General features: G+C 49.0%; 1 protein-coding gene across 1 annotated transcript; it reads left to right on the top strand.

Moving 5' to 3' along the window:
• The first annotated feature begins 52,339 nt into the window (after nucleotides 1–52,339).
• Nucleotides 52,340–92,846, top strand: KCNK5 (potassium two pore domain channel subfamily K member 5). The gene is made up of 5 exons (XM_027524636.1): nucleotides 52,340–52,874; nucleotides 85,933–86,044; nucleotides 87,248–87,414; nucleotides 87,750–87,918; nucleotides 90,300–92,846. Exons 1-5 carry the CDS (start codon nucleotides 52,689–52,691, stop codon nucleotides 91,157–91,159), a joined length of 1,494 nt encoding a protein of 497 aa, XP_027380437.1. The 5' UTR covers nucleotides 52,340–52,688; the 3' UTR covers nucleotides 91,160–92,846.
• The last annotated feature ends 50,291 nt before the right edge of the window (nucleotides 92,847–143,137 follow it).

Below are 143,137 nucleotides of genomic sequence, written 5' to 3'. Positions count from 1 at the left end.
AAGCCAACTTTTCACTCTCCTCTTTCACTTTCATCACGAGGCTCTTTAGCTCTTCTTCGCTTTCTGCCCTAAGGGTGCTGTCATCTGCATATCTGAGGTTATTGATATTTCTCCTGGCAATCTTGATTCCAGCTTGTGTTTCTTCCAGCCCAGCATTTCTCATGATGTACTCTGCATATAAGTTAAATAAGCAGGGTGACAATATACAGCCTTGATGTGCTCCTTTCCCTATTTGGAACCAGTCTGTTGTTCCATGTCCAATTCTAACTGTTGCTTCCTGTCCTGTATACAGGTTTCTCAAGAGGCAGGTCAGGTGGTCTGGTATTCCCATCTCCTTCAGAATTTTCCACCAACTAAGGCTCAAAAGTGCTTATGAGTTGACTTGTTCTCTCTCTGTCTCTCTTCCTCATGTTTTCCATGAGAACATTTCTGTACTAACCTGCTGGAGGAAGAAGAGACATACACAGAGACAGGCATTTCATTTCAGAAACAATAACCAAGCTCAGAGACCGTGAACTGCCCGTGGGCACTCTTAGCAGAAAATGAGGAGGGGCTTTCCTGGTGGTCCAGTGGTTAAGACTCTGCCTTGCAATGCAGGGGACACAGGTTCAACCCCTGACCAAAGAACTAAGATCCCATATGCTGCAGGGCAACTAAGGCCATGGCTGCAGCTAGAGAGCCCACACAAGGAAGAGAAAGATCCCACATGATGCAATGAAGCTCTTGTGTGCCACAACTAAGGCCTGACTCAGCCTAAATAAATATTTTTAGAAAAGAAAATGGGGAAAGAAATGAAACTACAGCTTCCTCGCCGCTTACTATGTGTTGATGTATTCATTCATTCTGTGAGGTGGTACTGCTGGGGCTAGGGTTCAAACCAGCCTTCAGCCTGACTTCAAGACCCTGGTGTTCACACCACCCCACACTACCTCCAAAGACACACCCTGACTGAGCTTCCTCACTTGGCCGCATCCTTCCCCCAACTCCAGTGAAGAATCAGACCCCAGAGTGTCTCTCTGTGAGGATAGATGTCCATGTTATTGAGTCCAGGTGTCTCTGGCAGCTATATATATTTTTAAAAAATATGCCATGGACTGGTGACTTATAAATGACAGAAATTAATTTCTCACAATTCTGAAGGCTAGAAAGTCTGAGATGAGCTTTTAGTGTCTGGTGGGTGCCCACTTCCTGGTTCCTATCTAGCCACCTTCTGTGTCCTCATAGGGTGGAAGGGGAGAGGGAGCGTTCTCCCTGATAAGGGCACTAATCCCATTCAGATGGGCTCTACCCTCATAACTATGCACCTCCCAAAACCCTCACCACCTAAGCCCATCACTTTGGGGATTAAGATTTCAACCCCCCTTCAATATAAATTTTGAAGGGACCCAGACTTTTTCCACGGCACCAGCTACATTGTCCAGTCTTATCTGACTTGCCCATCTCAGAGACTCGGCATTTGTGTCCCTGCACTTTCTCCTGGATGCCCACCTGGCTGCATCTTTCAGATGTAGCAGGATGGTCTGTCTGTCTGTATTTTTTTCCTTCTTTTATTCTTTCCTTCCTTCTTTCTTTTCTGAAATGGAGGACAACTGACCTTCTCTGTGAGACAAAGGGTCAGTCCTGGAGAACACTTAGTTACTCAAAAGTAGAACAGTTGGGCATCCATTGTTCTGGGTTTAAGGGAGCAGGTGGATCAATTTGTGTAAGTTCTTAGATATTTTCAGGAAGAGGAATGTGTTGCACCAGTTCACAGCAGTGGCCTGTGGCCATGAGATTTATGGGCAGATCAGACTAAAAGGCTACAGTTCTCTCCCAGGCAATGCTTTAGCCTCAGGACTTAGCCTACTGGGACCTCGAGAGTCTGGTTAATATGGGCATTCCAGAGGGAGACAATGGAGTTGCAATAGCAGAGCTGGTGGAGACTGAAGCCTTTAACCAGAGTCAGGTCTGCCACTCCATGACCATCTGTAAACCTGAAACTGTGTACCCATGAAACAAGGACTCTCTACCCTCTCCTCCCCCGTAGCCCCTGGCAACCACCCTCCTACTTTCTATCTCCATGATTGGACTACTCTAGTGAAATTAGACTTTTTACTTTCATGCATTGGAGAAGGAAATGGCAAGCCACTCCAGTATTCTTGCCTGGAGAATCCCAGGGACGGGGAAGCCTGGTGGGCTGCCGTCTATGCGGTCGCACAGAGTCAGACACGATTGAAGTGACTTAGCAGCAGCAGTGAAATTATACAGTATTTGTCTTTTTGTGACTGGCTTATTTCAGTTAGCATAATGTCCTCAAGTTTATCCATATAGTAGCAATATTGCAGAGTTTCCTTCCTTCTGAAAGCTGAAAGATATTCCATGGTATGTATTTACTACATGTTGCTTATCCAGTCATCCTTCAATGGACACTTGGGTCACTTCCACATTTTAGCTATTGTGAATAATGCTGTTATGAACACGGGTGTACAAACATCTCTTTGAGACCTTGCTTTCAATTATTTGGGGTATGTATCCAGAAGTGGAATTGCTAGATCACATGGCAATTCTATTTTTAATTTTTAAAGGGACCATCACAGGTTTTCACAATGACTGCATCATTTTATATTCCCATCAACAGGGCACAAGGGTTCCAATTTCTCCACATCCTTATCAACTCTGTTGTTTCCTGGGGTTTAGACAGTAGTCATCCTAATGGGTGTGAGGTGATATCTCATTCTTGTTTTCACTTGCATTTCCCTAATGACAAAGGCCCTTGGACTGCAAGGAGATCCAGCCAGTCCATTCTAAAGATCAGTCCTGCGTGTTCTTTGGAAGGAATGATGCTAAAGCTGAAACTCCAATACTTTGGTTGCCTCATGCGAAGAGTTGACTCATTGGAAAAGACTCTGATGCTGGGAGGGATTGGGGGCAGGAGGAGAAGGGGACGACAGAGGATGAGATGGCTGGGTGGCATCACCGGCTCAATGGATGTGAGTTTGAGTGGACTCCGGGAGTTGGTGATGGACAGGGAGGCCTGGCATGCTGCAATTCATGGGGTCACAAAGAGTCGGATACGACTGAGCGACTGAACTGGAATGACAAGTAATGTTGCCCATCTTTTCATGTACCTCTTGGCCTACCTAGAAAAATATCTATTTGGGCCCTTTGCCAATTTTTCGATTGGGTTATTTGTCTCTTTGTTATTACGTGGTATGAGTAGATCCTAAGATTTCTCATCACAAGGAAAAACACTGTTTTTCTTTTTTTGGAAGGGCAGGGAGTAGCTATGTAAGATGATGGATGTTAACTTATCTTGGTAATCATTTCACAATATATGTACGTCATTGTGCTGTAAGCCTCAAACTTACTACCCAGTGTTGTAGGTTCATTATATCTCAAAAAAGTGAAATAAATTAAAAAATTTTTTTATTTATTTATATTTGTCTGCTCTGGGTCTTCAGTGCTGTGCATGGGCTTTCTCCAGTTGTGGTGAATGGAGGCTACTCTGGTCATGATGCGTGGGCTTCTCGTCCCATGGCTCTTTTGTTGTGGAGCATGGGCTCTGGGGGGCTTCCCAGGTGGTGTGAATGGTAAAGAACCCACCTGCCAATGCAGGAGATGTTAAGAGACGTGAGTTCAATCCCTGGGTCGGAAAGACTCCCCTGGACATAGGGGAGCAGGAAGCAGCAGCTCCCTGGCTCTCATAGCTCCTCCTCCTAGGGGTTTGCCCAGGCTCTGGCAGGCAGCACCCCCATAGCATCTGCCAGGAGCTGCCATGTCCCATGTGGGTTCCTACCAAGTGGTCAGGCCCAGGGGCGTGACAAGGCCTCCTGGGACCAGACATGGTAGATACCACCACTGACCATGGATTCATCAACATCCTTAGTCCAAGTGTGTGATCCTTCTTCAGCCTCTTCAGGGAGCAGAGCCAAGCAGCTCTCCAGGAGGAGGAACCGCAGTGCCCTGCATCCAGGGCCGCAGCTCCCTGACACTTCCCCGACCCTGCTTGCACCCTCAGGGGGCCGAGAGACCCCTGACCTCCAACTGTGACACCTGGGTAGTGGGAGGCAGGAAGGATGGAGCAGCTTCTTGCACAGCTGAAGCTGGGTGGTAAGTCTGCACTGGGACTAAGTCTGAGGCTGCCTGAGCCCCTGCGCCACATGCTCTGGGCTCCCACCGCTGTCCTCAAGGGGCCCAGGGCTGCAAAGCCAAAGGATAAATGGGCCCCCAAGTCTCCTGCAACATCCATTTGACTTCAAAGAACATGAGGAAGATAACGGACATTTTGTATTAAAGACAGCTGTGATGGAATAGAATCTAACATTTACCTGTGGGTTTTAGATAGAAGACTTGAGATCCTACCAAGGCATTGAGGGGGCTATTTTGAGCCAAAGCCCTGGGGCGGAGGAGGAGATCTGGCCCTTTGGGGTGTCATTTTGGCAGGAAAGTTTGAGAAGGATCAACGTTGTCTAACACCCACGACCCCAAGGACAGGCTCTGCCACCCGTAGCTGCTGGGGTCACCTGGGTGAGCTGCTGCCAGGGCCGACAACAGGGATGGTGGAAATGCTGGCTGACATTCGTCTCCTGGGGCCAGCCGGTGACCAGCAAGCCATTCCCACTATGGACGTGACACCAGCCATTTCTCTGTGACCCAAGGCTCCTACTGAGGACGGAGCCAGAGGCACCCAGAGTGCCTTCACTCAGCCGTCAGCAGGAGGGGTGAGAGGCAGACACCCAGACCTCACCCCGTCAGCCTGGACTCTGGTGTCACCACACTGCCCAAGTGTGCCACCTTTGCTCTCTGGTCAATGAATAGCAGAGTGGCTCTCGAATGGAACAGGGGACCAAAGGGCAGGGTGGGGGTGGAAATGTTGCGGTCTGAGTGGGAGAAGGGAAAGGAGAGAGGAGGAAGGAACGCAGGAGAGAGACGAGAGATTTCATGTCTGGGCATTTTCCTCTGATGTGAGAAGAATCCCGGGAGAGGACACCAAATACCTAGTCTGTTCCAAACAGTGGGTCCAACTATACCTCTGAGAGGGCACCCAGTGACCCGCGGCTACAGGGCATTGGTACAGAAAATGAGAGCTGGACGCTCCTCTTGGGAAGACCCTGATGGAAGGGGGAGATACGGCCTCAGGGAGCCCCAGTCTGAGGGGAGACACAGCCCTGCCTCAGGGAGCCCCCAGTCTGAGGGGAGATAGAGCCTTGTCTCCAGGAAGCCAGGGTCTGACAGGGAGACCCTGACTGTGCCCTCGGAGACCCCAGTCCAAGAGGGGTATCTCCTTAGAGCCCGGAGGCCCTTGCCCACCTCACCACAGGTATGTCTGTGGCATGCCTCTCAATTTCTGTAAACAGAATTGGGAAATCCCAGAAACTACAACACGTTTAATCACCCTTGTTTATTGCTCTTCCCAGCGTGACTCAGCAGTAGGAAAATCACTGCTAAGTGAACCTGGAATGAAATCCGAAAGGGAGAGTGATGAGAGAGGCTGCCGGGAGCTCAGCTCCTGCAGCTCCCGCCTCCTCCACGCTGGGCCTGCTCTCAGCTGGTCCCCAGCAGCCCCTGAAGCTACCAACAGGGCCAACTGGGGGGCTGAGAGGAGGACAGCCAGCCCCTGGGGAGCCCCCATAGCAGGGCTGAGCCCTGGGTCAGGGCAGGGCCAAGTATACCAGCAGGGGCAGTCCAGGGGGTCTAGGGGAAGAGGTCACTTGTAGCCCAGGGCTTCTGACTTCTGCCATTTCAGACACACATCAAGTCCCCTCAGCTGGAATACTTGCCCCTTCCCCTCAGGGTGCCACATCCTGCTCTCCTTCAGCCCCTCCTAGGCCCTCAGACCTCCCACAACACATTCTGTCTGGGTACCCTTGCTGTCTATCACCTGGCTAATATGGGGTAGGTGGGCGTTTGCATCTTTTCTTTCTTTTTTTTTTAACTTTTATTTTTTTTGCTGTAGACCATTTTTGAAGTCTTTATTGAATCTGTTACAATATCCCGTCTGTTTTACATTTTGATTTTTGGGGCATGAGGCGTGTGGGATCTTAGCTCTCTGACCAGGGACTGAAGCTGCACATGTTGCATTGGAGATGAAGTCTTCACCTCTGGACTGCCAGGGAAGTCCCCCTTTTCTTCTTATCTTAGATCCTCAAGCCTTGAGAATAGGTGTTTTAACTGCAGCAGGATGGGCTCAGTCCTTAGGAAAACGTGAACAAATAAACACATGACAGAAACTAGAACTCAGACTGTTTTCACAGCAGAGTAAGAGTTCAGAGAGTGCCCAGCCCCCCTGCCTTTCCTTAGGAAGGGAGGAGGGAGACATCTCCCTGAACTGATGGGACCTTGGAAATTTCCTGAAACTGAGGTCCTGCAAGGGGAAGGGCACCAGGATCCACTGTCTCTCTCCCTCTGCCTGACTTTCCAGCCTTGTCCTGGTCCCGGGGCTCTGGGCCAGGCTGACACCCAGAGGGAGACACACTGTTCCGTTCTCACTCTGGTGGGTAGGGCGGTGTATGCATGGCAGTGGCTGACAGGCTCCACCCAGGGTTGGTACATTTCATCACCTAGAAAGCCTGGCCAAGTCTTACAGTTTCTGAGGCCCAGAGAATGATTTACTTTGTACACACCAAGCCACTTGGTCCCCATCCCAAATTTTATGCAAGCACCCAGGACATTCCAGCCCCAGCCGGCAGCAAGGGCAGGGCTGCCTGGGTGCTCCTCACCTGCCAAGGCAGCCTTTGGACTCACTCTAGGCTGGGGGTCCTGGTGTAGGGTGCTCTGAAGGACCCCTGCCCAGTTTTTCCTCCTGACCCCCAAAGGCAACAGTGGAGATGATCATAAAAATTGCCATTCTAATATTGAAGTAATATTGGAGTTAACATAGTGATGCAGGTTAATTATATTTCAAAATAAGCTCATAGAATTCTCTGGAGGTCCAGAGGTCAGGGCTCCAGGCTTTCACTGCAGAGGGCATGGGTTTGAGAACTAAGATCCTGCAAGCCTGTGGCACAGCCAAAAAAAAAACTCATAGAAAACGAGATCCAGTGAAGGGAGGAGAAGTTGGCTGAGGGCAGTCAAAATTTACAGGCTTCCAGTTATAAGATAAATAAGTACGTGTACGTAATGTACAACATGATGAATATACTTAACACTAGTAGGAGTAGGAGTGAGTCACTCAGTCATGTCCAGCTCTTTGCAACCCCATGGATTGTAGCCCACTAGTACTCTTGCCTGGCAAATCCCATGGACGGAGGAGCCTGGAAGGCTGCAGTCCATGGGGTCTGCTAAGAGTCGGACACGACTGAGCGACTTCACTTTCACTTTTCACTTTCATGCTTTGGAGAAGGAAATGGCAGCCCACTCCAGTGTTCTTGCCTGGAGAATCCCAGGGACAGGGGAGCCTGGTGGGCTGCTGTCTATGGGGTTGCACAGAGTCGGACACAACTGAAGTGACTTAGCAGTAGCAGGCTCCTCTATCTTTGCATGGAATTCTCCAGGCAAGAATACTGGAGTGGGTAGCTATTCCCATCTCCAGTAGATCTTTCTGACCCAGGGATCAAACCTGGGTCTAAGTTGCAGACAGATTCTTTACCATCTGAGCCACCAGGGAAGCCCTATAATTGACGCTTCTATATGTTATGTATGAAAGTTGTTAAGAGAGAAAATCCTAAGAGTTTTCATCAGAATAAAAAATTGTTTTCTATTTCTTTAATCTTGTATCTGTATGAGGTGGATGTTCATTAAACACTGCAATAAGTACACCTTAAACTTAAATGATGCTGTTGTGTATGTCAATTATACCAGGAAGAAGTTCTCAATAAATCTGGAAGAAGAAAAAAAAATGACTAGTCTAATTTACTCTGCCCATCCTGTGACATATATTTCCTCACCTAAGTCTCTTTAGCAGTTCAGTGAGGGGACTCCCCTGGTGGTCCAGTGGCTGAGACTCCACACTCCCAGTGCAGGGGGCCTGGGTTTGATCCCTGGTCAGGGAACTAGATTCTACGTGTTGCCATGAAGATTGAAGATCCCACATGCCACAGCTAAGACCCAGCCCAGCCAAATAAATTAATACATATTTTTTAAAAACTCAATGAGGTAGCAATCTTATTATGTTATTACCTCTACTTTATAGGACGAGAGCACTGGGGTTACAAGAGACATAGTTACATGTCCAGGTGGCATAGCTAGCCGGCAAGTGGTTGAGCTGGGAATGCCAGTTCCAAATACTTTCTTTAAAAAAAAATAATTGTATTTATTCTATTGATTTATTTTTGACTGTGCGGGGTCTTCATCGTTGCCAGGGCTTTCCTCTGGTTGCAGTGCTCAGGCTTGTCTTTGCAGTGGCTTCTTTTGTTTTAGAGCACAGGCTGTAGGGCGCACAGGCTCCAGTAACTGGGGCACATGGGCTCAGTCGTCTCAGCGCCTAGGCTCCAGAGCGCAAGCTCAGTAGTTGCTGTGCCCAGGCTTAGTTGTTACACTTAGCATTTACTCTTAACAACTTTCATATATAACATACAGTAGCATCAATTATAGGGCTTCCCTTGTGGTTCAACTGGTAACAAATCTGCCTGCAATGCGGGAGACCAGGGTTCGATCCCTGGGTGGGGAAGATCCCCTGGAGAAGGGAAAGGCTACCGACTCTAGTATTCAGGCCTGGAGAATTCCATGGACTATACAGTCCATGGGGTCGCAAAGGGTCAGACAGGACTGAGTGACTTTTTCTTTAGTTGTTACACAACGTTTGGGATCTTCCCTGATCAGGGATCGAACGCTTGTGTCCTGCATTGGCAGGCAGATTCTTTACCACTGAGCCACCAGGGAAGCCTCAAATTCTTGCTCTTTATCAGCATGCTGCCAGTGACCCAGCTTCTGCAGCACCCTTGCAAACCTCTCAAACTTCTCCCTAGGAGAAGGGCACCCAGAACCCTGAGAGAAGGAAATAGACTCTGTGGATAAATTACAAAGTGGCTGCTGGTGCTGGGGAAGTGTGTGTGTGTGTGTGGCGGGGGGCGGGGGGGTGGCCCTCTGCCTTGCCATCAGAGAGGTGTGTGCTGTGTGTACTGGAAACCAATTTGCACTGTCCCCTTTGCCCACCTCCACCTGCTAAGAAGGTGGAAGCAGGAACAAGCCTTGGAGATCAGTGAAGTACCAGCCCTGGGTCAGGCACTTGTCAGATGATATTTGCAATATCATCTTGATACTTGTAAGGTGATATTTGGCCCAGGGCAGTGCAGGTAATTTCAAAATTCTTTGGTGTTTGAACCAACTGTACTTGTAGGACTGGTGCCCTGAGGATGACAGCCGCTATAGAAGGGGTCCAGGGCTCTGCCCTTAGATCTTCCTGCCTGGTGCTGTCATTAGACCCTGCCCACCGCCCACCTGCTGAGTTTCTAGAGAGGGTCATGGAAGGGGGAGGCGGTAGTTGCTAATGAATATTGTGGAAAACAGAATTCAGAGGGCATTCTTATTACCAGAAGCTTGGCTTCTCTGTATACTGGTGCCAAATCAAATCCTGGAGGCAGAGTTTCGGGGGAAGTAGTAAAGGATAGCTTTATTGTTTTGCCAGGTGAAGGGACACACACCAAGCTTCAAAAAACTGTGTCTCGACCCCAAAGGATCTGGTGAGGGTTTTCATAAGAATGGGCTTCCCTGGTGGCTCAGATGGTAAAGAATCCACTTGCAATGCAGGAGACCTGGGTTTGATCCCAGGGTTGGGAAGATCTCCTGGAGATGGGAATGGGTACCCACTCCAGTGTTCTTGCCTAGAGAATTCCATGGACAGAGGAGCCTGGTGGGCTACAGCCCATGGGGTCCCAAAGAGTTAGACACGACTGAACGACTAACATTTTCACTTTTATAACAGTGAGTCAAATGTGAGGTCTCTACAGGATTTGCAGTCCTTAGTCTCAGCTGGTCCAGTAGTTTCTCTGGTCCCTTTAATCTTGCCTCAGATGGTTAGTAGTAATGAACAGATGTGAGAGGTGGACCATAAAGAAGGTTTGATCACTGAAGAACTGATGCTTTCCAATTGTGGTGCTAGAGAAGACTCTTGAGAGTCCCTTGGGCTGCAAGGAGATCAAACCAGTCAATCCTAAAGGAAATCAACCCTGAATATTCATTGGAAGGACTGCTGCTGAAGCTGAAGCTCCAATACTTAGAGCACCTGATGCGAAGAGTCAACTCATGGAAAAGATCCTAATGCTGGGAACGATTGAAGGTAGAAGGAGAAGATAGTGGTGACCTCCTTCAAAAGGTCCCATGCATACATTGTCACACTCAGTGCCCCCGACTCTGCAGCAGGCCATCACCAACCCAGGCCTCTGCCAGAGACTCCTGGACACTCACAGGCAAGTCTGGGTCAGTCTCTTGTGGGGTCATTGCTCCTTTCTCCTGGATTCCGGTGCACACAAGGTTTTGTTTGTGCCCTCTGGAGTCTGTTTACCCAGTTCTGTGTAACTTCTGTAATCAGATCCCACTGGCCTCCAAAGTCAAATTCCCTGGGAGTTCTTAGTCCCTTTGCCAGATCCCTAGGTTGGGAAATCTGTTGTAAGTCCTAGGACTTTCTTCACAGTGTGAGAATTTCTGTGGTATAATTGTTCTGCAGTTTGTGGGTCATCTGCTCGGCAGCTCTATGGTGAGGTTAATGGTGACCTCCTCCAAGATGGCTTATGCCACAGGCTGTGTGACCAGGTCTCCTGAACCCAGAGCCCCTGCCCCTGCAGCAGGCCACTGCTGACCCGTACTTCCTCAGGAGACACTCAAACACAGTTTTGGCTCAGTCTCTGTGGGGTCTCTGGGGCCTGGTGTGCACAAGATTTTGTTTGAACCCTTCAAGCATCTCTGGCAGGTATGGGGTTTGATTCTAAACACAATTTTGCCCCTCCTACCATCTTTCTAGGACTTCTCCTTTGCCCTTGGACTTGGGGTATCTTTTTTTGATGGGATCCAACATTCTCCTGTCAATGGTTGTTCAGCAGTGAGTTGTAATTTTGGAGTTCTCGAAGGAGAAGAGGACCATACATCCTTCTACCCCACCATCTTGAGATCAAATATATGGTTGGATGGCACCACCAACTCTATGGACATGAGTCTGAGTAAACTCCAGGAGTTGGTGATGGACAAAGAAGCCTGGTGTGCTGCAGTCCATGGGGTCACAAAGAGTCAGACATGACTGAGTGACTGAACTGAAGTGAGAAGGAGAAGGGGGCGGCAGAGGATGGATAGTTGGATAGCATCATCGACTCAATGGACGTGAGTTTGAGCAAACTCAGGGACATAGTGAAGGACAGGAAGCCTGGTGTGCTGCAGTGCATGGCGTCCCAAAGAGTCAGGCATAACTGAACAACAGCAGGTGTTCTCTTGGCTGCCCCACCCTTGATTAGCAGCTGTTGGAATCCACCCTTTGGAACGCACGGAAGGTCATGACGGAGGCTGGAGTCTTGCCTACAAGATATGGGGAAAGAAAGACATCCACATCTGGGATCCCCACAGGGCCCTGCTCAGTTTCAGTCTCCCCCGTGAATGATGACTTGGTGTCATTCAATTTTCTAGAACAGCCACTAGAGACTGTGTGCAAAGCCCTAAGGAACCAAAGGGACAATGAGGGATCACTGCCCTTGGTGCAGGTAGGGGATTGAGTGGAGTGACAGGAGCCAATGCCAGACTCAGAGGCTGCCCAGCTCCCCACTCCCATCTCCATGGAATGATTAGCCTGGGGGTGGGGGTGGGGAGAAGGGTTTTCTGGGGATGGGCTTATCTGAACTCAACTTTGAAAGGCAAATCAGAAAATAGGGCTTCCTGCCCAGATAGGATTAGTGTGACAATCAAAAGATATAATGGATGGGGAATAACCACAGGATTAGTGTGAAAATAAAACAAGACAATGGAGGGGGAAAGTATCTTGTGACCTGATTTTTAAAAAGACAGTTTCGAGGTCCTGTTATGACAAGTGAGGAAACAGGCTCCTGGAGGGCATGACTTGCTCATGGTGAGCCAATAATTTAAAGGCCAACACAAGACTTGAATCCAGATCTTCTGATTCTAGAATTAGGTTTTGGGTCTTCTACACTGACTTCTGCTTCACTGACTATGCTAAAGCCACAACAAATTGTGGGAAATTCTTAAAGAGATGGGAGTACCAGACTACCTTACCTGTCTCCTGAGAAACCTGTATGCAGGTCAAGAAGCAACTGTTAGAACCAGACATGGAACAACAGACCGGTTCAAATTTTGGAAAGGAGTATGACAAGGCTGTATATTGTTACCTTGCTTATTTAATTTCTATGCAGAGTACATCATGTGAAATGTTGGACTGGATGAAGCACAAGCTGGAATCAAGATTGCAGGAAGAAATAGCAACAACCTCAGATATGTAGATGATATCATTCTGATATAACTCAGAAAGTGAATAGGAACTAAACAGCCTCTTGATGAGAGTGAAAGAAGAGCATGAAAAAGCTGGCTTGAAACTCAACATTCAAAAAACTAAGATCATGGTATCCAGTCACATGACTTCACGGCAAATAGAAGGGGGAAAAGTTAGAAGCAGTGACAGATTTATCTTCTTGGGCTCCAAAAATCACTGTGGACAGTGATTGCAGCCATGAAGTTAAAAGACACTTGCTCCTTGGAAGGAAAGCTTCCTTTCCAATGACAAACCTAGATAGCATTTAAAAAACAGAGACACCACTTTGCTGACAGACTTCTGTATAGTCAAAGCTGTGGTTTTCCCAGTAGTCATGTACAGATGTGAGAGTTGGACCATAAAGAAGTCTGAGCACTGAAGAATTGATGCTTTTGAATCATGGTTCTGGAGATGACTCTTGAAAGTCTCTCGGACCAAAAGGATATCAAACCAGTAAATCCTAAAGGAAATCAAGCCTGTATATTCATTGGAAGGACTGAAGCTGAAGCTTCAATACTATGGCCAGGATGCGAAGAGTCAACTCATTGGAAAAGACTCTGATGCTGGGAAAGACCGAAGGCAAAAAGAGAAGGGGGCAGCAGAGGATGAGATAGTTAGATAGCATCACCAACTCAATGGGCATGATTTGAGTAAACTCCAGGAGATAGTGGAGGACAGAGGAGCCTGGCATGCTGCAGTCTGTGGGGTTGCAGTCAGACACAACTTAGAGACTGTACAACAACAACATACTGACTTCTCCAGAGAGTGAATTCCATTGTAAAATTGCTTTTCTTAGAATCTTGTTTTACGAACTGTAATACATAGTAGGAGTCTTTTACACTATAGTAAAAATTAGTGGTCAGCATACTTTGCAAAGAGATAGCAAAGAATAGGACAGTGAAGGAAATGTAAAAGTGGAGAGGGAGGTTGGGAATGAAAAGGACAATTTGGGAATATGTAAGGCTTGGGTCCAGGAGGGTTTTAAAGAGCCTAGACAGGGAAGGACAAGAAAGTATGTCTAGAAGTAAAGAGATAACTCAGGAAAGAGAGTGAGAATGCCAAACACACACTTTGTCAGGTTATCAAAGGGCTTGGTGCCCAGGCTCTTCCTCTTCAGAATGACAAGCTGAGCCTGGTATTAGATTGTAGAGATCTCTCTCCATAGATCCTCTCTGAGCCTCTGACTCATCGCAGAGCTGCTCTAGGGACAATCAGGACCTCCGCTTCCACTTCCCTTCCTTGTGTCAAAGGGAAGAATAAATGAGAATCTGAGATGATCATTCAGGCTTCCTGGAGCATCCTTACTCCCATCCCGAATGGGGTGTAAAGAGCTTCGGTGGATTTCTTTCACTTGTTTGTTACAAACCATAAGCTGACAGTAGATTCTCGGTCATGCCGTGAAAATGCTGAGTCTAGAACCTCATCTTCAAGTTAAGTAGATCCTGAGGATAATACATTTTTTAAAACTCCTTATTGACGTCCACCCTCCACTACCTACACCCTCCATCTACCTACATCAGCACCATGTGGAGAACAAATTCAGAAGAAACAAAAAAGTATAAAAAATAAAATTAAAATCACCCATGATCCCACTCCCTAAGTGAAAAAACAATGGTTGACACTTACGTATTTCCTTGCAGTCTTTTTAAAAATTATTTATTTTTTAATTGAAGGATAATTGCTTTACAGAATCCTTTCAGTCTTTACTTCATATGTACATGTGGAGTATTCCACAGAGCCCCAGACCACATAAAGGCCTTCTTTATATGCAACCTCCTGCCTCCTAGGAGGAAAAACCAACAGTCTCCATTTTTTGGTTGTTGTTCTTTTTTTTTTTTTTTTTTTTTTTAAGGCACCAACGTTCTTTTTTATTTTACTTTATGGTTTAATTTTTGGCCACAGCCCCTGGCATGTGGGAACAGTCTCCTTTCTAAAAAGCCCTGGGTACCCACAGAAATGTAGATCTGTGAATCTTCCTGGTGGATCCAGCTACCAAGTCATTTGTATGTATTGATCCTTCAGGCTGATGTACATGAGCATCCCTGGGACATTGACTAAACCCTAATCCTGTAAATACAGAGGTTATTCCATCTCCCATACTCCACACCAAGCTCTGCCTTTGGCTGGAAACTTGAAGATTCCCACTGCACTTCACTCTTCCAGTTTGTCCCTGGCTCCCAAGGAGCTTGGCTCAGCTCATGTCCGTGTTTGCTGTGGCCTCAGAGTTTGAATGCTCTCTTATTCTCAAAATGAATGGTCTCTGTCTCGACTTAGGTCTCCCACGTGGCGCTAGTGGTAAAGAACCTGCCTGCCAATGCAGATATGGGTTCTATCCTCGAGTTGGGAAGATCCCCTGGAGGAGGGTATGGCAACCCACTCTAGTATTCTTGCCTGGAGAATTCGAAGGACAGAGAAGTCTATGGTCCATAGGGTCACAGAGAACTGGACATGGCTGAAGTGACTTGGCACTGGCATTGTCTTGACTTGGTCCTTGCAAAGCAGTTAGGCCACTCACGACCTTGTGGCATTCATGCCTATCAACTCCATCTTTGAAAAGGCTTTGATGGGCAGGACTCCCCTGGCAGTCTAATAGTTAAGACTCTGCAATTCCACTGCAGGAAGCACTGGTTTTGATCCTGAGTCAGGGACTAAGATCCCACACACTGAGTGGCATGGCCAAATAGTAAAAAAAGGTTTTGATGGGCATTAGTTGATGATAATAGTAGCTGCCACTCCATGCTAGGCTAAACACTGTGGTGGGCTCTTTATATTGTGATCTGATCTAATCCCCGCAGTCCCCATAACCAGACATTCCTAGATCCCACTTTACTGATGGGGAAACTGAGTCTCAGAGAGGTAGGATGATTCGCCTGAGGATACCTGGTGCGACAGTCCAAAGCCATTGACCTTCCCACTGCTCTCCTCTGCTCCCATTATGCCCAGTGAAAAACATGTTTATATACAGGTGCCAATGGGAATTATTGCTTACCCAAGATAAGCCAATGTTGCCACACCGCTCTGATATCATTCCCACCAAAAGCAAAAAGTTTGGGTCCTTTTGTGAACCTGAGTGGCCTTGTTTCCTCTAAAAGCATAGATTTCAGGAGAACATTTAAACTGTGGAAACAGCTCTGCCACCTTCATGACTACCTACAGGGTGCCAAGGCCAGCATATCTAGTCACTGGACTCCCACCAGGCGTTCAGACCCTTGGGGATCGCCTCACCGTTCAGTCAGTCCTTGTGATTTATGCCAGGCACTAGGTCCAAGACGGGGCGTGAGTTCTCCCAGGGGCATCAGTTTTTTGCTTTGTAATCTGGATGCACCTGCTCATCAGGTCAGGTTCACCAGGAAGCAGCTGCTGAGATGAAGATAGGCATGGGAAAGGGTCCCTGGGGAGTCACTGCCGTGAAAGGAAACAGGATTGGGCAGATCTGCCAATTCTCCACAAGCCTGATGTGCAACTCCCAAGCAAAGATAGCCAGCCCATGGGAGGAGCCAGGCCTGAGCTGGGCAGAGATGACTGGGACCTAGGACCACAGCTGTGCTCAGCCCCCATTGGCCCTCAAGTGCCAGGATGAGAGAGAGGTGAGCGAGGTGCACAAAATAAAAGGAGGTGTTTGGATGACCCTGGGAGCCAGCTCCACCTCACATTGTGTGTGCTGGGCACCTCACTCTCCTCAGCCTAGTCCCAGCCCTGGGGACCAGGGAGAGGCTAAGAACTGGAGCCGTCAGCTCACCACACTCCTGGCAGCAAATAGCAAGTCCTTTCTTGGAGGGAGGTCTGCAAACACACCTCCATGTCTGCTGTATTCTTCTTCTCAACAAATATTTACTGAGTGCCAGGCTTTGGGGCTCTTCAATGAGACCAGACTCTGCCTTGGAGACCTTCCAGTCTAGCCCATCTCTCTGCACAAACCTGAGTATGTACTCTGATATCTTGTATCAAGGTCAGGGTGACCACCTGCCCGCATCAGAGGGTACCTACAGCTTAGCACCCAAGAGGTATAGGCACCGATGCACAATCAAGGGGTTCCAGAAGGGTGGGGAAGATTTTCAAAGAAGCTGCAGCTTGGGGAGAAAGGTGAAGGAAGCCAAGAGGAAGGAAGGGGCTGCTAGGTAAGAGGCCTGACAGATGAGCAGAAAATCCTGGGTGGGAGAAAGGGAAATTGAGTCAAAAGCCAGGCCCCATGGCAGGACTTCCCTGGTGGCTCAGATGGTAAAGCGTCTGTCCACAATGCGGGAGACCCGGGTTCAATCCCTGGGTTGGGAAGATCCCCTGAAGAAGGAAATGGCAATCCACTCCAGTACTATTGCCTAGAAAATCCCATGGAGGGAGGAGCCTGGTAGGCTACAGTCCATGGGGTTGCAAAGAGTCGGACACGGACACGACCGAGCGACTTCACTTCTATGGCAGGTGGGGCATTTCCCTGCAGGAATGAGTAAGGAGCAGGTGACTCGGAGAGGAACTCATGCAATCCTTGGCTGAAAGCTGGGCTCAGGGCCAGAAAGGAAAAATTTTTGCTTCCTTAAGAGCTGGAGGGTGGAGGGAGGAAAAAGGAGCCTGAAAGATATCCACAGACTAAGAACCAGGTCTGAGCCCTTGAGAGCCAGCAGAGCCTGCGGCCAGGCCACTTGTCATTTCTATCAGTCATCACTGAAGAGGAGCCACAGGCAAACAGTACATTTGAATAAGTGGAAGTAACACTTGAGTGTGTGTTGGTTGCTATAGCCCACCAGGCTCCTCTGCCCATGGAATTCTCCAAGCCAGAATACTGACATGAGTTGCCATTCCCTTTTCCAGGGGATCTTCCTGGGATTGAACCCGGTCGCCTGCATTGCAAGCATATGCTTTCAGTCTGAGCCACCAGGCAGGCCCGGTGTAGCATTTACATAACACTTGTGTAGCATCTACATAATGTCCCTCTCCCCATATTGAGCCTGTTTTCCAGGCCAGAGACCTGGGAGTCATGCTACACTCTTCTCTCTCCTTCACCCATCCTTGGTCCCCAAGACCAGTCTCCCTTTATTTATTTATTTGGTCATACCAACTAGCTTATGGGATCTTAGTTCCCTGACCAGGGACCAAACCCGTGTCCCCTGCAGTGGAAGACTAAGTCCTAACCACTGTATCGCCAGGGAAGTCCAGTCTCCCTTCAGAAGACTCTGTGAGTCCTGCTGTTTCCTGCCCCCATGGCCTCTGCCCTCGCCTAGACCACCCTCCGCTCCATCACCTGGTGTTAACAGTCTCTTACCTGCCTGGCTCCCCTCTCCCTGCCTTCTCAGATCTGTTCATTTTGCCACAAAATTTATCACAGCATTGTCCTGCCTGAACTCCACTGTCCTTAAAACAAAGCCCCACATTCTTTTTTTTTAACCGTTTATTTTATATTGTAATGCAGCCAATTAATAATGTTGTGATAGTTTCAGATGAACAGCGAAGGGACTCAGCCATACATATACTTGTGTCCATTCTCCCCCAAACTCCCCTCCCTTCCAGGCTGCCACATGACATTATGATATGAGCAGAGTTCCCTGTCAAAGCCACATATTCTTAATTTGGCCTTCAAGTATGATCCCTACTCTGCAGCCATCCCTGCTCCCCTTTTACAACTCTACCTCGCAGCTCCGTCCTCTTCAAACTCTCTCCTGCCCCCAAGCCATGCACAGACACCTCCTCCCAACCCCAGCCAGGGCTCTCTTGCCTCTGGGCCTCTCCAGTGTTGTTTCCTCTGCCTGGAACAAACCTGCCCTGACTAGCCCCTACCATGTACTGCTCACTCCAGGAAGCCTTCCTCCCCACCCACCCCAAGGTAAGGTGTTTTGGCCCCCATCCCCTGCTGTGGCACTTGCCAAGATTGCTGGTTAACTATAATGATTCAAGACGGTCAATCCCCATCTTGCCTATGTTATATCACAGGTACAGCACAGTACCCTTGTCATCAACACATCATCAATGCATATTTTTGGGGCATCTACCTAATGTCATGTACCAACCATGAACCCTGGGGAAATGATGGGGAATTAGCAAAGTTCTTGTTTTTACGGAGCTCACACTCTCAGTTTTTGCATATTTCAAAGTTATTTTAGGGAAGGTTATTTTAAGTTATTTTAGGTACTGGTTTTCTAAAGGCAGAAGAAAAAGTGAAAAAACAAAGCGAGGAGGGGAGAGAGGGAGGGAGAGGGTCAGGAAGGAAGGGAGAAAAAGAAAGAAAGGAAGGAAGGAAGGAAGGGAAAGTTTGACTCCCAAGTGAGATAAACCAAGCTGGTCACAGTTCGGGGTCCTGTCCTGCCCATTTCTTGCCTCACTTCCTTTCCCTTCCCTGCATAAACTTTTTGCTCCAGAGAAAATGCAGTTGCCCAAAGCTCATGGGCTTTCCCAACCCTGATCCTCTGACTCTGCTGGCCCTCCGCTGGCCCTGGGGCTCCTGTTCCTTCTCCTGTGTCAGCTCCTCAGCCTGAGAGATGCCTCCTCCTCAGGGCTCCTGTGGCACGGGCCCACACCTCCCTCCCTGGTGGCTCTCACTGTGTTGCATTCAAGCTGTTCGTCCAGACACCACGTTTTCCTCCCACCAAACTGCGAGCCCCGTGAGAGCTGAGAGCAGGTCTCACTCCTCTCGGATCCTAGAGAACCAACCCAGGCTATGTAAAAGGCTTTGGACTCAATTCCTGAATTTGATTTAGCAAGCACATTAGCCTTCCCAGCCCTGCTCCAGCCAACAGGCTGCTCAGGCCAGTTTGTGGGGCTGATCGTCCAGCTCACTCGGTCCCTGTGGGGCTCCCCACGCTTCTCATACATGATGACTTCCCTCCGCCAGTTTGTCCCTCATCCCCATTTTCATGTTGCTCTTCTACCTTGGGGCACCACAGGCCCTGGACAGGCCCAGGGGGGATTCAGGATTTTGAGCCCAGGAGAACACAGACAACACTTCAGAAACCCCCATCACCGCTTTCTCTCCCTTCATTGGTCACCATAACCTGACACCAAGCACTGTAGATTCATGGTTGTTGCATTACGTATTTGCACAAAGAGTTCCATATGCCCCTTGTGAATCTGGCTTTCTCAGCACATTCCTGGGACACACCCAGTCATGGGTTCATTTTCATCACTGTTTGCTAGCTCATTAGAGAGACATTTTGTAACTTATTTATCCATTCTGCCTTCCATGAGTTGTTGGATGTTTCCAATGGTTGACTCTTAGACCTGATGCTGTGATGAACATTTTTGAACAGTCTCATGGTGAGCAGAGGCATGCATCTCTGTCAGAAAGAAACCTAGAAAAGAAACTGTTTGGTTATAGGATATGCCAGTGGTCAGTTTTCAAGATATCGCCAAACAGTTTTCAAAAGTGGTTGCACAACCTTTATTTTTTAAATACAAGAGAAAGTCTAAGCTCATATAACCAGCTGCATTCTCACCACCACCATTTCCTACATTGTGTGGTGGGAGGAAGGTGCTGGCAATAGTGTTTGAGAGGAAGGAGGGGAACTGGGTGTTTGGAGGACAGGGCTGAGGGAGACAGATGTCACTCAGCACTCCTTACACCCAGTGGTAAAGAACTTGCCTGCCAATGCAGGAGATGTAAGAGGCGTGGGTTTGATCCCTGGGTCAGGAAGATCCCCTGGAGGAGTGCATGGTGACCCACTCCAGTGTTCTTGCCTGGAGAATCCCATGCACAGAGGAACCTGGCAGGCAGGGAAGGAGATGGGGGGCAGCTCCCCACAGTCCACATATATTCACCACTGCCTCCCTCCATGTGCTTTTGGGTGGTACTTCCCTTCTTCCCTTCCCTTCTGTCACCCTGCCCTTCCCACCCTTCCTAACTAACAAGTCTTTTCCACATAATCTCCAGGGAATCTGGAATGTGATTTAAACTGCGTTTGTTCCTTCGCTCCTGTTCTGTCTCCTCTGATCCCTCCAAGGCTCTGTATTCCCTGCTCCCCATGTCGTGCTGGGGGCTCCTTCCTGGTGGGACTGGTGCCTCCCTCCTCAGACTAGGGGCTCTCTGCTCCCTGATAACTGTTGGCATTTAGGTAAAAGCTAAGAGTAGAGTGTTGTGTGGGGAGTGTCACTCTCAGACAGGGATCTAAGTTGAGCAGAAAGAAAGGGCTGTTAAAAAAAAACCCTGAGAAGGTGTCTGTAGAGCACGTGGGCTTCCCACTTCTCTCTTAATGAAGAAGAGTGGTTCTCGATTACACTTTACTTGCGTGCTAAGCTGCTTCAGTCCTGTCCGACTCTTTGCGACCCCATGGACAGTAGCCCGCCAGGTTCCTCTGTCCATGGAATTCTCCAGGCGAGAATACTGGAGTGGGTTGCCATTCCCTTCTCCAGGGGATCTTCCTGACCCAGGGATCAAACCCAGGTTTCCTGCATTGCAGGCAGATTCTTTACCATCTGAGCCACCAGGGAAGCCCATTGTATAGTGGATTATTTAAATCAGAACTATGTTTAGTGGGTCACTATATCATGCCCCCTTTAATATAAATAAGGGTCGTGGTCCCGACACGGGTTGGAAAAGAATTTTCAGACGTGAGAGCCCTGCTTTTTGGGGCCCAGGCTCGCTGGGAGGCTGACGTTGTTCTGCAGAACTTGTGACTAAAGATGGTCCCCTGGCTCGATGTGATTTTAGACGTGGCAGGAAGATCCCCTCCCACAAGCGGGTCTTTTGCCTGAGCTGGCCTCAAACCTCACAGTTATTGAAGCTTAACTGTAGATCCGCAGTGGGTTGTGGGACCGGAAGCCCCAGTGTGGGAGGGAGCTCTCTCAGAAAGAGAATTCAAAAGACGATTTTTACAAAAATATGCGACCCTGGGGACACCACGCCGGGGTCCATCGCAGTCTGGGAAGGACCTGTTGTAAACCGGGGCAGATGCTGAAGCCGCAGCTTCTTGAGTTTTGCGGTAAACCCAACTCACTGCTTCTTAGAAATGCAGAAATGAACGAAAGCGCTGATCCTCCAGATGAGGCTCTTAGGAAGGCGCTGGGCACTGAGGAACTGCTTTCTAACAGGTCAGGAGAGTGCCCGGGAGGGGCGTGGCATCGAGAAGATGGTAGGAAGGGGCGGTGCCTGAGGCTCCCGCCACACCTGGCTGACCTTCCCTCCCCCGCCCTCTCCCGCACCCCCACGGGCTCAGCGCTCAAAGAATCTGCCTCTGCCCTTGTAGCTAGAGGCAGCCTCTCTTCCCCTTTCCCAGCAGTCAGGGAGGCTTGCTCTGTGCAGAAATACGGCCCAGTTTGAGCTTACCCTCACCAGGGGGTGCCTTGAGAAGAGAAAGCAGTGCCCCCTGAGGGAAAGCGGGTGGGCTGGTTCTACACCAACCCTGACTGGACTTTTCCCTCTCTGGGTCTCAGCCTTCACGCTGATTCAATGAAGAGATTGGGATAAATCCGTTTGTACCAACCAAAGGCTTGTGAGAGCCCAAGGTCTCCCAGAGTCTTCTTTGTTGCTGTCGTTCAGTGTCTTAGTCTTGTCCGACTCTTTGTGACCCCCGTGGACTGCAGCACAACCAGGCTTCCCTGTCCTGCATTATCTCCCAGAGTGACGTCTTCCTAGCCGGGGACTTTTAAAGGAGATGATGGTGTCTAGTCCCATTCTATTTCATGCAGTTTTACTAAATTAAATAATCATTTTCCTCACCCTTTCTAATTAGAAGGCCTTTCTAATTAGGACACAAACCCAGAAGTCGTAAAAATAGAAGCTTGATAAATTCCACTCCAAAAAAATATATATTTCAAAATTTTCTGCATGACAGAAACTATGATAACAAAACTAAAGGATAAACAACAAACTTGAAAAAGTATTTGTGGTTAATGTCATAAACATACAGCTAATTTTCCCTCATAAATAGTTGGTTGCTCAGTCGTGTCTGACTCTTTGTGATCCCACGGACTGTAGCCTGCCAGGCTCCTCCATCCATGGTATTTTCCAGGCAAGAATACTGAAGTGGGTTGCCATTTTCTTCTCCAGATCATAAATAAGGAGCTCTTCCAAATCAATTAAAAAAAAAAAAAACACCAAAACCTACAAACCTCAATAGAAAAAAATGAACGAGGGATATCAACAGACAATCTGCAGGCAGAAAAAAATTCAAATGACTCAAACATTTGCAAAGATGCCAATCTCACCTGCAATAAGAGAACTGCATATTTAAACTAGCACTAACATACCACTTTCACCTATCAGATTAGCCAAGATCAAACATTCATCAGTACCCTGAGTTGGCAAAGATGTGTAGAAACAGCACTCAGATCTTTCTGCTGAGCATGTAAATTGGAACAAACCCTCTGGAGAACAGTCTGGCAGCAGCTATTGAAATTATAAATGCATGTTGAATTCAACCCCGTAATTCCACTTTGCTGTTGTAGTTTTTACATTTAAAACCAGCTAACCCTATTAACTGCTTAAAAATAAATTAGAACAAATTAAAAAGCTTCCCCCAGAGCAATGGGAGTACTTACGGAGTGAGCAAGTAGTTCTTGTGACTGGCCTCTCCAGGGCACAGCTTCTTACTCAGCAGCACATGATAGTCGATGTGTATTTTTTGACCCTTAAACAACTTTAAATAGTTTTTCAATACCGTCATTTATCATTTTATGTCTAACCACAATGGCTGGTTGGTTAGTAAGGAGAAAGAGAAAAAATATTGATGCTGAAGCATAGCAACTTCACGAGGAATCTTGCAATTTGCCTCAAAGTGTTCATTGCCAGGTTTATAATTTGCATTCATCTTTGATTGAAATTATTGGGTTGGCCAAAAAGGTTGTTCGGTTCTAAGTGAAAATACAAGACGTATTTTTCATTCTCACCAAGAACTTTATTGAGCAACATGTTCACCAACGAAAAAGAACTTTTTGGCCAACCCAGTATTTAAAACACAACAAGACATCTTGGGTTCTTCCAAAAAAAAGCAAATGCTGATTTCTTCCAATTTGGCTTTGCTTTTATTGGAAATGGAGACTGTATAGTGTTAAATACGGAGACATGCTTAGAAAAACCAGCCTGAAAGTTTCTCTCCCACTGAGTAGAAACCATGCTTAAAATGTATGGCAGGGAACCTGCTGATTATTCATGATGGAAAATGCAAGAATTCCATGCACCACATCCTGAAATTGTTGATGTTCTAACATATAAAATGGTATCAATCCATTTTTAAATACATTCAATCCCTACCTAAACATGATATAACTTATCATTTTGAAGTTATCCAACAAATCATGTTCTTGCTTAGATAGTAAGTGGCAGTTACACTGGAAAAACTCAGCATTAGTCTTTATACATTATGTGGCTCAAACAGTAAAGAATCTGCCTGCAATGTGGGAGACCTGGGTTTGATCCCAGGGTTGGGAAGATCCCCTGGAGAAGAGAATGGATACCCACTCCAGCATTCTTGCCTGGAAAATTCCATGGACAGAGGAGCCTGGTGAGCTACAATCCATTGGGTTCACAAAGAGTTGGACATGACAGAGTGACTAACATACACACTTTAGTTAAAATGAACTCTACTATAAAACTTTAATAATACATCTCTAATATATACATATATATATTACTGAAAAACACTTAAATTTTAAAAAGTGCTGAAATGCCCTTTAAAACTTTTCTTTTGGCAATTCTCAATACATATTAGTGTTGAAAATGTCAGAAACTTTTAAATAAGTAAGAAATGCTATCCAACTTATGACATTCTTGGCTTCTAGGACTTCACCGCTGGACATATGATTCCTTAGCATTTGGTACCACAGCTACACAAATGCTGATAAAAGAAGTCAAGTGAGAGTTAAACTTTTTTTTTCTCGTGGATCATTCCTATTTTCAGCAACTTAAAAATACTCATGATCTTGCTTCAGATTTGCAAAACTTCTGTGTGTTAGTCGCTCAGTCATATTGAGACAAACAAAAAAACTTCTAGTATCTATGTATCTAGGTTTTTGCACTTTATAGATGAGGACACTGAGACCCAGAGAGATTGACATCACTTGCCTAAGATGTGGAAAGCCAGATCTCCAGCTCCTTGACCTGTCACTCAGATGTGGCTGTGACTATAACAACTCCAGCCTCCCCGCCTCCCTGCCCTGGCCTTCTCCTCCCATTCTCCTTGTAATCTGGAGACAAGCCTGGTGCTTTGGTGATAAAGTAACTCGGAACAATGGTGCCTCGGGTCTGGGAGGTAGGCCAAGGCTGAAGGGCTGTCGAGTGGCAAGGGCCTTAGTGGGGACCTTTGTAGGGTGTGGGGGGCATTAAGTCAGCATCAGCAATTCTGCTCCGTGGACCGCTCAGTGACGCTCAGTGCTCAGCAGTGCCTGACGGGGCCAAAGCCCCTGGAAAACTGCCTGACCAGGCTTTGGTAAATGTTTAAGCACTGGGGGTGGGGTGGTGGTGGTAAGCAGTAAGACTTGGGACTGAGGGGGTAAGGGGAGGGTGTTCAAGTGCAAGAAGCACAGAAACAGAGACTGTACCCCCAGGGGTGGTTGCCCTCACCTCCATCCTGCTCCTCCAAGGCCAGGAAGGGCCAGGAAAGGGCGGCAGGGTCAGCTGGCAAGGCCCCAGCTCAGAAGTCCTGCTCTGAGCCGTTCCTAGCAAGGAACTCATTTTCCCACTCATGTCCCAATCAAGATCGGCTAAGCTGGGACCGGGCACTGCATTAGAGTTTGGCTGATTCTTTTCTGGGGTCAGATTCTTTGGGGGTATGCAGCTATCTGGCTTCTCTACTCCCATCCCTTTGCCATCTCCTGACTGGGCCAGTTCATGGGCCTCTGCCTTCCCAGGACCTTAGACTTCTCCCAGGCACGGAGCCACTGACCCATGAAAGTCCCCTGGCCCAGGCAAGTGGAAAATAGTAAGAGTTAGTGTAGCTGAGTCATAGAAGAGAGAATGCGAGCTGGACCGGTGAACAAGGCCTGCTCTCCTTTGGCAGAGGCCACTGGGCTTCCCCAGTGGACTTGCCGCCAGCCAGGAGCACTTGCCTTAAACAGCCAACTCTTCTCCTTCACCATCAGGTTGGTCATCACCACCATTCGACGACTAGGCAGAGTATTTATTGCACAACTGGAGTTTCATTCCACATATTGCGTCTGCCCTGGATTGGAATGAGTTCCTTTGGGGCCAGAAGATCACTTAGGCCTGTGTTGAGGCTGTTGGTTCCCATTTCTCCTAAATGGGCCAGGGTTCCCCTAAATCGTCCATTTGGTGTTTGTAGTTTCTTTATAAAACACAACCACTGCAAATAAAGAAAAGTGGCTGTTTATACAAACATGTCCTAGCTCCTTCTTAAGGCCTAGAAGTAATGACACCCCAGTAACAGCAGCCCAGGAAGCCCCCAGATCACAGTTTCTAAACACCACCCTCCACTAAAACAAACCAGGGCTCCTGTAGTAATGGCTGATTCCAGGGCCAGAGCAGGGAAAGTACAAATGAGCTTGGGACATTTGCTTGTGCCAGAATATAACAAAATGCTCAGAGAATTATGTGTGTGTGTGTGTGTGTGTGTGTAAGTCACTCAGTCATATCTGACTCTTTACAACACCATGGACTATAGCCCATCAGCCTCCTCTGTCCATGGAATTCTCCAGGCAAGAATACTGGAGTGGGTGGCCATTTCCTTCTCCAGGGGATCTTCCCGACCCAGGGATCGAACCTGGGTCTCCTGAATTGCAGGCGGATGCTTTACCGTCTGGGCTATTGAAGTCTGTCGTAAATATATGGTTAAACAAATAATGCTTTAATTGTTAATAAATTTTATTTACTTATTTATTTTTGGCTGTACTGGGTCTTCACTGCTGCAAGGGATTTTCTCTAGTTGTGGCGAGCAGGGGCTACTCACTAGTACACGAGCTTCTCGTTTTGGTGGCTTCTCTTGTTGCAGAGTACAGGTTCTCGGGCACTCAGGCTTCAGTAGGTGTGGCATGTCAGCTCAGCAGTTGCTTCTCACGGGCTCGAGACACAGAGTTCAGTAGGTGTGGTGCACAGGCCCTGCAGTACGTGGAGTCTTCCGGGATCAGGGATTTAAACTGTGTCTCCTGCATTGGCAGGCAGATTCCTTACCAGTGAGCCAACAGGGAAGCCCTAATAGGTGTCTATTAAAAGACAGGTGGGACTTCCCTGATGGTACGGGGGTTAAGAATCTGCTTTCCACAGCAGGAGACAGGGGTTCGATCCCTGGTCAGGAAACTAAGATCCCACATGCAACAGAGCAACTGAGTTTTGCACACTGCAACTATTGGGCCCACAGGAAAAGATCCCACATGATGCAAATAAGACCTAGATGCAGCCAAATAAATAATTAAATTAAATATGTTAAAAAGAGAGAAGGTGACAAAGCAAATGTGGAGAAATGTTGAAGAATCTGGATAAAAGGGACAAGGGCGTTCTTAGCACTGTCCTTGCAGAGTTTCTGTAAAGTTGAAATGATCTTCAGAGTTTCTGTAAAGTTGAAATGATCTTGAAATATTTAAGATATGTAAAAATAAAGTGTATCCAAATGCTTTGCAAACTGCAGGGAAGCTAAGGAGGGGACTATTGTTATGTAACGCGTTAGAATGTGTGATTATTCTCAGGAGGTATGCTGTGCGTGTAAGAGGGTGGGTGGCAGTGTTGCCAAGGAGTGTGTGCTTATTTATTTTACATCCCCCAGATTAACCCCTTCTCTTCTAGGGCAACAGGTGATGCAATCCGAGCTGTGGCAAGAGAAGGACCACACCTGAGCAAACATGGAGCCCGGGCTCAGCTGGGATGAAGGTTGTGCCAAAGTGTTTATGACTCTTCATGCCTTATCATCCCTTCCTGTCACAACGGAGTGTTTCCCTGCCATCTGTTTATACAGACATGTGTAAAACAACATGGCCTCCTGCCTTGCTTGCTCAGAACCTTGGGAATATCGATACAGTGATGCTGGCTCAAAAAACTTGCTTCCTGCTTCCTGGGCTGAGTTTTCCCACCCCATGTAGTCTTCTGTCTCCGATTGGAGAGGGGACCCAGAACAAGGAGTAGGGAATTTCCAACTTCGAGTCACTCAGCAAGATCAGGTGGGGTGGGGTCAACTGCGATTCAATGCACTCGATGTTTTGTGGTTGTTGTTGTTTAGTCAGTAAGTTGTGTCTGAGTCTTTGTGACCCCCATGGACTGTATGTAGCCTGCCAGGCTCCTCTGTCCATGGGATTTCCCAGGCGAGAACACTGGAGTGGGTTGCCCTCCAGGGAATCTTCCCAACCCAGGGATCAAACCTGCATCTCCTGCCTTGGCAGGTGGATTCTTTACCGCTGAGCCACCAGGGAAGCCCTGCTGTAGATGTTTACTCTGAGCCTAAAATGGACAAGGCCTAACTTCAGGCAGTGAACAGGCATTTCTTTAAACTGTTCAATCAGGCAGACAGAGGCACAAGGAAGGAAAGACACCATTATCACCACTACCATCACCATCCTCATCTTCTCCAAAAACGTTGAAACCCTGCTACTCAGAATGTGACCTTACTTGGAAATAGAGTCTTTACAGATGGTCAGAGAAGATGAGGTCATTAGGGTGGGCCCTAATGCAATGTGACTGGTGTCTTTATAAAAAGGGGGAATTTGGACATAGACACACACACTAGGAGAACGCCATATGAAAGCAGAGATCGGGGTAAGGGGTCTTCAAGTCAAAGAATGCCAACGCTTGCCATCCAGCCTAGGAGAGAGGCACAGAACAGATGCTCCCTCACACTCTCAGGAGGGACCACTCCTGCCAACACCTTGACCTCAGACTTGCATGTGCTGTGCGACAGTAAAGAACAGTGAGACAGGGAATTCCCTGTCGGTCCAGTGGTTAGAACTCCAAGCTTCTTGCCATTCTGAGCACTTTACTTCTCTAATCCTTACTACAGCCCTATGAGGTGGGTCCTATATTACTATCCCCACTTTCCAGAGAATATGCAACTGAAGCTCAGAGAGGTTAAATCATCTTCCCAAGGCCACACAGCCAGAAGGCGTCTGTGCATTGGCCTCAACGTTCCTCCGGGACTACTCCTTTCCTCTCGCTCGTACATATGGCACTCTGTGCATGCTCAATCGTGTCCAACTCTTTGCAACCACATGGGCTGTACCCCCCCAGATCTCCATGGAATGTCCCAGGCAAGAATGCTGGAACAAGTTGCCATTTCCTTCTCCAGAGGATCCTCCTCACTCAGGGATGTAACCTGCATCTCTTCTGTCTCTTGCACTGGCTGGTGTGTTTTTTTGTTTTTTTAACCAGCTGAGCCACCAGGGACAGCCGTCTTTCTCCCCAGCTGTCAGCTGGTGTGTCTATGCTCCAAGCCCATCATCTCCTCCCAGAAGCCTGCTTTAATCAAGCAAATGCTTCAGCCTCATTCCCATGCTTCTCCAGAACCTAGGGACACAGGAGCATGCAGGGATCATGTACTGGGGTGATGCCTTGCGTGGAGTCCTGGCCCCAGTCCTGGTCCATTCTTTGCCCTTAGATTACCTGTGTTCCCACAGGCAAGGTTGTCCCAGCCCCAGTGCCAGCAGCCATTGGCAGAGGTGTCAATCACCTTTGCATCCAGTATTCAAGTGGATTGTGATATGCTTTTATTGCTCTAGTTGGTAACCAGGGCATTAGCCAGGTACACAGTAATCATGACTCAGAAGGAAACCAGGCTGCGTGTAGGTATTCCCAAGGGCTATCAGGAAGGGCCCAGGGGGCGTCTGAATTTCCAAGATCAGTGAGAGCACATAGCTCTCCACATTTCTCACTGTACCTGGCACTGTTCTCAGCACAACCAAATGTTTGTTGAATTATGTGGGCACATTTTCAACCCAACCAGAGCCCCTAACTGTTTTTTATCAAATTTACTTGCCCTTCTCCCATCCTTTCCCATCTTTATTCTGATAAGTATTTCCTGTTTAAAGGGATGATCAGTTTCAAAAGCTCTAATAGCGTTCTCGGGTTTGGGCCTGTGATTGATACTTTTAGCCTATTGTCTAACTGTTTGCAGAACCTATAGCTGTTTGCAGAATCTGCAGGCACTTGTAGACTGCAGATGTTCACAGAGCTTGTCTCCTTTTGCAAAGCCTGTAGCTCTTCACACATCTCACAGCTGGCACAGCTGTTTGCGGCGCCTACCCCTATTTGCAGAGCCTCTGGTCTATAAATTTTTCACTGATTTTTTTGTTTGTTTGTTTGGTTTGGTGGGGAGGGGCCTGCACTGGGTCTTCACTGCTGCGCGTGGGCTTTCTCTAGTTGTAGTGAGTGGGAACTTCTCTCTGGTTACCGTGCGCGGGCTTCTCGTTGTGCTGGCTTCTCTCGTTGCAGAGCACAGGCTCTAGGCGCACAGGTCTCAGTAGTTGCAGCAGGTGGGCTCAGTGGTTCTGGAGCACACACTTAGTTTCTTCAAGACATGTGGGATCTTCCCAGACTGGGGATTGAACCCATGTGCACTGCATTGGCAGGCAGATTCTTAACCACTGGACCACAAGGGAAATCCTGTTAAGTGTTTTTTCAATTTCAAATCACAGTTTTGAAGAGTAATTGCTTTGAAATGTATAGCTGTCTGCCGAACTTGAAGGTGTCTGCAGAGCCTAGCGCTGCAGAGCCTGGAGACTACAGCTGTTGGTGGAGCTCTTTCTTATACGCAGATGCTATGAAAAGTGAAATTTAAGTTGCTCAGTTGTGTCTGACTCTTTGCGACCCTGTGGACTGTAGCCCACCAGGCTCCTCCGTCCATGGGATTCTCCCCAGGGGATCTTCCCCACCCAGGGATCGAACCCAGGTCTCCCACGTTAGAGGCAGACATTAACCTCTGAACCACCAGGGAATATAGGATGTTTGTTAAAGACATTATAAGCTTAGAGTGAATAGGTGTGTGCAAAATCTGTTGAAAGTGATTACTATACATTCTGGATGCTTGGTTTCTGGCTGGGCTTTTCTCTTCCAGCTAACAATGGGCCCTTCTTAGGAAAGAGACTGTCCGGTGTGATGCCAAGAGATTCAGAGTTCACTGTCAGTATAAGGAAAGGCTGCTGGAAGAAGAGGCTTTCTATAATGTTGAGGAACAATCATGGACCATTCGTGGACCACTCAGAACAGTCCACAAAGGCACAGGAAGGAGGTGAGCTACTCAGAGGATCAGCTCTACTGGTCCCCACACACATCTGGAATAGCACAGTTGCACTTCCTGCAGACCCCGCCCCGCCTCATGCCCACAGCTGTCAAGCCGCACCACCCAACCCTCTCCCACTCCATGCATTACAACAAATTGCACGACGACCTCTGTCCTTTCCTTCTCCCTCGTTAATATTCCTTTCTCTCAGAGTGCTGGTCCTAGCAACCCCTCCAGGAGAAAAGAGAACTGAGAAGTAAATTCGCAACAAGTTCTTAGCCTCTGGGATGTGCTACCCTAATGGGACATTTGCATTTTGAAATAAGATCTTTGGAGGCTGTCATGCCTTCTCCCCAGTGGCACACCCCCTGATGGTGAGATCGGGGCACGGTGACAGACAGCAGGCCTGAACAGGGTACGAGGCAACCTGGCTGCCCAAGGAGAAGGCTTGTCCTGCAGGCACACCCCACTTTTTGGCCACAGCTGTAGTCAAACTGAATCTTGGTTAATCGAATCCTCTTTTCCCAGTGACTCATAGGCCCATTTCAGAGCAAGGACGTGCTAGGAATGAGAAGTGGTTCCCGTCCGGGCATGAGCTGAAAGACAATTCAGTTGATCTTAGGTAGTGGTTGTTACTGAGTAGAAAGAGCTGCCTCTCCATGTCCCTGTGTGCTTGTTTTCTTAAACTTCAGCTTGGACTCTGACTCAGTACATGTAATTGATGGCTGTTTTGGTTCTGGTCCTCAGTTCAGAGGCTGAACCAGTTCTCCCCAGTTTCTGTCTCACCCCTGGGATCAGTTTGCATCCTTGTCTCAGTGAAGCGTCCTCTTCCTCTCCAAGAGCTCTGAAGCAAGCCTCAGCTGCCAACATTTTGGTTTTCCAGCCCGAGATCAGGAGCGGGGCAGTTTGATCCACTGGGGAGAAGGCAGTTGCCAACAAACACCATCTGGGTGCTGTGACCCCCGAATCTGGTTCTTCAGATTCCTGAACTCCTGGTCTTTCATCCTCACTGCTATCTGGGCCTCTTCTTCCAGGTGTGCCAAGAGCATCTTACCTGTAAAAAGCCCAAGGTCAGCTCATTATCTCTCCCCCTCCACTGGACTCTCTCTGCAATCTCTGCAGTTGTCCAGGCTAAATGAATTCCTTCTCTCTCAGTCCTGAGAGTCCTACCTCTAAGAGGTCCCATATTCTCCAACTTCAGCAGACCGTGCATCATTCCCCTCTCATCCTTATCCAGGCAAAACAACAGCCTCCTTCCTGCTGTCAGCGGCTCCCATCTCTAATCCAGACCCCAAGGATCAGCATTTGGTCAGTCAGGAATAATGACTGAGCACCTGAAGGAAATGGCAACCCGCTCCAGTATTCTTGCCTGGAAAATCCCATGAGGAGCCTGGTGGGCTACAGTCCGTGTGGTTGCAAAGAGTTGGACATGACTGAAGTGACTAAACCACAATATGCCCATTGCAAGGGATATCACAGAGAACAAGACAGACACAGTCATGCTTCAAGGAGTTTGTAGACAATAGAGTTTTTCTTTTAGCACTATCTGGAAAAAATGTTTCTCTGCTGTTTGGTTTTTATATTTTTAAGACACAAGACACAGGTGGTCATTGAGATAGATTTTGAAAATGCACTTAAGTATAACCAGGAAACTAAATATCACTCTCTTTTTTTGTTGTTGAGACAGTTGACGTATAACACTGAGCAAGTCTAAGGTAAACAACACATTGATTTAATACGTTTGTGTATTGCAATGTAATTACCACCATAGCGTTAGCTAACAGCCTCCCTCAATCACATAATTATCATTACTTTTTTTGTGGTGAGGACATTTAGCTTAAGATCTAGTTTCTTAGCAACTTCGTAAAATTCACTCTTCAACTTACCAGTCTTTCTAAACTCCTACTATCCTCCCCTAACCCCCTCCCCACTCCCTAAAAATATGGTTAGCCTTTTGGTGTATTTCTCTTCAGACATTTTTCTTTCTCTTATTTGATTGTTTTAAAACACCACTGGTATCCCTTCCCACCTCGGATGTATTTATCTACTCAGCAAATGTTTATTACTAAGCATCCGGCACAGGACTGGGTGCCAGGATCACAGACAGACAGCCTAGTGGGGGAGACAACAAAGAAGCACACGATTGGACTTCCCTGGTGGTCCAGCAGTTAAGCATTCACCTGACAATGTAGGGGACATGGGTTCAATCCCTGGTCCAGGGAGATTCCACACACTGCGGGGCAACTCAGCCCTCACATCGCAACTACTGGGCCCTCGCTCTAGAGCCTGTGCTCCACAAGAAGGGAAGCCACCGCGATGAAAAGCCCGCGCAGGGCAAACAAGAGTAACCCCTGCTCTCAGCAAGTAGGAAAGCCTGTGAGCTGCAACAAAGACCCAGCGCAACCAAAAAATAAAAGAACAGCACACATTAATACATGATTCTCTAACTGTGATGCTGCTCGTGAAGCCAGGGGGTGGGGAAGCAAGAGTACGTGTGATGGGGCCGTGAGCTCATCATGAGGACTTGGGGTGGTCAGAGAAGTCTTCTCCAAGGAAGAGTGAAAGTGAAGTCGCTCAGTCGTGTCCGACTCTTTGTGACCCCATGGACAGTAGCCTGCACCAGGCTCCTCCGTCCATGGGATTTTCTAGGCAAGAGTACTAGAGTGGGTTGCCATTTCCTTCTCCAGGGAATCTTCCCGGCCCAGGGATCGAACCCAGGTCTCCCGCATTGTAGGCAGACGCTTTACCATCTGAGCCACCAGGGAAGTCCATGGAAGGCCAGCAAGGAAGAGTAGGGCTCACCAAGATGGAAGTGGTGGGGGAAGAATGTTTGGGGAGGTAGAGACTGAATTTGTGAAAAGGCTGATAGCCATCATGGATACGCTGTCAGGGACCCACCACACTGAAAGGAGCTCATGCAAATATTTTAATTTCTTTTAAAATCAGAAGAAAAGAAATGGTCTTTGGGTTGAAGAAAACGTTTTAAGTGTAAATATTCATGCATTGTTCTTCATATTAATACATTTATAAAATGTAATGTATGGAAGAAGGGGCCCCAACAAAGACAGAAATGCCCTTGAAACTCACCATGTGGTCCTGGCATGAAGGCCGCATGGCTGAGTCAGAGACAGTGGCCCGAGATGGTGGTGGGAGAGATGACCAGAGGGGCAGGCAGGGGATGGATCCAGAGGTCATGGTAGGTATGCAGGACTTTATCCTCAAGCAACAGAAAACCAGAGAAGTGACAAGATTCTTTGAATGTTTGATTTAATCTCTAAAACGAAAAATGTCTTTTTTTTTTTTTTTAAGGCCAAGCTGCATGTGGGATCTTAGTTCACAGACCAGGGATGGAACCCACCCCCCTGCAACAGATGTGTGGAGTCTTTACCACTGGACTGCCAGGGAAGTCCAAGAATGTCTTTTTCTAAAACCACAATGCCAACAGTTCAGTTCAGTTCAGTCGCTCAGTCGTGTCTGACTCTTTGCGATCCCATGAATCACAGCCCGCCAGGCCTCCCTGTCCATCACCAACTCCCAGAGTTCACTCAGACTCATGTCCATCGAGTCGGTGATGCCATCCAGCCATCTCATCCTCTGTCATCCCCTTCTCTTCCTGCCCCCAATCCCTCCCAGCATCAGGGTCTTTTCCAATGAGTCAACTCTTCTCATGAGGTGGCCAAAGTACTGGAGTTTCAGCTTTAGCATCATTCCTTCCAAAGATATCCCAGGGCTGATCTCCTTTAGAATGGACTGGTTGGATCTCCTTGCAGTCCAAGGGACTCTCAAGAGTCTTCTCCAACACCACAGTTCAAAAGCATCAATTTTTCGCCACTACACTTTCTTCATAGTCCAACTCTCACATCCATACATGACTACTGGAAAAACCATAGCCTCAACTAGACGGACCTTTGTTGGCAAAGTAATGTCTCTGCTTTTGAATATGCTATCTAGGTTGGTCATAACTTTCCTTCCAAGGAGTAAGCGTCTTTTAATTTTATGGCCACAGTCACCATCTACAGTGATTTTAGAGCCCCAAAAATAAAGTCTGACTCTGTTTCCACTCTTTCCCCATCTATTTGCAATGAAGTGATGGGACCCGATGCCATGATCTTCGTTTTCTGAATGTTGAGCTTTAAGCCAACTTTTTCACTCTCCACTTTCACTTTCCTCAAGAGGCTTTTTAGTTCCTCTTCACTTTCTGCCATAAGGGTGGTGTCATCTGCATATCTGAGGTTATTGATATTTCTCCCGGCAATCTTGATTCCATCTTGTGCTTCTTCCAGCCCAGCGTTTCTCATGATGTACTCTGCATATAAGTTAAATAAACAGGGTGACAATATACAGCCTTGACGTACTCCTTTTCCTATTTGGAACCAGTCTGTTGTTCCATGTCCAGTTCTAACTCTTGCTTCCTGACCTGCATATAGATTTCTCAAGAGGCAGGTCAGGTGGTCTGGTATTCCCATCTCCTTCAGAATTTTGCTCAGTTTATTGTGATCCACACAGTCAAAGGCTTTGGCATAGTCAATGAAGCAGAAATAGATGTTTTTCTGGAACTCTCTTGCTTTTTCCATGATCCAGCGAGTGTTGGCAATTTGATCTCTGGTTCCTCTGCCTTTTCTAAAACTAGCTTGAACATCAGGAAATTTATGGTTCACGTATTGCTGAAGCCTGGCTTGGAGAATTTTGAGCATTACTTTACTAGCGTGTGAGATGAGTGCAATTGTGTGGTAGTTTGAGCATTCTTTGGCATTGCCTTTCTTTGGGATTGGAATGAAAACTGACCTTTTCCAGTCCTGTGGCCACTTCTGAGTTTTCCAAATTTGCTGGCATATTGAATGCAGTACTTTCACAGCATCATCTTTCAGGATTTGAAATAGCTCAACTGGGATTGCATCACCTCCACTAGCTTTGTTTGTAGTGTTGCTTTCTAAGGCCCACTTGACTTCACATTCCAGGATGTCTGGCTCCAGGTGAGCGATCACATCATCGTGATTATCTGGGTTGTGAAGATCTTTTTTGTACAGTTCTGTGTATTCTTGCCATCTCTTCTTAATATCCTCTGCTTCTGTGAGGTCCATATCATTTCTGTCCTTTATCGAGCCACCTTTGTATGAAATGTTCCCTTGGTATCTCTAATTTTCTTGAAGAGATCTCTAGTCTTTCCCATTCTGTTGTTTTCCTCTATTTCTTTGCAGATCGCTGAGGAAGGCTTTCTTTATCTCTTCTTGCTATTCTTTGGAACTCTGCATTCAGATGCTTATATCTTTCCTTTTCTCCTTTGGTTTTCGCTTCTCTTCTTTTCACAGCTATTTGTAAGGCCTCCCCAGACAGCCATTTTGCTTTTTTGCATTTCTTTTCCATGGGGATGTTGTTGATCCCTGTCTCCTGTACAATGTCACGAACCTCCTTCCATAGTTCATCAGGCACTCTATCTATCAGATCTAATCCCCTAAATCTATTTCTCACTTCCACTGTATAATCATAAGGGATTTTATCTGGGAATGAATAGGGTGATAGTCTAATAACATTGGGAATGTACTTAAGACCACTGAATTATAAGCTTAAATATGATTAAAGTAGTACATTTTGTTACTATATTTTGTCACAATAAAAAAAAAAATAGGTATCAGATGGCCAGTGGTCCAGCAAAAAATTAACCAAAATTCCTTAATATCATCAAAAGTCCATTTGATGATGTTCACTTTCCCAATTGTCTCTTTAAAAAAAAATTTTTTTAATTGAAGTATAGTTGATGTACAATATTATGTTAGTTACAGGTGTATGGTATAGTGATTCACAATTTTTAAAGGTTATACTCCACTTATAGTTGTTACAAACTTTTGGCTATAATTCCTGTGTTATACAATACATCCTTGTAGCTTATTTTATACAGAATAGCTCTAATTATTTCTTAAAAGTTAGAAATTGGTAAGCTCTTTTATCTTTATTACTGTTAGAGTCAAGAACCAAATGAAGTCTCTACATGTAATTGCTCTCTTTAAAGTCCCTTGAAATCCGTAGATCTCTGCTGAATCTTTCTCCCTGCCTCTCTGTTTTTCTTTTTTTTTCCCCTGTGACTTATTTGTTAAAGAAAGCAAGTCATTTGACTTGGATTTTATCAATTAAACCCCTGTGGTTTAGTTTAACACATTCCTCTGTCCCCTGTAGTCCCTAGGAATGTAGTTGTAGCTAGAGACTTCATCAGATTCAAGTTCAGTTTAGGGCAAGTCTATTTCAGGGTGGTGTTGGGTACTTCCCATGGGGGTACCACTTTGTCTCCCTTCTGGGGAGGTTGACAGCCACTGACACTCACTGCCTAGGACACCAGTCCTTCAGGAATGGCCCCCTGGCGTCAGGCAGGAAGGGGAGAGCAGGTTGGAGGCCAAGGTGGCTTGCAGTCTCTCCCTGTCCCTCTGGGAAGGGCTTGCTGGAAAGAAGGGGCAGCTGTGGTCCCTGGACATTTTTGTCTCCACTACCTCTGAGCACCAATAATTTTCATCCTAGGTAGGGAAGCTTTCCTGTGTAGGTACCGCCTCTTGGCAAATGAAGAGACCCTCAGCTGGGCTTTCCTTGTGCCTTAGGTGTTCAGCTTTGAAGTCAGTAGCAGGGCCAGCACTGCTGTGCCCCAGTAGGTAAAACTCTGACTTTGCAGGGATATGGGACTGGATGCTGGAGGCACAAAACTCACTAGGGTCCCACCTTGTCTAAGTACTCAGAGGTCTCTGCCACCAGACCAGCCTGGGTCCCCATCCTGACTTCCTCACCCACCAGACTGGGTGAGTTACTTCCCCTCCCTGAATCACAGTTTCCTCACAGGAAAAAGGCAGATAATTACCAGGCTCACCTTAGAGGGTCTTTGCGAGGTTAGACGCAGTGACGCGTTTCAGCACTGATCTGATTGCAGTGCCTGACATGTGAGAAGCACTCAGTGCCTGTGACTCCTATCACAGCGTGGCTTAGACTAGCCCCCTCTGTCCCCTGACAGTACGGTGGTAAAGAGTAAAGGGGCTGGACTGTGCACCCAACATGTTCACCTTCAGTAAGGTTCCAACCAAAGGCTTTTCCAGATCAGGTCAGCTTGGGTCGCCGACACAAGGATAGGAGAAGGTTTGGGTAGCTGGTTTGAGGACTGAGGTGCTTTGTGACCAGGGCAGAGATTCCAGCCCCTTACGATATTAAATGAATAGCCCCTTATGTGTTATGAATCCCATAATAAGGTGTGGGGCTCTGAGCCTCTGCAGCCCCAGTTCCTGGTGAGCCATCGCCCAGATACTCATGTCTCAGGTCCCCAAGGCCAAAGTCCTGTGTGCAGCTAAGTTCTGGTTATTGCCCGGCTTGCTCTTGGGTGTTGGCTCAGGAGGCAGAAATTCCAGGAATCCCAATTCCTCCTTCCCCTTGGCATCGTCCTCCTCCACCTCCCCCTCCCCTCCCCGCCCCCTTCTCCACCAATCCCCAGGCACCTCTCCCATCTGGGGGACAAGTGGCCAATTGTCTCTGAGATCTTTATGTCTCTTGGGTACAGCGGTGGTGGGGCCAGATGGGGCTGTCGCAGGCATGAGACAGTAGGTTTGAAGGAAGGCTTCCGGGGTGGCTTAGAGCAGCCAGGGGGTGAGGGAGGCAGGGAAGAGGCTCCTGTGTGAGCCAAGGACTCGGGCAGTGGGGGATGGGAGGCAGTATATCCTGGGTGCCAGACTCCAGAATGTTCTACTGTTCTTCCACTCCCCACTGTCTCCCCTCTGGACTGTGGCCATCCCCTCCTAAAGGACACGGCTGCCTGGGTGAGCTCTTGAATATACTACAGGGATCAGGACATTTGCTGCTTAAAGCACTCCCAGGCACAGTGCTTAAACTTACTTTTGTTTCGTACACTCCTCTGGCTGTCTGGTGAAGCCCGTGGACTTCTTCCTAGTAAAATGTTTTTCAATGCCTAAAATAAAATGTGCCGTGTCCCAAAGGCAACCAATTATATCAAAACACCATTATCAAAATAGTTCTTAAAAATAAAGTTTGTGTATAGTAATATATGTGGTTTTGAAATAACATGTAGTATTACAAGGCATATCAGTGGGTCTAATAACTGACATCTTTTTGTTTGTGACAATGTTTTGAAATATCTGCCACCCTCTCCTTGTGATAGCCAAAGAACCATGCTGTCTGTGGGTGACCAAGTCTCAGGGGCTGTTAGCACGACTGCAGTTTGCCCTTGAAGAGGATGCTAAAGTTCAGGTAGAGGTTAGTTCAAATAAAGGTATAAAATGTTTTTGCGTTCAAGTTCGTGGCGTCCAACTTGTGTCTTTGCCTTCTGCGTTCATGATTGATTTTCGTCCCTGCCCAGTGCACCTAGCGAACTCTTACCTAGAGTCCAAAGTGAATGTCAAGGCCACCCTCTCTTTGAAGTTACTTGACTCTACCAGATAGAATTGACCCTCTCCTTTATGCTTCCTACTCCCAACCCTGGATAGACTTTTCCTGCTGCTTTGTCTCCTGGTCATGTGAAGGCCCTCTGGGACAAGGGCAGTGCCATACTGTGCTGTATTCCCCGTGTCGGGTACAGAGTCAGGCATGAAGTAGTTGCTCAAAAACAAACAAATAAACAAAAAAAATCAAAGGAATGAATGAGTGACTACATGAATGTATGAATATGAAGCACTGCGAGCAGTCACCTGACCACTCTGGTAGGGTCAATATGGTACCATCATCCTACAGGCAAAGAGCAATTCTTCCATTGACCATCCACTCTTCTTATCTCTAAAGCTCCTATCTGTGTTAAGTGTGACCCAAAGGGAGCGGGCTGGAAGGGACCAGTGGGGACAGGCCACCATCTCCAAAAGAGGAAGGCTACAGAGGAAGTTGCTCACTGAAAGACAGAGACAACAGAGGTATCCCCACAGGGCCGCCAGGCCCTCCCGTCATTCTCGGTCAGCCCCACAGTGCATAGGGGACCTGAGCCAGCAGGGTGAGGATGCTCAGCCCAGAAGGAAAAACCAGGAGGCTGCAGGGAAGGTGAAGGAGGCCATGGGACAGCAGGTGGTGACAGCACCTGCCTAGGTCGCAAGGAAAGCCACACCCTGTGGGCTCAGACCACCCTGAGCAAGGAACCTGGGCAAAGTTACTTCACTTCCCTGAACCTCAGCGTCCCTCACATGTAAGATGGGCCAATAATCCCCATGGTGTCACTGCAACCATCAAATGAGTAAATAATGACTAAGTGCTTTATTGATCTGTATTATCTCATTGAGTGTTTATTGCATTTCTAGTACATAGTGAACACTTAAAAGCACCTAATTGGTATTGCTACAGGCAAATTTAAAAACACAAATTGGCTCCCTGGGCCCACCATCCTCTCCACTCACCTTTTCTTCTTCTTTTTTTCACTTGCCAGTTTTATTCATTTACTTTTTCATTGGAGTATACTTGCTTTACAATGTTGTGTCAGCTTCTGCTGTACAGCAATGTGAATCAGCCATGTGTATACACATTTCTCCTCCCTCTTGAGCCTCCCTCCTAGCCCCATTCAGTCACCCCAGGGTTCCCTGCCCAAGGTGCTTACAGAGTCACCCAGCCAGGAACAACTTTGGCGGGTGGTCAGGGTAGGGTGTTCCTGTGAACCATCAGAATTTGTAAAAAATTTTTCAGTTTTTGCATGAGTGCATTTTTTTTCTGAGAAAATGTCCATAAATGCTCAAAGCAAACAGACAAAAAAAAAGGCTAAGATGCACAGAGTCTTAATGCCCTACTCCTTCCCTGAGTTTCAAAAGAGATCTTAGAGGGAAGGACAGTGTTTAACACAAAGGGATGACTCTCAAATGGTAGAATTTCAAGGGTCAATGATAGTTGGAGAGAAAAGTTTGGAGGTAGGTCCCATAACTCACGCCCTGCTGTGTTACTCTAAAAATGACCCCATCTAAGGAAAAGCTTCAGGTGATGTCTAAACTGGTTGGAGTGGGGGCCTCTCTTGTTACGGAGTTGTTTTGGGGGCAGTAGAAATTTCAGATGTTGCCACACAGCAATGAAATTCTAATATTATCATGTTCCCTTTCAAAGGAAAAGACATTGGGAATTCCCTGGTGGTCCAGTGTTTAGGACTCTGCGCTTTCACTGCCAAGGCTCTGGGTTTAATCCCTGGTTGGGGAACTAAGATCCCACACGCCAAATATCGTAGCAATACATATAAATATACACATATACATAAAAGAAGATACATTAAAAGGGCGATGGAGACCTATCAGAAATCTTCAAATATAAATAATTCAAAATCCATGCTCAAGCTCAACCCTTAATTTATGAGGACTCGTTTCTCCATAGCTTAACTGGCTCTCAGCAAAGGACAAGTAGCTTTGGTGTATATTTGGCAAAACTAATACAATTTGTAAAGCTTAAAAATAAAATAAAATTAAAAACAAACAAACAAAAAAAAAGAGTGATGGAAACCCTGATAAGGCAACACTTATGTGATTTTATTATGATTACTTAGCCATATCTCTTTTCTCAATGCCCAGCTAATTCTTGTCCCTTCAAATAGGTAACACTGGATTTACAAGTCTAATTTTCACTACTTTTTTTAAAACTGTGTTTTTACCTTAAGCTATATATACATAACATAAAATTTTTCATCTTAACCCCTTTGAGGTGGACAGCACAGTAGAGTTAACCATATGTATCTCATTAGACATCAGATCTCTAAACTTCTTTCTCTCACAAAACTGAAACTCTATATGCGCAGTGAATAATTCTTTTCTCCCTCTCCTCAGCCCTGGAAATGACTGTTTCAATTTCTGTTCCCAAGAGTTTGACCAATTTGGATACCTCATGTAAGTGGAAGCCTGCAGTACCTGTCTTTTATGAAACTGGATTGTTTCAGTTACCATTATGTCCTCAAGATTCATCCATGTTGTAGCATATGACAAGTCTTCCTTCTCTTTTAAGGCCAAATAATATTCTATTATCTGTGTATACCATTTTCACTACTTTTTTTTATTGGTACAACTATATTGCTCTGAAATTTCATTTTGTGCTGTGATTTTATTTTGTGTTTCCTGGTATAAAACATAAAGATAGTCTTATCATGTACCTTGAATTTACTACTCAGAAACCTTTCTAATTGAATAAACAGAGGCTTTGTAGATGTGAAAATTTAACAGATACTTTCCCCAGGTTTCCAAATGATCCATTAGAAACAAAGCAAGTTTATAAATTAACTGATAGTCTTTCACAGTGCAAGCTATTTTATAAGCATTTGTAACTGTCTCTCTTCCAAGTAATATGACAAGAACAAAAATAAAAATAAAACCTTTTGAGTTGAGAGCTATAGTTTTTTGTTTGTTTGTTTAAGGATACAAGGTCTTCAGGTGATGTTGAACAACTTTTTATTCTTTCAATGGTGTTTTATATGCCTCTTTAGATCAGTCATGAATTTCAGAGGAGGATTATTCCCTCTGAAATTCCTTAACAAAATACAAACAGAAATAATCCTAAGCAGAAATAAAACAGTAAATATCTTAACATTATTAAAGGATCATCAAACCATTCATTCACCAAGAGGATAAACCCTTCATCTAATTGAACTGAGGAAGAAATGACAAAGGTGAGTTGGGATCATCTTGCGGCCAGGGTTTGGGAGCATGGCCTTGGAGAAAACAACTGATCTGCTCTACCAGTTTCTGCTGGGACCCAGCTGACTCGAGTGAAGGGCTAGTCTAGTACCAAAGTGAAATTCAATCATTCTCAAAGCTGATTGCCTTGCAAAGAATAGCAATCCAAAGCAATTACCACCCATAAGCATAATAATAACGCCATTGGAATGTATTTTTATTAGTGGTATAAGAAAATACACCTCCTCCCCCCATATACCTACTTTTTCCTTTTCTGTCCCTGAGGCTCCAGCCGTCCAGACATTCACAGGTTTCAGTACAGTTTCTATTTCCCAAAGCCCCACTGTCTGTTGTGCAGAGAATGGGCACAGCTCCTGATCTCCATCAGAAATTGCTGATCCAAATGTGTGGATGGGGCCAGGGAGAGGGCGGAGGAGGGGAGGAGAGCGTTCAACGTAGGATGGAGCCAAAGGAAAGAGGGAGAGGCTGGAGCAGGGAGAACGGAGGGCTGGGTTAAGGGGGTTGGGGAAATGCAGGAAGGTAAGGAAGGGGGCCCGCAGGAGGAGAGGGTGAGGAGAGAATGAAAGTGACATAGAGGGGGCGAGAAAGAGGAAGGGGTCAGGGAATGGAGAAATAGCCTGGAAAGTAGAAATGATTAGAAAAAAAAAATCTTCAAATAAAAGCCAATTCACCCCAAACTCTTCTGCAGTGTTTTTGTGAGACAGGGAGACTGAAATAGGAAGAGGCCCTTTATTTTCTTAGGAAGAGAACGCAGACCGGAGGTGGGAAAGGAATGGGAGAGAACTTTTCAAACAAAGAGAGAGCCTGTGGCCTCCCCAACTGCCCCGACCCCACGCTGGGTAAACTGTTCACACTGCAGTCCCCGACATTATCCAGAGAGAGGGGTCTGCTCTCCCTCCAGGCTGAGCCCTGGAGCGTCGATGTGCAGGGTGAGAGCGGGGCAGGGGTTAAGAAAGAGGCGTCTGTCTGGAGTGGGTAAGGGGCTCTGGATGGAGAGTAGGTGGTCTCCAGAGGGGGCCACCCCAAGGCCTTTGTTGAGGGGATAAGGCTCCCGAAGTCTTCAAGAACGCAGAACCTGGGGTTTCCCAGCTTCCTGTCTCAACCTGCAGGGGACACACACACGGTTCCACAAAGGAGAAATGGAAACATGCACAAACCCAGGGCATTCCTTCAAACCTGCATCCCTAGTCCCTGGGCTCCAGTCTGACTTGAAGATATCACTTTATCATCTTCCAGCCCCCAAGGAAGAACTACGCTAACTTTTGACCCTTTGAGCAAAGGCCCCTCTCCCCCAGTGTGAAAGAAAAAAAGGCTTTGGCTACGGGTCAGTGTGCAGCCCGCTGCAATGCCTGCCCCCATAGAGGGGCCGGGTCAGGGCTAGCTCTCTTACAGAGTGCTGGAGGGAGTGTGCCCCCTCCCTAACTTCTGACTTTGAACAAACTAACCCACACAGGCTTCAGTTTCCTCACTGCAAAGTGGGTGTAATGACAGGCCCTGATGAAGATGCCTGGAAAGAATATAGTGCAGCCTGAGGCTTATGTTATTTATTATTAGGCTGTGCTCAGTCATGTCCAACTTTTTGTAACCCCATGGACTGCAGCCTGCCAGGCTCCTCTTTCCAGGGAATTCTCCAGGAAGAATACTGGAATGGGTTGCTGTTTCCTCCTCCAGGGGATCTTCCTGACCCAGGGATCAAACCAGCATCTCCAGCATTTCCTGAATTGGCAGGTGGATTCTTAACCCCTAAGCCACCACTTGGTAAATATTAGCAAGCTGAATGAGAAAAAAAACCTGGGTAAGTGTTTTTTTTTTTTTTTTTAATATTTATTCATTTATTTGGCTGCACCAGGTCTTAGTTGCAGCATGTGGGGTCTAGTTCCCCGACCAGGGATCGAACCTGGGCCCCCTGCTTTGGGAGCTCAGAGAGTTAACCACTGGACCAGCAGGGAAGTCCCGTGTTTTTTGTTTTTGTTGTTCTGTTTTGTTTGTTCTTTTAAAAAATAAATTTGGTTCATTAAAAAAATTCAGGGATAATTGAAATATAACATTAATTTCAGATGTATTATATTGCTGCTAAGTCGCTTCAGTCATGTCTGACTCTGTGCGACCCCAGAGATGGCAGCCCACCAGGCTCCCCTGTCCCTGGGATTCTCCAGGCAAGAACACTGGAGTGGGTTTCCATTTCCTTCTCCAATGCATGAAAGTGAAAAGTGAAAGTGAAGTCGCTCAGTCGTGTCCGACTCCTAGCGACCCCATGGACTGCAGCCTACCAGGGTCCTCCATCCATGGGATTTTCCAGGCAAAAGTACTGGAGTGGGGTGCCATTGCCTCCTCCGATGTATTATATTAGGTTGTTGCAAAAGTAATTGCGTTCTTTGCATTGTTGAAATTTGCCATTTGCTATTGGAATACATTCTTAAATAAATGTGTTTATACATCATTTTCCTGGAGGAGGGCATGGCAACTCACTCCAGTACTCTTGCCTGGAGAATCCCCGTGGACAGAGGAGCCTGGCAGGCTATAGTCCACGGGGTCACAAAGAGTCGGACACAACTGAGTGACTAAGTAAATACACATATACATCATTTTAACACACATTTCTCAATTTGTGATTTGTGCTAATGATGTTACTTGCTGTTTACTTTATATTTATTTTAGACTATAGAAATGATGTTAGACAAAAAGCACATTCAATTGCTTTTTTGAGTTCAAAATGGGTTGTAAATTAGTAGAAATAACTGTCAACATCAACAACACATTTGGCCCAGGAACTGCTAATGAACGTACAGTGTGGTGGTGGTTCAAGAAGTTTTGCAAAGGAGATGAGAGCCTTGAAGATGAGGAGTGTAGTGGCCAACCACTAGAAGGTGACAACAACCAACTGAGAGAATCATCAAAGCTGACTGTACATGAGAAGTTGCCCAAGAATTCAATGTTGGCCATTCTATGGTTGTGTGGCATTTGAAGCAAGTTGGAAAGGTGAACAAGTCTGATAAGGGGGTGCCTCATGAGCTGACTGAATATCAAAAGATCACTGTTTTGAAGTGTCATCTTCTCTTACTGTACACAACAACAAATCATTTCTCAATCTGATCATGACATGCGATGAAAAGTAGATTTTATACGACAGCCAGCAATGATCAGCTCAGTGGTTGGACCAAGATGAAGCTCCAAAGCACTTCTCACAGCCAAACTTGCACCAAAAAAAAAAAAAAGATCATGGTCACCGTTTGGTGGTCTGCTGCCCGTCTTATCCACTGCAGCTTTCTGAATCCTGGTAAAACCATTACATCTGAGAAGTATGCTCAGCAAATCGATGAGATGCATGGAAAACTGCAATGCCTGCAGCCAGCATTGGTCAACAGAAAGGGCCCAGTCCTTCCCCATGACAATGCCTGACTGCAGGTAACACAACCAGTGATTCAAAAGTTGAACAAATTGGGCTACAAAGTTTTGCCTCGTCCACCACATTCATCTGACCTCTTGCCAACCAACTACCACTTCTTCAAACATCTCAACAGCTTTTTGCAGGGAAAATGCTTCCACAACCAACAGGAGGCAGAAAATGCTTTCCAAGAGTTTATTGAATCCCAAAGCATGGATTTTTATGCTACAGGAATAAACAATCTTATTTCTCATTGGCAAAAGTGTGTTGACTGTAATTTTTCCTATTTTGATTAATAAATATGTGTTCGAACCTAGTTATAATGATTTAAAATTCACAGTCTGAAACTGCAATTACTTTTTCACTAACCTAACACAATATAACGGAGAAGGCAATGGCACCCCACTCCAGTACTCTTGCCTGGAAAATCCCATGGATGGAGGACCCTGGTAGGCTGCAGTCCGTGGGGTTGCTAAGAGTCAGACACGACTGAGCGACTTCCCTTTCACTTTTCACTTTCATGCATTGGAGAAGGAAATGGCAACCCACTCCAGTGTTCTTGCCTGGAGAATCCCAGGGACAGAGGAGCCTGGTGGGCTGCCGTCTGTAGGGTGGCACAGAGTCGGACACGACTGAAGTGACTTAGCAGCAGCAGCAACACAATATAATGATTTGATATTTGTATATGTTGCAAAATGATCACCACAGTAAGTCTAGTTAACATGTGTCATACACAGTTACAATTTTTTCCTTGTGATGAAGACTTTTAAGATTTACTCTCTTCAGTTCAGTTCAGTTCAGTTGCTCAGTCGTGTCCAACTCTTTGCAATCCCATAAATCGCAGCACGCCAGGCCTCCCTGTCCATCACCAACTCCCGGAGTTCAGACTCACGTCCATCAAGTCAGGGATGCCATCCAGCCATCTCATCCTCTGTCGTCCCCTTCTACTCCTGCCCCCAATCCATCCCAGCATCTGAGTCTTTTCCAATGAGTCAACTCTTCCCATGAGGTGGCCAAAGTACTGGAGTTTCAGCTTTAGCATCATTCCTTCCAAAAAAATCCCAGGGCTGATCTCCTTCAGAATGGACTGGTTGGATCTCTTTGCAGTCCAAGTGACTTTCAAGAGTCTTCTCCAACACCACAGTTCAAAAGCATCAATTCTTCGGCGCTCAACTTTCTTCACAATCCAACTCTCACATCCATACAAGGCCACAGGAAAAACCATAGCCTTGACTAGACAAATCTTTGTTGGCAAAGTAATGTCTCTGCTTTTGAATATCCTATCTAGGTTGGTCATAACTTTCCTTCCAAGGAGTAAGTGTCTTTTAATTTCATGGCTGCAGTCACCATCTGCAGTGATTTTGGAGCCCCCAAAGATAAAGTCTGACACTGTTTCCACTGTTTCCCCATCTATTTCCCATGAAGTGATGGGACCAGATGCCATGATCTTCGTTTTCTGAATGTTGAGCTTTAAGCCAACTTTTTCACTCTCCAGTTTCACCTTCATCAAGAGGCTTTTTAGTTCCTCTTCACTTTCTGCCATAAGGGTGGTGTCATCTGCATATCTGAGGTTATTGATATTTCTCCCGGCAATCTTGATTCCAGCTTATGTTTCTTCCAGTCCAGCGTTTCTCATGATGTACTCTGCATATAAGTTAAATAAGCAGGGTGACAATATACAGCCTTGACGTACTCCTTTTCCTATTTGGAACCAGTCTGTTGTTCCATGTCCAGTTCTAACTGTTGCTTCCTGACCCACATACAGATTTCTCAAGAGGCAGGTCAGGTAGTCTGGTATTCCCATCTCTTTCAGGATTTTCCACAGTTTATTGTGATCCACACAGTCAAAGGCTTTGACATAGTCAATAAAGCAGACATAGATGTTTTTCTGGAACTCTCTTGCTTTTTCCATGATCCAGCAGATGTTGGCAATTTGATCTCTGGTTCCTCTGCCTTTTCTAAAACCAGCTTGAACATCAGGAAGTTCATGGTTCACATACTGCTGAAGCCTGGCTTGGGAGAATTTTGAGCATTACTTTACTAGTATGTGAGACGAATGCAATTGTGTGGTAGTTTGAGCATTCTTTGGCATTGACTTTCTTTGGGATTGGAATGAAAATTGACCTTTTCCAGTCCTGTGGCCACTGCTGAGTTTTCCAAATTTGCTGGCATATTGAGTGCAGCACTTTCACAGCATCATCTTTCAGGATTTGAAAGCACTCAACTGGAATTCCATCACCTCCACTAGCTTCGTTTGTAGTGATGCTTTCTAAGGCCGACTTGACTTCACATTCTAGGATGTCTGGCTCTAGGTCAGTGATCACATCATCGTGATTATCTGGGTCATGAAGATCTTTTTTTACTCTCTTAGCAACTTTCAAATATGCAATACAGTATTATTTAATTATAGTCACCATGCTGTCTGTACATTACATCCCCATATCTTATTTTATAGTTGTAAGTTTATACATTCTAACACCCTATACCCAACCTCCAACCCACCAATCTGTTCTCTGTATTTATGAATTTATTATGTGTTTTTTATTCTCCATATAAGTAAGATCATGCAGCATTTGTCTTCCATGTCTGACTCATTTCACTTAACATAATGCCCTTAAAGTTCATCCATATTGTTGCAAATAGCAAGGTTTCTTTCTTTTCTATGTATTTCTTTCTCATTTATGTATTCTTTTTTAGTATTCCAGTCAGTTCAGTTCAGTCGCTCAGTCGTGTCTGACTCTTTGCAACCCCATGGACTGCAGCACTCCAGGCTTACCAACTCCCATAGCTTGTTCAAACTTATGTCCATTGAGTCAGTGATGCCATCCAACCGTCTCACCTTCTGTCATCCCTTTCTCCTCCTGCCTTCAATCTCCCAACATCAGGGTCTTTTCCAAGGAGTCAGTTCTTCGCATCAGGTGGCCAAAGTATTGGAGTTTCAGCTTCAGCAACAGTCTTTCCAATGAATATTCAGGACTGATTTCCTTTAGAATTGACTGGTTTGATCCTGCAGTCCAAGGGACTTCAAGAGTTTTCTCCAATACCATAGTTTAAAAGCACTAATTCTTCAGCGCTCAGCTTTCTTTATTGTCCAACTCTCACATCCATACATTATTACTGGAAAAACCATAGCTTTGACTAGACAGACCTTTGTTGGCAGAGTAATGTCTCTGCTTTTTAATATGCTGTCTAGGTTGGTCATAGCTTTTCTTCCAAGGAACAAGTGTCTTTTAATTTCATGGCTCCGGTCACCATCTACAGTGATTTTGGAACCCCCCAAAATAAAGTCTCTCACTGTTTCCATTGTTTCGTCATCTATTTGCCATGAAGTGATGGGACCAGATGCCATGATCTTTGTTTTTTGAATGTTGAGTTTTAAGCCAGCCTTTTCACTCTCCTCTTTCACCTTTATCAAGAGGCTCTTTAGTTCCTCTTCACTTTCTGCCATAAGGGTGGTGTCATTTGCACATCTGAGGTTATTGATATTTCTCCTGGCAATCTTGATTCCAACTTGTGCTTCATCCAGCCCAGCATTTCACCTGATGTACTCTGCATATAAGTTGAATAAGCAAGGTGACAATATACAACCTTAACGTACTCCTTTCCCAATTTGATACGCACCACAGTTTCTTTGTCCATTCATCCATCAGTGGACACTTATGTTGTCTCCATGTCTTGGTTATTGTAAATAATACTGCAGTGAACATAGGGGTGCATGTAGCTTTTCAAGTTAGTGTTTTCATTTTCTTCGGATACATACTCAGAAGTGGAATTGCTAGATCATATAGTGGTCTATTTTTAACTTTTTGAGGAACATTCATACTCTCTTCCATAGTGGCTACATCAATTTACATTCCTACCAACAGTGCTGGCAGATACTGTGAACTCTTTTCTCCACATCCTGGCAAACACTTGTTATTTGTTGTCTTTTTGATGATAGCCATTCTGACAGGTGTGAGGTGATGTCTCACGGTGGTTTTGATTTGTATTTCTCTAATGATTCATGATGTCGAGCATCTTTTCATGTACCAGTTGGCCATTTGTATGTCTTCTTTAGAACAGTGTCTATTCTTCTGTCTACTTTTTAATTGAATTGTTTATTTCTGATAATATTGAGTTATATGGATTCTTTATACATTTGGGATATTAATTCCTTATCAGATACATGATTTGCAAATATTTCCTCCTATTCAAAATGTTGCCCTTTCACTGTTGATAATCTTCTTTGCTGGGTAGAAATTTTAATTCCGTGTAGTCCCACTTGTTTAGTTTTGCTTTTGCTGTCTTAGCTTTTGGAGTCAGATCCAAAAAATTATGGCCTGATGTCAAGGAATTTACCACTTATGTTTTCTTCTTGGAGCTCTATGGTTTCAGGTCTTACATTCAAATCTTTAATCCGTTTTGAGTTCATCTTTATGGGTGGTATAAGATAGTAGTCTAGTTTCTTTTTTTGCATGTGACTGTCCAGTTTTCCCAACACTTTTATTTGAAGAGACTATCCTTTCCCCAATGTGTATTCTTGACTCCTTTGTTGTAAGCTAATTGACCACATTGTGGGTTTATTTCTGGGTTGTCCTTTCTGTCCATTGATCCATGAGTTGTTTTTAATGCCAATATCTTACTGTTTTGACTACTGTTGCTTTGGAATATAGGTTGAAATCAGGAAGTGTGTTGCCTCCAGCTATTTTCTTCTTTCTTAAGATTGCGCCAACTATTCTGGATCTTTTGTGATTACATACAAATTTTAGGATTGTTCTATTTCTGTGAAAAATGTCATTGCAATTTCAATGGGGGTTGCATTGAGTCTGGAGATTGCTTTGGTGACTATGGACATTTTAACAATAGTAATTCTTCCAATCCATGAGCACAGGTTATCCCTCCATTCCATTTATTTGTGTCTTTTTTAATTTCTTTCACCAATGTCCTACAGTTTTCAGTGTACAGATCCTTCACCCTCTTAGTTAGATTTATTCATAGATATTTTATTCTTTTTGATGTCATTATAAACAGAACTGCTTTTATGTCTCTTAGTGATAGCTCATTATTAGTGTATGGAAACACAACATATTTTTTATCCTGCAACCTTACTAAATTCATTGATTAGTTCTAGCAGTTTTTTTTTTTGGTAGAATCTTTGGGGCTTTCTATGTATAACAACACATCATCTGAAAACACTGACAATTTCACTTTTTTCCCCCCAATTTGGATGCCTTTTTTTTTTTTAATTCAAGACCCATTTGTTCGCTAATTTTGCCAACATGGGAACATCCTTCCACGCAAGATCTTGCAGCTTATCCAACTACCCGGCTGGAGGATTTTAGGATGAGGACCCCAAGGGGTGCCTGCTGGGCTGTTGTCACTGGAGATAGGACTCCTGCTACCACCACCATTCCCCCTCCCCAATTCTGTCCTCTCCACTAGACTTTCCATCATCTTTAGTTCCCCTGGAGTTTTTCAGATTCCAAATGGTCTTTACTCATACTCCTGTACGTGCCTGCTCCCTCAGCCCTGTTGATCCACACCAAAGGGGTAGAAGTGCAGGCGTGCCTAGAACACACACAACTATTTTTCAGCACACCAACATTCCACACAAAACTATCTTATAACCCTTCAGATTCTTCATCAGAGGACATTCCCAAGGCCACGACTTTCCCTAGCTCTGCACTACCCTTGCGGGCAGACTAGACATTTGTGGTCCCCAGGCCATGTGAGTCGGGCAGCGCCCCCAGATAACTCAGGATGGTACCCTGAAGCTCCTCAGCAGGGTCCCCATCTTGGGTTGGAGGCCTTATGACAGCAGCACAGTTCTGGAATGTTCTGTCCTGAAGCGAGTCCTGGAGTGACCAGAGCCACACCTACAGGTCTTACTCTCGCTGACCAGCCGCACAGGACCAAGTTGGGCCAAAGGATCTTGATCTAGATCTGGATGTCTTTTATTTCTTTTTCTTGCCTAAGTGCTCTGGCTTTGGGTGTGTGCTTTCGACAAATTCATAAATTCATTCACTCCATTTCACAAATGTTTGAATGTTTGCTATGTAACACACACTGGGGTTATGTCAGCAAACAGTCCAGACTCCACAGCTGTCATCATTTTAGTGTTTTATATCAGAAGGAATTTAGTGCCAGGAAGAAAATAAGACCAACAAGGGGGATAAGGAGTGTGTGAGTGTGTGTGTTTATGTGTCTGTGTGTATGTGGGAGGGGGTGTTTGCCATTTTAAATATGTTTGGGAGTATGAAACAGGTCAAGTGTTTCCTGTAGAGTCACAGCGTGTTTGCCGGGAGGGGTATGCACAGGGTTGCCTCTTACTGCTCTTTCCTTGGTATGGAGGGGTGGGGGTGGGTTGGAGGGGCGCTCTCACCAGGGCAGGTGAGACTGAAATGAGAGGGAGGAGCCATGCACGCCTTATTGACTGGTTTAGTTCCTGATACCTTCTGACTCTCTACAGCCTCCCCAGTCCCTTTCTAATGGCCTTTCCCCTGTCTTACAGGAAGGTGTGTGAGACAGAGACAGAATCAGGTGTTCTTGGCAGAAACATGAGCAAATGAAAATTGGCTTATAAGGAAAATAGCAGTAGTAATAACTTCCTGACCCCAGTCATTTGGCACACACTCATTTTAGTTCATACACCAGCACTAGTAAGAAACGTGAGGCCATGAGACCACAACCTCTGCGGGCAGACGGGGCACGCAGCGGACCCTGGCTGTGGCCGGGGGCTGGGGGTAAAGAGCGCACGGGGTCGGGAGCTGGTTCCAGCGCGCACCTAGCGGTGACTCTGAGGCCCGCCGCCAGCCCTGCGCGGGGCGGGGCCTGCACGGGGGCGGGCCCTCGGCGGCCCCTCCTCCCGGGCCGAGAGCTGCAGGCCCGTGTAAAAGAGAGTCCCGGAGGCGGGCGCGGTGCACACTGCTGTTAAGCGCGGAGTGGTGCACGTGGCTCCGGGATCTCTGCCCCGGGTTCCCTCAGCTCCTTTCCCTCCCGCGATCCGGGGACCCTCTCCCGGCCCCTTTTGTGTCCGCCCACCCCTGGCGCGAGTGAGAAGGGTCCGCACAGTTCCCCCGCGCTCAGTGGACCAACTTGGAGCCGCAACTTTGTTCGTGGAGCCGAGCCGGGTTGAACGGAGCACTGCGCATGCGGAGCTCCAAATTCAAACAGCTGTTTCCAGGGGCTGGAGGGCGGGTGGGACTGGGAGTCGCTGGGGCTAGGGGAGGCTTTCTCCAGGAGGCGGCCTCTCGGGAGCCATGGTGGACCGGGGCCCTCTGCTTACCTCGGCCATTATCTTCTACCTGGCCATCGGGGCGGCGATCTTCGAGGTACTAGAGGAGCCGCATTGGAAAGAGGCCAAGACAAACTACTATACCCAGAAAGTGCATCTGCTCAAGGAGTTCCCGTGCCTGGGCCAGGATGGTCTGGACAAGATCCTGCAGGTGAGCTGGAGGTTTAGGAGTGCTGAAGGGGAGCCCCTCGCAGCTTTGGATGACCCTCACTCTCTGTGGGTGGTCCTGGGGGGTGATCGGTGAGGATGTCTCACCGTGAGTCTGACCACTGGAATCCGTCGTTCACCCATGGACACAGGAATCAACGCACGCGCGCGGAGACTCTTTGGAACCCAGTTTGTGCCGAAAGAGAACTTAGGCTTGACCCGCGGGTGAACCAGGCCCCGAGGTGGCTCGGTGTGGGTGCGCGGGTACCTCCCTGGTTGGAGGAGGCTGTGGGGCGGATAAGGGCGTTTATCTTCCCTTGGAGACGCTCCCGGAGTTCGGGCCACCCGCCGGGTGCCACCCCCTCGCGTCTCCACCTCCCAGCTCCCGGGCCAGAGCGGCACCCCGCCGGCTCTTTTTCGGCCTTTCTTCACCAGCCCGGGGGAATGGCGCGAGGCTCCCTCGCCCCTCGCAGGGCTGGGGATGGGGGGGGGCGCGGTCCGGGGCTCTGTCGGGCCTGACCCCTCCGGGATGCGGGCCGGTGGCTGGAACGCTGGAGACTCGCGCAGGCTTCCGGGAAGGCTTATCTCGTGGAGACATCCCCGAAGGGCTTGGAGTTCAACTTTGTGAAAGTAACCAGTGGAACAAAAGGACAGCACCCGGGGCGTCCCTTTTCGAGGGTGGGGGAAGGGAGGAGAGGTTGTGCAGAATGGGACGTGGTGGGAGTTTCTCCTCCGCGTTGGTAGATTCGTATGTACTATAGTTGACATTCATCTCACTGGGATAAACTGCGGGACTTGTTTGGGGACCGAAGGCCTGTACCCTTGTTTCTCGAAGGTTCTTAACTTCAGCCGTTCACCCTCCTTGGCCTACCGTGATGGCCTCCCTTCAGTAGAACCACCAGACCTGGATAAGAGCCGATGAAGGCTCTAGGTGGTGAGGTGGAGTACAGATATTGTCCAAGGTGTGACATTTCTCTTGGGGTAAAAGAGGTCAGAAAGGAACTTTAATGAGTAACAGTGTTTAATCTACTTTGCCTCCCCAATCCTCTATGGCTGGGTATTTGTCTCTCATTTTTCCCGAAGCAATGTCCCTGTATGTAAAATGGGAACGAACCCGTCTTCATCTGTCTTTCCAGCTCTGGTCTGTTGGAAGGTTGAAAGCATTAGAAAGCATGACAATGTCTTGCCTGTGGATTCCCCTTTTTGTCCCCAAATTGATGGACACCTAAATACCCCTGGTGAGCTTATAGGTGCCTACTGGCAGCTGGTCAAATAGATTTGTCCTCTTAGGAGCCAGTGAAAGGTTTAGATTAGAAGGTTGGGTGTTGGATTTTAGTGGAGAGTCTCCTGTCTGGGAGCAGTTTCCAGGGCTGGGGGCTGTTGGGAGATGAGTTTGGTGGCAGGATGCGCTTCAGGAGGGAGCTGGGTGATGTCGCTCCTAAAAGCAGGAGATCTGGGTGGCTGCGCCTTCCTTGGAATGGGTGTCTGCCCTGTGTGTGCGTGTTGGGGAGGGGGGGGGGTCACTTTATAATTTCCCTTGAGGAAACAATTCCTCTGGAGAAGAGTTGTTGTTTACTTTGCTCCAGGGCTTTGTTTAGAGGGGGAGGAAGGCAGGCGGGGATGATAAAGAATCGAGCTGCCCTCGAAGTGTTTCCCTCTCTGCTGCTCCTCCGCCACTGCAGGGGAAGGAAGGAAAGAATTCAAGGCTGAATGTGGGAAAATAAACTTCAAAACACGAGGAGTAGGGGAAGGGGGGGTGGTGGTGGTCTGGGTGAGGCACCCGGGTGCAGCTGGTGGTTATAGCTTTGGAGGTTAGACAGCTTTCTTAAGGTGTTGGAGCAAGCAAGAAGCCTGACATTTTTGAGGTCCTTTTAAACCCGCCAGCAATTAGCATCCCCCTGTCCCCCTCCCCCAAATCCAGCAGGTAACTTTAGGAAAAAGATTTGGGCCTCAGGCTAGTTTGACTGGGACATGCTTATAGACAGGCCAGCCTCTCAAGCCATATCCAACATGGCGAGTCCCCTCCCTTCATAGGAAAAACCCCAGAAATGAGAATGGACCAGTGGAAGCGTTAACTCAGCATTGCTTTCTGTCCACAGAAACCTGCCTGGCATTGCTCTCTGATCTGGGACTTGGGGCACTGCTTCAGGTCTCAGGAAATTGCTTTAAGGAAAATGAAAACTCAAAAATCTTCTTACCCGTCTAGCTGCTCCGGCATTTTCCACCTGAGTTCTGTGTTTTTTATCAAGTTCAGAATAATCACCTTTGTAATCCTAACAGAGTCCCTGGTTAAGAATTCCTGGGGTGGGAGCCAACCCCCTGCCCCAAGGGGGCTGTTGGAAGGGAGGGGGTGGTGCAACCTGGTTTGATGTTTCTCTTAGAGTGGAAATTTTGTGTATTCTTTCAAAGAGAGAAAGGGAGTTAAGGCCCCCTTCTTTAGATCTTTGGAAATAGTACCCTGAGTTGTCAGTTGCTTCCTCCCTCTGCATGCTGTGGTTGAACTGACGTGGAGGAGGCTGACTTTCAAACGCTCTGTGCCACACTGGCCCCAGGCCACGTGGTCGCCCTCCTTCCAGCCTTCGGAACCATCTTGAACCCTTGCTCTCAAGCCTGCTCCTCCAGCTGCTGGGTGACCCGTTCCCCCAGCCTCTTCCTAAATTGCAGAGGCTCCCACAAGAGGAGTTGGCATTGGCTGAGCACCTGGCATGTTGGGCGTTGTGGGCGGCAATCAGCATTTTACGAGAGAGGCCCTAAGCTGGTTTTGCCATCTGGCTTGGCCATTTACCCATCAAACCATTTGACTTGGCCTCTCTTTCCTCATCTGCAAAGTGAGGTTTGAGTAAGGTTTGAATCTGGCGAGGGTCTAATAAGTGGAAGCATCAGGCATTGGGTGTGTACAGGTGTAAGTGAAAACACCGAGCCTTGCACCGCTGCACACACTAGAGGACACTGACCGGGGCAACCTGCTCGGCCCTTTACCTGCCTTAGTCAGGTACTCTTTACAGCACCCTTGCGTGTTCAGATAAGGAAGCTGAAGCTCAAGGGAATGACCAGGAGGGCACACACGGACTTGGCTAAGACCTGGACATCTGCCACCAGAGCCTGCTCCTTGTCCATACACCCTCGCCCTCCCCCTTAGGCATGTGAAGCTGCTGGTCTGTCGGTGAGCTTAATAAATTGGTTCTGCTGGACTCTGGTCGGCTGGGAAATTCTATTTTCTATTTCCCCTCGAACAGGCATGGGCACGCAGGCGTCTCCTGTGTTGTGCCTGGCTGAGTCGGCACCTCCTCCCTTACAGCAGCCATCCACCCCACCCCACTTCTCCTTGAGAAGCACGGGAAAACCAGAGGGTTGGGATGCCGGGCAGGAATGAACCTTTCTCAACCTTCACCTCTGCAGCGATCCTAAACAGGAAGGTTTTCCAGGGCTGACTGTGTGCCAGGACTCTGAATAAGCACTTTACCTACGCTCTGATTTTAATCTAGTCTTCCCTTTTCAATCAAGATGAAGACTTGAAAAGATGATGTAATTTGCCCAGGTTCTTACAGTACAGGGTCAGGTTTCAAACTGAAGTGAAACTGAAGTATATTGCAGAGTATATGGGAATTAGCCAACAAGTGTTTATTAAGCGCCTGCTGCGTGTGCGGCAGTGGGCAAAGCACTGGGAATGCAAGGATGAATTAGACACAGCCAGGCTCAGACTGGCCTGCTTTGGAGAAGGATGGAAAAATCCACCTTGACAAGACAGTGCGCCAGGGCCCCCAGGTCCAGCCTGACTTTAGGGGGCACTCTCAGGAGGAGATGCCCTCCAGCCAGAGTGGGATCTTGATCATTATATGGTTTTGTTTTCTGGCAGCGCCTTACCCCACAGCCTGGAGTAGGAAATGGCAATCCACCCTGGTATTCTTGCCTGGAAAATCCCATGGACAGGGAAGCCTGATGGGCTGCAGCCTGTGGGGTCCCAAAGAGTGGGACCCAACTGAGTGACTGAGAACACCCCACGGCATGCAGGATCTTAGTTCCCCAACCAGGGATCAAACCCGTTCCCCCTGCAGTGGAAGCACAGAATCCTAACCCCTGGGCCACCAGGGAATTCCCATGAGTGGGAACTGGGAATTTATGAGGGTGTCAGAGAAGAGAGCATCAGGATGAGATCGGTGGACAGTATCACCGATGCAATGAACATGAACTTGGGCAAACTTCAGGAGATGGTGAGGGACAGGGAGGCCTGGCGTGCTGCAGTCCATGGGGTCGCAGAGAGTCGGACACGACTGGGTGACTGAACATCAACAACAAAGCAGGAGAAGAGCGGGAAGAGGAACCTAGCAGAGGGCCAGGAGGGAGACCACAGGCTTCACGATGTGGTTCTTGGGGATCCTTTGTTTCCTGGGGGTGCAGGGGTCACCCCAGGCCCTGCCCTCTGCTGGGGCCCCATCCCTAACCAGGTTTTCTTGGACTGCTCACAGAGCTGACCCATTCCTGGAAGCCTCTTGGATCCCACCGACCTCCTTACCTGCCTTGTCCTCTTCTGAGGTTTTCTGTCTGTGCCCAGTCGCTCTCCTTTTATCTCCTGGGCCCTTCACACTCCCCCACACATATTCTGGTCCATAGAGTAAGGCTGATTCCAACATTGAGGTTCTGACACCAATCCTCCTCCTAAAAGTTTTAAAAAATTTAACTACGAATCATGTAAAATTACATCTGACCGAATGCTCAGACTGGGCACATGACTTGAATTTGGTGGTGGGGGGCGGGGGGGAACCTAGGGTTAACATGAAAGCCTCTTTTGTTTCAAGCCTTGCTGGAAATTGTAAAGCGCACTGGTCCACTTAACTGCCTTTGTAAGTAAAGAGCGCACAATCGATCTTTTGATTATCCAGGATCGCAGAAGCCTCCGGGTCATTCATTCGAAACAACTCTCACCGTCTAGGAGTGCAGAAGTGGGAAGTGGAGAGGTTGGTTTTTTTGGAGAGGAAACAGAAGAGGTTCCTTCCTAAAGGCTCTCGTTTTCTTATTTTGTTCAGCTCAACGTCGGGGGCAGCCAAAACCAAAAAAAATTCTCAGATTGATAAATCTGCTTTCGTTAACTACTCTGGTTAGAATTTTAACAGTTAAGGTGAATTTTTATTGAATCGTTTTGAGAGTTTTACTAGAGCCCTTAGGATGACTACAGATGGCATAGTAATAGAGGCTTATTGAAGGCAGAGATTAGCAAGTGTTGAAAGGTTCTCGTGGGGGTTGGGGGAGTCCTATAGGAGGGGGGCACAAGGGAGGTGATGACTGCGGCTTCTAAGTGTTTTCCTGGGGTTTTCCCCTATTTATAGTCTGGCGTTTAAAAGAAACACAGTCCTCCGATTTTGGAGGCGTGCTTGGCTGGCTCTGACCTCAGGCCAAGAGCTTTCATCTTGAACTTGGTTGTTTGCTGTTAGATTGGCCTCAGCCTGTGTGTGGTGAGGGGGCGGAGGAAGCAGGGGACAGGGAAGTACAAGGCTTTGGGGAACAGGGAAGCCAGGCTCCTGAGATGGAACCCCAAGGAGAGTCTTTGTACAAATTGAGATGCTAGAGTCAGAGAGAACGGAGTGGCCTCTATCGCTGGGGTGATAGAGAGAGGCCCGGTGAGGCCGGTAATTGTAGGAGAGCATGAAATAGCATGTGAACACCTCCAGATGTTCCTTTGGGGGAGTGGAGAAGATAGAGGCGAATCCCTTTGGAGATTTTTGCTGAGAGTCCGTCCGGACCCCTGGAATAAGTGGAGGAGCCCTGACCTCCTCGTTCTCCCCAAGGGTGCGTTGACACGGATAAGAGGACCTGCTGCTCTCAGGCAGGCGTCTTTGTCCCCGTGCCACTTGGCTTATCGGTGTGGGCCCCTTACTGTTGCTGAAAGAGTCACCATCCAAGCTGTGTGTCTGTTGGTGACGGGTGGCCTCTGAATGCATGGCACTATATCACCTTCACAGGTTGCTTATTGGAAACAGTGCTTGACACACAGGAAAGCTCATTAAGTATTAGCTGCTGCTGCCACTGAGCTTCTAAATGCCACTTCTACGCGATGCCCCTTCCATACCCCAGTGTAGAGGGCACGGAGTCAGGTCTTCCTAGAGCAGAAGAAAGGGCAACTGACTTTCTTTTCTTTTAATTATAGTGAAAAACACATATCAAAGTATACACTTTTTACCTTTTTTTTTGAGTGCTGTTCAGTAGTGTTACGTGTATTCATGTTACCATGAAACATCTCCAAAATTTTTTCATGTGGCAAAACTGAAACGCTAGACCTGTTAAACAGCTCTCCTTCCCCCCACCCACCCAGGGCTGTGTGACTACCATTTTACTTTCTGTTTCTGTGAATTTGGCTACTCTAGATACCTTACAAGTGGAATTGTATAGTGTTTGTATTTTGGTGTAAAATGGGGCAACCGCTATGGGAGACAGTATAGAGATTCCTCAAGAAATTAAAAATAGACTGCCAAGTGTGTGTCTGTGCTTCTTGCTCAGTCGTGTCTATTTCTTTGCAACTCAATGGACCAAGGCTTGCCAGGCTCCCCCAGGCAAGAATACTGGAGTGGGTTGTCATAACTTCTTCCAGGGGATTTCCAGACCCAGGGATCGAACCTGGCTTTCCTGCATTGCAGGCAAATGCTTTACCGTCTGAGCCACCAGGGAAGCTCACATGACCCAGTAATTCCACTTCTGGGTGAACCACCTTTGTATTTATTTATTTGAAGATTTTTTGGGGGAGGGGGGATGTGGACCATTCGTCTTTATTGACTTTGTTCCAATATCGCTTCTGTTTTATGTTTGTTTTTTTTGTTTTGTTTTGTTTTTTTGGCTAGGAGGCCTGTAGGGTCTTAGCTCCCCAACTAGGGATTGAACTCGCTGTCCCTGCATTGGAAGTCGAAGTCTTAACCACTGGATGGCCAGGGAAGTCCTTCCGCCACCCTTGTAAAAAAGCTAGAGAGAGGGTAGGATGGAGCATCCATTTTCATTGCAGCCCTCCTCGGGGAGGTGTGAAACTGCCTGATGGTTCTAGGCTGCAGCCACTGGACAGAGGGGTGAGGGTCAGATGACCAGGCTGTCTGGGTTGAGCCAAAGAATTTGAACTCACCAAATTTTTGCAATTTTCCAGTAAGGGAGTAAACAGCATTTCAGAAAGATTCCTCTTCCTTCAACAGCTGTTTGCAACTTAAAAGAAGTGGAGCATTCTATTCTAAACTAACGTTTCTGTGGGCGGATCCTTTTACCCCCTTGTTGTTCTGATAAAGATGTCTCCTCCCTCTCTCCTGATGTGAGGGAGTGTGGTTTTCTCTACCAAAGCCCACAGAGCTCCCAGCCCCATAAAAGAGCCCACCCACACTCCCTTACCCAGCTTGCAGTTAGGGCACCACTCTCCCTCCTCGTTGGTCCACGTCTGGGTCCTCTCCACTGATGACGTTCCCAGTTCCCAGAGGCCGCCTTAGTTGCTTCTTTTGGTAATCGTGGGGGGTGGGGTGCTCCAGCTCTGTATAGCTGCCTGAGGTGTCTCGCCTTTTTGTGAGCAATTCACCTGACACCCCAAACCTCAGAGACCTGGGCAGAGTTGGGGGATCACAGGGGGACCCCTGCCTGCCAGCTGTCACTTTGGTGTGACAGAAACCTAACTTCAAAGCCCCAGAAACCAGATGGGGGCTTAGCCCTCTGGAGCTCCGTCTAGCTGGGGAGAGAAACAGGGCTGTGGTGGTGAAATGAGGGGAAATATAGTCCTGGTGCCAAGTGATGGGTTGCAGATGGTGAGGCTGGAAAGATGGACGAGGGTCAGGGGGCCTCGGAGGAGTCAGTTCCTGTTTCCTGAGGGCTGCTTGTAGAGCGCTGTGGCCTGTGGTGGGGAGGGATCTGGCTCTGAGCACAATGTTGCGCCTGCCCTCAGGGAGCCCCTACTCTAGAGAAAGACAGGTAAAGAGCTTGTTACCTGAGTGGTGTTCATAGGTGCAGCTTGAGGTTCCAGGCGTGTACTCTTGAGAGGTGAATTTCTGCTCTTGAACTTAAAGTGGAGGGGAGAGCATTGAGGTGGGCAGAAGCGATGAGTGGAGTGGGCTGCAGCCCCCGTGAACTTTCTGCCAAATACCTCCCAGGTGCCAGGCTGGTTCTTACCTGATCTCATTGAACCTGTCCTGTGGGTTAGGTGTTAATGCTCTGCTGAGGTCAGGGGATTTGCCCAGGATGGCATGGTTAGCTAGAGGCTGAGAGTTACCCTGCCTTGCTGATTTCAGAGCCTTGGATCTGAAGGGAGGTAGAGTCAGGAGGTGGAAGTGATGAGAGTGAGCAGGGATTGGGGCCCCGGGTGCAGTTACTGAGCACTTGCTTCACCACTGGCAGTGGGAATGGTTTGTGTGCATCATCTCGTAGTCCTGGGGCAACCCTCTGCTGGAGGGTTAGCAACCCCACCTTAGGGCAAGAGCAGCAGAGTGGCTCCTACAACTTCACTCTTTTGCCCGAGACTGTACAGCTAGGAGGTGGAAGAAAATGGATTTGAACCCAGAGCCCACACTATGAAACATACAAAAACAAGGAGCAAAGGCACGGAGGTGGGAAAGTACAGGGTGTGTGTGGTGGCTGCAGAACCCTAGGGTGCATCGGGAGGTTCTCTGTGTAATTGGCTGAATACTTAGCCATGTGACTTTGAGCAAGTCAGTCTCCTAATCTGTGAAATGGGCCTACAGTATAGCATTGCCCTCATTCCTGCAGAATCCATGTAAACACACTTGAGCAGCCCAAGCAACTGGTGATTTCCTCTGTTAGCTGCTGCTCTTGTTACCCAAAGCTTGGCCTGTCTGTACACCAGTCCTGAATCAAATCCCAGAGACAGTTTTGGCTGAAGTAGAAAAGGATAGCTTTATTGTGTTTTGCCAGGCAAAGGGAAACACACTGAGCCTCTGCCTCGAAAAAAATAGGTGTCTCTCGAAAAAATAGGTGTCTCCCATCAAAGAACTTGATAAAGGTTTAGAATAGTGAGTCGAAAGTGGGGTCTCTTTGATGGGATTAGGGTGTGCAGAGTTTCGGGTGGTCAACTCCTAATATTGATAAGTTTCTCTGGTCCCTTTAATCTTGCCTCAGGTTGTTTCTTGGCTGCTCCTTCCCTGATGAGCCGCTGTTCCAAATCTGCCCTTTGGAACTCGGGGAAGGTCATGGAGGCTGGAGTCTTGCCTACAAGAAATGGGGGACAGAAAGACGTCCAAGCCTGGGAGTCCCACAGGGCCGTACTTGGTTTCACTCTGGCACCTCCATCTCTGGGCTAGGGGCTGTTCCCGATGCCTACTTCAGGCCCCACCATCTCTTGAGCTCCCAATCTGGGGATGGAGACACGGATGATAAAGCCCACCAGAACTCCTGGTGGAGTCACCCACCATTTTTCATTTCCTGCAGACTCACCCACCTCCCAGGAGAAAAGGAAGGTGTATCGCCTCTTGCCTTCCAGCAGAGCCCTGCCTCCTCCTCTGGAGAAAGGGGACGAGTCCTGGCTTATCCCAGGCCTGGGTTAAACCTCTTCCCTTCTGGAGGATCCTGGGTCCAGATGACCTCACGGGTGACATCCCTGGAGGGTTGGTCACACCGGATGTGGGGTCTAAGTTGTGCCCTCCTTGGGGTCAGACACCACCCACCTCCCCTCTCCGTGGGTCCTTGATAGCCAGGTCCCGTTGATTGGCTTTGAAGTGTACATTCTGTTTTTCCCCTTCTCTCTAAATATTTGGGTTTCCTGCTGAAATATTTAGGCAGGATTGTGTACTTCTGGCTGTTGTCACCTCCCATGGCACTCTGTAATCAGGCTGCCTAGCTGGCCCCTCCTGTTAGGAAGAGGCTTGCCCCCAAGCTCTGTGAGAAGAGGCAGGGAGGGGCTGACCTGGGGGCAGGGTCAGCCTGGCTCTTCCTGTAGCCTAGTGGCTGGTCCTGTGGGTTGCCTGGGGACTGGTAGGCCACAGCAGCTGGTGAGGACTCAGTGGAGCCCCTTCCTCTGCGTGTGTGCCCAGTGCTTGGGGCCAGAGCTGGGGCTGGGAAGCCCTTGTCTGAACCACTGTGCAGGGAATAGCTGGTGCTAACTCGAGTTCTGATTCTCCCTGCAGTACTGGTTTGTGCTTTGTGACCTGGTCAGATTTCGCCTCTCTGGACTCCACTTCCCTGGACTCTGTGTGTGTGGTAGTTGCTTAGTCGTGTCCAACTCTTTGCAACCCCATGGACTATAGCCTGCCGGGCTCCTCTGTCCATGGGATTCTCCAGACTAGAATACTGGAGTGGGTGGCCATTTTCCTTCTCCAGGGGATCTTACTGATCCAGGGATCGAACCTGGGTCTCCTGCATTTGCAGGCAGATTCTTTACTATCTGAGCTATAGGGAAGTCCCACTTCCTTGGAGTAAGTTCATCCATTCATTCAAGAAGGCTTAGCAGGCCTCTTAAATTAGGCCTAGCTAGACTGCATACTTCTCTGCTAGATTGCACACTTCCCTGGTGGCTCAGACAGTAAGGAATCTGCCTGCAATGCAGGAGACCCCGGTTCGATCCCCATGAAGTCACAATGAGTCGGACACAGATGAGTGACTAGCACACACATACCCAGCATAGACCACAGGAGCTCCATGTGGGCATGCCCCACACCCTGGAACAGGAGCCTCCCTACCTGGGTTCTAGCCTGGTAAGCGACTTGCTTGGAATCTGTCTGTGGGACCCCTGGGTGCCCAAGCAATGTACCTGGCTCTGGTTGGGAGGCAGACAGCTGTGTGGGCCTTTGGGTTGGAAGTCTAGTCACAAGGGACCCAACCTCCTACAAACTCAATGGCTATGAGTTTGAGCAAACTCTGGCAGATAGTGAAGGACAGGGAAGCCTGTCGTGCTTCAAGTGCATGGGGTCGCAAAGAGTTGGATATGACTTAGCCATTGAACAACAACAAGCCTCCTGTAAGGTCAAGGTGGTTACCTGGGTAAACTGAGCCAGGACAGGCTCTGGCCCCAGGGAGCAGAAGGGAGGCGGCTTTATCAAAATTAAGCTGCATGAGGTGGGGCCACATTGCCTGGTGGTCAAGCATAGGCTTTCAAGTCACACAGCCTTCGAAAGCTGGACCCCGAGCCTCTGGCTTCATCAGAAAGTGATGGTTCCCATCTCGCTGGGCACAGAGACCACCCAAGGACTCATGTGGAAGGTGCACTCCGACCTTTTCTCCTTTGAGGGACTTTACAAGACCAACAGCTCTGCCTCTCTGGGTCTGTTTATCTCCAGGAGTCCCCTTACTCCTTTCCCCTGGGATTAGCAAGACCCCTCGTAGTGAGCAGGCGTAGCAGGCCTGTCCTCCCCACGGGGGGTGATTTCTGCTTTCAAGGAACTTGAGACAGAGTGGAGACCCATTCCTTCGTCCGTGCGGATGTTTACCCAGTGTGTGTGCAGGCCTGGTGGAAACCTACCACAAAGAGGATGAGCAGGTCCTCCCGCCTGTCGGGGAATGTCCCCAGACCACATGCCCTGGAAACCATGGGGGCACGCGGACGTGCAGGGGGGCGGGGGGAGAGGCAGGGAGGAAGGAGGAAGGCAGGGCTGTTGCTGGCCCTTTGGCATGACTGCAGCCTGCCCTGGGCCTTTTCCACCCCTCGGCCCTCCCGCGGCTGAGCTGACTGGGATGTCGGCCCCAGGGGATGGAGCAGGACTGTTGCACAGCGTTGCCTGCAGCACCTGGGTGACCTAGGGTTTGCACCCCCTGCCCCCCTCGGGTTCCCACCCTTGGCCTTACTACAGGCTTCTGCACAGCCAGTCCTCTGAGGTGCCTTCCTGTGACCTCTCTGAGGTCTGACTGGGGAATGTCATCCCATTTGCTTGATGGGAAAACTGAGGCCTGGTGAGAAGCGTTTATTCACTTATTTATTTTGGCTGTGGTGGGTTTTCTTTGCCGCATGCAGGCTTTCTGTAGTTGTGATGAGTGGGGTCTCCTCTTCATTGCGGTGCCCAGGTTTCTCATTGCAGTGGCTTCTCGTGCAGCTCAGGTTCTAGGCTCACAGGCTTCAGTAGTTGTGGTGCACGGGCTTAATTGCTCCACGGCATGTGGGATCTTCCCTGACCAGGATTGAACCTGTGTCCCCTGCATTGCAAGGCACATTCTTAACCATTGGACCACAGCCTTTAAATCAAAGCCCTGAACAGCCTTTAAATCAAAAATCTTCATGTGTGTTGGATTGCAGAGCCTTTATTTCACTTACACTAACCTGGCCTGATTTCCTAACCTGCCCCACCCCAGCACACCCTTTCCTGGAGCACCAGTTTCCCTACCCACTAGTGAGTTTTTCTGGAATAAGAGGCAGAGGTTGAAATTGTGGTCAACCCCCTCACCACACAGGGTTTGGGGGGCCATCCAGAGCCTGGGGCAGAAATGACCTGATGCCTCACTGGTCCTTCACAGGACCCTGCTCCCCAAGGGTTTGAGCCTAAGGAGGTGTTGTTGGCTGGTTTCTTGGAGGCTGGCAGGGATGGGGGAGGAGGAGGGCCTGGCTCTGGGTGCTCCTCCTGGCAGCAAGTCATAAAATGTGAAGCTGTAGGGAGCTTAGTGGTTATCTAACTAGCCTCCCTTTACAGTCCTGGAGCCAAGGCCTTGGGAGGTTATGTAACTTTTCCAAGGTTACTGTGCTTTCCAGGGTGGGGCAGGTACAATAAAGGAGTAGGTATTGCTAAGTGAGGCAGTTGGGGAAGGCTTCTTGGAGGCAATGGCCTCAGAAAGTGGGAGGTGATCACTGCTGCAGCAGTTAGGGATTCTGATAGAGTTGCATCAGGACCACCGATTCAGAAAACCTGTCATGGTTTCCCCCGCAGACTTAGACCACACGGGGGGAGCAGAGTCCAGAGCACATGGGCCACTGCACAGACCTAGGCTCTGAGTCCGATCCTTGCCAAGAGCCAGGGTCCTTGCAGCGGCCCCAAAAGATCTAGACTCTGCTCCCCGTGGGGTCTTGCTTCTGTCTGGATCCCTATGCTTGATCCCTGCTGCAGACTGGAGGCCATGCCCCTAGGGTGAGGGGGCTGTCTAAAACCCTGCACGCCCACAGCACGTCTCAACCTTTACCAGGAACTCAGGACTGTGTCCGCTGATGATGTAAGTCACCTTGCAGTTGGTGGCAGAGAGAGGCGTTCCAGCCGTCACTCGACAGCAGGGACCGCAGCTGGCACCTGGTGAAGGAAGGGCAGGTGGGAGCCGCCCTACACCGCAGGGACTCCCGACGGGGACCATAGGCGCTGTGCAAATTCATGTGCAGATAAGACAACTGAGGCAGAGGATTAAATAAGTCTTTCCGGGTCACGCAAAAGCTAGTTAGTCGGCCTGAACCCAAGCCTCTGGGTTCAGAGCCTGGCAGAGTTGCCCCGTTTAGACTCCGTGGTGTCCTAAATCAGGGCCTCTTTTACCAGCTGTGCTGGGCCACCAGCCCCTCCTAGAGACTGGCTTTCTCCTTGGACCCTGTTGGCTCTGGCCGCCCCCTCCCCGCCCCCTCCGCCCCGAAGCACACCGGGCTTGCTCACTGGCCCTTTGCTGGGCACCGCTCTCTTCAGCCTTTGTGGGTCCTGACATCGCTGTTTCCTGACCTGGTTCAGGGCTGTTCACCATTTGCAGTGTGAAAGGTTTGAAAGCAGGAGAAACCTGGGTTAGGTAAGTAGGTGCCACAGTTCAGGGCAGGTGCCGTCAGCTCCATCCCTGCCCCCCAGCCCGCTCCCCTGGCCTCCTTATGGACCTGTCAGGCCCTGACCCTGCAGGATTTGTGGGTCAGGGCACCCAGAGTCCAAGCTTTCAAGAAAAAAAATCAAAGACCTGGAAGGGGGAAGTACAGCTTGCCTCTTGGCCATGGGGTTCCTGTCTGAATCTCCCCAGCAGCTACAGCCACACTTGTGACTCGTCCCCCACTTGGCTTCCCCAGGGCTAACCCCTCGTGGGACTGTGGTCTCCCCCTGGGGAGGGGACAGCTCTTGCCTTGCCTTTCCCGCCACCCGCTCAGATCTGTCTGCACGACTGGGGTCAGGCTGGCTATTTTACGGCGAGCAGAGGACCCCCAGGGTGGGTGAGCCCTTGGCTTGGGTGCCCCTTGTGTCTCATTCAAGGTTCTTGCTCCCCCCATGCCTCTGGCTGCAGGACGGCACCTGTTCAGACTCTCCGGAGGAGAAAGAACAGCAGCCCCGTGCCCTCCCCGTAGCTCCTGTTCAAATAAAACTCTCTCGCCTGCCTCCCGGGTCCTGCCTCCCGGGTCGAGGAATGCATCCTGACAGTGTTAGCTTTGGATGTGTGCCCTGCACCGCCCACCCCCACCCCCAGCATCCCGCCCCCTTTGGAGCAGCGGGTGGAAGGGCTGCCTCTGGCCAAGGGAGAGTGCTGAGTGGGCTGAGCTCGCTGGTGCAGTAATGTCTTGTCAGCACCCCCCGGGGAGCAGGAAAAGGGAGGGTGTCCTGGTTATCAGCTTTTCAACACCCTACCTCCCCAGCCCCCGGGGACTCGAAGACAGAGCCGGGTCCTGGGCCTGGCTGAGCGGACTTGCTGTGTGACTAGGCAGGATCCCCGCCTCTCTCTGAGCCAAAGGATTTCTTCACTAAGGCCAATTAGAGTCTCACTGAACGCCAGCACTTTGCCCAGTGCTAGTTCAAGGTTTGTGGGAATTATGAGCCATATTTAGACATTAGCCTTGCCTTTGAGGTTGGGCCAGGCCTGATGGCTCAGCTGGTAGAATCTGCTTGCAATGCGGTAAACTCAGGTTCGATCCCTGGGTCAGGAAGATCCCCTGGAGAAGGAAATGGCAACCCACTCCTGGAGTATTCATGCCTGGAGAATTCCATGGACAGAGGAGTCTGGTGGGCTACAGTCCATGAGGTCACAAGAGCTGTACATGACTTACCTACCGACCTACCTAAGGCCCTGCGATGTATATGAAGGATTATGCAGGTGCAGCAGCCTTTCATATGCTCCAAGGTAGAAATGTTGCTGTAGGTGGGGGTTGGGGGGAGATGCCAGGGAGGGCTCCCCTGACCTCGAGGGTTGCCTTCTATTGAGCCCCCTCATTTTCTGAGCACCTCCTTGCCCCCACATTAGAGCACATTGCTCTGGGGTTGTGCCTTGTCTGCACCCCTTCCCCCCTCCCATCAGGCCCTCGACTGTGCCCCACCGGATCTGAACTCTCGCTGTGTGAGAGGGTAATGATTAATGGACATCCGAGCCACGATGCCATATCTCCCTCTCCTTTGGCCTCTGTCTCCCAGTCCCCACATCCCAAAGGTAGGACCGTCAGAGCCCACCTCCAATCTGGAAAACTCCTGTCATTCCGGAGGGGGCCGTGCCTGGCCAGATTCTACCCCGACCCCACAAGAACTCTGGGACGGCCCCCTACCCCCCCCCCCCACCCTGCTGCTGTGCACAATGCACCTGAGCCGGGCACTCTGTCCTCTGTTGGGGTAGGTCCATAGGTTGCCTGGAGAAGTGCGTCAGTCCCCCTCCCCCACGCCCTGCCCCCTCCGCACCCCAGGTGTGCGTGTCTGGACCCAGAGCTGGCTCCCCAGGCCCGCGCCAGGGCAACTTCCAAGTCATGTGGGGAGGCTAGAGGGGGCACTTTTGAGTCCTGCTCTAGACAGTGCCCGCCTCCACCAAGCCAGGGGTTCAGAGTTCACAGGTTTCAGTGAACGGGCACGCCTGCTCTTTTTGGAATGCCCCAGAGCCTAGAGCTGCCTGATCCCCTGTCTCTCCTACTTGCTCTGTGTTGGAGTCATTGTGTACAAGTCTGAAAATTTTCCCTTCCCGAAGCTGGTTTCTATCTGTGCACACACTCTCCACTCCCCACCCCCACAGCACCCCGCCACGCTTCCCTGCCCCACCCCACTGCTCTGCTTATAGTTGGATCCCTGCTTATTGAGCGACCCGGTGGGCTCTGACCTGGGGACTGGAAAACCCTCAGACAGACCAGCAGGGGCATCTGCTGGGGGCCTGGAATAGGGGGGTGGGGGTTTCCAGGGCTTCAATTTGGTGTTCTCGGTGGGGCTGAGCCATGAGCCAGACTGGAAGTGAGACAGAAACGAGATGGGGGTGAGGGCAGCCCAGACTCGTTTTCGGAGTTGGTGCCGAGTTAGGGTTGAATCACTGAAACTCGATGTGAAATCAGAAGGCGAGCAGCGCTGAATTGGAGGCAGGGTTATTGATGCCTTTTCTTTCTCTGCCTCCCTAATTTTCTGAAATGCTGTTGTATTGCAATTGTACTGTGAGAAATTGGATTTTCTGAAAGGGTAAGATGCATCAGCCGCTTCTACCCTGGCTATTTTTAATGCGTGAGGTACACAAAGCACAAATAAACATGGGTTTAACCACGGCGCACACTCTGAAAACCAGTATCACTTCTGAAATTGCTAAACAATGTGTGATTGTTTTTCAGTTTAGCTGCCAGAGGGCTGACTTCCTGGGCAGCAGGGCTGTTGACCACTTTGAAGAGAAGGGTCTCAAAGACTGGGGAAACCAGGCGGGCTTTCAGTGTGCAGACCAAGAAGTCTGAGATTGGACACAGTCTGGTAGTCACCAAGAAGAGAGAATGGTTCCCCAGGAGAAGGCTTGCAGAGCTGGGGGAGTCCCAGGAGCTGTCCCCTGTGTTGGGGTCAGTGTCTCCTACAAGGAAAGGGGTGCTCCAGAGACCAAGGCCTCAGTGTATATTCAGCTCTTACAATTCCCACTGGGGCCCAGGAAGACTTTGCCTCCTTGCCTTTTGGGATGGACCGTTCCCCCCAACCCCACCACCACCACCACCAAAAAAAATATACCACAGGCAAAGGAAAGATTTGGGACAGCCCACGACCACACATGTCATTCAGAGTCAAGAGTACGCTACAGACCGTGATCCAAGGCTTGGGTGAGCCCTGGGGGTCCGGGGGAAAGCAGGCCCTCCCTGCCTAAGTAGATGTTCTGTGTCTGACTGCATCAGTATGGTTACTGATGTAACCATAGTAAATGATGTTACTAACTATTGTACCTGTTTAGTTTTTAATTAAAATTAATAAAATTTAGAGACTTCCCTGGCAGCTAAGACTGTGCTTCCGGTGCAGGATGGGGTGTGGGTTCGATCCCTGGTCAGGGAGCTAAGATTCCACATGCCGCACAGCATGGCCCCCAAATTTAAAAAAAATAGAATTAATAAAATTTGAACTTAGTTCCTCCATCACACTGCCCACGGTCCGAGGGCTCAGTAGCCACAGGGTTCCCTCAGCACAGAGAGTCCTACTGGGCAGTGCTAGAATGCTAGTGGAGTCTGTTGAGGTTCCTAAGGGCACATTGGCTTCTCTTGGTGTCTCGTTAGATTCCATCCTCCTCTGGGGTGGGTGAGGGCAGAGCTGGCCGGCAGCCTTGGAGTGGGGAGGGTGATGTGCTGAGAACCCATAGATGGAGCAGGTTGCCCCGTCCCCCTCGGCGGGACACTTGCAAGCTCCTCGGAGGTGAGCATCCCCCAGACTGGTTGACGGAAAGCGTGGGTTTGCTAGGGTCTGTTGACTGTCCTGCCCACTCCGTCCCTCCAGACTCAGATGAGTGTGTTTGGCAGGGACTGTCCCGGCCTCGCCTTGGCTTGCCTGCTGCTCCCTCCTGCTGTCTTCCCATGTCGTGTGACGCCTCCCATCTGCCTGTCTGTCCTTAGATGCGAGGTCCAACTGGGAGGGGCCTGTGTATTGTTGTCTCTTCTTTTGTGCTCAGCAAGTACTTAAGGAGTCAATCGACCTGAGCTGCGTAGTGCGAGGAAAGATTGCCTGGGACTCTGGTCGCATCCCTCCTTGGGTTAGCTTAGGTTGGGTGGTTGGTTCTGTACGGGCACTGGGGGCTGGTGTCTGGTCAGCTGTGGCGTGTGTACTGGGCGTGTGTGAAGGACAGGGAAGCCTTGCGTGCTGTAGTCTGTAGGGTCGAGAAGAGTCGGATGTAACTTAGTGACTGAACCACAACGTAGGGGTGGGAACAACTCCAGAAAGGGGAATGGCTCAGGGCCTCCTAGTGGGAGGAACGGTGAAAGGAGCCCCATTCCATCTGGTCCTCACATCACTCTGCTGTTTCTGGGAGGTGACCCATGGGGCAGAGGGCAGGCTGTGTCTTGGAAGCCCACTGCTAGGTCTCTAGTTTAGACCTAAGCGGCCCAGATGAGACTGCCATCTTCAGCAGACCTGGAGGTAAACGGACCTCCCTGGACAGACCTGAGAAGTCGCCATGCCAGCTGCCACTCAAAGTATTTCATGAGAAACTTGGTTCTGCAGGGGGGCAGGATGTAGCCACTTGAGGAGCAGGTCTCGCTCCCCCGCTGACCCTTTCGTGACTTGGAAATCTGCTGGCATTTGCCTTCCTGTCTTTGAGCCTCCCCTGGCCACACACAATGCACCGGGAGGCTGGGAGAAAGCCTTACCGCCGACAGCAGCAGGCATTTAGAAACTAGGAGTTCCAAGTCGGGGGCGTCTTCAGCTTTATTGGCGCACCTGCTTCATGCTCATCACGTTCATGTCTATTGAGCCTTTCGACCCATAACCCTGTGAATTGATGGGGGAGGCGAGGGGGCAGCACTGTCTTCCATCAGATCAGTCAAGAAACTGAAGTCATGATGAGGAGGGCCAGGAAACAGCTGATACTGTGCAGGCCTGGGTGTCAAAAGTTCCTGCACGATCCTAGGAAGGTTAAGGGCTGCCAGAGCCTGGGTGGGTGTTAGGGGGGTTAAGCAGGCTTGGAAAAGGCCCTGGCTTAAAATCACAGCCCTGGTGAAGGAGAACGAGAGAACGTGTGGCCTGGTCTTGGTCCTTCTTGCCTCCCGGTGTCTCACCATGGGGCTGTCTCAGAGTCTGGGTTCTCCCACTGCACCACTGGGGGAGTTTCCATTTCCTGTGTCCTCGCCTGTCCCTGGTCCTGGGCCCCAGGTCAGAGGACGGGAGGTTTTCCTAACCCCCACCGCAACCCCTCCCCTCAGCTCAGCCTCTAGAGGTGTGAAGAGGGTTGGCTGTACTTTTCCATACCTTCGTACAAAACAGTTCTGTGTTGCTTTACCCTGGTCATGCCCCAGTCAGCCCACGATGGGGCGGCGGAAGTGGGGTGGCCTTCTGTCCCCCAGGGTGGAAAAAGCAGAGGTAGCTGCGCCTTTGTGCTTTATGCTGGGCAGCAAAGGCAGGGGTGGTGGAGTGGCCGGGGTCGGGGGCACGGGTTGCGTGTATCGGGCTCTGTTCCTTCCCCCCTATTTAGGGGTCTGTTTCATTTCTCATCCCTGTGATCTCCAGATAGGGCCCTTGGTGGCTGGAGCCCTGATTCACCTGGTGTGGTGCCATGTCTGTGTCCGGCCGCCCGGCCGGGGGCTTGAGGAGTCTGCACCTCAGGGCATCCGGCCCAGGGATGCTCACAGTTGTCAGCAGCGTGGTCTTGGCCCTGGTCTCTCATTGTGTCTTCTGGCGGTGAGAGCCATCGAGGCAGAAGGCTCCCCACCCTGCAGAGAGTACCACTCACCCCAAGACGCTTGTGCCAGCACGCTGGTGGTTCCTTGTGCGATTTATTCCAGAGACGATGGAGACCAGCTGTTGTCCGTCTCCAGCTGGAGACTGAACCAAAGGAAATGGGCTTGGACTGCAGCCGGTGGGGGGATTTAGGTTGGAGGCAGACAATAAGGAAGGGTTTTGTGGCAGGTGGCTGGCTCTCGGGGCTCCTGCAGGGGGCTTTGTGGAGAGGGAAGAGGGTCAGGTCAGGTCATGCGTGGAGGCAGTAAGGCCAGGCTGGGGCGGACAGGGGTGGTTTGTAATAAACCGACAGGGAGGGTGACCTCATAGGTATGGAGCGGCTCTGCTGCTACTCCTCATGCAGGGCTAATACCACCGCCTAGTATCTTTCTGGCTTTTTCTTGTTTTCATTAGTGAAGAGGTTTACAGTTTAACCACCTGGTCATCTTAAACAAATGATGATAAATGGGTAGACTTAATAATCCCTTATCATCAGAACCCTAAACTTCAAGGATGGGCAGTTACTTATTACCCGGAGCTGCGGCCACAGCGAAGGGACCGGGAAAGAAAGAGAGGCAGATGGAGAGACCGCTCTCAGGGCCCCTGGGTGGGGACAGTTTGCTGGGGGTCTGGGGTGTGGTCCTCTGAGGGCCAGAGGTGAGGGTGTCAGCCACATCCTTCTCCCAAGGGCACGGGCATACCCGGGTGGCATGAATGTGGGGTTGGTGGGGGCAGCTTTCATCTCCTGGAGAGGGGGATCCGGGGGTGTTGGTTGCGGAGGAGCCTTGTCCTCAGGATCCCAGGAAGAACAGAGCTTCATTTTTTTCCCCCTCCCCTGCCTCCAGGCCCCCACCCTTCATCACCCACCCGCCTCTTCCCTCCGGAATCCTGATGGTTCCAAAGTCTGCTGTGCAGCTGAGTCACCAGGGCTGGGACCTCTGGGGGCTCCAGACTTGCAGACAGGTGGGGTGGGGTGGGGTGACAGGCACACTGGGCAGAGAAACACAAAGCCATCACCCTGGGCCGGCCATCTCTGCCAGGACTGCCCATCTCATCCAGCCGGAACCTGTGTTAAATAACAGAATCAGCAGCACCCACCTCCGTGCCCTGGAAGGGGTATGTCTCGGAGACTGAGTCCCTCATTTGGCCAATACTGAGTACCTGCCAGTGCCAGGTTCTGGGAATGAGGAATGAGCGAAACCTCTTTCTCTGAAAGCCTTCAGAGCTTGTGGTCTACCAACCAGACAGCAGATCCTAATAGAGCATCCTGGGGTGTGGGGCGATAAGTGCTGTCCCAAGCTCTGATCTTCCTTCCAGGTAGTGGCCGCCAGGAAGGGGGGGCGTTCCTGGTGACCCCTGCCCAGCTCTGTGTCTACAGCTCTGGAGGCCCTGTGCCCTGGGCACAAACCCCAGGAATGGAGAGGACCTCACCAGCCCCCTGTTCTTCCCAGTTTACTTCTCTGCCCAGCACACGCCCTGTATGCCCAGCACCACTACACATCATTTCACGTAATCTGCATCCCAACCCAAGAGAGTCTTGGTGCCCCCGCTTTCCAGAGGTGGAAGGGGAGGCTCAGATTGGTGAGAGGGCATGCCCCAGGTGACCCGCTGGTGGGCCATGGAGCCAGGGCTTGAAGCCACGTGTGTCTGCGCCAAAGTCCAGTCTTAGCTCCTCTGCCCCGGGGCTGCCTGCAGAGGTTCCCGACTTGACGGGTGTGGTTTCCCAGTGGGTTAGCTGTCCCAGCGTGTGTCGTCCAGGCTGCTGTGAAGACAGGGAAGGGAAGCTGGCACAGGGAGGGGGCTGCTGATGAGCCCAATCTCCGTCAGGTCGTCAGCCCAGGACCGGGAGACGGCGGATCAGCAATTCCTGTGACCTCCTTTGTGGCCTGCTTGAGCGCGGTTTTTAGAAACCTCGAGGGGCTGGTGGCTTCCCTTGCTTGCTCCTTGTCTCTGGGGAGGAGGCGGGCGACACAAGCAAACACTCATCTGATAGAATCGCAGGCTTAAACCTTACACCCTTTTATAGCTCTCCATCACCCGTGTCTGCCCCTCTCCTGTCACTCACCTTCCTTGCTCCACTTTGGTTGGCATTTCTGAGCCTCACCCCAGGTGGGGGGCGAGATGGATAGTCAGCTTGTTTGGTGGAGAGGGCCCTCCACTGAGAGTCAGGGGGCTTTCGGCTGGTTCTGCTCTGTCCTTTGTCGTGAGCTTGCTGTGTGACCTCTTCTGTGTCACTAGCCCTCTCTGATCAGTTTCCTCAGCTATGAAATGGAAATACAGTGTCCACGTTGCTTGCCTAGCCTACAGGGTCTTGAGTCTCGAATGAAATTAGGGCCAGAAGAGTTGCTGGTAGGAAAGATACCTGATGAATGGGGTTTTGGCCAGAAGGAGGGAGATGCTGGCTCTTCCTCCAGAGCCTTATTACAAAGGAGCTGAATGGGGCCCAGAAAGGTTTGTCAGCTTGGAAAGAATAAGCCAGGAGCCAAATCCACCGCAGGGACCTCTCACTCCCTGGCGACCCACACCCCTATGGGGAAGGAGGGCCTGTTGGAGGGGTCCTGGCTGATTAATTTCCTGCCTTTGAGTTGTTGGCCCAGAAGTTGGGAGATGTCTCTTGGTATCCATCAAAGTAGAAAGACATCCACATCCCCAGGATCTAGATTCTGGGGCCAGGGAAGGGGCCTGGTCATGAATCCAGGCCAAGCATCCCAGACAGGGCAGAGATGCCAGCATAAGGCCATAAACCAGGTCACAGCCACCCCGGAGCACGGCAGTGGTTGTGATTTGGGGATCAGGAAGCTGCAGGTGGGTGAAGGGTGTCCTTCTTGTCACTTAAGCCTCACTGGACGTGCCACCTGCCCCGAGTCCTTCAGAAAATGAGGCAGGGAGTGGAGTCTGAGAACACGGCTCTGCGGGTCATCTGGTGTCTCTGTTTGGGCGGGCGGGGGTTCTTTGCTACTCCCCCGGGTCGCTCTCGGGCAGCACAGCTGTGGCACCAGAACTGGCCCTGGAGGTCCCCTGTGTCCGCTCACACCGGGATTTCCAGCGTCACTCATCAGCTCGGCCCTCCAGGTGCCTGAGAACACTTGCTGACATCCCATCCTGAGCTCCGGCCCCTCCAGCCCTAGTCTGTTTGCTTTAGCCAAACCCACAGCCTTCTAGTGGGGCAGCCGATCCCTGCAGGGCTCTGCCCTGGCCTCCGCTCTCATGGAGAGGCGCCCAGCTGCCCCAGGGGAGGAGGAGGCGTGTTACCGACCCAGCCTGAGAACAATGGGGGCAGGGTCACCTGCCTTGTTTTCATTGTCCCTCCTGAGAGCAGACAGGCTCCCGGGCCTGAGAAAGTCGGAAACCCAGGTTTCTGCTGAAAACGCGCTTACCTCTGGCCCGGGCTTTCCCCACGACCGTGAGACCTCTCCGTGCCTCTGGGCTCCGCAAGCTGCTGAGAGATGGCCCTGGAGGGGAAACCCAAGGGCAGATGGGAGGACAGCCATCCATCGCTGGCTGCCGTGCTGACCCCTGGGGCGGGCTGGACTGGGCCTTCCCCGTAACTAGAAGAGAGGATGGTTTGGGTCTGGGACGGTGGTTTTGAAATGGGCTGCACATGATATTAGTTATCTGGGACAGCTTTTCAGCAACTTGGTTCCCAGTCCACACCCCAGACCATTTCTGTCTGAATCTCCCAGGGTAGCACCCAGGCAGGAGTATTTCCCCAAGCTGCCCCCAACCCCTGGTGGTCTCCACCTGCAGCCTGGTTAAGAAGCAGTACTGGTGACCCCTCCCTTTGGGAGATGTGTTGCGGGTGGGGTGGGGTGCCTCTTTCCACCTTGCCTGATGAGGATGTGTGGGTTTCTGGGGTTGGGGAGGGATTGTATTTTGTACCCCAGGGCATCCTCCGGTTGCTGTTTCCTCCCTGGGCTGAGGGAGGGCAGCCTGGCTGGCACCAGGCACAGTCCTTTAGGGACCAAGGCACAGTGAGGCGCCTTCCTCATCCTGCAGTGGGGTCTGGGGGGATCGAGGAAGGAAGTGGGGTGAAGAATAAGACTCGCTTCTGACTCAAGCAGCCTGGCTTGCTGGGGCCTCGGGAAGAGCTGGAGCTGGTGGCCAGTAGGCTGAATCCTGAGAATGAAAATGTATTTTCTCAAATGGGCTGTGGATTTTTTTTTTGCGGGGGAGACAGGGAGAATGGAGCTTGGGAGGTGCTGAACTAGGCTCAGAAGTTATAGTTCTGGACAAAGGAAAATATGAATTATACAAAAGTGTCACCTGCTTAGACAGGGGGACCCCTGTGGTCCTAAGCCAACTTTGGTTCCTGGAGAAACTCAGTAAGTGACCTGAACTGAACCAAGGTCTTCAGACCCTACCTTAACTTCCTAGTGTACCAACCAAGTCTCCAGCAATTTGTCTTTCCTTCTTGGCTCCCCTGGTGGCTCAGATGGCAGAGAATCTGCCTGCTGTGCCAGGGACCTGGGCTTGATCCCCAAGTCATGAAGATCCCCTGGAGAAGGGAATGGCTTCCCACTCCTGTTATTTCTTACCTGGAGAATTTCATGGACAGAGGAGCCTGGCAGGCTACAGTCCACGGGGTCACAAAGAGTCAGACATGACTGAGCGGCTAACACTTTCTTTCTACTGAAAACGTAATAGGTATTCGGGTAGACACTGGAGCGGGCTTCCCTGGTGACTCAGTGGTAAAGAATCTGCCTTCCAATGCAGGAGACTCAGGCTCAACCCCTGGTCTGGGAAGATCCCCTGGAGTAGGAAATAGCAAGCCACTCCAGTATTCTTGCCTGGGAAATCCCATGGATGGAGGAGCCTAGCAGGCTGCGGTCCATGGGGTCGCAAGGAGTCGGACACGACTGAGCGACTAAACAACAGGCGTCGGAGCAAAACCGAAAAAGCAGATAAGCAGGATTGGAGCAAAAGTGAAAATGCAGATAAGCAAAACACAAGTCTACAAAGTCCACACTGCAAGGGCCCGGGTCAAGTCTTAACAGAGACAAGATGGGGCCCTGCCCCCACGTCCCTGCACCTGCCCCACAGACACCTGCTGTCCGCCTGGGAGAGTCAGGGCCGGGGGAGCCGGGCCCACAGCTGGGAGGCAGGTGTCAGGGTGGTGCCGTTGGGCCCCGGCCAATGCCCGGCTCCTAAACCAGTCCTGCCCTCCGAGCCACACCTGGTCACCTGGGCTTCGGGGAGCGGGGCGGGGGAATACCGAGGATCCTGCGCATCTTGCCTCCTGGCTGGGGAGCTGGAAGGCTGAGCCCCGCACCCACGTCACCCCCACTTAGCAGATGAAGGGACGAATCACCCGTGAAGCTTGTTAACTGCTTGCTGGGCACCTAGGTCAACCCCAGGGAATACCTGTGAGTGAGCTCCAGGTGTTGTGTTTATTTAAACTCCCAGGTGGTTCCACTGGGTCAGGGGAGAGCCCCTGCTCCAGGGGCTGGGTGGCATCCACTGTCTCTGAAGACTAGCCCAGTGCCCCTCTCCCACCCCGTTGGGGTAGATACTTTTGATGCTTTTGAACCATGGTGTTGAAGACACTCGAGAGTCCCTTGGACTCCAAGGAGATCCAACCAGTCCATCCTAAAGGAGATCAGTCCTGAGTGTTCATTGGAAGGACTGATGCTGAAACTGAAACTCCAATACTTTGGCCACCTGATGCTAAGAACTGACTCATTGGAAAAGACCCTGATGCTGGGAGGGATTGAAGGCAGGAGGAGAAGGGAACGACAGAGGAGGAGATAGTTGGATGGCATCACTGACTTGATGGAAATGAGTTTGAGTAAACTCCGGGAGTTGGCAATGGACAGGGAGGCCTGGCGTGCTGCAGTCCATGGGGTTGCAAAGAGTCGGACACGACTGGGCGACTGAACTGAACTGAGGAGCTGAGTCAGCCTGAGCCCGGCAAGTGAGAGGAGTGGAGATAATGGAGGGCTCAGATAATCGTCTTCACACCTCTGATTTGTCCTGGGAATAAGAGGTTAACAGGTGCTCACCTTCTCGCCAAGACACTGATAGTGTAGGTCTGCTGGCAGTCCCTGAAAGACCTCAGAGGGAGGGCTGGCCACACAGCTGGACTGCGAGCTCTACCCACTGCGCCCCCCCAACCCCGGCCTCTCCCCCTCCTCACGCTGCCACAGGGCGCCCCAGTGCATGGGCTCCGGGGTCCCCCCCTGCTCTCCTCTATCCGCTCATCAGTTTGCAGTGTTAAAGAACGTGAGAAGCATTGCTCTGAACAAGCCCAACTTGTTCAGCATCTATTTGCCTGAAAAGTGCCTATGATAGGTTTACTTATCCCCACTTTTGTCTGTTAAGACTCTCCCCGCCCCGACCCACTGCCGCAAACTCCCTGTGGGGTCGTGACCCCACCCCAGCCCCCTTCCCTGAGGATGGATGTACAGACAGACGTGGATATACAGGAAGAGCCCAGCCCAGAGACCAGGGGGTGGATGGGCATTGGGCTGACAGTGAAGCCGGGGGATGTCTTAACTGGGGCTTTAAGACTAGGGTTCAGAGAAGCCCTCATGCCTGGCCTCCGCCCCACCATAGCGGGCACAGGGTGGGGGATCAGCATGTGTCCTTACTCCGCTGTGCAGGCGGCCGGCCAGGGTGGCTGGGAGCCCCTAGAAGGCAGAGGTCCAGAGAGATGGGCTGTCTGAGGGCTGCGGTGGTGCGTCCTGGGTGTGCCTCTGTTTCCCTGCCTCTGCTTCCTGGGGGGAGCCTGGACACACACCCGACCCTCAGGCCTCCTGACTCCAGGGGCCCCTACCTGCTGATCTCATCCAGGCCTGGCCTCCAGGTGCAGAGACGTAAATTCCACGCCCTTGTGGGCCCGCAGTCCCCTGCCGGGGTGTCAGGTCACTGCTGGGGCTGGTTTCCTGAAGGCCACGTGTACCGTGTGGTTGCAACTCTGACTGCAGTTACCTTTATTCAGGGCTTCCGGGGTGTGTTCAAGAGTGGGTGCCGTTTTTGACCGATGGAGAAATTAAGGCTGATAGTGTATGATTTACACAGGAACTTGGTGCCAGCACTTGAGAGAGGACTCCCTGCCCACTAAGTAACCCCCAGGTCCGCCTCACATGTCCATGAGCCTCTGCCCAGGGTGGGGGCACGGATCTGGTTGGAGAACCCTATCTCCTTCTTTTATAGCCTCTTCCTGTTCTCCGCACACCCACTGCCCCGCAGAAGAGTTTCGGAGGGGGCAGGCCCCCTCTTCCGGCAGGAAGGACGGTCCCTCTAGTCACTCCAGGGACTCTCCTGGCCCCACTGCCACTCGCTCTGCCATCTTGGGCAAGGGGGCTTTTGTTTGCCCCCCTTACCTGACCCCTTTCCCAACCCCTGACCTCCAGGGTCTGCCCTTTGTTCTCACAACCTGGTGACCGCCCCCATCCCTCCTCCCCTGGATGCTGGTGGTCCCAGCAGCTCTATGTCCCTCCCCTGACCCCGCCAGCCCCACTCATACTGGGGTTTGACTCTGCTTCCCACCCTCTTGCCAGATAAAGCTGTGTGCCTTGTTGCTGATGAACAATATAATCCACAGGGTGGTTTATGAGATCCACCTGCAGAATAACCCTGAGAAGGAATTGAAGGAAGGATATGGGAGAGGGAGTCAGTCAAGGTCAGGGAAGATGCCCTCATTCATTCATTCACTCACTCACTTAATAAATGTGTGCACCGCAGATAAAAGCCCTGCCCTCACGGAGCTTACCTTCTAGGGAAGTCAGTCTCTACATTCCTGTGGCTATTTCCCTTGCATTTGCCTGGCTGTGTTCTAGAAACCTGGGTTCACTGCTGTAGCCGAGAAGCCTATACCCGTCACCCCCGTCTGTGGACAGAAGAGGGGTTGAGAGCCAGACGGCCTGGGTCCACGCTCTGGCTCCACCACTGCCTCGCAGGTTACTCAGCCTCTGTGCCTTGTTTGCCTCAGCTGTAAATGGAGGGAAGAGAACCTCCTTTACAAGGTTATAAACACTCAATGAGCTGATTTAAAATGCTTTGATTGGTGGTTGTCATAAAACAAGTGCTCAAATATCAGCTACTATTCAAATATGAATTATCATAATCTATGAAATAAGGAGTAATAAACCATGCCCTACCTACCTCCCAAGGTGGCTGGGGGAGCCAGGAGGGCCGGTGAGAGACAGTAAATGTTCTTCCTACTCTTCCACACACTGTGAACACATGACCATTGGCCTCGTTCTCTTTGCAGGCCAGAGGAACCAAGTGAGCGGAGGTGAAATGGGTTAGGGACGGATGCAGCCAGGGATGGTGAGGGACGACCACTTGGGTGCCTCTGACACGTGGGTCCAGTGGAGGCTGGCATCCTCGAGGCTGATTCTGTGTGGCCAGGAAGGGACTCTGTGCTCCCAGTGTGAGGCCTGACATGGAGCTGGAGGCAGGGTGGGGAGCGGCCCTGTGGGGGCCCCGTAGCTGGCATCCACAGGCTGGCTGCCACCCGAAAGTGTTCTCTTATGGCCTGATGAAGGAAAGGCTGGACCTCAGCCCTGCTGCCCGTGTCCGCAGGTGGGCAGGACGGGCCCTTTCTGGAACTCTGCAGAGTGCGTCTCCTGGATGGGGGTGCCTGGCAGCTACCTCTGCACAGGAAACTCCGGATCCCTGGGGGATGAGGTGCCATAGGGAACCCAGACTTCATGGACAGCGAGATTCTGGGAGGGTGGAGTCAGGGTAGCATGTTGCTTGAAGCCTAGGCAGAGGCGTGAATGTCTCCTCCCTGAGAACTCTGTCTGAGTGGATGGGCTGGTTTTAGGGCACTGTTTTTCCAGGTGGTGTGAAGGGGTGGAGGTATGCACCAGCCTCCTTCCTGCAGCCAGAACCCAGATCCTGGCTGGCTCCCCAGCCCACCCCGCTTCCTCGATTTTAGCATCCCTTAGTCAATGGCACCCCACTCCAGTACTCTTGCCTGGAGAATCCCAGGGACAGCAGAGCCTGGTGGGCTGCTGTCTGTGGGGTCGCACAGAGTTGGACACGACTGAAGCAACTTAGCAGCAGCAGGTTACTTACTTAACCTCTCAGCCTCAGGTCCTCGTTTGCAAAATGAAAAAAATTACGGTGACTTCCCAGCAGGATTCTTTGCTCATTAAATGAGCTGGAGGCACATAAAGTGCTCAGCATAACGTTTAGTGCATGGTAACCACCAACTCTTCACCAGTAAATCACAGCCACTTCTTTGCAAGGATGACAGGCGGGGGAGGGGGTGGAGCTCCATTCTGTTCTCAAACCAGAGCCAGGCCCAGGCTGTCTGCAGGATCCCCCTCTCCCATCGTTCTCTAGGGTGATGTAGAAAATGAAAATACTGTCTTGTGTGAATTTGGAAGCCAAGTTAAATCATCTTGTGCATGAACAAGGTCCACCTTCTCCCAAGAAAGCAACTTCCCTAACCCTGGAGGACTAGACGATGTGTCTAATGGCTCCCCTCACCCAGGGATGACCTCAATCCTGGGTCAGCCTCTCTGTTTTGGGGGAGAGGGTCCCACCAGCCTGAGGGACCCTGCCCCTGACCTTAATCAGTGAGATGTTCCAACTGGAGCCACAGTGACCCATAGTGGGAACAGGGAGCAGGCTGCCCAAGTTCACATCCAGAACTTTGCTCCCTGAGCCTCGCTTTCCTCACCTGTCAGGTGATGCCTGGCAGATTCGGGGACGAGCCAGTCAGGGAATATGTATAAAAGCCCCAGCAAGAGGCATCTGACACACAGCAGCACTGAAATCCCGCTCTCTCTCCCAGCATGGGGATGGAGCCAAGCTGATCCCCAGGCCAGCTGCTTGGAAACCCTGGGCAGAGAAGCTTGGGGCGTCCAGGAGCAGAGAGAACAGGGAAGAGAGGGAGGTGAGGAGCCCAGCTGACTTGCAAGAGAAAGCCTAGAACCTGGCCCAGTTCTGCCAGTTAAGCTCTCAGCCTGTGTCTCCTGACCTGATCTGTGGGCGTAACTGCCGCCACTGGACTGTTGTAAGGGTGAGTGGCGCTTCTGGCCCTGGGGGCTTAGGGCTCTTTGGAATGCCCCCATTTGTCCGCCCCTCTCTGGGTGACCGTGGAGAGATAATGGGGGTGAAGGGGACAGTGCACAGGGCTGTGACTCCCTGATAACCCAGGACGGAGGCCCCAAAGGACACACCATCGGTGGGGTGAAGGGCAAGAAGCCAGCGTTTCTGCTGCAAAGCTCCCAACAATAACGCCGTCTTCGGTTACCCTGTTTTGCCAGCTCTTACGTGTGATGTCTGCTTGCTATTGTTGTTTAGTCGCTCGGTCGTGTCCAGCTCTTTTGCAACTCCATGGACTATAGCCCACCAGGCTCCTCTGTCCATGGGATTTCCCAGACAAGAATACTGGAGTGGGTTGCCATTTCCTTCTCCAGGGGAATCTTCCCGACCCAGGGATCGAATCTGTGTCTCCTGCAGGTGAATTCTTTACCACTGAGCCACCAGCACTTAACTAAATGGTTCCGGAGTCACATGTGGGCATGGCGGGTGGGGCTGTCCTGAGCATCCCAGGCTGTCTTACCTCTCTGGTCCCTGCCCACTTCATGCCAGCAGCATGGGACGGACAGGGATACTGTCCTCTCTTGAAGCTCTCCCCCTGGTGCCCAAACAGTGAGTGCCCAGCACATAGGAGGCTCCCACTCAGGCAGCACTGGCAAACATTCCCAGAGGGTGCTGCCTCCCCACCTGAGAACCCCTGTTGCAGTCACACCTTCAGTATCCCTGAAGTGTACTGGTCTTCCTGGGCCTAAGCTTCCCATGATCAGAAATGGATGCCTAACCAAGGGCAGTCCATTCTGGTGGAACTCATTATCCGACACATTCACAGCTGTCCCCTCCAGGACCTTGGCCCCTAGGTTAGCATGTCATGAAGTCTAACAGCCAAGAGTGGAGCAGAGTGCAGAGGAACTGACCTGCAGAGGACAGTGGGCTGGTTGCCTCCCAGCCCTGAAGAGATAAGGTGTTAACACTGCCCGAGATTGTATTTACCTCTCTTTGTTTTGGCAGCCACCCTAATGTTTGTTGGTTTGGGGTCAGCTAAAACCCAAGGCCTTTTCCCTTTGACCCTTTGGGTCAGTCTCTTCTAACCCAAAGTATAAGACATGAAAAATTTAAAAGACAGCCGTATCTTGTTAGTTTGCCCCCCCCCTTTTTTTTTTAAAGCTAGATCTCAACTCAAAAAAAATTGATTATTTATTTATTTTGGCTCTGCTGGACCTTCTATCTCTGTGTGGCCTTGTCTCGAGTTCCGGTGAGCAAGGGCAACTCTCTAGATGCGGTGCACGGGCTTCTCCTTGCAGTAACTTCTCTCGTTGAGGAGCGTGAGCTCTAGGGTTCTTGGGCTTCAGTAGCTGGGGCACGTGGGCTCAGTAGTTGGGGGTCCCGGGCTCTCGATCACAGGCTCAGTAGTTGTGGTACAAGGGCTTCATTGATCTGTGACACGTGGGATCATCCCAGACCAGGGACTGAACCCGTGTCTCCTGCGTTGGTAGGCGGATTCTTCACCACTGAGCCAGCGGAGGAGCCCTGGGCCCATTTTTCCAGTCCAGATGGTGCCATTGCAGTGTCAGCTGTCTTCCCACCCCAGCCTTGTTCCCAGGTTTGCATCTTTTGCAGATTAAACTGGTCAGCCATCTATGTCTTTGCTGTGCTATGGATTAAAAGATTCAAGGGGCCTGGCCTTTGGCATGATGATGGAGACCTCGATCCAGACTGATAATCATCAGTACTTCTTGGGGTTGTTTATCTGCCTTTATGTGGACCCGGATTAATCCCAGTCCCTCCCTGCAATTTCTCTGTCTTCTCCACACGAATATCTTTGCACCCATCTGTTCAGCTGCCTGGCTGCTATCTGGATTGACTGCATTCCACCGAACTTCAAGGCTTTGCAGTCTCTTTGGAGTGGGAGATGCACTTAGCTGAGCATGACTTGCTCTGGTGAACCTGTGCTAGCAGCTTCCAGTGCCCACTGCTTCCTCTTTGAATCCGCCAAGTGCTCTGCTGTCTCCAGAGAGGAGTCAGCGAGAGTTCAGTTTGGAGTTTCTAGAGTCCACCCTTCCCTTTTGTGTGAGAAGGAGGTGGGGAGGCAACTTCTGACATCTCTCCTGTTCCTCCGAGACTCCACGGGGTTGACCAGGGGTGGGGTTCCAATGCTGTGATTTCCCGGTCAGTGTCAGCCATCTCGGGCTGTGTTTCCTGAGGATGGTGCTGCTCTCCTCACCCCCACCCCCATAAGATGGGTATCTCAGATAGCAAAGACTGCAGCCAAAGGCGGCTGAGTGATCCTGCTTTTCCTTGCCATCTGTTTACACCCCGGGCCCTGGGACATTTCATTCTCCTGCTTAGAACATAGATGTCATGGCTTAGGAAACCTTTTGAGTTGACCTACAACCGGATGGACCAGTTGGCCTCTTTCCTATCTGAACGTCCTGGCGTAAAGCGCCCAGCCAGCTCCGCGGCACCCTCTTTCTACTTTGTAGAGAAATGAGCAGGAAATAGCAGGGTGGGTGGGGAGGGGGTAGGCAAGGCAGTGAGCCGTGTGGTTTGACAGCCTGTCAGATGAGCGTGTCATCATGGAAAATTCTTGACAAAGTCTGCAGATCCACTTACACTGGCCTCTGCCGCTGCAAACGGCACACTCCTTCAGGACAACCCACCCTTCCCTCTCTTCTCATGCCATGGGTAGAACTCCAGTTTTTCTGTCTCCTTCCTACTCGCATGCTTGTCTCTGTCTTTCCTCGGTCCTAGGCTTGATTTCTAGGGGGAATTTGTCACGTTCCTGGTTTCTGGGCTGGATGGTCCATCCCAGGCCTCTCCCTGGGGGCAGGGCCAGGACCCCAGATCTTGGCACTTTCTTGGAGTCGCCTCGTGAGGTCCCGGCCCCCACTGATGGTGGGTGGAGTGAATGGAGGCAACCCTCAAGGATGGGGTGGAGGCCAGGTGGACAGGTTTGGCAGCTGTCTGTGTTCCTGGAATAGATAATAAAGGCCTCTCCCTGGGCCTCCCAGTGGACCTCCCCAGGCGACTTCTCACCTGCTCTCCAAAGTGGCCAGGAGCTTCTTGGGAACTCATATGATGATTTTGAGTCAGCCTGAAAAGTACACACCACCTTGATGACCAGGCCAGCTGATGGGTCCACCCCCGGAAGATGGGTCCGCAAGCTTCTGAGCTGACCTTAGCCAGTGCCCTGACAATGGGGGGCAGGGTGTGAAGGGCCAATCCCGAAGTCGAGCACTTCTCTGGAGGTCCTTCTGTCTTTTCTATATCATGTCTGCCTTCTTTCAGAGGCATAAAGTCTGGCGTGGTTCTCAAAGTGTGGTCCTGGGGCCATAACGTCAGCATCACCTGGAAACTTGTTAGAAAGGCACGTTCTCTTGACATCTTCCAGATCTACTGAATTCAGTTTACCGGGATTCATAGTCTTCCCAGCTGTGTGTCCTTGGGCAAATCACTTGACCTCTCTGATCCTGTATAAAATATTTCATCTCCTATAAATTGAAGACAATAATTGCCACTTTCCTATTGTGATGATTTAATAAGAATACTTATAAGGAGGTTCATAAAGTGTGACCTCCTCTCTGATCTTCACTGTATATCTCCTTTTAGATAGTATCTGATGCTGCAGGACAGGGCGTGGCCATCACAGGGAACCAGACCTTCAACAACTGGAACTGGCCCAACGCAATGATTTTTGCAGCCACAGTCATCACCACCATCGGTAAGCCTTCTGAGATCTTCAGGATACCCTCTTCCATGCCCCAGCTCTGGTCACATGACCTCGTCGGGGTTAAAATCGGGCCAGTTGCATGCTGTCCTTTTGACACACCCCTGGAGATTCAGTAAGTGCTTGGTGACTGGCCATGCGTGGGAGACTGTTTTCTTCCAGAAGTCCTGACCTGGGCTCTTGGAGTAGAAACAACACAGCAGAGCCAGAGCCAGAGCCATGCGGGAGGTCAAGCAGGTTTAGTCACTGCATAAGCCCCAGCCCCTGCTTTCTCACCGATCTGGGTGTCTGCTCTAGTTATCTATGACTGATAACCAACCATCCCAGAAGTTAGAGGTTTAGAATATAACTTATTCCCTGGTGGCTCAGACAGTAAAACATCTGCCTGCAATGCTGGAAACCTGGATCAGGATCCCTGGAGAAGGGAACGGAATGGCTCCTCCAGTATTCTGGCCTGGAGAATTCTGTGGACAGAGAAGCCGGGCAGGCTACAGTCCGTGTGGTCTCAGAGAGTCGGACACAACTGAGTGACTTTCACTTTCACTTTCTTGCTATGGTTCAATCCCTGGTCAGGGAAGATCCCACATGCCCCGGGGCAGCTAAGCCCATGCACCACAACTACTGAGCCTGTGCTCCACAAAAAGAGAAACCATCGCAATGAGAAGCCTGCGCACCGCACCTAGAGAGTAGCGCCTGCTCTCCGCAACTAGAGAAAGCCCATGCACAGCAACAAAGACCCAGTACAGTCAAAAATAAAATAAATAATTTTTTTAAAGAAAAGAAATGAATGGCCATCTTCGGAGACCATCTACTACGGTGCTTCTGGAGTGTCTACCCAGGGAAGCTGTTGACTTGTGCCTTCTAATTTGCACAAGGGTACCATGCAGACTAGGACAGGACTTACTAACAGGGGAGGCTTAGTCCGCCTTCAGGGAGCTCCCAGGCTGGTGGAGAAGGCGTAGCCCATACCGTCATTTGCTGTGGATGATCAAGATCGTAGCATGGTCAAGGAAAACTTCATTTCTTAGGTATTGATATTAGATCAGTGTCAAGTGATCTTTGAGAATGGGCTTTCCTCCAGCTGTGTGTGTGTGGGGGGTGGGGTGGAGGTGGGGGGCGTGGGGTGGAGGTGGGGGCCACCCTGAGTCTGGGTCCATCCTGTGGGCCTGTTGGCCTCACTCTCTTCTTCTTCCTCAGGTTACGGCAACGTGGCCCCCAAGACTCCCGCCGGGCGCCTCTTCTGTGTCTTCTACGGCCTCTTTGGGGTGCCGCTCTGTCTGACGTGGATCAGTGCCCTGGGCAAGTTCTTTGGGGGACGTGCCAAGAGGTTGGGCCAGTTCCTCACCAAGAGAGGCGTGAGCCTGGTATGTCCCCATCCCTGGGTCCTGGGCAGCCGTGGGAAGGACCCTGGCAAGTGACTGTGGCTAGGGTGGGAAGGATCCCTGGGTCCCGATACGGAAGTGTCGGGACAGACCGGGACAGATGGCAAGCAAGCCGTTTCAGAGCCCCCTGCCCTCCCAGGTGAGGCTGGGAACGCCACTAACCCCCCTCCTTCCTTGGCAGTGAGCCTCCTCGCAGGCCCGGCGCCCAGCTGGCCTCCCTTCTAGTTACCTCCTCGGTGCACTCTGGGTGCTCTGCTGGGTTCCCCTGGTCTCCCCACTGCACGTTGTCTGACTTGGTCTCCCTGCCCATCCCTCAGCGCAAGGCGCAGATCACGTGCACAGCCATCTTCATCCTGTGGGGAGTGCTGGTCCACCTGGTGATCCCGCCCTTCGTGTTCATGGTGACGGAGGAGTGGGACTACATCGAGGGCCTCTACTACTCCTTCATCACCATCTCCACCATCGGCTTCGGCGACTTCGTGGCCGGTGAGTCCTGCCCCTTGCCTCTGTCTCCCTGCCCTCTCTTCCTCTGCTTCTCCTCCAGTTTCAGCTCAGCTGACCATGACCAGGGGCCCCGGTAGGCGTCCAGTGTCCTGGGTCTCCATCCAGTGGGGTCCTGACCCAGCCCTGCCCCTTATAGGAGGAAACCAAGACAGAGAATCATTGCAGGCATTTTCCCTTTTTCTTTCTTGCATGTGTGCTGAGTTGCTTCAGTCTTATCTGACTCTGTGACCCTGTGGACTGTAGCGCGCCTGGCTCCCTCTGTCCATGGGATTCTCCAGGCAAGAATACTGGAGTGGTTGCCATGCCCTCCTCCAGGGGATCTTCCCGACCCAGGGATGGAACCCAAGTCTTATGTCTCCTGCACTGGCAGGCGGGTTCTTTACCACTAGCGCCACCTGGGAAGGCCCTTTGCTTTCTTAGAAGGTGGCTTTTCTCTCCTCTCTTTGTGTTTTGCTTCTGGTCTCTTCCTTTCTTCTCCCCTGTTGTCTGAACTTAGAGGCTTAGGTGCACTATGGGCTAGAGACAGGACCTGGGGGCTGAGTCAGGGGCTGCTCCACATCACAGCTGCCTCCTTCCATCACTCACAGGTGATGAGGGCGCTGTTGGACACTTGACTCAGAGGCCAGAAACTTGGCTCTTGCCACGGGCAGCTTAAAAGACAAGAAAGGCCTCCTCCCAAGCTGCCCCGCTCCCTCTGGCCTGGACTCTCCCTCCCACCCCTCCCCTCCTTAATCCAGGCGACGATAAGATTCTTTGGCCCCTTTGTCAGCCACTTATGTCCTTGTGCCTGTGGGCTGCACAACATCTTGATTCTTAATCTTCCTGAAAAAGCCCCGTTCGCCTTTACTGAGTCCGTATTTGCTTGCCCTTGCTTGCCCGGTGCCTGCTGCCCCGGCCGCTGACCCCTACCTCTGACCCAGGACCTCTGATCTCTCCCCGCCCCCTTCCTTGGAAGCAGGGACAGGTCACTGCCCTCCCGCCCCATTGTAAATGGAGACTTGGAATGCTGGGACTGGGCGGCTGAGTGGGTGTGAGAAGCAAGGAAGGCCTGAACGCTGCACTGACACCAGCAGATCTGAGCCTGCTGCCCTGGGAGATAAATTTAGACGGAGGCACAATCTTGTCTTTGTCTGGCTGATGCGGCCCAGAGCAGGCTAAGGAGAAGCCTTTGCATTAGGGAAGCACAGAAAAATGTTTTAATTATACTTTCTTAGCTCCAGCAAGATGCCAGACCCCTGCCTCAGTTTCCCTATCTGTAAAATTGGTTTAAAAAAAAAAAGGAATAGCGCCCACCAATCACAGGGTGTTAAACAATCAGATGAGTTGCTCTGCACGTGTGCAGAGGGTAGGGCCCTGGTTATCATCATAACCTGCTTATGACTAGAGCCCTAAGCAAGATCAACAGCACCTCCTGTCTGCTGGGGAGATAGCCCCTTGCCTTCAGACCCCCTCCAGTCTGATGTGGGGCTTATAGTCCTTGCCCTAAGGGAGGCCCATTCTAGAAATGGCCCCCTTCCTGCAGTTAACTTGTACAAGTTACTCCCAGTCTCAGGGCGGGAAGGGGGACATAGGATAGATAATAATACGGATCAACATGCCTGGAAATGTAAGGTGAGATCTCCACGATCCTGGAGGGTAGGGGAGTGGCCAGAGCTGTGCGGGGTAACCCGGGAGGGCTCCCTGGGGCAGGTGTCTGGAGCCTGGCCTCGAAGGAGAGGGCACGGAGAGGGCAGAGCCCTACAGGCCACAGGAGGAGGAGGGTAGAAACAGGAAGCCAGGAGGCCAACCAGACATCAGCGGAAGGACAGTCAAGACTGTCCAGAATATTCTTGCCAGGACCTGTGCTCTTGGACATCCCAGGCCGCTCCGCCAGCCTCACTTATGCTAAATGAGTGAGTCCATGCCCAGCGGGAGGATGCCAGCTGCCCTCTCACTTAATTCCTATCTAGGTTTTAATGGAACTGTAACACATACACCCAAAGAGTACACAAAACAGTGTTGTGAATCAGTGTGTTGGTGAATCATTGCAAGGCCAAGGTTCATGGCTTAGTTCCTGAGCTGGGTGCTGGCTTGTCTCCACCCTCCCCCCAAGCCCCTCCCCCTCGAGCCTCCCGCACCCCAGGGAGCCACTCTCCTGACTTCGGGTCTGGGACAGGCACATGGTGGCCAGGCCAAGGTCCTTCGGGGTGATGGGGTGTTGGTGTCCCGCACAGGCATCCTTTCTTTTTCCTGGTGTGTCCCCATCCCTACTCTGTGTTCTCGAGCCGCGTCCGCTCTCGGGTGACACGGCTTTGGCCCCCTGTGTGTCTCCGGGTCCCCGCTGGCCCTCTCCTGATCCTCTGGGCTTCCTGACCCGCCCGTAGGTGTGAACCCCAGCGCCAACTACCACGCCCTGTACCGCTACTTCGTGGAGCTCTGGATCTACCTGGGACTGGCCTGGCTGTCGCTGTTTGTCAACTGGAAGGTGAGCATGTTCGTGGAGGTGCATAAGGCCATTAAGAAGCGGCGTCGGCGGCGAAAAGAGTCCTTCGAGAGCTCCCCACACTCCAGGAAGGCCCTGCAGGTGGCGAGCGGTGCGGCGTCCAAGGACGTCAACATCTTCAGCTTCCTGTCCAAAAAGGAGGAGACTTACAATGACCTCATCAAGCAGATCGGGAAGAAGGCTATGAAGACAGGCAGCAGTGGGGAGCGGGGCCCGGGGCCGGGGCCCCCCAGGGCTGGGCTGCCAGCCCTGCCCGCCTCCCTGACCCCCCTGGTGGTCTACTCCAAGAGCCAGGTGCCCAGCTTGGAAGAGGTGTCCCAGACGCTGCGGAGCAAAGGACACGTGTCGCGGCCCAGTGGAGAGGAGGCCGGGGCTGGACCCCCCGAGGAGGGCTCCCCCACCTCCGAGGTGTTCATTAACCAGCTGGACCGCATCAGCGAGGAGGGCGAGCCATGGGATGCCCAGGACTACCACCCACTGATCTTCCAGAACGCCGACATCACTTTTGCGAATGAGGAGGCTGGCCTGTTAGACGAGGACACCTCCAAGTCCTCGCTGGAGGACAACCTGGCCAGCGAGGAGAGGCCCCAGGAGGGGGCCACAGCCGAGGCGCCCCTGAACCTGGGCGAGTTCCCCTCCTCGGACGAGTCCACCTTCACCAGCACAGAGTCGGAGCTCTCCGTGCCTTACGAACAGCTGATGAACGAATATAATAAGGCAAAGTGCCCCGAAGGCACGTGAGGTGGGGCCGGCTCCCCACCCCGCTTCCAAGGCTTCTATTCTCAACCTGGGGCATTCTGCCATGGCTGGGACCCTGGCCCCTGGTGGGGGGGCGCAGCCCTGGAACTGGGAGTGGGGGGCCAGGGGCCGCCCTCACCTTCATCCCCTGCAGCTAGATGCCACAGGTCAGACATGGCGCCCAGGACAGGCCTCTGTTACCCAGCAGAATGGGTGCCCTGGTAGCAGGAGGCATCTGTCCCGAGCGTGGCTGGCATATCTGATGGTTCACAGACACGTGGGCTGGCAGGGCCGCTCCTGGCAAGGCTTGCATCCACGGGGGTCATCGTCCTGTCGTTCGGTTAAGACTGTCGCACGGCTCTCTTAGGTCGGGGGCCTTGGCCATGTGAATTCACCAGTATTAACGGGCTCCTGTGTGCCTGGCACCGAGACAGTGAGAGTGGTGTGAGAACCTGGGGTGGGGGGCTGGGCACTTTAGCACCTCAGGGCCCTGCCTGGGGTTCATGTTTAACCGTCCCCCAGTCCCACCTCGTCAGCCTGGCTGGCACCCCCTGCTGCAAACCTCAGGAGGGAAGAGTCTTCCTAGGGAAGGGGGTGGGGAGCTAACAAGGCAGATGCTGAAACACTCCTGATAACAGGGCAAGTCCCAAGCATGGCCCACGGTCCCACTTGTGGACTTAGTGGGACGGAGCCCAGCCCAGTGCCCTGTTCCCTCAGTCACCCTTTGGCCAAGCAACAGCAGGCAGCCGAAAGCAGTAAAGAGAGGCTGGGGCTCCAGGAGTTGCAGGAGTGGGCTTATTCTGCCCCGGCCCCTGCCCCGCCGGCTCCTCATTCCCTGTTCCCTGAGAAGAAGGGCCTCGCCTCTCCCCGGATCGCTCTTGGCTCGCAAGTGGGGAACGGCTAGATATGTGAATCCAGCTCCTCCCTCCAGCTGCTGCGTGTGTGTGCATGCGTGTGCGTGCATGTGTGTGTGAGAGAAAGAAAAGGATTTGCGATGGGGGGAGCAAAACGATAATGTGAAACTGTATACAGACTGTTTCTGGCGAGGGACTGGCAGCATACTTGGTTCTCCAAGATACGCACCCTAGAGCCGGCCGCCTCTGCCCTGCATGTTTCATTTTGTTCTTTTGTTAAATGAACTGCTGTTTTTTTAATACCTGACATCTCTTGTTGGCTTCACAGCCAGAGCAGCGAGGAAAGGTGAAAGAGTGGGGTCCCAAGGATCGGGATGTCTGGTGTTCGCTCTCCTACCCTTCAACCCAACCGGACCTTTCTCGGTGACCTCAGCCAAGGTCATGGTGTCAGAATAGGGGGAGGGCATCGGTCGCAGGCGACTGCATGCTGGGTGTCACCCGAACACCCCCTCTGCCCCTCAGGCCCCTCTCCAGTGGTGTGGGGCCAGAGAGGGCCGGAACCCTGCCCACCCGCAGCAGTGAAGGTGATGGGCGTGGGTATCCACACCCCACTCGCCCCTCGCCCAGGGGTGTGCTGGCCTGGCATTGGGGTGGGAAGGAGCGTCCTTCTGTCTTTCTGTGAAATGTTTTAACGAGTTCGTCTTAGTGTCCTGACCCCACTTGGCTGGGGTGTCACTGGCTGTCCTGGAATCACACACACTGTATACATACTGGAAATGATGTAAAATGTAATTTATTTTAACATTTTTACAATAAAATGTGAGATGGACAAGCCAGCCTGGTGTGTGCTGCGGGGACAAGGTGGGGGGCAGTCCGGGAGGGACCGGGACAGGGGGCACTAAGGGCAGCCTGGAGGTCAAGGGGAGAACTGGAGTAGTCAGGAAGGGAGCAAACTAATCAAAGAGGTGGGGAGGTGGAGAAGGGGCAGGCCTCGTGGAGGAGGTGACAGCTGGCAGGTCCAAATGAGGACGGGGAAGAGCCTCTCAGAAGGGGTCCAAGAACCAGGAAGGAGTCAGGAACCAGGGGAGAGGAATAGGGGGACTGTGGCTGGCTGGTGTCACCGGTCTGCCAGGCCCTGCTCTACACACTTTACACAACAGTCCCGTGAGGTAGGGATTACATCCCCATTTTACAGGCAAGGAAATGGGCCCAGGAGGTGACTTGGGCAAACCTGCATAGATGGTGAGCCTGGGTTCAAACCCATGCAGCCCCCAGGACCAGAAGAGAGCAATCACCTGCTTTGTCATTGCTTGTCTGGCGTCCCCTGAAAGGGTGTCCAGGTAGGGAAACTCAGGAAGGACCCTGGAGACCAGGCCTTCTGAGGTCAGAAGGACAGGCTCAGCTGGGCCCATCTGCATCCTTTAAGACAGGGGTCCCCACCCTCTGGAATCTGATGTCTGATGATCTGAGTTGATGTAAGAATAATAATAGAAATAAAGTGCACGATATATGTAATACACTTGAATCATCCCCAAACCATCCCCCCTCCCCCGGGTCCATGGAAAAATTGTCTCCCATGCTCATGGTGTCAACAAGGTTAGAGACCGCTGCTTTAAGGAGGAGGATTTGCAGACTTTGTGGTCTCAGTGGTTTTGAGACTGGTCCCCTTCCCACACTGCACAGGACATTCATTAGAAGTTTGAATCTGTTGGGAAAAATGGAAAGTTCTGTGATTTCAGGAGTGAAGTGCATTTTTCATGAGGGTGTGACTGTGTTTATAGAGGATCATATGTCTTTAAAATATCAGCGGGTTCTGCAAGGACTTGATACCATCCATCCCTTTGCCAAAGCATCTCTCCACCTCCCTGCCTCCCTCCCTCTCCCTCCCTCTCTCTCTCTCTCACACGCGCACACACACACCCACCCAAACTTCTCTGGTTTGCTATAGGCCCTTACAGCCTCAACATATTGGAAAAACCCAAACAAACTTTCTGGCCAACCCAATGACAGTTTTATTTACTACCTTAGCACGTGGCCATCTCACAAAGCTCCCCCACCCGCAACCCAAGTGGCTCCAAGCACTCCCATTGCACAGGGCTTTTAGCCCCCTTTGCAGTGAAGGACACAAAGGCTCTCAGAGTATGACTTGACCCATCACAGTTTTTACAGTTGCTCACAGATAGAAGGAGCGGAGTTCTGGTCTCGGGCCACTGTGACTTGTCGAGATGAGTCAAGAGCTTTCTGAGTGGAGCTTTCTAGCAACAGGAAGTGGGGGACAGCAGCTGGAGCCGAGGGTGGGGCCCAGGAGGGATTCCTGAAGCATCAAGGGCCGAGGAGGGGTACCCTGTGTGGAGGAGGGGTGCGCCTGCACATCTGCCATTGTGCCCATGAATTCCTGGGGGATAGCAGGCAGAGCACGTGGTTTAGAAGCTGAGAGGATCCTGGGAGGGAAATCCCCCTCTTAACACTGCATCCATAACCCGAGCAGGATTATGGGGGTGGATTGTCAAACCCTCAGAGTTTTATGGGTTCTGGAGCAGACATGCCCACTCCCAGCAGTCCTCCAGGCCTGGATCTTCCCCTACCCCCTCCCAAAAGCCTTCCCACCCTAGTTCTGAGCCAGCACCCCACTGTCCAGCAGCAACACCTGGACTCCCTATTCATTCCATTAGAAGGAATTCTATTCATTCCTCCAACTAGTGCTCACTGAACACCCATCCTGGACCACACCCATCCTGGACCAGGCTGTGTCCTGGGCACCTGGAAAACTCCAGCGTGTAACATGAACAGAAATCCCATTCATGGAGCCTACTGTCGAGTTCCCCTTGCTCTCATTTCTGGCTGTTTTTCATGGTCTGTGTTTGGTATTTCTGTCCTCTCCATACCCCCAAGACTCTTAAAATCTTGTCTCTTCTATCATATATCTTTCAGTCCTCACAATAAGTAGTAGTATCATTAACCTCATTTTACAAATGAGGAGACTGAGGCAAATACAGGACTTTTCACAAATTCAAGCAATTATTGTGCATGTGTGTGCTAAGTCGCTTCAGTCGTGTTCGACTCTTTGCAACCCAATGGACCATAGCCCACCAGGCTCCCTCTGTCCATGGGATTTTCCAGGCAAGAATATTGGAGTGGGTTGCCATTTCCTCCTCCAGGGGATCTCTTCTACCCAGGGATCGAACCCACGTCTCCTGCATTGGCAGGCAGATTCTTTACCACTAGCACCACCTGGGACCCCCAAGTAACTATTAAATGGCAGCAAAACAGCTTCCCTGACTTGCATTTCCACTCTTCATTCTACCCTCCAGAAAGTTCCTAATCTGCTAGGGAAGACATCTCTAGAAAACGGAGATGGACGGAGAAGACAGTTCCTGCTCTCAAAGATCTGCCACCTAAGTGGGAGAGGCGCTCAGAAATAGGAAACAAGCACAAAGTCTGGATCCCAGCTGGGCCTCTGGCTCCTGTGTGACCCTGGAGGGGTCACTTAGCTCCGTGCCAGCACCGAGGAAAAGAAATTGGGATGTTTGGGTTTCACCCACTTAGTGGAAAGGGTATTCTCAGCCTCGATTGCATGGAAGCTTTCTGGAACCTGGGGCAGAGGCAGGGGGAGGAAGGAGGCAGGCTGGGCTGGGCCACTCCCGGTGGGTCTCCAGGAATGGCTGCCTCTCCCCAGGGACCCCTGAGGCTTGGGCTCAGCCCTGCCTATCAATTGTCCATCCTGGAAATAACAGGTCCCCAGTTTTCAGATTCACACACAGTTGGTCCAGGAGTCAGATGCCAGCTTGTGTCTATATAATGCAGTGAGAGAGCCTCCCAAAACCTTTGCCCCTTCTCTCCATCCTGGCCACCACCTAGGCCACGACTGCCCCTCACCTGGACCTCCTCAGCAGCATGGGGCCTGACCCCTGGTTGAGCGCCACAGAGCCCTTGTCTATTGAATGAATGAGCCCCCTTATCTGGTCTCCTCTCCCTGGCCATTGCTTCAACCAGCAGGCTGGAGCCAGACTCAAATCTGACCCCTTGAAGCTCCTGCTTCATTTTTCCTTTTTTTTGGACCGCACCACACAGCATGTGGGATCTTAGTTCCCTGACCTGGAACCGAACCCATGCCCCCTGCATTGGAAACCAATCCTGCAGTCTTAACCACTGGACCAGGAGGAAAGTCCCTATCTCCAGCTTTAAACCCCTCGGGGCTCCCATTGCCCTTCCTGGCACCGCCTCCCTCTCCAGTTTCACCTGTCCCCGTCCATGTCTCTGGGCCTCAGACATAGCGAAATTTCTCAAAGGAGCCAGGCCACCCTGTTTAACCCTGCCACGTCCTCCATGTTCGTTGTTCAGTTGTGTCTGACTTTTTGCAACCCCACGGACTGTAGCCCGCCAGCCTCCTCTGTCCATGGCATTCTCCAGGCGTGGCAACCCATTCCAGTATTCTTGCCTGGAGGATCCCATGGACAGAGAAGCCTGGCAGGCTATAGTCCACAGGGTCATACAGAGTCGGACACAACTGAAACGACTTAGCACTAACAGTCCTCTGTTTGGGGTGCCCTTCATCTCTCAGGGATGCGTTCTAAGACTTATGGGATTAAAGGTAGATCTCAGCTTCTCCCAGAAGAGTTCCACCGTTACTGGCCCCCACCCCCGCCCCCTCCGCTCTTGGATCCTGGGTCAGATGTCCCTCCCCTGAGCCCAGGGCCCCTCCTTCAGCAAGCTGGCTGCTTCAATGCTGTTCAAACTGCCTGTCTCCTGTTCTGCAGAGTCCAAGAGATGAAGGAGTGGCTTGTTCACCTTGGATCCAAACCACAAGCTGACCTGCTTGGAAAAGGGCTCAGCTTTTCGGTGTTTACTGAGTGGAGAGTGAGGGAACCAGAATCCTGGACCCTCCCATTGTTAACAGTCCCTCTTTTCCCCAGCCAGAGGCCAAATCAGGAGGTGAGGCTGATTCCACAAGGGCGAGTCCCTGCAAAGCTGGGTGGATGAACCTGAGGGACCTTGTCACAAGCTCTGTTGGCCTGGTGAGTCACCTAATTGTGCCGTCACCTAAATCTGGTAGGCAGGCCAGGGACGCACTCCCTACTTCTTCACACTCCAGGAAGCCCCTCTGTCTACACCCCCTTTCCCGACCCCCAACACCGCTCTGTCCTCACCTCTCATCACCTCCAAGGCGGTGGTGCCCCTTCTGCTCAGCACTCCCTGAAGACGGGGCCTGGGCAGCCCAGCCAGCAGCCCCCGGATCCCCGTGCTTGCCTCGGGAATACCTCTGCTCACGCTGACCCCTCACCTTGGTTTCAGGGCTGCCTAGTTGACAAAGCCCTTTCACTTCCATTCCTGTGGGATTACTCAACAGCCCAGGAGCCAGGTGTAGTATTTTATAGCTCAATTTAAGGTGTTTTGTTTTGTTTTTTTCACATGAGGAAATTTATTGTTTGGATTTGGTTGTCCAGGAGAGCAAGGCCTAAGAACAGAACTGGAAGATGTTGGAAGAAGTAGCAGAGCAGGAGAGGGAGATGAAGATGGGAAGGGGCACAGGGCAGGCCTTCCGTGGTGGGCCAGGGAGTTCACCCGCCAGTGCAGCAGGGGACACCGGTTCACCACCTGCTCTGAGAAGATCCCGCGTGCCTCTGGGCAACTAAGCCCATGCACCAAAGCTACCAAACCTGTGCACCCTTGAACCTCCCAAACAAGAGAAGCCATTGCAATGAAAAGGCCGCGTACCACACCAGAAGTAGGCTGTGTGCTGCAGCAAAGACCCAGCGCACCCAAAACTAAATTAAAAAAAAACCTTTTTTTAAAGAGCTCAAGATAAGGGGGCATGGTTGAGCTAGTCTCACTGCAGGCAGTTGGGGCTGGATCCTGCTGGGACCCCCACCCCCCCGAAGAGCTTGTCCTATACACCTCAGAATTGTCCCTCTAAAGGACCAGAGACCTGTGTTTATCCACCAGTTCCCAACCTTGTTGGTTATGAATGGCCCCAAGGACCTAAGTAAATGTAAAAGCTTTTGCAGGATGAAGGAAACTATAAGCAAGGTGAAAAGACAACCCTCAGAGTGGGAGGAAATAATAGCAAACAAAATAACATGACAAAGAATTAACCCCCAAAATATACAAGCAACTCATGCAACTCAATACCAGAAAAACAAACAACCCAACTGAAAAGTGTGCAGAAGACCTAAACAGACATTTCTCCGAAGAAAACATATAGATGGATGGCTAAGAAACACATGCAAAGATGCTCAACAAGGCTCACTGTGAGAGAAATGCAAGGCAAAACTACAAGGAGGTATGGTCTCACACCCGGCAGCATGGCTATCCTTAAAAAGTCCACAAACAGTAAATGCTGGAGAGGGTATGGATGAAAAGGAATACTCTTACACTGTTGATGGGAATGCAAACTGATACAATCACCATGCAGAGTCTTTAAAAAAAACTAGGAGTAAAACTGCCGTACGATCTAGCAAACCCACTACTGGGCACACACCCTGGGCAAACCACAATTGAAAAAGACACGTGTACCCCAGCGTTCACTGAAGCACCATTTACAATAGCTAGGACACAGAAGCAACCTAGATGTCCATCAGGAGATGAATGGATAAAGCAGTTGTGGTACATACATACAATGCAATATCACTCAGCCATAAAAAGGAACACATGTGAGTCAGTTCTAATGAGGTGGATGAACCTAGAGCCTACTATACAGAGTGAAGTAAGTCAGGAAAAGAAAGACAAATATCATATATTAGTGCATATATATGGAATCTAGAAAGATAGTACCAACGATCCTATGTACAGGGCAGCAAAGAGACACAGACATGAAGAACAGACTTTTGGACACAGTGGAAGGAGAGGGTGGGATGATTTGAGAGAAGAGCCTTGAAACATATATATTACCATATGTAAAATAGTCAGTGGGAGTTTGATGTATGACACAGGGACCCCCAAAGTGACAACCTGGAGGGATCGGGTGGGGGAGGAGGTGAGAGTGCATTTCAGGAGGGAGGGGTCACATGTATGCCTATGGCCAATTCATGTTGATGTATAGGAATATTGTACTTTACAATATTGTAAAGTAATTATCCTCTAATTAAAATAAATTAATTAATTTAAAAAGGAGTGTGGCCTGAGGAACATCAATCTCCACTTCCCTCCCATACAGGCTGGATGTGGCCCACCACACCATCCAATGACACCACCATCTCACACTGTCCTCGGCAGACTGACCTTGCCACTCTCCAAACAAGAGGTGGGGTCCATTGGTGGATTTGCATGCGTTCTGGCCTTGGACTGTTTTGATTGATAGAATACCTCAAGGTGATCTTCTGTGTTAAGAGGCCTGGCAGCTTCTCCTTTCATGCTCTCAGGGAAGCCAGCTGCAAGGTAAGAAATCCAAGTTCCTGGAGACCCAGGCCCTGGAGGGGATCTGCCCAGCTGAGGAGCTATCTGGGACGTTCCGGCCCCAGTTGAGGCTGCAGGAAGAGACTGGCCATTCTCCAAATCAAAAAGTCACAAGCAAATACAAGACTGGTATTGTTTTAAACCCCTACGTTTGGGGTTGGTTTGTTATGCAGTGGTAGCTGACGAGAACACAGGCTGGGCTTGCCCCAGGGCTAAGAGACCTCCTGCCGGGTTTTGGAGAAAGCCCTGGAGTGGGAACGCAGAGAGCCACCTAGGTACCCTGGGGAGGGGTTCCGGCCGCAAGTACAGACTGTCCACTATAGCCGCACTGACATTCACAGTGAGCTGAGGAAGTGGGACAAGGCCACAAACAGCACCTACTGCCCTGACACTCGATCTCTCCTTACCAGGAGGTCCCTTCCTTAAACAGGATCAAAGCTTTTTACCATCAAGATATTGAAGTCTCTTCTACTTTGGGGTCTCCTGTCCTCTCTGCTATATCTGAACCATACTGGGAAGCCTGGGATCTACCATCTAGCCTTGCATCCTAAATAGGCCACCTTGGCCATTTACAGGATGCTTACTTGCCTGTGACCTCAGAACACATTTAATCCCTGCCACACTGAGAGGTCAGGATTATCATCCCTCTTTGGAAGCAGAGTCACAGAGTAGGTATATAACTTGCCCGAAGTCACACAGCTAGAAGCAGAGCCTGGGTTCAAACCTGAGACCCCAGAGCCTGTGCTAGTAATTACCACACACCCCTGCCAGAGCAGGGTTCAGGGGATCCAGAGAGGGTGCCCTGGCTGCAGCTCCCAGCTACCCATCCTCTGCAGGACCAGTGAGAACCAATGAGCACATCTCAGCCCTGTGGTGACTACCCAGCAGTCACAGGGGATTCCTGGACTCTGTCTCAAGAGCTTCTGGAGACTTCCCTAGTAGTCCAGTGGTTAAGAATCCACCTTGCAATGCAGGGGATGCAGGTTCAATCCTTGGTCAGGGAACTAAAATCTGATGTTGTTCAGTTGCTCAGTCAGACTCTTTGTGACCCCATGGACTGCAGCACACCAGGCTTGATGTCTCTCAGAGTTTGCCCAAGTTCATGTCCTTTGAATCGATGATGTCATCCAACCATCTCATCCTATGTTGCTCCCTTCTCTTCCTGCCCTCATTCTTTCCCAGCATCAGGGTCTTTTCCAATGAGTCAGCTCTTTCATCAGGTGGCCAAAATATTGGAGCTTTAGCTTTAGCATCAGTCCTTCCAATGAATATTCAGGGTTGACTTCCTTTAGGACTGACTTGTTTGATCTTGCTGCTGTCCAAGGGACTCTCAAGAGTCTTCTCCAGCCCCACAGTTCAAAAGCATCAATTCTACATGTGTGGGGCAACTAAACCCTCTGACCGCAACTAGAAAAAGCCCTCGAGCCACAATGAAGATCCTGTGTGCCTCAACTAAGACCTGATGCAGCCAAATGAATAAATTCAGTTCAGTTCAGTCGCCCAATCCTGTCCAACTCTTTGCGACCCCATGAATCGCAGCATGCCAAGCCTCCCTGTCCATCACCAACTCCCGGAGTTCACCCAGACTCACGTCCATCGAGTCAGTGATGCCATCCAGCCATTTCATCCTCTGTTGTCCCCTTCTCCTCCTGCCCCCAATCCCTCCCAGCATCAGAGTCTTTTCCAATGAGTCAACTCTTCCCATGAGGTGGCCAAAGTATTGGAGTTTCAGCTTTAGCATCATTCCTTCCAAAGAAATTCCAGGGCTGATCTCCTTCAGAATGGACTGGATGGATCTCCTTGCAGTCCAAGGGACTCTCAAGAGTCCTCTCCAACACCACAGTTCAAAAGCATCCATTCTTCGGCGCTCAGCCTTCTTCACAGTCCAACTCTCACATCCAAACATGACCACAGGAAAAACCATAGCCTTGACTAGACAAATCTTTGTTGGCAAAGTAATGTCTCTGCTTTTGAATATGCTATCTAGGTTGGTCATAACTTTCCTTCCAAGGAGTAAGCGTCTTTTAATTTCATGGCTGCAGTCACCATCTGCAGTGATTTTGGAGCCCCGAAAAATAAAGTCTGACACTGTTTCCACTGTTTCCCCATCTATTTCCCATGAAGTGGTGGGACCGGATGCCATGATCTTTGTTTTCAGAATGTTGAACTTTAAGCCAACTTTTTCACTCTCCACTTTCACTTTCATCAAGAGGCTTTGTAGTTCCTCTTCACTTTCTGCCGTAAGGGTGGTGTCATCTGCATATCTGAGGTTATTGATATTTCTCCCGGCAATCTTGATTCCAGCTTGTGCTTCTTCAAGTCCAGCGTTTCTCATGTACTCTGCATGTAAGTTAAATAAGCAGAGTGACAATATACAGCCTTGACATACTCCTTTTCCTATTTGGAACCAGTCTGTTGTTCCATGTCCAGTTCTAACTGTTGCTTCCTGACCTGCATATAGGTTTCTCAAGAGGCAGGTCAGGTGGTCTGGTATTCCCGTCTCTTTCAGAATTTTCCACAGTTTATTGTGATCCACACAGTCAAAGGCTTTGGCATAGTCAATAAACCAGAAATAGATGTTTTTCTGGAACTCTCTTGCTTTTTCCATGATCCAGCGAGTGTTGGCAATTTGATCTCTGGTTCCTCTGCCTTTTCGAAAACCAGCTTGAACATCAGGAAGTTCATGGTTCACATATTGCTGAAGCCTGGCTTGGAGAATTTTGAGCATTACTTTACTAGCGTGTGAGATGAGTGCAATTGTGTGGTAGTTTGAGCATTCTTTGGCATTGCCTTTCTTTGGGATTGGAATGAAAACTGACCTTTTCCAGTCCTGTGGCCACTGCTGAGTTTTCCAAATTTGCTGGCATATTGAGTGCAGCACCTTCACAGCATCATCTTTCAGGATTTGAAAGAGCTCAACTGGAATTCCATCACCTCCTCTAGCTTTGTTCATAGTGATGCTTTCTAAGGCCCACTTGACTTCACATTCTAGGATGTCTGGCTCTAGGTCAGTGATCACACCATTGTGATTATCTGGGTCGTGAAGATCTTTTTTGTATAGTTCTTCTGTGTATTCTTGCCATCTCTTCTTAATATCTTCTGCTTCTGTTAGGTCCATACCATTTCTGTCCTTTATCGAGCCCATCTTTGTATAAAGTGTTCCCTTAGTATCTCTAATTTTCTTGAAGAGATCTCTAGTCTTTCCCATTCTGTTGTTTTCCTCTATTTCTTTGCACTGATCACTGAAGAAGGCTTTCTTATCTCTTCTTGCTATTCTTTGGAACTCTGCTTTCAGATGCTTATATCTTTCCTTTTCTCCTTTGCTTTTTGCTTCTCTTCTTTTCACAGCTATTTGTAAGGCCTCCCCAGACAGCCATTTTGCTTTTTTGCATTTCTTTTCCATGGGGATGGTCTTGATCCCTGTCTCCTGTACAATGTCACGAACCTCATTCCATAGTTCATCAGGCATTCTATCTATCAGATCTAGGCCCTTAAATCTATTTCTCACTTCCACTGTATAATCATAAGGGATTTGATTTAGGTCATACCTGAATGATCTAGTGGTCTTCCCTACTTTCTTCAATTTAAGTCTGAATTTGGCAATAAGGAGTTCATGATCTGAGCCACAGTCAGCTCCTGGTCTTGTTTTTGCTGACTGTATAGAGCTTCTCCATCTTTGGCTGCAAAAAATATAATAAATCTGATTTCGGTGTTGACCATCTGGTGATGTCCATGTATAGAATCTTCTCTTGTGTTGTTGGAAGAGGGTGTTTGTTATGACCAGTGCATTTTCTTGGCAAAACTCTATTAGTCTTTGCCCTGCTTCATCCCGTATTCCAAGGCCGTATTCCATTTGCCTGTTACTCCAGGTGTTTCTTGACTTCCTACTTTTGCATTCCAGTCCCCTATAATGAAAAGGACATCTTTTTGGGGTGTTAGTTCTAAAAGGTCTTGTAGGTCTTCATAGAACCATTCCACTTCAGCTTCTTCAGCGTTACTGGTTGGGGCATAGACTTGGATTACTGTGATATTGAATGGTTTGCCTTGGAAATGAACAGAGATCATTCTGTCGTTTTTGAGACTGCATCCAAGTCTGCATTTCGGACTCTTTTGTTGACCATAATGGCTGCTCCATTTCTTCTGAGGGATTCCTGCCCGCAGTAGTAGATATAATGGTCATATGAGTTAAATTCACCCATTCCAGTCCGTGTCAGTTCGCTGATTCCTAGAATGTCGACACTCACTCTTGCCATCTCTTGTTTGACCACTTCCAATTTGCCTTGATTCATGGACCTGACATTCCAGGTTCCTATGCAATATTGCTCTTTACAGCATCGGACCTTGCTTCTATCACCAGTCACATCCACAGCTGGGTATTCTTTTTGCTTTGGCTCCATCCCTTCATTCTTTCTGGAGTTATTTCTCCACTGATCTCTAGTAGCATATTGGGCACCTACTGACCTGGGGAGTTCCTCTTTCAGTATCCTATTATTTTGCCTTTTCATACTGTTCATGGGGTTCTCGAGGCAAGAATACTCAAGTGGTTTGCCATTCCCTTCTCCAGTGGACCACATTCTGTCAGATCTCTCCACCATGATCCACCCATCTTGGGTTGCCCCACGGGCATGGCTTAGTTTCATTGAGTTAGACAAGGCTGTGGTCCTAGTGTGATTAGATTGACTAGTTATGTGTGAGTATGGTTTCAGTGTATCTGCCCTCTGATGCCCTCTTGCAACACCTACCTTCTTACTTGGGTTTCTCTTACCTTGGGCTTGGGGTATCTCTTCACAGCTGCTTCAGCAAAGCACAGCCGCTGCTCCTTACCTTGGACGAGGGGTATCTCCTCACAGCTGCCCTTCCTGACCTTCTAGCTCCTTTAGGCCCTCCTGCGCCCGCGCAGCCAATAAATAAATATTAAAAAAAAAAAAAGGTTCTGACCCTGCAGATGTGGAGTAAAATTCAGAAACACTCAGGTTCTGGAAATGCCAGGCTGATGATCTCAGAGGGCAGGTTTGCTCTGTGTTTGTGGTATCTTCTGCCAACCCCTCCCTGCCTGTGTTTATATTCTGCATTGAAATCTGTGTTTACTTCCAATTAGCTAACACTTCCTCCTCCTCCTTAGATTCCTTCACCTGCAGCTCTGGCCAGCTGAGCTGTTCATCTGGAGTGTTGACATCACACTGTATTCAATTCAAAGGACAGGTACCTGTTGAGTCCCTCGTGGGCTGCCTGGAACACGTAGTGCTGGTGACTGAGGGGGAAGAGAAATGAGGAGCAGACAGTAACCCACAGGGTGGTCACCCCGTGTGTGTGTGTGTGTGTGTGTGTGTGTGTGTGTGTGTGTGTGTATCTGTCCACTCACATGCCCACCCTCAACCGTTCACTCCAGGGGAAAGATTCTGACCCAGGGGTCTGGAGCCCATTCATACCTGCTCATGAGAACTAGAAAGTTTCAGAAATTTTACAAGCTGATGGTATTAAGTAAATTACATAATCAAACTGTGTGAGTCCCCTGCATTGGCAGGCAGATTCTTTACCACTAGCGCCACCTGGGAAGCCCTCAAATTGTATGCAGAGGAAAGGTGAAAGGATTCCAAAGGCATCATTCCCTAATTACTTTACCTGTTAGTGCTCTCCAGGCTTTTGAGGTTACTGACATCCCCTGGAGGTGCCTGGTGGACACATTACATAATGGTATACTACTGGTTCTCTTGCCAACTTTATTTTTACGACATCATGTTATAGCTTAAAATAGCCATAATAGAAGTATTTACACCTCAGAAATGAGCAAACACTATAATTAGGGCTGTCCTCTCTATAGAGAGCCAGATGTTAAATATTTACCAGCCTGTGGTGGCCCTATCTTCTGGATGGGTTGTGTGGCTGGATGGGATAGACTGCAGTGAGGTTTTGCCCGCCTTGGGAAGGAGCAAGCAATGTCAGGATTCCAGGGAGAACATACTTCATGAAATGCCCCTTACAATCCTGTGGGCCTCTGAGACCATTGCTGAGAGGCGGTGAGGATTCAAGGCCAGGGGTGCTGATTGTGAGGGTAGTGGGTGGGCAGGTGGCACAGATACCTGCCCCATGTATGTACACAGAAGGGTACAGCCAAGGTTCACACTCCAAACTAGAGGAAGAAAGGGGAAGACAGGCCTTCTGTAGAATGCCTATCTGCCTTCAGCTGGAGTTCTCCGGCTGCCCAAAATCTAGTCCAGGACATGCTTTATACTGTCCCAGTTGCACTGTGGTTTCAGCAAAGTCCTCATCCCCTGGGTGTCCTTGTAATTAAAGGAGAGACCCTGTTGGCAAACACTAGGTGTGATAACTGAACCTGGACTATTGGCGGGGGTGGGGGGGTGGTGGGAACCTCACTAAGGGTGCAAGGATCATATCACCGAGCAAGAACACCATTGACGCACACAATGCTGTGCATGATTTAAGCCAACACAGGAAGGACTCTAAGGCTTTCAAGAAATTCCCCGCCCCCAACACAGGGGAAGAGGTGACTTCACAGAGGATGCCCAGGGTCCTAGTTAGAAGTGGGTGCTGCAGAGGTCCAGTGCCCCCAGCCCCACCCCAGAATCGTCCCAGAAGCTCACTCCCTCCTCAGTGAGCCAGTTGTGGGCCAACCATGCTGTGAGCTGCACAGCAGGGACTAGGGGCTGTCCCTCTAACAACTGCCATTCTTTAGTGACCACTTGCTTTGGGACAGGCTCTGTGCGGGACTTGACAAGGGGCCCCAGGGAAAAGGCTCCTCTTCTTTTGTTTGAGTCCACTTCCATCCTCGGTGTGTGTATTGGTGACAGGAATGGAAGGAGAGTCAGTAGGGTTGGAGTGGGTGGGTCCATCATGACCCACATGGAACTGCCGTGTGTTGGTCCAGGTTCTTCAAGAGGTGGGTGCTGGGTTAAGCCAGAAAGGACCATGTTAGGCGAAGCATCTGTGAGAGGCTGGTGGCACCATCTGACCAAATGCAAGTCCCATCCTGAGTGACTGAGAGGGAGGCAAGTTTGAGTGAAGCAAGCTAGACTGCCCTGATTGCTGTGGGGGGTTAGGCTAGGATCTGGTGAGCCCCAGGTCTCCAGGGAACGGGCCCACCTTGGTACCCTGTTCTGCTCAGTCACTGTCTGGAGCAGTCCATGGTCTAGGCACAAACATGGTGATGGATTTCAGAGGCAGCAACGGGGGTCATTGACCTACCTACCTACCTATATTTGGAGGTCTGTGGGCACTCTATCATGGCTGCCATCACAATAAAGAAAGCAGAACGCTGAAGAATTGATGCTTTTGAACTGTGGGGCTGGAGAAGACTCTTGAGAGTCCCTTGGAAAGCAAGGGGATCAAACCAGTCAATCCTCAAGGAAATCACCCTGAGTACTCTTTGAAAGGACTGATGTTGAAGCTGAAGCTCCAATACTTTGGCCACCTAATGGGAAGAGCTGACTCATTGGAAAAGACTCTGATGTTGGGAGAGATTAAAGGTAGAAGGAGAAGAGGGCAACAGAGGATGAGATGGTTGGATGGTATCACCGATTCAATGGACAAGAACCTGGGCAAACTCCGGAGATGGTGAGGGACAGGGAAGTCTGGGGTGCTGCAGTCCATGGGGTCACAAAGAGCTGGACACAACTTGGTGACCCAACAACAGCAATAGCAGAAAGTGTGCTCACATAGAAGTCAGACAGTGGAGAGAGTAGGATGGAGCAGGCAGGGGCACAGAGGAAGGCAAAGGGGCATGAATGTGGGGTGTAGAGTGTGTGTGCATGTGGTGTATACATGCATAGCATGAGGTCAGACAGAGACAGAGAAAAGGGGGCTGAGGGAAAGGAATAGAAGCATAAAGATACAGATAGCAAGAGAGACAAATGAACAATACAGAGAAGACAGCTTTCTAGCCCCCAGCTCCAAACTCTCCATAAGGAATTGCTTATAGATCCCACAAACGGCAACCCACTCCAGTACTCCTGCCTGGAAAATTCCATAGGTGGAGGAACCTCATAGTTGCAAAGAGTCGGACACGACTGATCAACTTCACTTCCCATTTCTCGATCCCCTGAGATCACCTGCTGAATCCTAACCACACGTTTTCTTTCTGTGACTAGCTAAAGTGGTCTCTGGTCTTACCAGGTAACCCCAGGAGAAGCAGCTCGAGATAGTAATGAGACGTCATTTCTTCATGCTCCTCCACCACAGGTTGGCGTGATTGTACACTAACCTTCTAGATTCTCTCAGCAGTCCCTGCCTCTCCCAGGTTTTCTATTCTGCTCTTCTCCACTTTGCAGGTAACTTCACATTTGTGGCTACTGGCTTTTTTTCTGTCAATAGATGTCTCACAGGTATCTGTCCCATCTTGGGCTGCCTTAAATATCAGGTTCAGCCCTCTCCTAGCCGCCTGTCCTCGGGCAAGTCACTTAACCTCTCTGTTGTTGTTCAGTCACTCAGTCGTGTCCAACTCTTTTCGATCCTATGGGCTGCAGCACGCCAGGCTTCCCTGTCCTTCACCATCTTCCGGAGCTTGCTCAAAGTCATCTCCATTGAGTTGGTGATGCCATCCAACGATCTCCTCCTCTGTCGTCCCCTTCTGCTCCTGCCTTCAATCTTTCCCAGCATCAGGGTCTTTTTCAATGAGTCAGTTCTTTGCATCAGGTGGCCAGAGTATTGGAGCTTTAGCTTCAGCATCAGCCCTTCCAATATATATTCAGGACTGATTTCCTTTAAGATTGACTGGTTTGATCTCCTTGCAGTCCAAGGGACTTTCAAGAGTCTTCTCCAGCACCACAGTTCAAAAGCATCAATTCTTCGGTGCGCAGCCTTCTTTATGGTCCAACTCTCACATGCATACATGACTACTGGAAAAACCATAGCTTTGACTATATGGACCTGTGTCGGCAGAGTAATGTCTCTGCTTTTTAATATGCTGTCTAGCTTTTCTTCCAAGGAGCAAGCATCTTTTAACTTCGTGGCTGCAGTTATCATCTGCAGTGATTTTGGAGTCCAAGAAAATAAAGTCTGTCACTGTTTTCATTGTTTCCCCATCTATATGCTATGAAATGTTGGGACCAGATGCCATGATCTTCATTTTTTGAATGTTGAATTTTAAGCCAGGTTTTTCACTCTCCTTTCACTTTCATCAAGAGGCTCTTTAGTTGCTCTTTGCTTTCTGCGCTAAGGGTGGTGTCCTCTGTGTATCTGAGGTTACAGATATTTCTCCCAGCAATCTTGATTCCAGCTTGTGCTTTATCTAGCCCAGCATTTCACATGATGTACTCTGCATGTAAGTTAAATAAGCAGGGGGACAGTATACAGCCTTGATGTACTCCTTTCCCAATTTTGAACCCATCTGGACCTCTGTTAAAACCAGTCTGGGCCTGTTATTTCTCAGGAAAACTGGGAACTATAACCTGCCTCAAAGATTAGCATGTGGGGCCCAGGGCCACAAGGATGGCGGGTACATTATGGTCTTTCCACTCACTCTAGGTAACGCTTGACAATAACTCACTGAAGTTCCAGTGAGAACTTTGGACAGCTGTCATTTTCCAGGTCAGAACTTGGCCATCTAGTGCCCCCCCTCCCCCACCCCCCTACAGCTGCCTCCAGGAGATGGGAGGCAGTGATAATGTGAGCTTTACCTGAGGCCTCATTTGAATAATTGTTTACATTCCAATCTTTTGTCTCTCTTAATCTTCTCATCAGCCTAATGAAGGAGAACTCAAATTCCTGTTTTGTATGGATAATCTTGTGGTCCATTGACTTGCCTGAAGTCACAGAGCTGGGCTGCCCTTCAAATCTCTAAGACCTCATCCCTACCATGGGGGCAGCCCTCCAACCTCTGGGCCTCCAGGTCAGCAGTAGGTACCATGTGAGTCAGAGTATCCAACTTGGCCTATCTCCAAAGGACCACTCTTGAGATTCCTCCTTAACTGGTGGTGACCCTCCTTCCAGTCTTTCTGTCCCTGGTTCTGAGCAAATTCTTTAACTGAGTTCCACTGGAGCATCCCAGAACACCTAAACCTACCTCTCAGCACAGAATGTTACAGCTGAAGAGAATTCATTCCTTTAGAGAGAATCTATTGAGCACCCATGGTAAGCCAAGTACCATTTTAGCCACTGAGTATTAGTGATAATCTAATGATTAGATTCTGATGATTAGATTCTGATCCAATAGCTGTAAACCCTGGCTGTGTATTAGAATCACAGGGGCCCTTTCAAAGTATGTTACCCAGATCTCACTCCAACCAATGAAATCAGAATCTTTGCAGAGGAAAGGAGGTGAGACCAGCTATCAGAATTTTATTTAAAAACTTCCGAGATGTGGACTTCCCTGGCAATCCAGGGGTTGGGAACCCACCTTTCAAAGCAGGGGACTCAGGTTTAATCTCTGATGGGGGAAGTAAGATCCCACATGTTGCAGGACAGCTAAGCCTGGGCGCGACAACTAGAGAGCCCGTGCTCCACTAAAGAGAAGCCTGCACACAGTGTGACTAGAGGAAGTCCAGGCACCCCAGTGAAGACTCAGCATGGCCAAAAATGAAAATGAGTTTTAAAAATTAAAAGAAAAACTCCCTAGATGATTTTAATGTTTTCCCAGGATTGAGAACCTCTGACCTAGTTGAAACAGAGACCCCCCTCATGTTACAGAAGAAGGAACTGCAACCCAGAGATGGGCATTGCTTTGCCCAGAGTCACAAATCTGAGCCTGGTTCCTCCACCTTCAACCCCGCCAGTGCTCTTTATGAAGTTAATCGGTAAGAATGTACTAAAGGCATCCTTAAATGAACGTGGGGTAGGGCAGAGAGAAAGGTGCTGAGTGTGTGGATACATTTGAGATGCTTTTCCTACCCATTGTTCTTCCTGAAGATGGACAACCTAGGTAGCTGTCTTGGAACCACGTGATTAACCTTGGTAAACCTGATTGGACTAGGAGAGGAAACCTGAACCAGGGTGAGCCATTGAGATGGGCTGGCTAGGCATTTGAAATTAGGATGACTCAGTTGGTAGAGTGTCTGCCTGCAGTGCAGGAGACCCGGGTTTGATCCCCAAATCAGGAAGGTCCCCTGAAGAAGGGAATGGCAACCCACTCCAATACTCTTGCCTGGAGAATTCCATGGACAGAGGAACCAGGCAGGCTGCAGTCCATGGGATCACAAAGAATCAGACACAGCTGTGGGACTAACTTTCACTTCACTTTGAATTTATTAAAGGATTAAGACAGTGAGCTGTGGGGACCTAAACCTGAAGTCATGGAGGTTTGGGAGCAGTGGCAGGTATTGGGGTCATGTGTAAGCCAGAGGGTGGGGAGAAGAAGGAGGTATGCAGAGAGGAGGAGGAGGAGAATACAGCAGACCTCTGGTGAGAGAGGTGGAGACATGACTGGGCAGTTTCTGTTTCCCCTGATAGCTGTATCCTTTCATTGAACCTCATCTTTTGTAACTGCTATGTTCTTTGACACTCAAAGGGCTTTGACCAATGTAAGTACGGGGAACAGTTCATGCAAAAGCCTATAGGCACCAAAGACCCTTGCTGCTGCTGCTGCTGCTAAGTCGCTTCAGTCGTGTCCAACTCTGTGCGACCCCATAGACGGCAGCCCACCAGGCTCCTCTGTCCCTGGGATTCTCCAGGCAAGAATACTATAACGGGTTACCATTTTCTGCTCCAATGCATGAAAGTGAAAAGTGAAAGTGAAGTCACTCAGTCATGTCCTGACTCTTAGCGACCCCATGGACTGCGGTCTACCAGGCTCCTCTGTCCATGGGATTTTCCAGGCAAGAGTACTGGAGTGGGGTGCCATCGCCTTATCCCAAAGACCCTTAGGTGCCCCTTACCTTGTCCCCAATCTTTAACAGTGTCCCTCTGAAGCATGAGTTCCCTGTCATTCAAAGTATTCATGTCTTCCTCTTGGAGATGTCAGCAAGTTGCTCTCACATGCCCTACTCAACCACATGATTCTGAATTTCCAAAATGAGTGGGCAGAGAGGTATTTTAAGATTGTTTTTTCTTTTTCTTGGCATCCAGTGCCCCTCGCCTGACACCTGGTCCCTGGCAAGGAAGCCTGTACCCCTGGGGATGGGAGTGGGGCGCACAGTAAACAAAGAGCACGAGAAAGTTCCTTGATCCCCACCCCCAGCATCAACGCACACATCCCTATGGCAGGAGAGTGGCAGGGGTGTGAAAACAATGGGAGCCTATGAGTCATGGGGGTAGGCAGGATAACGTTTCCCCAAAAAGGTTCCCTTTAGCCATGTCCGGAGTCACTGACGTAGGCAGCTGCCAGGCAGTGACACCTGGAAAGACCTTCAGTTCTGGGCAGTCACTTGCCCTACCCTGGATGACCTGGATTTTCTTTTTTATCTTTTAATTCAACTTTTATTTTTAGCAAAGTGATATATGTATATAAATACTTTTGAAAAGTCAAATAATACTACACAGAGTATCGGAAAACAGCAATTGCCTGCCTCACCCTTCCCCACCTCCAATCCCCAGAGGCAACTTCTTTCAGACTTTCCAGCCATTTCTTCCTATTTTTCTTCTACTTCTTTAATAACATATAGCTATTTTTGAAAATTCATTATTTTTTCAATTTATTTTATTTATTTGGTTGCCCTGGGTCTTAGTTGCGGCACAAGGGGATTTTTAGTTGTGACATGTGGAATCAAATTCCATGACCAGTTTTCAAACCTGAGCCCCTTGCACTGGGAGCTCAGAGTCTTAGCCATTGGACCACTAGAGAAGTCCCTCCCATTATTATTTTTGTGATCCTACTATGAAAGTGAAAAGTGTTAGTCTCTCAGTGATGTCCGATTCTTTGTGACCCCATGGACTGTAGCCGGCCAGGCTCAGCTGTCCATGGAATTCTCCAGGCAAAAATAATGGAGTGGGTTGCCAGTCCCTTCTCCAGGGGATTTTCCCAACCCAGAGATCAAACCAAGCCTCCCACCTTGCAGGTAGATTCTTTACCGTCTGAGCCATCAAGGAAGATTACTTTAGTTAATACTATATATTATCTTCCTATCACAAAAAAGAGAGATTAGCTCCATTCTATCCCCAACACACATATTTTTTTCTCTGTCACCCAAAATAGTCCTCAACTCAATGTCAACACTATTATAACTATGTAAATATTTTTAATGTACTTGAGTACACTTATTTTTTCTTGCATGATTTTTTTCAAAGTTTTTTGTTTGCTTAACTGGGTGTGTTCCTGTTACTAATTAACTCTCAAACTCCCTGCTATATTTGTAAAACTTCCCTCAGAAGGATAATCTACCAGTCCCAGTTTTTTTTTTTTTCCTTGGTGTATTAAAAGACCCGCTTTCAGAACCAAATATTTTCTGCTCCTGCCTGGCTGGATGGTTACTGTCTAGGACAGCTCGCATCCTGAAATGTCTCTTCACCATTAACTGGGAATTCCCTTTGCCTTCTTCCTACATCAGACTCCCTATTTTCTTTTCTTTTTAAAAATAAATATTTATTTATTTATTCTTGGCTGCATTGGGTCTTAGTTGAAGCACACAGGCTTTGTTGCCCTAAGGTGGGGTCTTATTTCCCCAACCAGGGATTGAACCCACATCCCCTACATTGGAAGGTGGATTCTTAACCACTGGACTACCAGAGAAGTCTCCCCTGTTTTCTGAGAACAGTTCTTTCTGTTTTTCTTTGTTTACTCTCTTGGTTGATGGAGCATATCCTTCAGTAGCCTTTTGAGAAATGGTGCAAGGGTGGTAAAAATTATGAGAGCTTCTATGTCTTAAAATATATATTTTTTCTACTTTCATCTTGACTGATAGCATGGTTGGGTGTCTAATTCTAGGTTGGAAATTTTTTCCTTCAGAATTTTGAGAGTTTTTCCTCTTTGTCTTCTAGCTTCCTGGATGGTTGTGGAGAAGTTTAATAATACTCTAATTCCTGGGTCTTTTTATATGACCTGTATTCTTTTTTTTTTCCCTCTTTCTCTCTCTCAGAAAACTTTTTGGAATCTCTTTATTCCCCAGTACGTTGGTTGGTGTATTTTCTCCTGCATAGTGCTGAGTCCACAGGCTCCTGTTAATCTAGAAGCTCATTCCTTTTGGTTCCTTTCTGTGCTTGTTATGTTCTATCTTTTTGAATTAGATCCCTTTGATCGGCTCTCTGACTTTCTGATCTTTACTTTTTGTCATCTTATCCTACTTTCCAAATGATTTTTTAAATTTTATATCCACCTTCCTATTGGTTAAAAAGAAAGTCTCTATTTTTATTTTATTTCTTTTTCTTCCTAACTTCTTATTTTAAAAAGTTGCTAATACACAGAAAAGTTGAAAAAAGAAGTATACTTAGCTTTCTTTTCCCTGCCATCTAAGTTACCACTGTTCGACAGAAATAAAATGTGAGCCACATATGTAATTTTAATTTTTTTAAAATTTTAAACTTTATAGTAGCCACATTAAACTGGTGAAATAGGTAAACTGAGAAATAGGTAAATTTAATATTTTACTTATTTCAAAATATCAATTCTACATGCAATCAAAACAAAAATTATTAATGAGGTGTTTTTCATTATTTTTTATTGTACTAAGTCTTTGAAATTCAGTATGTATTTTATACTGATAGTGGGTCTCAATCCAGCTGATGTCAACACAGCTTCTATGTCAAGTGCATAGAAGCCACGTGGTGAAGAGTAACTACTGTGTTAGTGTAGGACTAGATTGAACAATTGTTAATGATGTATCTATCTATGAACTGCCTGTATATTTTGGCAGAATTATTAGAAAGAAATTTGGAGACCATACTATACATGATTTTTAAATACTTTAAACTGCAGATTCTAAAATTAAGAGCATTCAGTTACATAATCACACTTAAGAAAATTAACAATAAACCCCTAATGTCTTTAATATCCTAGCCATATTCAAGATTTCCCCAATTGTGTCTGACTTTTCTTTTATAGCTGATCTATTTGAACTAGGATCCTATCTTAACTTTCTTTGGTCAGTAGGTCTCCTTAGTCGTCTTCTTTTTTTTTTTTTTTTGACCATCTTGTGTGGCTTGCCGGATCTTAGTTCCCTGACCACAGATTGAATCTGGGTCCTCGGCAGTGAAAATGCTGAGTCCTAACCACTGCACTGCCAAGGAGTTCAAGGAATTGAATCTATAATAGTTTTATCTTTTTGTTTCTACAACATTGACATTTTAAGGATCTAGACAAGTTGTCTTGTAGAAGGCCCTCATTCTGTATTTGTCTGATTCTTTCCTCATGATGTCATTTAATTTTATCCCTCTTCCCCTACCTGCTGTATTTACTGCAGACTGCAAGTTAGATTATGGTAAAATCCAGGTGAAATATTTTTTGCAAGGATGTTACATAGATTGTTACCATATTTTTAATTTTCAAGAGCTATTTCTTGTTCTGTGAATGCTACTTTCTTTAGCATCCTAGTCTTGTTGCAAAGGTTGCAGTATTTTTATTATATCTGAGAATATTAATGATCTCAAAGAGGCAAAAAAAGATATTCTGCTTTCTACATTATCTCTTGAGTTGTTTTTTTCTTATTTGTTTTTTCTGGCTTCTCTTTTTCATAGTGACACCTCTCTTGCAATGCCCTGTGGTCGTTGGCTGTCTGTTTATATTGATATTTAAAACTAAGGTGCTGAAAGGATTTGGTGACAAACTTTTTCCTTTTTTGGTGACTTTTTCATTGAGAAACTTTTATTTTATTGATTCATTTACTTATCTATGTATTTACTTCTGGCTGTGCTGGGTCTTCATGCTGCTTGTAGCCTTTCTCTAGCAAACAGGGGCTACTCTCCATTGTGGAGCACAGGCTCTAGAGTGCCTGGGCTTCAGTCGTTGTGGTGCGTACATGCCAAGTTGCTTCGGTCGTATCCGACTCTTTGTGACCACATGGACTGTAGCCTGCCAGGCTCCTCTGTCTATGGGGTACTCTAGGCAAGAATAATGGAGTGGGGTGCCATGCCCTCTTCCACCTCTTCCAGGGAATCTTCCTGACCCAGGGGTCAAACCCGTGTCTTATGTCTCCTGCATTGGCAGGCAGGTTCTTTACCACTAGTGCCACCATGGGCTTAGGTGCCCAACATGTGGGATCTTAGTTCCCAGACAAGGGATCGAACCCATGTCCCCTGCATTGGGAGGTTGATTCTTTACCACTGGGCCACCAGGGAAGTCCCTGAGAAATCTTTAAATGCCTGTATCTGTAGGACTCTTCTCTTGGGACAGTTTCCCTAGAGAGAATCCCTGGAATTTGCTGGGGGCAATAAACCTGTTTTCAATGTTCTGATGCTGAATGGGGAAGGGCTCATGGAAACTTACCGTTTGGTGTTCAGACTTGCACTTAATCCTCTGCCTCAGATGTGTAATCGTCTCTGTTGGTAAGCCAGCCCATTTTCTGCCAGAGTGGGGAAAGCAGTGTCCAGCTGCGCAAGAAGTGGGAGGGGATCTGGGGTTTTCACAGTCCCTTAACCCACTTCCAAGCAATCCTCTTCAGCCCCACCTCCGGCAACCTCTCTCTTAGAGGGATCTGGCATTTCCAAGTGCAAGGTGCCCTGAAGCAGTACCTTCTTAGTGTATTCTGCCCATCCTCCACCCCCGCCTCCCCACCCATGCAGTTAAGGTTCGGCTTCTGCCAGGCTAAGTAACTGTTCCTCCCTTTTTGGCTCCTGGAACCTTGCTGACTACTGCACACCTTCACTCTTCTTGCCCCTGGGGGCTGTGCCTCATTGTGATCATCTTGGTGGTATAGGAGACCACAGAGATAAAAAGTGGTCAGTCCTTTGTGCTTTCTTATCAGCAATGACCTATTCTCTGGAGGTAAAAACTGAGGCTTAGAGAAACTTTGAGGAGATCCCATATCCAATTTCCAACTCTACTAAGGCAGCAACATGGCCAGAGACCTGGGAGAAGCTTGAAGCCTAAATTCTCTGCTCTGTGGTCTGGCTCCTAGGGACCAGGGAAGCCAGGACCTTGACTTTGATGCTGACATGGTCCCTTTACCCAGTCACATCTCCAGACTCCAGCACAGCACTCCTGCCTGTCTGCTTGTTCTGTCTGTCTTCCAGGGCCTGGCCCTCCCTCTGTCTCTAAACTTCCCCTCTTTTGCTACTTTGCTTTCTTTTCTCTTTTGTTATCTCATTTTCTTATTCTCAGTGTCTCTTCTTCCTTTTTCCTTCCCTCTCACCCTGTTTTTGTCTATTTCTGTCTTTTCATTTCCCCCATTCTTTGTCTCTCCCTCACTCCCTTTATCCATCCCTGTCTTCCTCCTTTGGTAAATCAGGACCTTTTTAATCTACACTAGTGATTCTCAGCCAGGACTGAGTTTTCCCTGCTCCCCCAGGAATCACCTGCAGCTGAGGGGGGCAGTTGGTGCCACGGACAGCTAGTGGGGAGAGGCCAGGGATGCTGCGATACATCCTATGATGTTAAGTGAAAGTGAAGTCGCTCAGTCGTGTCCGACTCTTTTCGACCCCGTGGACTGTAGCCCACCAGGCTCCTCGGTCCATGGGATTCTCCAGGCAAGAATACTGGAGTGGGTTGCCATTTCCTTCTCCAGGCTATGATGTTAAGCCCCACAACAAAGAATCACCCAGCCCAAATGTCAGTAGTGCCGAGGCTGAGAAACACAGATTCCCTGTAACCCCTACTTCACACATCATCTCTAGTTAGTCCCTCTCAAAGAAGACAAGAGTGGAGAGCAGAGGTCCAGAAGAGGGGCCACTGCCAGCAGCTGGCTGTGCTGTGTAGCTCAGGCAGTGGCTGGGATGCAGCCTTGGGAATCTGCTGGTGTCGGTTTTGGCCTTGAAAGTGAAGCTGCTGGCCGCTCGGTTGTGTCCAACTCTTTGCCATCCCATGGACCACCAGGCTCTTCTGTCCATGGGATTTCCCAGGCATGAATACTGGAGCGGGTTGCTGTTTCTTTCTCCAAGGGATCTTCCTGGATCTTCCTGACCCAGGAATCAGACTTGGGTCTCCTGCACTACAGGCGAATTCTTTACCGTCTGAGCCATCAGGTAAGGTCTGACACCTTCATAGGGTCAGACAATCTGGCAGGAAAGCTCTCCTTAAGCCGCTCTGGCTGCTGCTGCCAGCTGGTTACTTGGCTGTGAGACTGTCCCTGGTCTTGGCTCAGGAGCACAGCCGGCCCACCACCCACACCACGCTGGCCTCTCCGGCTGTTGTGAGGGTGGGAGGAGGAGTCTCCTATGTGTGTGAGCAGTGGAAACCGACCTCTTCCTGAGCCCAGCCTGCCAGAAGCCCCCCTAGAATCAGGATGTGGTGTGATGGGGGGCCATCCAAGAGCCAGCCCACCTTCCATTCCTGTAACCCTATACTATCAAAGCCTCCACGGACTGCATGGATTTCTTCAAGTTGGTCAAGATAGGGGAGGATTGTGGGGCAGGATGGAGTCTGTCCTTGATGAACTCAGTGAAGGAGACCAAGAGGAGATCCTGGAGAGACCTGGCAGGATTCCCTGGCTCCAACTCTATCTTTAGATTCTGGTCATCCTCTATGGTCCCTCAGTGTTCCTTCTCCCATTCTTACATAGTTATGGAGTCTTTCCCTGGACACATGGCTGCCCAGCCAAAGACTACATTTCCCAGATGCTCTTGCAGCTATGTGTGGCTTCATGACTAATTTCTAGCCAATGAGATACGAGCAGAAGTGCCAGGTGCAGCATCTGGATTGTGTCTTTAAAAGAAGGCATCAAATGTGGTGCGGCAGGAGCTGAAGCATCTATTTTGGACCACATGAAGCTAGGAGTCGATGGTGACAGAGTACCAAGGTACAAGATGCCTAACTTTGCACCATCACTGAGCTGCCATATTAACTTCATACCACCTCAGACTTTTACATGAGAGAGAAATGAGATTGTTTCTTGTTTAAGCTACTATATTTTGGGGTCTATTTTTCAGTAGCAACTTAGCATGTGTCCTTAACTAATTCCTTAGAGAAGTCTTACATGAGCTACTCCAAGTCTCAGTTCAGATCAGATCAGATCAGATCAGTCACTCAGTCCTGTCCAACTCTTTGCGACCCCATGAATCACAGCATGCCAGGCCTCCCTGTCCGTCACCAACTCCCGGAGTTCACTCAGACTCACGTCCATCAAGTCAGTGATGCCATCCAGCCATCTCATCCTCTGTCATCCCCTTCTCCTCCTGCCCCCAATCCCTCCCAGCATCAGAGTCTTTTCCAATGAGTCAACTCTTCCCATGAGATGGCCAAAGTACTGGAGTTTCAGCTTTAGCATCATTCCTTCCAAAGAAATCCCAGGGCTGATGTCCTTCAGAATGGACTGGTTGGATTTCCCTGCAGTCCAAGGGACTCTCAAGAGTCTTCTCCAACACCACAGTTCAAAAGCATCAATTCTTCAGTGCTCAGCCTTCTTCACAGTCCAACTCTCACATCCATACATGACCACTGGAAAAACCATAGCCTTGACTAGATGAACCTTTGTTGGCAAAGTAATGTCTCTGCTTTTGAATATGCTATCTAGGTTGGTCATAACTTTCCATCCAAGGAGTAAGCATCTTTTAATTTCATGGCTGCAGTCACCATCTGTAGTGATTTTGGAGCCCAGAAAAATAAAGTCTGACACTGTTTCCACTGTTTTCCCATCTATTTCCCATGAAGTGGTGGGACCGGATGCCATGGTCTTCATTTTCGGAATGTTGAACTTTAAGCCAACTTTTTCACTCTCCACTTTCACTTTCATCAAGAGGCTTTTGAGTTCTGCCATAAGGGTGGTGTCATCTGCATATCTGAGGTTATTGATATTTCTCCCGGCAATCTTGATTCCAGCTTGTGTTTCTTCCAGTCCAGTGTTTCTCATGATGTACTCTGCATATAAGTTAAATAAACAGGGTGACAATATACAGCCGTGACAAACTCCTTTTCCTATTTGGAACCAGTCTGTTGTTCCATGTCCAGTTCTAACTGTTGCTTCCTGACCTGCATACAAATTTCTCAAGAGGCAGATCAGGTGTTCTGGTATTCCCATCTCTTTCAGAATTTTCCACAGTTTATTGTGATCCACACAGTCAAAGGCTTTGGCATAGTCAATAAACCAGAAATAGATGTTTTTCTGGAACTCTCTTGCTTTTTCCATGATCCAGCGGATGTTGGCAATTTGATCTCTGGTTCCTCTGCCTTTTCTAAAACCAGCTTGAACATCAGGAAGTTCACGGTTCACATATTGCTGAAGCCTGGCTTGGAGAATTTTGAGCATTACTTTACTAGCGTGTGAAATGAGTGCAATTGTGCGGTAGTTTGAGCATTCTTTGGCATTGCCTTTCTTTGGGATTGGAATGAAAACTGACCTTTTCCAGTCCTGTGGCCACTGCTGAGTTTTCCAAATTTGCTGGCATATTGAGTGCAGCACCTTCACAGTATCATCTTTCAGGATTTGAAAGAGCTCAACTGGAATTCCATCACCTCCACTAGCTTTGTTTGTAGTGATGCTTTCTAAGGCCCACTTGACTTCACATTCTAGGATGTCTGGCTCTAGGTCAGTGATCACACCATCGTGATTATCTGGGTCGTGAAGATCTTTTTTGTACAGTTCTTCTGTGTATTCTTGCCATCTCTTCTTAATATCTTCTGCTTCTGTTAGGTCCATACCATTTCTGTCCTTTATCGAGCTCATCTTTGCATGAAATGTTCCCCTGGTATCTCTGATTTTCTTGAAGAGATCCCTAGTCTTTCCATTCTGTTGTAGTCTCAGTTCAGTTCAGTTCAATTGCTCAGTCGTGTCCGACTCTTTGCAACCCCATGAATCGCAGCACGCCAGGCCTCCCTGTCCATCACCAACTCCCGGAGTTCACTCAAACTTATGTCCATTGAGTCGGTGATACCATCCAGCCATCTCATCCTCTGTCATTCCCTTCTCCTCCTGCCCCCAATCCCTCCCAGCATCAGAGTCTTTTCCAATGAGTCAACTCTTCTCATGACATGGCCAAAGTATTGGAGCTTCAGCTTCAACATCAGTCCCTCCAATGAACACCCAGGACTGATCTCCTTTAGAATGGACTGGTTGGATCTCCTTGCAGTCCAAGGGACTCTCAAGAGTCTTCTCCAACACCACAGTTCAAAAGCATCTATTCTTCAGTGCTCAGCTTTCTTCACAGTCCAACTCTCACATCCATACATGACCACTGGAAAAACCATAGCCTTGACTAGACGGACCTTTGTTGGCAAAGTAATGTCTCTGCTTTTGAATATGCTGTCTAAGTTGGTCATAACTTTCCTTCATATCCCCAGAACTTTTCAGATGACAAACCCATGATCCAAGATCACATTTATAGTTAATTTATGACCTGAGGCTTGAAGCCAGATTCAAGCATTGGCCTGGCTGAAGCCCAAGGTTCTTTCCATTTCTGATATTCTAGGATTCCCTGAAACCATCAAGGGGTATGGCTAGCACCAGGGAACTCTGGCTTACTGGAGAATTTTACACCTAGCCTCATTCAATACAATGATCTTTCTCACCTTCTGCCCTCTCCAGCAAGTTCCACCGTAATTCAGGACCCTTTTTTTCTTTTTTTCATTGTAGCATGCAGGATCTTCAGTTGCATCATATCAACTCTTAGCTCTAGTATGTGGGATCTAGTTCTCTAACCAGGGATTGAACCTGGACCCCTGTTCTGGAAATGCAGAGTCTTAGCACCAGGGAAGTCCCTAACTTAGGGCCTTTTCTTATGCTGTTCCTTCTGCCTGGAATAGGTTTCTCTCTCCGTCAAATCTCTAATGACGCTTCTTCAGGAAAACCATTATCTATCAGTCCCACAAACCTGAAAATTTCAAGAGGGCAGGAACGATGTCTGTTTTGCTTATTGCCATTATCTCAATGCTATCTCATTATCATGGTGCCACAGGAAACAACTGTGAAATCAATGGATAAATCCCTCTGGGAGCATAGCCATACCTGTAGTCTGGAAGATGGCTGGGCTGACCTCACTGGGTCCTTGCAGGCCCAGGAGTGGAATCCATTAAGAGGGATGCTGTCATCCATGCTGTGCCCACAAGGAAACAACCCTCCAGGGTCCAGGAAGTGCCTAGAGAAAGTCCTTCAGAACTTGACCTGCCTCTTGACTCAGTAGGTCCGGGTGGAATACGAGATTCTGCGTTTCTAAGAAGTCCGCATGTCATGCTGCTGTTCATTGACCACTTCGAGAGGCAAGCCCTGGGGTGCCTCAGACTCCTTCTAGGAGTCCGTCTGTCTCCTTTCCTGTTCTGTGTGCATGGGGCCCCAGAGCCTGGCTCCTCAGTCCAGGGAGGCAGGTCCTTTGTCCTTGCAACTTCCCAGGACAGCAACCAAGATCACGGCCCAATCTGTTCACCCCAGAGGTGCCACATGGCAAACCTGGCAACCCTGCAGCCCTGTCCCTGCTGCCAGCCACCACTTCCTTCCATCTCTAGGCCGATTCTCCGTCTTGGCATTGGCAGCTGCTGCGACGCCCTTGGACTAGAGCCATCTCTGTAACTCTGTGTTTTGCCAGGGTTAATTGACTTTAAAACACAAAGGCTGTGTCTGTGTGTGTGTGTGTTTGGGAAGGTTATATCAGAAAAGTGAACACAGCCTTGTCCGCGGGGGCCCCCTTGTTGTATGATGTTTGCATGTGTGTGTCTGTCTGTCCGTCCTTGGGTCCTGGGCCTCTGACTCCAGTGCAGGACTCTGCGTTGGTGAAATCTGAAGGGGGAAGGCAGGAAGGAAAGACCGGGGCACCAGCAGCTTCATCCCTGGGCCTCCTCTTTCTCCTCCACTGAATAAAATCTTGTTTGTCCATCAGACAGTAGCCCTGGGGCTCACACTCCTCCTCCTGCCCTCTGCGGGGCTCAGGACTGGCTAGACCTGCACAGGAAGTCTGACTGAACCATAATCCGGCCTGGAAAGTGCCAAGGAGGAAGGCGCCATGCCAGGCCTGTTGACGGACCCGGCAGTGGGAGGCCAGATTACCCTCATCATACGGGCTCGGAACGCCGCCTCCTCTTCTCCACACCACTCCCACCTCCCCAGCGCCACCCAGAGCACAATGGGGCCATTTCAGAGCAAACCCTCATCTGTGAAATCCATGCTCCCAGGAGGAGTTCCCAGACCCAGCCAGGAAGGCTCTGGGGCTCCAGAGTGTAAAGTGAAACTCAGCTTTTGACGACCCATCTCCTCCACCGGGGTCTGCCGTGACCAGGTGGAGGGTGGGGGACCCAGCACCCTCACAGCCCAGATCCCCTCCTACTGAAGGCAACTAGCAGAGGCAAAAGCAAAGAGAGAATGAGCTCCTTGTCTCTGGAGATGTGCCCTGTCGCTGTGAGGCTGGCGATCTTGCCACTTTGAGCGGCCAGGGTTATAGATGTCAAATTCTTCATCCCTCTGCCTCCGGGGCTGACCAAACTGCAATGAAAACCACTAGTTTTCAAAGAGTTCAAAGAGTTTTCAAAGAGTTCAAAGAGTCCTAGAAAAGTCACCTTCGCAGCTTCTCTGCACCGCTAGTTCCCCAGGGACTTGCTCTCTCCTCCATCTCTCATTTGGACAATATTAATCCCCCAGCAGAGCCTCTAGTTTCCAGGTTTACAAATGAATTGGAGGTGGTTTGTTTCTCGGGACAGAAGATGACTAAGGCCATGAAAATGAAGGAGGGTGTTTTACAAATACAACTGGAATTGCACCCTATACAGGGTCTCTTCCTGCCCACCCCTTGGCCCTCCTTCACATGGAGGCCCAAACAAGGGCCATGGGACACATCCCTAGAAAAGGTGGGCTCTGGGAGCCAAGGCGGGTGTGTATTGGGGGCTTCTCGGCCTGGTCTCCCGTGGGGAGCTTGGACAGCTTGCAGTCAGCCCCCCTTCTCCCTTTCTACCCGGAGCCTCCGCTGTCTCTTGTCCCTTTACGGGCTCCTAGGCCCCCCACATCCTGCTTCCTCAGCAGCCAGACCATGTATCTGGGCTTGTGAGGCTGGAAATGAACAGCATCAAGGGTGTGGGGGTCACTCTTGCCCTGGTCACCATGGAGGATGCCTCCCCAGTGTGGCTGCCACACAAAGAGCCTCAGAGTGTGCAGTGGAACCCAAGGCCCTTGAGTTCCTGTGAGGTCTAGAGCCTCAGCCCCAACAGCACAGCCCCAAGATCTTCCCCGACTCATCACTGAGTGAGTTTCCACAGTCCTTGGCGTTGGGACCCGGTACTTGCATTTATTGAGATTTGGTCTTGACTGTTTTAAGACTTCTCCCAAATGCATGTGAGTGTATGCATGTGTTTCTGTCTGTGCAGACACACGTTAGAGAAGAAAACATGCAGGGTGGAAGAGAAAGGAATAGAGGCAGCAAGACAGTGGCAGGGACACAGGGGAATGAGCCAGCAGAGACTGAAGGAAACTAGAAACTGTGCGTCTCCTCTCAGATTCTCTCTTCCCTCAGCAGGGCTGTGTCTCCCCTCAGACTAGGGCTCCCTGAGGCAGGGCTGTGTCTCCCCTCAGACTGGGGCTCCCTGAGGCAGGGCTGTATCTCCCCTCAGACTGGGGCTCCCTGAGGCAGGGCTGTGTCTCATTTCAGACTGAGGCTCCCTGAGGCAGGGCTGTGTCTCCCTCAGCCTGGGGCTCCCTGAGGCGGGGCTGTGTCTCCCCTCAGACTGGGGCTCCCTGAGGCAGGGCTGTGTCTCATTTCAGACTGAGGCTCCCTGAGGCAGGGCTGTGTCTCCCTCAGCCTGGGGCTCCCTGAGGCAGGGCTGTGTCTCCCCTTAGACTGGGGCTCCCTGAGGCGGGGCTGTGTCTCCCTTCAGACTGGGGCTCCCTGAGGCGGGGCTGTGTCTCCCTCAGCCTGGGGCTCCCTGAGAAGCTGACCTGCCTAGGAATGAGGAACCACATGTCCTCCCAGTGTGCACACCATGAGTGTGTGGTGAGCCTCCTTTCCCTAAGTCTTCAGAGGCTTCTGTAGACATTCCCTGGGAATTCCCTCTTTCTGGGCTGGAGATTAGAGAGAAACCCCAGCCCGCGGGTCCTCATGAACAGAGACAATGTGGATGGACTAGTACGTCTGGGACTCCCCACAGGGCTGCCTGACCGCCACCGCTGACCCCTGCTCCCCACCCCATGCCTCATTCCTTCACTCTGCCCCTCTGTCTGCTGTGGGCTGAGAGGCTTGGAGTCTGAGATCGGCCACCCAAGGCAGCCCTGACAGAGTAGCCCTACTGCTGATATTTAGTCCCTCAGCCGTGTCCAACTCTGTGACCCTGAGGACTGTAGTCTGCCAGGCTCCTCTGTCCATGGGATTCTCTCTCCAGGCGATCTGCCTGATCCAGGGACTAAATCCACATCTTCTGCATTGGCAAGCCAATTCTTTACCCCTGAGCCACCCAGAAAGCCCGCGGTCCTAATGGGGGGTCGGCAAACCCAGCTCACAGGCACCAGTGATGGGCTGAGGGACAGCCTGTCCAGGCTTGGCACAGCCAAACCTCCAGCTTCCTCCCCTCCTGCCTGGCCAGCCTCGTGGCCAGGCCTCTCTGCTCGTCCCTTGGGCCTGTGTGGATGCAGAAGGGCAGGCCCTTTCTTCCTGTCATGATGCTTCTTTGGAGGAGGAGGACGGATCCAGGAACCAGGAAAGACTTGGAAGAGAAAGACAAGGAGGACAAAGGAAACAGAGGATAAACCATGACGAGAGTGCTGTGTAGACACGGCAACTATGAAATCGGATGAGGTGGCGAAGGGTTTTTAATCATCTGTCTTACCATTTTTGCTCTCTCACTGGACAAACAGAACTCCTACTAGAATTTAAGCTTCTTCAAGGCCGGGGTCTTCTTTTTGTTGACCGTTGCACCCCATGGATCTAGATGCCCAGCACATAGTAGGTGCTCAATTAATATGTGTTGGCTGAGTGACAGATTCTCAGCTGGTGTGGTTTCATGGAATTTGGCCTCTTGTATTGTGCTTCTTTCTTTCTTTTTTTAAAATTATTTTTTATTGAAGGATAATCGCTTTACAGAATTTTGCTGGTTTTTTTTTTTTTTTTCCAATTTTATTTATTTAATCTATTTGGCTGGGCTGGGTCTTTGTCGCTGCATGGGCTTTTCTCATTGCGGCTCTCTAGTTACGGTGCCCAGGCTTCTCATTGCAGTGGCTTCTCTTGTTGCAGAGCTCGGGTTCTAGGGCACTTGGGCATCAGAAGCTGAAGCACATGGGCTCAGTAGTTTGGCTTCCGGGCTGTAGAACACAGACTCAGTAGTTGTGATGCACCAGCATGTGGGCTCTTTCTGGATCAGGGATCAAACCAGGGAAGCCATGAGGGAAGCCCCTCTTGTATCCTAAACTCTGAGACAAGAGTTTCCTCTGTTCCCTATCTACCCACACTCATAGCCCAGGCACATGTGGGGCTGTGTGGGGTGGGCCTGGCAGCCGGGAGACCTGGGTTCCCACATAGACTCTGCTCCTGTCAAGGTGTGTAATCAGGCAAGTGTCTGACCCAGGTCTTGGGTTTTTTCATCTGTGAAATGAGGAGAATGGATAGTTTAGTAGAGGGGCAGCCAGTGCGGGTTTCATCATCACTCGGTCCCCAGGGAGTCCACAGTGAGGGGCTCTAGTGATGCTGAGTTGGGGCTGAATGTGGGCTCTTGTGGTGGGAGATGCGGCTTCTCCAGCATCAAGCCCAGTTCCTGCTCAGAAAACCCTGCATGCTCTGTAGCTTCAGTCATTGACTCTTTGTGACTATGGACTGTAGCCCCCAGGCTCCTCTGTTCATGGGGTATCCCAGGTAAGAATACTGGAATGGGTTGCCATGCCCTCCTCCAGGGGATCTTCCCGACCTAAGGATTGGATCTATGTCTCCTATGGCTCCTGCATTGCAGGTGGATTCTTTACTTCTGAGCCGCTGGGGAAGCCCCAGGAAACCCTGGAAAGACCTATTTGAGTCAAAATCACGTACCCTGAAATTTGATGAGCCTCTCAGTCGAGGAGGGAATCTAGGAAGGGTCCTGGCAGTTCTGAGAAGTTGGGGTGAGTAGGGCAGGAGGGAGCAGAGCCCCTCCTTACCTCTGCAGACCTCAAGTGCCAACCTGCCAGCTGAGCATCACACAGGCGCCACTGCCCCCTTGTGGTCACACCCACAGTGCAGCTGAGGAGTCCGTCCCTGGAGACGCTCTAAGTACCAGGGGATGAAGATCTCCGGAAAACCGAATTCTCTCCGGCTGGTTAACTTAGGGTATCTGTGCCTCTGGCTTCCCTTTCTCTTTCAGGCCCAGCCTCCCAGAACAGGAAACACTAGAAACCAAAACCACATGGTGTGGTGTACCCAGTTGGAGCTGGGAGATGAGACAGGGGTCTTTAAGCTGCCTCCAACATGCCGTGTGTCCTGGGGAAGTCAGATAACCTCTATGAGCCTCCGCATCCTGGTTTATAAAAGGAGAATAACAGTTTCTGTCCTGCCAGCCTCAGTTGTGAGGGCTTGTGAAACACCCTTTGCATAAACCCCTGGGCAGGTACAAAAGGTTCAAGAGACAACCATGAAAAGGAAAGCCTGAAGGAGGAACTCAACCAGGGGTCCCCAGAGGCAGCCCCCCAGGACACCCCATCCGTTTGCCTTTAAGAAACTCATCTCATCTGCAGAGCCCCCCAGGAGCCGCAGAGTGTCCTTCCAGCCCTCTCCTGGGAGCCTCACCCTGACCCCACAGTGAAACACCGTCATGGGACCTCAGCAGCCTCATGTTTGCTGGACAATTGATGCCCAGGGACCTTGGTGCTTACCCTTCCCAGCCCCGAGGTACACAGAACAATAACTGCCTTTTCTCCACTTCCTAGTGCCGTGTTCACCACTCTGTCTGACACCTCATCATGAACATTCATATTCTAGCAATAGACTCTTTCACGGCTATTTAGGCTTTCTTTTTTAAAATCACGTTCCTTCAAACTCTTCAAGCCTCGATCCATCCGCTATCCTATTCTGAAGCCACATCCACATTTTGGGCACTTGTTCTAGCAGCAGCCCAGAAGTGAGGAAAGAGACGCAATGAGGTTCTCCTTCAGCCCTCAACCCCGCTCACACCTGCTCTGATTCTTGGCCTCCAGAACTGTGAGACAATACATTTCTGTTGTTTTAAGCCAGCTGTTCATAGTCACTGTGTTACAGAAGCCCTAGCAAGACTTCCTTGGCATTCCAGTGGTTAAGACTCTGCGCTCCCAGAGTCTGTGCAGGGGGCACAGGTTTGATCCCTGGTCAAGGAACTAAGATCCCACATGCTGCACGGTGTAGCCAATTTTTTTTTTAACTAAAAAATAAAAAGATGCAAAAGCCCTAGCAAATGAACACACACCATTTCATTCTCTCCCTGGTTCTGCTCCAGCCCCAGAATGCCCCTCCTCGAAGGCTCCATCCCCACCCTCCTCTCCTTGCTCTCCAATTGCCCCCATCCACTCCCCTGACTGTCATCCCTGCATCTCTGCAGTTGTCCTAAATAGATTCGCAGTCCCCACACAACTCCATGAGTCAGGTCCCGATTGGCCTCTTGGCCAATTGTCTCGTTGTTAACATTTCCTGCCCTTATCATGTGCTTGGGGTTAGATTTTTCACTTGCACTCTCTTCCTGAATCCTTGTTTGAGGAGAATGCCAACATTATTCAAGTTCCCCAGGGGAGACTGAGGCAAGACTGTCTTTTTGATCACAGCCATTCTAACAGGTGTGAGGTGATATCTCACGGTGGTTTTGATTTGCATTTCCCTTATAATTAGTGATGCTGAGCACATTTTCATGTATGTGTTGGCCATCTGTCTTCTTTGGAAGCATGTCTATTCCAATTCTCTGCTCATTTTTAATTGATTATTGCTTTGTATGTTTTTTTTTTTTTTGCTAGAATTATATGAGTTCTTTATGTATTTTTGGATATTAACACCTTATAAGATAAAACATTTGCAAGTATCTTCTTCCATTCAGTAGGATGCCTTTTCATTTTTTATTAATGGTTTTCTTTGCTGTACAGAAGCTTTTTGTTTTTAACATTTTAACTTAATTTAATTAATTTTTTGATCCCACTGCACAGCATGCAGAACCTTAATTCCCTGACCAAAGATAGAACCTGTGTCCCCTGCAATTGGGAGCACAGAATCATAATGACTGGACTGCCAGAGAATTCCCATGGAAGCTCTTTAGTTTGATGCAGTATCACTTGTTTCTTTTTGCTTTTCTTGCTTTAGCTTTTGGTGTCAAATCCAAAAAATCATTATATCAATGTCAAGGAGCTTACCACCTATAGTTTTTGTGAAGTCCTATCTGAAGGCCACGGGCTTTCCAGGTGACTCAGTGGTAGAGAACCCACCTGCAATGCAGGAGATGCGGGTTCAGTCCTCGGGTCAGGAAGTGGACTGGAGAAGGAAGTGACAACCCACTCCAGTATTCTTGGTGGAGGATCCGGTGGACAGAGTAGCCTGGCAGGCTGCAGTCCATGCGGTCACAAAAAGTCAGACACTACTTGACTAAACAACAGCAAATCCCGAGGTCACAGATTCAAGACGATGCACCAAGGCCACGGAAGTGGAGCCCAGAAACAAGGTCATCTCTGGAACTGACTGAGCCCCTTTGTAACCATTGCCAATCCCTACGCAGCATCACCAGCAGGCTTCCTGACCCCATCTTAAGCAAAAGTGCCCTTCCCAGTGCTCACCCCATAGCTCCCTAACCAATCACCTAATGCCAACCTTCCAGCAGGAATTTTCTCTGTCTCGAGGCTATAAAAATTGGCTACTAAACCATGAAAAGTGTCAGCTCTCCCTTGAGCCAGCTGTCTATTCTAACAGTGTCTCACGATTATCACTGCTCCTTGCCCTTAATAAACTCACTACTTTCTGAGATACTCGGGAAATTCTTTTCCAACCCACGTTCAGACTGCCATGACAGTTTTCTTTATGATTTCAGGTCTGACCATTCCAGTCTATAACCCAGAGGATCCTCCCACCTCCCAGTTTTCTCCCTTCCTCTACCTTTGTGACACCTTCCTGGTCACACCGGAAGGAGTCACCCTCTCCAGTGAGAACCTGCCTGGGGTCCTTGTGCGCACTCAGCATGCCTCCCCAACCCCAATTCTCCTCTGACCATTCATATCCTGTTGAATGGTATGTCCAACCAATGTAACTTCATGACCATTCTACTGAAGATGCGCTGGCAGATGGAAATACATCCTGAAGGACATGTATGCACACAGGACTTGAAATGTGAGGTGGTTTATGATATATGCCAGGTCATAAGGACTTGGGAATTCAGAAAATGAAAGATAAATACTCTGAGAGATAATCAGACAAAATTTCCTTCAAGAGAAAAATGCCAGTCATAGCCAAAAATGTTTAGTGAAATTAAAGAGAATGAGCGTGGGTGTGTGTGTGTGTGTGTTAGGGGTGGGTGGGCAGGGGGCATGTTGGAACACCACTTTTGGGTCATGAAGAGAGCTTAGTGAACTCCTTGGTGAGTAGTAATGCTTCTTCATCTGTGTAATAGTTGGGTGGCTTAATAAATGAGTCTTATTTTGTTATTCAGATAAAAGAGACTACACCATCTGAATTCAACATCTCCATAGACGCAGACCCAGCTCCCAGCAACCTAAAGAATTACTGAGTGAATGAGCTCATCTACAGAGCAGAGACAGACCTGAAAACACAGAGAAAGACTTGTGGCTGCGAGGAGGGGGTGGGGGAGGATTGGGAGTTGGGGATTAGTGGATGCAAACTGTTTATACAGAGAATAGATAAGCAACAGGCCCTATGTTTAGTGCAGGGAACTATATTCAATATCCCGTGATAAACCATAGTGGAAAAGAATATGAAAATGAATGTATATTGTGTATAACTTGAATCACTTTGCTGAATAGCAAAAATTAACACAACATTGTAAATCAGCTATACTTCAATAATGGAGTAAGAAATGGCAACCCACTTCTGTATTCCTGAATGGAAAATTCCATGGACAGAAGAGCCTGGCAGGCTACAGTCCATGGGGTCGCAAAGGCTTGGACATGACTGAGCACACATTCACACACACATACTTTAATCAAATAAAATTGTTTTAAAAAGAGAATGTGTGTGAGTGTGTGTGTGTGTATGTGTATTAGAGGTGGGTGGGCAGGGGGCATCTAGGAACACCACTTTTGGGTCATGAAGAGAGCTTAGTGAACTCCTTAGTGACTAGTAATGCTTCTTTCTTTACCTGTGTCATAGTTAGCTGGCTCAGTAAATAATTCTTGTTTTGTTATTCAGACAAAGGAGACTATACTGTCTCAGAGTTTAAGAAACTCAGGGAGAAAAAAATGCCAGGCATAAATACAGAAGATTTTGTGAAACTAAACGGAAAGGTAATATAGTTCAGTTCAGTTCGGTTCAGTCACTCAGTCGTGTTCGACTCTTTGCAACCCCATGAACTGCAGCACGCCAGGCCTTCCTATCCATCACCAACTCCCAGAGTTTACCCAAACTCATGTCCATTGAGTTGGTGATGCCATCTAATCATCTCATCCTCTGTCATCCCCTTCTCCTCCTGCCTTCAATCTTTCCCAGCATCAGGGTCTTTTCAAATGAATCAGCTCTTTGCATCAGGTGGCCAAAATATTGGAGTTTCAGCTTCAACATCAGTCCTTCCAATGAACACCCAGGACTGATCTCCTTTAGGATGGACTGGTTGGATCTCCTTGCAGTCCAAGGGACTCTCAAGAGTCTTCTCCAACACCACAGTTCAAAAGCATCAATTCTTCGGCGCTCAGCTTTCTTTATTGTCCAACTCTCACATCCATACATGACTACTGGAAAAACCATATAAGTAATCGCTAATTGACTCTGAAAGGAAAAATGGTCAAAAGAGTTTCAGGAATGAGAATCTAGCCCCAGGATAGTCAGTTTTGCTGCAGGAAGTAAAAGAGTAAAAGGTAAAGACACTAATGTGTCTTCTTTGTCTTTGTACCACCAATACGCAGAACAGCAGTAGGCACTTGGGAAGTGAGCGTTTGACTCTCTGTATTTGTTCCTGAGTTATCAAAAAAGTTGAATGGAAAATTATTGATTTCATTTTGGAACCCAGAAATATGTACACCCAAGCTGACTGGAAGAAGAGCCATATGACTACTGCACTACCATCTTACAGCAATAGTGATAAATTACAGGCTAAACTTCCACAAAGATGTCCCTTCTTGAATGCCAAAACATCCTTACAAAGATTGTGCTAGCGCCTCCCTGCCAGTGTCTCCCCTTCTCCCCAAGGTCTCAGCTAGCAGGGCTCCCGCTAAAGCTTCCAAGATAGGCCATTTCCAAGCTGTTCCTCATAATGCAATGGAGGTCTGCAAACTCATTAAAATGCAAAACGGACAGCAGTAGCCTCTATCATTTAAGTGTTTAGGGTTCTGTCTAAGATGACTTCCCTTCCAAGCTCTAAAACAGGTGTTTTGAACTTGGGATCCAAGTTGGGGCTTCAGGGGATGCTTAAATCCTTTGAAATTGTTTGACAAAGCGTGTGAGTACATGCATTGTGTGTCTTTTCTGAAGAGGGGGTCCATATCGTTTGACCAGATTTTCAGCAAGATCTGTGACTCCAGAAAGATTACAAAACCCATTCTCTGGGGTGACATAGGCCAAGGCGACCTCTCTATGTATTTTTAATTTTATTTATTTATTTATTATTTTCGGCTGCACTGGGTCCTTGTTGCTGCGAGCAGGCTTTCCCTAGTTGTGGCGAGCTGGGGCTGCTCTTCGTTGCAGGGCGGAGGCTCCTCGTTGCAGTGGCTTCTCCTGCTGCTGAGGAGCACAGGCTCCAGGGTGAGAGGGCTCAGTAGTTGAGGTGCCTGGGCTTAGCTGCACATGGAATCTTCCCAGACCACGGATTGAACTCATGTTGCCTGCATTGGCAGGGAGAGTCTTAACCTCTAGACCACCAGGGTAGTCTCTAAGATGATCTTAAAAGGAGGACAGGGACTTGTCTAAATAAATGAGACAGAGAAACAAGACACTATTGAACTGCTCAGCATAAAGATTTGATCCCACCCCCTTTTCTCCAACTCTCTGCTCTTGACCCTCCCACCCCACCCCCTCCTTTCTACCACCCATGGTGGAGAGTAAGGAGGGGTTCAAACTTCCAGGTTTATAGAAGAAAGGAAGAATTTTATAGCAGTGGGGGCCGGGGGTGGAGGGAGGGGATAGATTAACCCGAATTAGCTTGAGGCAAAGGAATCAGGCTATTCAAGATAACAATTTTTTTTGTTCCAATCCCCTTATTTGTCTCCAGATCAGGTGCCTGAGGTCTGCACAGGAAGTTGATAAATGATTTAGTTATGCTTTCCGCTTGGGGAAAGCGCCTGCTTTATCTCTGTGATTGCTTCTTTATTTGGCAACTCACAAACTTATCTGTTTTCCCTAATAAAATTGCCTGGCCCCTCTGCATAATGTCAGCAGGGCTCTCTGCTTTTCTCTGGACTTCAGTATTGTTTAAACTTCAAACTAATTGGACTCTTTCACTTTGCTTTGTTTTCCCATGCTAGACCCATTGGCAGTTTGGGTTTTAATTGTTTTGCTTCTTCACAAAGTTTCACGTGTGAGGCTCCCAAGGATATTTGTATTGTGCCTTTTTTCCCCACCCCTTCTTTCCTTATGTAAACATCTCTCTTCCTCCCATCCTGGGACGGGCACAGCTCTGGATGAGGCAGGATTGATTTACAGAGGTAAATAAGGCTCAGGCTGTGTCCTCAGGGACCAGCTTTGCACTTCCTTAGCCAGAGTCGCCAGTGAGAATCATGATCCCGGACAAGGGTGCCCAGCCCAGGAGCCAGCGGGGCTGAACTCCATCTGCCACTCTGCTTTGCCAAGCCATGCACCCTGGAGCAGAGCTTGTCGACCACTGGGAGGAAATGCAAAAGGGTACCATATGGGCCAGAAGCAGCCCTTCCCCTAGTGTATAGTTGCTGCTTGCTGACATGAAATATATTACCATCCTGGACACCTACTTAGAAGTCTAGAAACTCAGATTTGGTCTTTCTCTCTGAGTTTCAAATTCTGTATCTGTATAAGGAGCGTGTTGGACTCAAGGATCTGTGAGGGCCTTTTTGCTTTGACCACTAATACTAGTACTTGTCAAATTTAACTAGAGTGGCTCCATCCATTCATCCACCCATCTATCCACTCCATCTATTTTAAGAATATGAGCATCCAGGGGGAGGGATGGGGTTAAGGCATTGCAAGACACAGATGTGACCTGGTGAGACCTTTTCCACAGAGTGTACCCTCTTGATTTCGAGGGTACACTTCGCCTGCCTTTGACGGTGATCCTTTCCCTCCCACTGCCAGCCAAGGTATTTATTAATCCATGTCCCACTCCAGTGAGCAGCCATCATGTCATTATAGAGGCAATCAATACGGTCAGCATCTGCAGTCAGCCACGCAGCGTGGAGAGGCTGGAGTGTGCGTGGGTTGATCCACTTGTTGCATTGACATAAAATACTACTGCAGCCATGAAAGCTAATGAACTTCTCTATCCCAGCCCCTGACCCTATAAGGGGTGGTGGGTGGTTTTACAATCAAAGAACCAGCAGCCTGAATGAGAGACAACAAACAATGATAAGTATTGAATCAAATTGACTTTGGGTACCTGGAGAGGGCATAGAGCCACAGCCAAGCAGGAGGGTGCAGGTGGGATGCAGAGACATGAAGTGAGAGATTTCTCATAGGGGAGGGGTCATTCTTCTGGAGGCCCCATCTTGGGTACTAAAGCAGGCTGGCCAGGGGTTTTCTGCTCTGTTGGAACCCCTTGCTTCCATCTGACTCATTAATTTTCTCTTTTAAACCCAGCCCTCTGCCAAAGAGGATTTGCAATGGCTAGCAATAAAAGTACTGGCAAAATTAGTCAATCAGTCATGTTCCACTTTTTACGATCCCATGGACTATAGCCCACCAGGGTCCTCTGTCCATGGGATTCTCCAGGCAGGAAGACTGGACTGGGTTGCCATTTCCTTCTCCAGGGGATCTTCCTGACTCAAGGAATGAATCTCGGTCATCCATATCGTAGGCAGATTCTTTACCATCTGAGTCATCAGGGAATAAACTTAAAATGAACCAGAAAGCTGTAAAGCCCCACAGTAGGGAGTCCTCATTCATTCAGTGTTCTACTCGCTGAAATTAACAATTCTCTACATCACACCCAGCTGTGTGCTGGATACTCAGGGTTTTTTTGTTGGTTGTTTTATTTTTATTTATTTATTTTTCCTTGCACTGAGTCTGTTGCTGTGTGCAGGCTTTCTCTAGTTGTGGTGTGTGGGCTTCTTACTGCAGCAGCTTCCCTTGTTGCAGAGCACAGGCTCTAGAGCACGTGGGCTCAGTAATTGTGATGCATGGGCTTAACTGCTCTGCACCACGTGGGATCTTCCTGGACCAGGACCAGGGGGTGGACCTATGTCCCCTGCACTGGCAGACAGACTCTTAGCCACTGGACCCCCAGCAAAGTCCTGGATATTCGGTTTGATCCATGTGGTCCTTGTTATGTAGGAGTTTACAAGGTGATTGAGGTTCAAGATGTATGTTGAGAAACTGAGTCCCAGACATCAGATGCGGGGACATAGAATGGGCTAAGAGAGAAAACAAGCCCTGGTGACTCAGACAGTAAAGAATCCACTTGCAATGCAGGAGACCGGGGTTCAGTCCCTGGGTCAGGAAGGGCTACTGCAGATGGGAATGGCTACCCACTTCAGTATTCTTGCCTGAAGAATTCCGAGGACAGAGGAGCCTGGCGGGCTACAGAGCATGGGATCGCAAAGAGTCGGATATGACTGAGGGATTAATACATAGTAACAGTGACAAGAGAGAAAAGATCCCGGTTTTAGTTCTCATTCCACTGTTTCTGACTTAGGCAACCTCTGCTGCTGCTGCTAAGTTGCTTCAGTCGTGTCCGACTCTGTGCGACCCCAGAGACGGCAGCCCACCAGGCTCCCCTGTCCCTGGGATTCTCCAGGCAAGAACACTGGAGTGGGTTGCCATTTCCTTCTCCAATGCATGAAAGTGAAAAGTGAAAGGGAAGTTGCTCAGTCGTTCCCGACTCTTAGCGACCCCATGGACTGCAGCCTACCAGGCTCCTCTGTCCATGGATTTTCCAGGCAAGAGTACTGGAGTGGGGTGCCATTGCCTTCTCTGTAGGCAACCTCAGGGCCTCAATTTTCTCAGCTGTAAAATGGGTAGCTGGGCTAGGTCAGTGGTTTCTAGGGAACTTGTTAAAGCTGCAGATGCCTGAGATCCACAGAGATTCTGCTTTCAAATATCTGCAGAGGAGGCCAGAGTCTGTACTTTAAACGCTCTTGGACCTCTGTCCTGGGGGTTTCTGATGTTGGGGTCTCTGGACATATGTTTTTAAAACTCTAGGCCAAATATCTGAACTTTTAAAAATTTTCTGTTTTTCTGCCTGTGTCTTAAAGCTTGTGGGATGTTAGTTCCCCAAATAGGGATTAAACCCAGGCCTTTAGCGGTGAGAACATGGAGTTCTAACCACTGGACCACCAGGGAATTCTTCTGATATTTTAAATAACAGTTATTCTCTAGATGGAAACATTTCATAGTCCAATGGTAGGCAGAGGGTAATCAGATTGAAAAATAAAAGAGCCAAAGAAGATCGCAGAAGGGTGATTTTGGTGTGTGTGGGGTCCTAAGAGATGCTTAGGCTCAAACCACTCCTTTCAAGATGTGTGAGGCTTGGCTGTTGCCATGGTTCTGTCTTCCTCCCATGCCCAGGGGGAGAAGAGGTGCTTTTAAAGCTACTGATGCCACCTTGGAGGGACTTCTCAGGTGGCTCAGTGGGTTAAGAACCTGCCTGCAATGCAGGAGATGCAGGTTCAATCCCCAGGTCCCCTGGAGGAGGGCCTGATAATCCACTCCAGTATTCTTGCCTGGAGAATCCTGTGGACAGAGGAGCCTGGCAGGCTACAGTCCATAGTGTTGCAAAGAGTTGGACATGACTGAAGCGCCTGAGCATGCACTCGAGCCAACTTGGAGGGCAGGTACAGAGAGAACAGTGGACAGAAGTATGGGGATTATTATTTGGATTCACCAGTAGAGTCATCTTTTACTGTTAGGATGGGACCAGTTTTGTTTCTTTGTTTGTTTTGCAACAGTATTTAAGCATATTATATTTTCATAATATTTTAAAACATTTAGTGAGTACTCAAACTGCAGGAACTAAAACTAAAACAGATATGTAGCAGGATAACACTTAAGAGGTGATCTTTAGTTGAATAAATACAGTTGTTTTTTTTGTTGTTTTTTTTTCCCCAGCCACAAAACTCAGGGTTGACTTTCTTGGTCAGGTGAAAGCAGAAAAGAAAAAAGTTTTCAGAATGGAAAGCACAAGTCCAGTCTTCAGAGTAAATGCATAGTCCATTTTGAAGCATAGGAAATGTTCATCAAATTCCATTCCAGTGACTCAAGCTGGAATTCCAAGTGCAGCCCCTGGATTGTCCCGGGCATGACATGGAAGGCAAGTGTGTGAGCACTCGAGGCTGTGCATGTGGGAACATGGGTGTCACTCACTGCACAGCAGTGGGAACCTGAGTGGTAGCTGAACACCAGAAGGAGTGTATGATTTTATGCCAAGAAACTAAGGATCTAGAAGATGGACATCTGTGAACTCCTTGAAGGATCTTTATTCTTGGTGACAGTCTAGGAAATCCTCTCCTGGTCTGGAATCTGACAAAGAAAACAGGTGCAGACCCCTGCGGTGACTGGCCACAGGTTAGGGGGTGGTTCACTCGCCCAGAGTGGTGGCATCCTCTTATTATCGAGATCCTGTTGGCACTCCTGGGACAGCATCACCTGTCATCCATCATGGTTTAAGGAGTGAGGCTTCTAGAACTGGGTCGGGGCTGATGGACAGTCACAAGCTCCCTTCTGGATCCAGATCTTAGTGAAAGAAGGATTCACTGAGGAAGCAAATCATGATTTGGAAGACAGAGTCCGGGCTGGCTTTGTGGGCAGGGAAGTTGTGCAGTTGCACAGAACCTGATGTTCAGAGAGGCCCCAGGCTGGTTTAAAGTGCTGCTGTTTCCATCTCGAAATTCTTAATCCTTTCCTCTTTAAACTTGTGTTTTGGCTTCATGAGCACAGAATCCCACTGGACCCATGATGCATGGGAGCTGAGTGAGACAAGACGTGAAGCAAGTAAGAGGTAACCAGTAGGGTGGCTGACAGCCGGGAGAGGCCACGCTTCCCATGAGAACCAGAGCTTGCTTCGGACACAGAAAGAAGGCGACGATGTCCTAAGAACCATGAATGACCAAGGAACTCCCTCAAACTCTATTCACTCATGCTTCATGCTACCTCCCTGTATTCCCAATCACTTACACTGCCATAGAATGAAGGAGAAGAGAGGGTAACTCAATAGCTTTTTTTCCCCCTCAGCACTTTCTTACTTATTTGTAAATCAAAGGCAGAGAGTGTTGGTAGAATGTGGATGAATCAAGAAGCAAACAATTTAGGGTCTTCCCTGGTGGCCCAGTGGTTAAGACTCTTCACTCCCAATGAGGGGACCTGGGTTAGATCCCTGTCAGGGAACTAATTCCACATGCCATAACTAAGAGCCCACATATCATCCTACTGTGACGCATGGCATGCTCAGTCATGTCAGACTCTGCAACCCCATGGACTGCAGCCCACCAGGCTCCTCTGTCCATGGAATTGTCCAGGAAAAAATACTGGAGTGGATTGCCTTTTCCTACTTCTAGGGGATCTTCCTGACTCATGGATTGAACCCATGTCTCTTGCGTCTTCTTCATCGGCAGGCGGATTCTTTACCCCCGGGCCACCTGGATATCCCCAAGAGCCCACGTGTCACAATTAAAAAAACAAAAACCCTGCATGCTGCAAGGAAGATCTCAACGGCCACAACTGAGACCTGGCACAGCCAAATACATTTCAAAAAAGGAAAAAGAAGCAAGCAATTTAAAGTATGTGGTTAGTTTTGCGGGGTCATTTCCACTGTTCTGCTATGAACTATATACACACACATTCAGGAGCTACAAAATGAGAATTGAGTAATTTTCGTGATCCTTCATATGAGATAAGTGTTCTTATATTTGCTTTTAAAACTGCCATCGGATAATGTAAAGATGAATGGTTAAATTTATGCTAATAGTGAACATTTTAAATTTTTCTTTGCTTAGATTGACATTAAATAGCAAGTAAAAGACACCATACCATGGCAAGTCAAGAGAGCCCAGAAGAAAGGAAAGAGGTATATATTTAGTACCTTCAAGGACATTTTTTCCTGCTTTTTGACCAAAGGAGCTGTATTTTCATTTTGCACTGAATCTAGCAAATTATGTAATCGTCTTTGGGCAGATGATACCTCCAGTTCTGGAAGGTGGGCCAGAAGAGCAGCTGAGCTCAGAGGACCTCTCTGTAGTAAGATTTGATGAGCGTGTCTTCCTGAAGTTACGGTCACTAATGTTTGAAGCACTGGTCTCTCAGTTCTGCTTATATTCATTTCTGTCCTCAGCTGGCAGCTTGCCTCTTCTCCCCAACAAGAGCTCTTTCTGCAGCATCAGTGATGTACATGCTGTCACAGACCTTCTGATCAAAAAAGGAGCAAATCTGATTTTATGACATCTTGTTCCCCCGACCCACCTCCATAATTCATGTTCTTAAACTCTCTGCCTATAAGCTCTCACTTCCTCTGCAACCAGGGGTCCTCACTCTCCCTCCCCCCATTCATCCTCCTGCAGAGCCGGGCCTCTCTGCCTGTCCAAGTCATTAAGGACTTGGGCTTCCACCGCAAGGCTGGGCATCCATTTTCAAGGTGCACTTTGATGGGACGCTGTGTCCAGAGGTCAGTGTCCAACTTCTTGGCGCTTCCAGCTTAGGCCTAGCTGACACTTCATCACTCAGTTTGGATTGGAAGTGGACTCTGCGTTTCCCGGCCATTCTTCATACCGTGTGACATGTAGCTGTCGTCTGTCCTCTCTGAATTTTTACTATCCCGCCTTGGTCATCACTCCAGGACAATTATTTAAAAAGAGAGTTTCATCTGCTTTGTGCACTAGAGATTCTTCTTAGGGCTTCCTGAGATTTGTGATAGTATTTGATTCAATTACTGAGCTCAGTATTTCATACACTCCCATCTTCTCCTGCTCAAGCAATAACAGTTCCCCGGCCAGCTGAAGCCTGGAAGTCTTTTTTCCAGGACATAATTGGGAACAGGCACCATCTTCACTTTATTTAAATTATCTTTATTAGAGAGTCTTCCCTGCCTCTGGAGGTTTTGTAAAATTAGTAGTCAGAATGTGTGACCTTTCCAGAGAGTTCCAGCTTTTCAAAGAATTCATCACAGTCCGCTCTTTCTCACTTCCCCAAACAGCAAGTACGTTTCCTGTGTATATGAATTATTTCTCCAAGTGGTCTCATTGTATCTTTAAGGACAGATACTTCCCTAGGAAAGTGTTGTTTTTCTTTTTGAGAGGGGGAGTTCCGATTTCTCTAAATGATAGTCTTTTCTGTTTTGATGTTCTGTTCTTAACTGGATAATTTTTATTTTGGAAACTTCATACCTACAGAAAAATTGAGAGATTAGTGTACTGAACATCCTATGTACTCCTCAGCAAGAAACACTAATTGTTAACATTTTGCCACATTTTCCTTTTCTTTGTGTGTGATATATACTTTTTTGGCTCAATAATTTGGAAGCAAATTACAGATGTGACATACCATCCCTAAATATTTCAGCATCTATCTCCTGTAAATAAAAGTATTTTCTGACATTGACTATAATACCATGCTCACATCTCATAAAATTAACAAGTCCAAAATTTAAAATATAACTTAACATTAAGTTCTCCTTATTTCACCCCAAAATGAATCTGATAACTTAAAATCATTTCATTCTACCAAGATCATTTGAAACTACTGTGTAATCTGTTATTCAATCGCTTGACACCTTCTACTCTTCATGGGAAGGAGTGTTCCTCCCAAAAGAAACTGTCAAATGCACCACTCCCAAGCAGGCAGTAAAAATTCTATGTTCCCAGGGCACATTACAAAAATCCAGCTTGGGACTTTCTTGGTGGTCCGGTGGTTGGGAATCTGCCTGCCAATGAGGAGACGTGGGTTCATCCCTGGTCCGGGAAAGTCCCACATGCCACATGGTAACTAGGCTCATGTGCCACAACTACTGAGCTTGTGCTCTAGAGCTGGCCAGCTGCAACTGCTGAGCCCACGTGCCTAGAGCCTGCGCTCTGCACCCAGAGCAACACCGCAATGAGAAGCCCACGCACTGCAACTAGAGAGCAGCCCCCCACTCGCTGCAACTAGAGAAAAGCCATGCAAAGAAATGAAGACCTAGTATAGCCAATAAAAAATCGTTTTTTAAAAAACTATTAAAAAAATCCAACTTGGCCAGAGTTCCTCAAGCACAGTGGCCAGTAGCATCTTGCCAAGCAACTTAGGAATTCTTCACTGCTGTCAGACACCGGCTGCTCTTCCGAATTTATTTCTTGATCTAAAGCACCAACGCTTCCAAACTCAAGTCTGGGAAATTCAACACATGTGCATCCTTTTTAGGCATTTCTATTCCAACCAGAGACTCAATTTCTCTATCAGGTGATGTTCCTCATGTAATTTCTCTCCCTCTCTCTCTCTTTTTTTTTTCTTTCCATTTTGAGTATCATTTGGGTTGATCCTCTAGTAGTTTCTTCAAGAGGAGTTCATAAGAATAATCTTCTCCAAATTCTGCAAGTCTAAAAAGGTTTGATTTTCCATTTTTCAAATAGAAAAGTGAAGTGAAAGTCGCTCAGTGGTGTCCGACTCTTTGCAACACCATGGACTATACAGTCCATAGAATTCTCCAGGCCAGAATACTGGAATGGGTAGCCTATCCCTTCTCCAGCGGATCTTCCCTATCCAGGAATCGAACCAGGGTCTCCTGCATTGTAGGTGGATTCTTTACCAACTGAGCTATCAGGGAAGCCCTTTAAAATAGAAAGCTAGGTATAGCAAATTTAGATCACACATTCTATCCTTTTGAGGAGTTAAAGGATTTGTTCCACTGTCTCCTAGCATTGAATGTTGATTTAAAGAAGTCTGACATCAGTGTGGCTTATTTTGGTCTTTTTTTGCTAAACTGCCTCAAATAATCTTTATCTATGAAGTCCAGCAATTTTGCTAGGCTATATCTTAGTGGTGAGAATCCTTATTAATTTTTCCTGGAATCAGCTGCCCTCTTTTAATAGCTAGATTCAAATTGTCTTTGATTTCTGAAGTTTTGATGAATTACATCTTAAAATATTTGTTCAATTAATTGTTCAATTTGCTCAAAATTAAACATTTGTTCAATTTCCTTGGCTTTTCTTGTCTTTTTTTTTTTTTTTTGGTAGTATTCTTGTATTTTTTAACTGAGGTATAATTATGTACAAGAAACCACACAGATTTAAGTATATGATTCAATGCATAAGTTTGAGTATATCTATATACCCATGAAACCATTGCCACAATCAAAGAGTGAACATATTCATCACCCCCAAATCTTCTCTGTACCATTTAAATATTTATTTAAAAATATTTATTTGGCTGCACAGGATCTTCGATCTTCAATGTGCCACGCATGATCATTAGTTGGGGCATGTGAACCCTTGGTTGCAGTGGGTGCGATCTAGTTCCCTGACCAGGGATCGAACCTGGGCCCAGGGAATTGGGAGCATGGTGTCTGAGCCACTAGACTACCCCAACATTCCCTTGTACCCTTTATAATCCATCCATATGTCCTTTCTCACTGTTCTTATCATCGCCGTGTGCCATTGATCTGATTTCTATCACTTTAGATTAGTGTGCATTTTCTAAAATCTTATGTAAGTGGTATCATACACTATGTACTCTTTTGAGGGGGGGCTGGCTTTTATAATTATTGCAATTCACCTATGCTGTGGCATGGATTGGTAGAAGTGGGGCAAACAGACATCCTTGCCTGAACTTCAGTGGGAATTTTTCCTTGAATCCTTCAGGTAATTCTTTCTCCCTCTCACACCCTCTCCCTTGGCCCCCACTGATAACTTCTTCACACACATGCACTTCTCATTCAGCTGAAGACTCAAGAGGGCCCTGCCACATCCCTAGCACCCTCTCCCTCTCTCTCTGTAGCTTGTTTCCCTCTGAAAACTTTCTCTGAAAAATCTAGACCCCTTAGCCTCTCAGGTCTTCCAGCTCCTTCCACTGAACTGAGAGACCACCAGGCTATGACTGGGTAACCCCCTACCCGACCCGTGAAAATATCTAAAAACCCTCTCTCAGAGTAATCTGGGACAACTGTAGGGCTGACCCATTTATTTCTTCTCAGGGACCACGGAACATCACTGAAAGATATCCAATTTTTGTTAAATGTTAATTTATTTATTTGATTGAGCCAGGTCTTAGTCGCCATACACAGGACCTAGTTCTCTGACCAGGATCGACCCTGGACTTCCTGCATTGGGAGCATGGATTTGTAGCCACTGGACCACGAGAGAAGTTCCAAAATGCTTTGTCTGCTTTTTCAGTTTTTTTTTTTTTCTTCTTCAGACAGAGGGTAAATCTGGTCCTTTATTATCCTCTCTTGTTCAGAAGCGGAAGTCACCATTATTTACAATTTTGACGAATAAACTTTGAGTGAGGAGTGTTTTTTCTTCACACTTGCAAGAGCTTACGCAGGAAGTTAGGTTCCAAGGCAGCAAGTATTTTCCTTATCACTCAGGAATGTAAGTGAGTCTTTCCTTCTCTGTAGACAATCGACACAGACTGCCAAGTTCTGGTCCTA

Source organism: Bos indicus x Bos taurus, chromosome 23 (genome assembly GCF_003369695.1).
Source record: "Bos indicus x Bos taurus breed Angus x Brahman F1 hybrid chromosome 23, Bos_hybrid_MaternalHap_v2.0, whole genome shotgun sequence".
Lineage (NCBI taxonomy): Eukaryota > Metazoa > Chordata > Mammalia > Artiodactyla > Bovidae > Bos > Bos indicus x Bos taurus.
The sequence above is the reverse complement of the archived record's forward strand: the minus strand, read 5'-3'. Positions and strand labels throughout refer to the sequence as shown.

Excerpts from the sequence above, each read along its gene's own strand:
- KCNK5 (XM_027524636.1), top strand. The coding sequence starts at position 52,689 with ATGGTGGACCGGGGCCCTCTGCTTACCTCGGCCATTATCTTCTACCTG. Across the intron at positions 86,045-87,247 it reads CACAGTCATCACCACCATCG|GTTACGGCAACGTGGCCCCC; the intron begins GTAAGCCTTCTG and ends CTTCTTCCTCAG. Across the intron at positions 87,415-87,749 it reads CCAAGAGAGGCGTGAGCCTG|CGCAAGGCGCAGATCACGTG; the intron begins GTATGTCCCCAT and ends CCCATCCCTCAG.